Source organism: Mesoplodon bidens (genome assembly GCF_964165515.1).
Source record: "Mesoplodon bidens genome assembly, chromosome: 7".
Taxonomy (NCBI): domain Eukaryota; kingdom Metazoa; phylum Chordata; class Mammalia; order Artiodactyla; family Ziphiidae; genus Mesoplodon; species Mesoplodon bidens.
Window position 1 is genome coordinate 58,120,493 of NC_138164.1, and position 144,179 is coordinate 58,264,671.

General features: G+C 39.1%; 3 pseudogenes across 3 annotated transcripts in view; 2 read left to right on the forward strand and 1 right to left on the reverse strand.

Moving 5' to 3' along the window:
• Nucleotides 1-15,902: 15,902 nt before the first annotated feature.
• On the forward strand, nucleotides 15,903-73,146 carry LOC308620788 (annotated as a pseudogene). The gene is made up of 4 exons: nucleotides 15,903-15,906; nucleotides 19,098-20,066; nucleotides 69,274-69,329; nucleotides 72,201-73,146. The product of its transcript is annotated as an uncharacterized misc_RNA (transcript).
• A 37,625-nt stretch (nucleotides 73,147-110,771) lies between these two features.
• LOC308620467 (olfactory receptor 52M1-like) lies at nucleotides 110,772-111,702 on the forward strand (annotated as a pseudogene). The gene has a single exon. The product of its transcript is annotated as an olfactory receptor 52M1-like (transcript).
• Nucleotides 111,703-141,932: 30,230 nt separating this feature from the next.
• LOC308620789 (olfactory receptor 51H1-like) overlaps nucleotides 141,933-144,179 on the reverse strand; it is a 3,394-nt pseudogene continuing 1,147 nt past the window's right edge. Inside the window, exon 2 of the transcript in view lies at nucleotides 141,933-142,909. The product of the transcript in view is annotated as an olfactory receptor 51H1-like (transcript). The remainder of the gene's footprint in view (nucleotides 142,910-144,179) is intronic.

Below are 144,179 nucleotides of genomic sequence, written 5' to 3' on the forward strand. Positions count from 1 at the left end.
TTTGTTCTAGTCCTGTGAAAAATGCCATTGATAATTTGATAGGGATTGCACTGAATCTGTAGATTGCCTTGGGTAGTATAGTCATTTTGACAATATTAATTCTCCCATTCCAAGAACACAGTATGTCTTTCCATTTTTTGTGTCATCTTTGATTTCTTTCATCAGCATCATATAGTTTTCAGAGCATAGGTCTTTGGCCCCCTGAGGTAGTTTTATTCCTAGGTATTTTTTTTGATGTAATGGTAAGCAGGATTGTTTCTTTAATTTCTCTCTGATTTTTCATGGTATAGAAATGCAATAGTTTTCTGTGTATTCATTTTGTATAATGCAATTTTACTGAATTCATTGATGAGCTCTAGTAGTTTTCTGGTAACATCTTTAGGATTTTCTATGTATAGTATCACGTCATCTGCAAACAGTGACAGTTTTACTTCTTGTTTTCCAATTTGTATTCCTTTTGTATCTTTTCTTCTGATTGCCATGACTAGGACTTCCAAAACTATGTTGAATAAAAGTGGTAACAGTGGACATCCTTGTCTTGTTCCTGATTGTAGAGAAAATGCTTTCAGCTTTTCACAATTGAGTATAATGTTAGCTGCAGTTTTGTCATATACAGCCTTTATTATGGTGAGGTATATTCCCTCTATGCCCACTTTCTGGAGAATTTTTATCATAAATCAGTGTTGAATTTTATCAAAAGCTTTTTCTGCATCTATTGAGATGAAGATATGGTTTTTATTCTTCAGTTTGTTAATGTGGTGTGTCACAATGATTTTACATATGTTAAAGAATACTTGTATCCCTGGGCCAAATCTCACTTGATTGTGGTGTATGATCCTTTTAATGTATTGTTGGATTTGATTTGCTAGTATTGATATTTTGTTGAGGATAGTAGTGTTTATATTCAATCAGTGATAATGGGCTTGTAATTTTTTTTTTGTATTTTTGTCTGGTTCTGGTATCATGATGATGGTGGCCTCATAAAATCAGTTTAGGAGTGTTCGTTACTCTGTAAGAGTTTCAGAAGGATAGGTGATAACTTTCTTTAAATGTTTGATAAAATTCAGCTGTAAAGCCATCTGTTCTTGGACTTCTGTTTGTTGGGAGTTTTTAAATCACATTTTCAATTTCAGTGCTTGTGATTGGTCTGTTCATATTTTCTATTTCTTACTGGTTCAGTCTTGGGAGATTGCCCCTTTCAAAGTATTTATTCTTTTCTTGCAGTTTGTCCAGTTTATTGCCATATAGTTGCTTATACTAGTCTCTTATGATTCTGTGTATTTCTGCTGTGCCCTTTGTAACTTCTCCTTTTTCATTTTCTAATTTTATTTATTTCACTCCTCTCCCTCATTCCTGATGAAGCTAAGCCTAAGTTTTTGTCTCTGCTAAAAACAAAGTTTTTTAAGTTTTTAAAGTTTTTAAGCTAAAACCTAAATTTTAGCTATTTTGTTTCTTTTCAAAGAACCAGCTTTAATTTAATCTTTTTTTTTACATCTTTATTGGAGTATAATTGCTTTACAATGGTGTGTTAGTTTCTGCTTTATAACAAAGTGAATCAGTTATACATATACATATGTTCCCATATCTCTTCCCTCTTGCATCTCCCTCCCTCCCACCCTCCCTATCCCACCCCTCTAGGTGGTCACAGAGCACTGGGCTGATCTCCCTGTGCTATGCGGCTGCTTCCCACTAGCTATCTATTTTACGTTTGGTAGTGTATATATGTCCATGCCACTCTCTCACTTTGTCACAGCTTACCCTTTCCCCTCCCCATATTCTCAACTCCTTTCTCTAGTAGGTCTGTGTCTTTATTCCTGTCTTACCCCTAGGTTCTTCATGACATGTTTTTTTCTTAGATTCCATATATTTGTGTTACCATACGGTATTTGTCTTTCTCTTTCTGACTTACTTCAGTCTGTATGACAGACTCTAGGTCCATCCACCTCACTACAGATAACTCAATTTCGTTTATTTTTATGGCTGAGTAATATTCCATTTTATATATGTGCCACATCTTCTTTATCCATTCATCCGATGACAGACACTTAGGTTGTTTCCATCTCCTGGCTATTGTAAATAGAGCTTCAATGAACATTTTGGTACATGACTCTTTTTGAATTATGGTTTTCTCAGGGTATAGGCCCAATAGTGGGATTGCTAGGTCATATGGTAGTTCTATTTGTAGATTTTTAAGGAGCCTCAATACTGTTCTCCATAGTGGCTGTCCCAATTCACATTCCCACCAACAGTGCAAGATTGTTCCCTTTTCTCCACACCCTCTCCAGCATTTATTGTTTCTAGATTTTTTCATGATGGCCATTCTGATCAGTGTGAGATGCTATCTCATTGTAGTTTTGATTTACATTTCTCTAATGATTAATGATGTTGGGCATTCCTTCATGTATTTGTTGGCAGTCTGTATATCTTCTTTGGAGAAATGTCTATTTAGGTCTTCTGCCCATTTTTGGATTGGGTTGTTTGTTTTTTTTGTTATTGAGCTGTATGAGCTGCTTGTAAATTTTGGAGATTAATCCTTTGTCAGCTGCTTCATTTGCAAATATTTTCTACCATTCTGAGGATTGTCTTGTGGTCTTGTTTATGGTTTTGTTTGCTGTGCAAAAGCTTTTAAGTTTCATTAGTTCCCAGTTGTTTATTTTTATTTTTATTTCCATTTCTCTAGGGGGTGGGTCAAAAAGGATCTTGCTGTGATTTATGTCATAGAGTGTTCTGCCTATGTTTTCATCCAAGCATCTGATAGTTTCTGGCCTTACATTTAGGTCTTTAATCCATTTTGAGCTTATTTTTGTGTATGGTGTTAGGGAGTGTTCTAATCTCACACTTTTACATGTACCTGTCCAGTTTTCCCAACAGCACTTACTGAAGAGGTTGTCCTTTCTCCACTGTACATCATACCTGCCTTCTTACTGAAGAGGTTGTCCTTTCTCCACTGTACATTCCTGCCTTCTGTATCAAAGGTAAGATGACCATATGTGTGTGGGTTTACCTCTGGGCTTTCTGTCCCATTCCATTGATCTATATTTCTGTTTTTGTGCCAGTGCCATACTGTCTTGATTACTGTAGCTTTGTAGTATAGTCTGAAGTCAGGGAGCCTGATTTCTCCAGCTCTGTTTTTCTTTCTCAAGACTGCTTTGGCTATTCGGGGTCTTTTGTGTTTCCATACAAATTGTGAAATTTTTTGTTCTTGTTCTGTGCAAAATGCCATTGGTAGTTTGATAGGGATTGCATTGAATCTGTAGATGGCTTTAGGTTGTAGAGTCATTTTCACAATGTTGATTCTTCCAATCCAAGAACATGGTGTAGCTCTCCATCTATTTGTATCATCTTTCATTTCTTTCATCAGTGTCTTATAGTTTTCTTCATACAGTTCTTTTTTCTCCTTAGGTAGGTTTAGTCCTAGATATTTTATTCTTTTTGTTGCAGTGGTAAATGGGAGTGTTTTCTTGATTTCACTTTCAGATTTTCATCATTAGTGTATAGGAATGCCAGAGATTTCTCTGCATTAATTTTGTATCCTGCTCCTTTACCAAATTCACTAATTAGCTCTAGTAGTTTTTTGGTAGCATCTTTAGGATTCCCTATGTATAGTATCATGTCATCTGCAAACAGTGACAGCCTTACTTCTTCTTTTCCGATTTGGATTCCTTTTATTTCCTTTTCTTCTCTGATTGCTGTGGGTAAAACTTCCAAAACTATGTTAAATAAGAGTGGTGAGAGTGGGCAACCTTGTCTTTTTCCTGATCTTAGTGGAAATGCTTTCAGTTTTTCACCATTGAAGATGATGTTGCCTGTGAGCTTGTCATATATGGCCTTTATTATGTTGAGGAAAGTTCCCTCTATGCCTACTTTCTAGAGGGTTTTTTTTTATCATAAATAGGTGTTGAATTTTGTCAAGAGCTTTCTCTGCATCTGTTGAGATGACCATATGGTTTTCTCCTTCAATTAGTTAATATGGTGTATCACATTGATTGATTTGCGTATATTGAAGAATCCTTGCATTCTTGGAATAAACCCCACTTGATCATGGTTTATGATCATCTTAATGTGCTGTTGGATTGTGTTTGCTAGTATTTTGTTGAGGATTTTTGCGTCTATGTTCATCAGTGATATTGGCCTGTAGTTTTCTTTCTTTGTGACATCCTTTTCTGGTGTTGGCATCAGGGTGATGGTCCCTCATAGAATGAGTTTGGGAGTGTTCCTCCTTCTGCTATATTTTGTAAGAGTTTGAGAAGGATAGGTGTTAGCTCTTCTCTATATCTTTGATAGAATTTGCCTGTGAAGCCATCTGGGCCTGGGCTTTTGTTTGTTGGAAGATTTTAATCAGAGTTTCAATCTCAGTGCTGGTGATTGGTCCGTTCATATTTTCTATTTTTTCCTTATTCAGTCTTGGCAGGTTGTGCATTTCTAAGAATTTGTCCATTTCTTCGAGGTGTTGATTTCTAAGAATTTGTCCATTTCTTCCAGGTTGTCCTTTTTATTGTCATAGAGTTGCTTGCTGTAATCTCTCATGATCTTTTGTATTTCTGCAGTGTCAGTTGTTACTTCTCCTTTTTCATTTCTAATTCTATTTATTTGAGTCTCCTCCTTTTTTTTCTTGAGGAGTCTGGCTAATGATTTATCAATTTTGTTTATCTTCTCAAGGAACCAGATTTTAGTTTTATTGATCTTTGTTATTGTTTTCTTCATCTCTTTTTCATTTATTTCTGATCTGATCTTTATGATTTCTTTCCTTCTGCTAACTTTGGGGTTTTTTTGATCTTCTTTCTCTCATTGCTTTAGGTACAAGTTTTGGTTGTTTATTCGAGATGTTTCTTGTTTCTTAGGGTACGGTTGTATTGCTATAAACTTGCCTCTTAGAACTGCTTTTGCTGCATCCCATAGGTTTTGGGTCGTCGGGTTTCCATTGTCATTTGTTTCTAGGTATTTTTTAATTTCCTCTTTGATTTCTTCAGTGATCACTTCATTATTAAGTAGTGTATTGTTTAGCCTCCATTTGGTAATTTTTTCAGATCTTTTCCTGTAATGGATATCTAGTCTCATAATGTTGTGGTCGGAAAAGATACTTGATACACTTTCACTTTTCTTAAATTTGCCAAGGCTTGACTTGTGACCCGAGATATGATCTATCCTGGAGAATGTTCCATGAGCACTTGAGAAAAATGTGTAGTCTGTTGTTTTTGGATGGAATGTCCTATAAATATCAATTAAGTCCATTTGTTTAATGTATCATTTAAATCTGTGTTTCCTTATTTATTTTCACTTTGGATGATCTGTCCATTGGTGAAAGTGTGGGGTTAAAGTCCCCTAGTATCAATGTGTTACTGTCGATTTCCCCTTTTATGGCCATTAGTATTTGCCTTATATATTGAGGTGCTCCTATGTGGGGTTCATAAATATTTACAATTTTTATATCTTCTTCTTGGATCGATCCCTTGATCATTAGGTAGTGTCCTTCTTTGTCTCTTCTAATAGTCTTTATTTTAAAGTCTATTTTGTCTGATATGAGAATTGCTACTCCAGCTTTCTTTTGGTTTCCATTTGCATGGAATATATTTTTCCATTCCCTCACTTTCAGTCTGTATGTGTCTCTAGGACTGAAGTGGGTGTCTTGTAGACAGCATATATATGGGTCTTGTTTTTGTATCCATTTAGCCCGTCTTTGTCTTTTGGTGGGAGCATTTAATCCATTTACATTTAAGGTAATTATTGATATGTATGTTACTATTCCCATTTTCTTCATCATTTTGGATTTGTTATTGTAGGTCTTTTCCTTCTCTTGTGTTTCTTGCCTACAGAAAATCCTTTAGCATTTGTTGTAAAACTGGTTTGGTGGTGCTGAACTCTCTCAGCTTTTGCTTGTCTGTAAGGTTTTAATTTCTCCATCAAATCTGAATGAGATCCTTGCTTGGTAGAGTAATCTTGGTTGTATATTTTTCTCCTTCATCCCTTTAAATATGTCCTGCCAGTCCCTTCTTGCTTGCAGAGTTTCTGCTGAAAGATCAGCTGTTAACCTTATGGGGATTCCCTTGTGTGTTATTTGTTCTTTTTCCCTTGCTGCTTTTAATATGATTTCTTTGTATTTAATTTTTTTACAGTTTGATTAATATGTGTCTTGGCATGTCTCTCCTTGGATTTATCCTGTATGGGACTCTCTGTGCTTCCTGGACTTGATTAACTATTTCCTTTCCCATATTAGGGAAGTTTTCAGCTATAATCTCTTCAAATATTTTCTCAGTCCCTTTCTTTTTCTCTTCTTCTTCTAGAACCCCTATAATTCAAATGTTGGTATGTTAATGTTGTCCCAGAGGTCTCTGAGACTGTCCTCAGTTCTTTTCATTCTTTTTTCTTTATTCTGCTCTGCAGTAGTTATTTCCATTATTTTATTTTCCAGGTCACTTATCCGTTCTTCTGCCTCAGTTATTCTGCTATTGATCCCCTCTAAATTATCTTTAATTTCATTTATTGTGTTGTTCATCTTTGCTTGTTTCATCTTTAGTTCTTCTAGGTCCTTGTTAAATGTTTCTTGCATTTTACCTATTCTATCTCCAAGATTTAGGATCATCTTTACTATCATTATTCTGAATTCTTTTTCATGTAGACTGCCTATATCTTCTTCAATTTTTAGGTCTGGTGGGTTTTTATCTTGCTCCTTCATCTGCTGTGTGTTTTTCTGTCTTCTCATTTTGCTTATCTTACTTTGTTTGGGGTCTCCTTTTTGCAGGCTGCAGTTTCTTTTTTCCCGTTCTTTTTGGTGCCTGTTCCCAGTGGCTAACGTTGGTTCAGTGGGTTGTGTAGGCTTCCTGGTGGAGGGACTAGTGCCTGTGTTCTGGTGGATGGGGCTGGATCTTGTCTTTCTGGTGGGCATGTCCACATATGGTGGTGTGTTTTGTGGTGTCTGTGGACTTATTATGATTTTAGGCAGCCTCTCTGCTAATGGGTGGGATTGTGTTCCTGTCGTGCTAGTTGTTTGGCATAGGGTGTCCAGCACTGTAGCTTGCTGGTCGTTGAGTGAAGCTGGGTGTTGTTGTTGAGCTCGAGGTCTCTGGGAGATTTTCTTCATTTGACATTACATGGATCTGAGAGGTCTCTTGTGGACCAGTGTCCTGAAGTTGGCTCTCCCACCTCAGAGACACAGCACTGACTCCTGGCTGCAGCACTAAGAGCCTTTCATCCACATGGCTCAGAATAAAAGGGAGAAAAAGAAGAAAGAAAGAAGGAAGGAAAGAAGGAAAGAAAGAAGATAAAACAAAAGAAAATAAATTAAGGTAAAATAAAATAGTTATTAAATAAAAAATTATTAAGAAAAAAAATTTTTAAGGAAAAAAAAAAAACGGACAGATTGAACCCTAAGACAAATTGTGAAAACAAAGCTATACCAACAATCTCACACAGAAGCATACACGTACACACTCACAAAAAGAGGAAAAGGGGAAAGAATAATAAATCTTGCTCTCCAAGTCCACCTCCTCGATTTGGGATGATTTGTTGTCTATTCAGGTATTCCACAGATGCAGGGTATATCAAGTTGATGGTGGAGATTTAATCCGCTTCTCCTGAGGCTGCTGGGAGAGGTTTCCCTTTCTCTTCTTTGTTCGCACAGCTCCTGGGGTTCAGCTTTGGCTTTGGACCCGCCTCTGCATGTAGGTCGCTTGAGGGCGTCTGTTCTTCGCTCAGACAGGACAGGGTTAAAGTAGCAGCTGATTCGGGGGCTCTGGCTCACTGTGGCCGGGGGGAGGGAGGGGCACGGAGTGCGGTGCGAGCCTGCGGCGGCAGAGGCCAACGTAACATTGCACCAGCCTGAGGCGCACCGTGCGCTCTCCCGCGGTAGTTGTCCCTGGATCCCGGGACCCTGGCAGTGGCGGGCTACACAGGCTCCCCGGAAGGGAGGTTTGGAGAGTGACCTGTGCTCGCACACAGGTTTCTTGTTGGCAGCCGCAGAAGCCTTAGCGTCTCATGCCCGTCTCTAGGGTCCGCACTGTTTGCCGCGGCTTGCTCCCGTCTCTGGAGCTCCTTTAAGCAGCGCTCTTAATCCCCTCTCCTCGCACACCAGGAAACAAAGAGGGAAGAAAAAGTCTCTTGCCTCTTCGGCAGGTCCAGACTTTTTCCCCCGGACACCCTCCCTGCTATCTGTGGTGCACTAACCCCTTCAGGCTGTGTTCACGCCACCAACACCAGTCCTCTCCCTGCGCTCCAACCTAAGCCCAAGCCTCCGCTCCAAGCCCTGCCCACCCCGGAAGGTGAACAGACAGGCCTCTCGGGCTGGTGAGTGCTGGTCGGCACCAATCCTCTGTGCGGGAATCTCTCCGCTTTGCCCTCCACACCCCTGTTGCTGTGCTCACCTCCGTGGCTCCGAAGCTTCCCACCTCCGCCACCCACAGTCTCCGCCAACGAAGGGGCTGCTGGTGTGTGGAAACCTTTCCTCCTTCACAGCTCCCTCCCACTGGTTCAGGTCCCATCCCTATTCTTCTGTCTCTGTTTTTTCTTTTTTCTTTTGCCCTGCCCAGGTACGTGGGGAGTTTCTTGCCTTTGGGGAGGTGTGGGGTCTTCTGCCAGTGTTCATAGGTGTTCTGTAGGAGTTGTTCCACGTGTAGATGTATTTCTGATATATCTGTGGGGAAGAAGGTGATCTCCATGTCTTACTCTTCTGCCATCTTCCCCCTCTCTCTGTTTCTGTTTTATAAATAAGTTCATTTGTATCATTTTTCAGATTCCACATATAAGTGATATCACCTAATATTTCTGTTTCTCTGACTTCACTTAGCATTATAATCTCTACATCTATCCATGTTGCAAAATGGCATTATTTCATTCTTTTTATAGCTGAGTAATATTCCATTGTGTGTATATACCACATCTTTTTATCCATTCATCTGTCAATGGACATTTAGGTGATTTCCAAGTCTTGGCTATTGTAAAGAGTATTGAAGTGAACATTAGGGTGCATGTATCTTTTTTGCATTAGACTTTTCTCCAGATATATGCCCAGGAATGGAATTGCTAGATCTTATAGTAACTCTACATTTAGTTTTTTAAGGAAATTCATACTGTTCTCCATCATGGATGCACCAATTTATATTCCCACCAACAGGGTAGGAGGATTCCCTTTTTTCCACACCATCTCCAGCATTTGTTACTTGTAGACTTCTTAATGATGGCCATTCTGACTGGTGTGAAGTGATACCTCATTGTAGTTTTGATTTGGATTTCTCTAATAATTAGTGACATTGAGCATCTTTTCATGTGTTTCTTGGTCATTTGCCTGTCTTCTTTAGAGAAATATCTGTTTAGGTCTTCTGCCCGTTTTTTTGACTTTTTTTTTTTGGTATTGAGCTTCATGAGCTATTTGTAAATTTTGTTGATTAATCCTTGTTGGTCACATCATTTGCAAATATTTTCTTCCACTCTGTATGTTGTCTTTTTGTTTTGTGTATGGTTTCCTTTGCTGTGCAAGAGCTTTTGAGTTTAATTAGGTCTCATTTGTTTATTTTTCTTTTTATTTTCATTACTCTAGGAGGTGGGTCAGAGAATATCTTGCTGCAAAGTAGGTCAAAGAGTGTTCTTCCTATGTTTTCCTCTAACAGTTTTATAGTGTCTGGTCTTACATTTATGTCTTTAATCCATTTTGAGTTTATTTTTGTGTATGGTGTTAGGGAGTGTTCTAATTTCATTCCTTTACATGTGGCTGTACAGTTTTCCCTGCATTGCTTATTGAAAAGACTGTCTTTTCTCCATTGTATATTCTTGCCTGCTTTGTCATAGATTAGTTGATTATAGTTGTGTGCATTTATTTCTGGGCTTTCTATCCTGTTCCATTGATCTGTATTTCTGGTTTTGTGCTGATACCATACTGTTTTGATGACTGTAGTTTTTTAGTATAGTCTGAATTCAGGTATTCTGATTCCTCCAGATCTGTGTTTCTCAAGATTGCTTTGGTTATTTGGGGTCTTTTGTGTTTCCATACAAAACGTAAAATTTTTTGTTCTATTCCTGAGAAAAATGCCATTGATAATTTGATAGGGATGCACTGAATCTGTAGATTGCCTTGGGTAGTATAGTCATTTTGACAATATTAATCCTCCCATTCCAAGAACACTGTATATCTTTTCATCTGTTTGTGTCATCTTTGATTTCTTTCATCAGCATTATATAGTTTTCAGAGTATAGGTCTTTTGTCTCCTTAGGTAGGTTTATTCCTAGGTATTTTTTTTTTGATGCGATGGTAAACAGGATTGTTTCTTTAATTTCTCTCTGATCTTTCTTCGTATAGAAATGCAATAGTTTTCTCTGTATTCATTTTGTATAATGCAATTTTACTGAATTCACTGATGAGCTCTAGTAGTTTTCTGGTAGCATCTTTAGGATTTCTATGTATAGTTTCATGTCATCTGCAAACAGTGACAGTTTTACTTTTTCTTTTCCAATTTGTATTCCTTTCATTTCTTTTTCTCCTGATTGCCTAGGCTAGGACTTCAAAACTATGTTGAATAAAAGTGGTGACAGTGGACATCCTTGTCTTTTTCCTGATCTTAGAGGAAATGCTTTCAGCTTTTCACAATTGAGTATGAGGTGAGCTGTAAGTTTGTCATATACAGCCTTTATTATGGTGAGTTATGTTCCCTCTATGCCCACTTTCTGGAGAATTTTTATCATAAATGGGTGTTGAATTTTATCAAAAGATTTTTCTGCATCTATTGAGATGATGATATGGTTTTTATTCTTCAGTTTGTTAATGTGGTGTGTCACATTGATTTTACATATGTTGAAGAATGCTTGTATCCCTGGGACAAATCTCAATTGATTGTGGTGTATGATGCTTTTAATCTATTGTTGGATTTGATTTGCTAGTATTGATATTTTGTTGAGGATTGTAGTGTTTATATTCAATCAGTGATAATTGGCTTGAAATTTTTTTGTATTTTTGTCTGGTTTTGGTATCATGATGATGGTGGCCTCATAGAATCAATTTATGAGTGTTCATTCCTCTGCAATTTTTGGAAGAGTTTCAGAAGGATAGGTGATAACTTTCTTCTAAATGTTTGATAAAATTCAGCTGTAAAGCCATCTGGCCTTGGACTTTTGTTTGTTAAGAGTTTTTAAATCACAGTTTCAATTTCAGTACTTGTGATTGGTCTGTTCATATTTTCTATTTCTTCCTGGTTCAGTCTTGGGAGATTGTCCCTTTCAAAGAATTTGTTCTTTTCTTGCAGGTTGTCCATTTTATTGCCATATAGTTGCTTGTAGTAGTCTCTTATGATCCTGTGTATTTCTGCTGTGCCCTGAGTAACTTCTCCTTTTTCATTTTCTAATTTTATTGATTTGAGTCCTCTCCCTCTTTCTTGATGAATCTGGCTAAAGGTTTATCTATTTTGTTTATCTTTTCAAAGAACCAGCTTTTAGTTTAATCTTTTCTATTGTTTTCTTCATCTCTGTTTCCTTTATTTCTGCTCTGATCTTTATGATTTCTTTCCTTGTACTCACTTTGAGTTTTCTTTGTTCTTTCTCTAGTTGCTTTAGGTGGAAGGTTAGTTTGTTTGAGATTTTTTTTGTTACCTGTGGTAAGTTTGTATTGTTATAAACTTCCACTTAGAACTGCTTTTGCTGCATCCCATAGGTTTTGGATTGTTGTGCTTTCATTTTTGTTTCTCTCTAGGTGTTTTTTGATTTCCTCTTTGATTTCTTCAGTGACCCATTCAAGGTCTTTGTTAAACATTTCTTATATATTCTCAATCTCTGCCTCCATTCTTTTTCCAAGATCTTGGATCATCTTTACTATCATTACTCTGAATTCTTTTTTTGGTAGATTTCCTATCTCCAATTTACTTAGTTGTTTTTCTAGAGTTTTATCTTGTTCCTTCATCTGGAACATTTTCCTCTGCCATCTCAGGTTGTCTAACTGTCTGTGCTTGTGGTCTCCATTTTGTGGTCTGCAGGATTGTTGTTTTGCTTGCTTCTGCTGTCTGCCCCCTAGTAGATGAGGCTAGTCTAAGAGGCTTGTGCAGGCTTCCTTGTGGGAGGGACTGGCTCCTGCCCACTGGTGTGTGGAGCTGGGTCTTGCCCCTCTGATGCACAGGGCCATGTCAAGGGGTGTGTTTATTGGGAAGCTATGGGCTCCGAAAGACTTTAGGCTGACTGTCTGCTGATGAGTGTGGCTGTGTTCCTGCCCTGCTGGTGTTTAGCTTGAGGCATTCCAGCACTGGAGCCTACAGGCTTTTGGGTGGGACCAGGTCTTGGTGAGAAAATGGCAGCCTCCAGGAGGGCTCATGCCAATGAGTAATCCCCAGAATAACCACCACCTGTCTTTGTCCCCACAATGAGCTACAGCCGACCCCTCTACCTCCACAGGATACCATCCAATACTAGCAGGCAGGTCTGGCCCAGTCTCTTATGAGGCCACTGCTTTTTCCCCTGGGTCCTGATGCACATGAGACCTTGTGTTCACCCTCCAAGAGTGGAGTTTGTGGGCTTCCCTGGTGGCGCAGAGGGTGAGAGTCTGCCTGCCAATGCAGGGGACACGGGTTCGTGCCCCGGTCTGGGAAGATCCCACATGCCATGGAGCAGCTAGGCCCATGAGCCATGGCCGCTGAGCCTGTGTGTCTGGAGCCTGTGCTCTGCAATCGGAGAGGCCACAACAGTGAGAGACCCACATACAGCAAAAAAAAAAAAAAAAAAAAAAGAGTGGAGTTTGTTTCCCCCAGTCCTGTAGAATTCCTTCAATCAAACCCTGCTGGCTTTAAAAGCCAGATGCTCTGATGGCTGTTCCTCACATTGCCAGACCCCCAGGCTGGGATGCCTGACATGGGGCACAGAACTTTAACTCCTGTGGGAGAACCTCTGTGATATAATTTTTTTTCCAGTTTTTGGGTTACCTACCTGGTGGGTATGGGATTTGCTTTTATTGCAATTGCGCCCTCCTACCATCTCATTGTGGCTTCTTCTTTATCTTTGATTGTACGATATCGTTTTTGGTAGTTTCCAGCATTTTTTTTTTGTCGATGGTTGTTCAGCAGTTAGTTGTTATTTTGACATTTTCATAAGAGTGAGCCCATATCCTGCTCCTCTGCCATGTTGTCTCTACCCAAAGCCTCAAATAACTTAGATCATTGGCTCATTATGACAGATAAAATTCAGGAACAGTCAGATGGAAGACATGCAGAGAGGAAGGTATAGAAAAAGGGCTTGGAGCTTCCATGCCCTTTCCAGGCTGCCATTCTCCCAAAAGTCAAGTGTACTTGATGGTTGCTAAGAGAGTAGACTTAAATGTTCTCACCACAAAAAAAAGTATTATGATTGTATGAAGTAATGGATATGTTAACCTTATTGTGTTAATCATTTAATAATATTGATACATGTGTATCATATCATCACATTGTAGACCTTAATGTTGTGCCAATTATAGCTCAAGAAATCTGATGGGGGGAGAAAAGGAACTTTAAAATCAAACCTAACTCCTGTATCCTACTTCTCTATATCCTTCCAATTTTGCCTAAGATTTTAACAATTCCTTTAACTTGTGTCTATACCAGGGATAGAGCAATAATCTTCTAGAACAGAGGATCTTAACGTGTCATAAAGCAGATATTTCCCAGAGATGTTTGGAAGATAGTCTAGAGCTTTATGAAAGAAATAATCACAATCATTTTTTTTTAACATTTAGAACAAATAATCAATTTTGCACTTTCAAAATGGCATCGGAGTGGTAGAGAGGAGGAAGACAGAAAAGTAAGACAAGAGCCAACCACGCCAGTGAGGATGTTGAAATAAGAGTTCAGGACCTAGCTATAAGGATACAGAAGAGAGAGACCACTGTAGGAATAATTGGGAAATCTCAAGGAGGGTTCTCTATTCAAGATGGAATATCATGAATCACTAATGGTGATTGTAAAAGTAGCTCTTTTGTATGTACGTCAGAACTTCCTATAGGAAACATTTTCACAGATTTTATTAAATCACTCTCCCCACTTTAAGCATATTAAGTAAATGGTAGAAAAAATTGGGGAGAAATTGTTTAAAAAAATACGCTGGCCACAAATTTTTTAAACATTAACGTGTTCACCCAGAAATCAAAGAAATGAAACTATTGCATTTGTGTTCTCATCTATATAAAAATACAGTAAGTCCCCTACATACGAACCTTCAAGTTGCAAACTTTCAAAGATGCACACGTGTGTTCACATGTCCAATCACGTAAGTTAGTTCACATGTCTGGTGTACATTGTCACGTGCATGCATCATTTACAAGTGATTGTGCTTTTGTGTACTTCATTGTATAGTACTGTATAAAGTAGAATAGTACAGTATCTTTATTTCAAGCCCAGGATGTCTGGAAGAAAGCATAAAAGCAGTGGTGATGTAGCTGGTACTGCTGAAGAACCGAAGAGATTCATGACACAGGAAATGGCAAGGAAATTTTCTTTATTTGAGGAGGAACTGTTAGTTTTTGAGGCACAGGACCCAAACATAGAATGGTACATGAAGGTTGCAGCAGCCATTCAGAATGCAATCCAGTGCTACCATGTCATCTATGACGAGGAAAAAAGAGTCACTACACAGACATCACTGTATCTTTTCTTCAGGAGGGTAAACAGAATTGAATCCACCAAGGAACCAGAACCTGTGTCATCAACATTGGGCATGAGTGAAATTGCAGCCTGCCCTCCGTCTCCTATTGCTGATGATCCTTCAGCTCTACCATCTCCCACCTCCTCTCCCTCCTCCAGTAAGTAACACTTCTTGCCTCTTCACTTGATGCCAGCCCCTGTGTGCCAGCTGTTGTGCTGTACTACTGTACTTTTCAAGGTACTGTACTGTAAGATTAAAAATGTTTTCATTTTTTGTTTTTGTTTTTATGTATTATTTGTGTAAAAAGTATTATAAACCTATTACAGTACAGTACTATATAGCTGATTGTGTTAATTCAGTACCTAAGCTAATTTTGTTGGACTTATGAAGAAACTAGACTTAACAAACGTGCTCTTGGAATGGAACTTGTTTGTATGTACGGGACTTACTATATTTTTTAAATGACTATAGGGCAATTTAGCGAATGAACTCACTTGATGCTAGGTTAAACACAAATTGGACAACCACTTTTGGAAAACAATTTGACAGGATTTATGAGGTCTGCACAATGGTCAATAATTTTCCTTCTGGTATTTTATCCTAAGGATAAGCAGAAAAAGGGACATTGACAAATATGTCTGTGCCATTTAGTGGAAAAAACTGAAGCTAGCCTTCTATTCCAGAAAAAAGATAGGTTAAAATAACCACAGACGAGGACACAAATACTGTAACTTATTATAAATATTTAAGCAAACACAAATTGAAAAAAAGTAACAGAATGGAAAATTAAAATGTTAATAAATTTATATTTAAGCATTATTTTTGTATAGCCTAGACCCTGTATTAAGTTTTTTAAATAATATAAGCAAAGATTAACCAAAAAAAAGTGTCCATATTGGTTATATCAGTATCTGATGTTTATTTTTTCCCCCACCCTTCTCCTGTGAACTCTCTCCCAATGTTACTCTTAGAGTCCTTGAATACTTCAGGCCTTGGGGGAGAATAGTCAGAGACCTGGGGCTAGTGAACAGGCCCAGGAGGAGAGTAGGAATAAGTCTTATAATCTAGTCCTGGGAGGTAGAGTGGAATAAGGAGTGAAGATTACTCCCATGGGGGGTAACTCAAGATACAGAGGGAAGAATGCAGGTGTCTCTGTGCAACCCTTGGGAAGCAACTGTCTGTTTTCAGTACCTGGATAAAGAGGGGACACAGGAGAAAATATTGAAGAAGTCAGAGCCATGGCCTCCCTTTGACTATGAACTAAATTCATCAAAGCATCCAGACAAGAGGTGACTACTGTAAGGAGCTCTGTGGACGTTGTCCAAATGGGTAAGTACATTCCAGAGATGGAGACAAAGTTATTGGAATCAGACTCCAATTTTCAGAAACTGCATTTGTCTTTGGTCCATCCAGAGCTTATCTTCTTTACAGTTCTAGTCAAAAGTAGAGGAAATAAGTTGAGTACAAATTGGGCTGGGTTATGAATCAAGGAAGAGGCGAAACCCCAATGTAGAAAGCTTTGTTGCCTAGTACTCCCCATCAGAACATGAGAGAAAAGATTGAACTATTCCATCCTGATTGGACCTCTTGTCTTCTGCTCCACAGTCAGGCAAACTTCTCTCCCAACTGCATCTTTATACCATCAACAGGTCTCGTTAATTATTTTTATCCATGTTTAAAAGGCTATTCATACAGTTGGGAAAGAAGGATATGGAGTTACTAAGGTCATATGAAAATAACACTGTGTCTGTGTTCTCTGGAAGGGGACAAAGAACAGAGGGGAGGAGTAGGTAAGGAGGGAATACAGTGCCTGTTCCAGAGGCCAGGCATTCTAATATTTCACCTTCTGTGTGTGCAAACACACACATTTATAAACAGTTCATTTTAATACATGATGCAACTCTAAGGCAGCTCTTACTCCCTTCATTTCACAGACTGGCAAACAGGCAGTGTAATCTCTCTGCCTTTGTTTTCTAAGTCACAGAGCCAGAAACAGTAGAGTTCGTATTTGAACTAAGTTTGTCTTGCTTCTAATCCATGTTTATTTCACCACAACAAAACATCTCTCTCAGGAGCTTCAGACCCACTATCAGGATGCCTCTTCCAGGACTTGCAGGCATGTCTCCCATGTTCAGGTAAGGATGCCCTTATGTGGACTGATACAGAAAATGTTTCTCTAGAATGTTCTAGGTAAAGTGACACAGTTTAGGCATCACACCTAGTTCAAACCACCACTTAAGATGCCAATTATCAACTTGGTGGATTTTTATTCGTATGCTCATATTCTTTGTCCCAGCCTAAAACTCAGTTACAATTCACTGACTAAATTGGGTCTGGCACAAATCAAAGTTAGAAATCTGGTTTTAAGTCCATTGCATGAACATTGATTCTTTTATGATGAGATACTTTGACCTTCCCTGACTTTGAGTAATTAGACCACCATCCTAAACCATAAAGGGACCTATCACAGTATCTTCAGAGAACACCCTTTTATGAGATAAAATTGTGTATTGACCAGTGTTCCCAATAAATCCCTGTCTCATCTCTACAATTCCTGGACTTTTTTTTTTTTTTTTTTTTTTTTTTTGCGGTATGCGGGCCTCTCCCATTGCGGAGCACAGGCTCCAGACGCACAGGCCCAGCGGCCATGGCTCACGGGCCCAGCTGCTCCGTGGCACGTGGGATCCTTCTGGACCGGGGCATGAACCCGCGTCCCCTGCATCGGCAGGCAGACTCCCAACCACTGCGCCACCAGGGAAGCCCTACAATTCCTGGACTTTTGAGGAATCTTCAAAGGTGTCCCACTTGACAGTGAAACAAAGGAAACTATTCCAATTTGCAGGATGTAAATTTCTGCTCTACTCCCCACCCCATAGGGAACAGTAAGAATTTGGGGAAAAGAAGCTGATGCCATATGCCAAAAGCCTCACACTTATTTTATTTGTTCTTTATCCTTACCCTTTGCAGTTGATAGTCTCCCCATTTTTAATAAGAAAAAGACTGAGACTTCAAGAGTTTAGGCAATTTACCCAAACATAGGGTAAGATGGTCTGGATGGGAAATCTGGTTTTTTTAGATGGCAAAGCTGATATCCTAAGCTGCTACTGTGGTGCTATCTCCCATCCTTTCCTTTTCTTATCCAATAGATTCACAGAATCTTTACATTTGACCCCTGAGGAAGTAGTTTCACACATGGTATCACTTATTGGCATATTCAAGTACTCAATTCACAGAATTGCTAAAGTCAGAGTTAATATAAAAGAACATCGGTGAACGATTTTAAAGTTCACACAACTTTAATCTTTTTTTTTCAGTACCTAGTCAATACCTGACCCAGAAGTAAGTAAACTCAAAAAACCTAACATTGTGTGCTGGAGCCTGAATTACAAATCCATGAGGTTACATAAGGGCATTTCTTATGCTTATTTGCTATGAAAATGTAACTTCTATTTATATTTTAGACATGAATAATTTGAAATGTGCATGGAATTTAGTTGGTGGGAATTCAGTGAATATGTACGCATCCACTCTGGTATAGAGATATCAAAGAAGGCTTTGTAGAAGAGAGATGGTCTGGGATGGGACTTGATGCCTGGGTAAAAAAAACCAAGAAGGTGGTGAGACCTCTCAGCAAAAATGTAGCCATGTGAAGAAAGTCACCATGTTACCATGACATGAGTATGGGAAGTCTGACTTGTTGAATCTGAGACTCTAGTGGGAAACATGAGGAGGGCAAGCCCAAGACAGGACAAGACCCAAATTATACCCTGTGCCCTCAGCTTCTGAACCCTGAGGATGTGTAGCAGTAGGAGCCATTGCTGGATTCTTAGAGGCACCTGAAGGGCAAAAGAGCAAGAAGTGGACCAGGCTTTTACAAGTAATGGACAGTGGTTTAGCACTGATTTCCCTATCTCTTCAAAGAATAGAGACCAAGAAGTATGTGGCCAGTAAGAAGGGTCCTGTTGACTGTTTTCTGTCGGTACATTTTTTTAAATCACTGATCAGATAATGGGCAAATGTCCAGTGAGATTTGCTTATAAAAATATGCACCTCATCTTTTACCTATCTCAAATTATAGATGATGCCCAGATTCTCAGAAAGTTTAATAGACTCTGTCCTTAATGTAATGAAGCATATGCAGGCACTAGGCTAAACACATTACATGGACTTACATTTAATCATTGCACGTAGAACTTTGTGTTTTCCAGTGTAGAAGTCCCCCAACTTGATTATCCCCTTTGATCCAGTAATTTTGCTTTGGGAAATATTTCCTAAAGGAAATGGAAGAGAGCAATTTAGCAGTAGAAATGTTAAGCATACTTGTTTCTACATTTACCAGTGGGTGTTTTCATGCAGAGTCTCTTTTATAAAATACATGTCAGTTTTCAAGTAGGCATTCAGAATTCTTCTTTATTATAGGTTCTGCCAGGATGGAAATAAGATTCCAGTAGTCTATAGTTTCCAGAGGCAATATCTGTCATAGCAGTAAAAATCTAAAACTAAGAGCTCCTGTCCCCTAGCCACTCTAAGCCCTCAAACATGTTCATGTCTGCTTGCTAATAATGCCTGCTTGGTGCCTACTTCTTTCTGGTTTACTGGCATCCCAGGGCTGGAGTCCCTGCACATCTGGCTCTCCATCCCCTTTAGCTCCATGTACCTGGTGGCTGTGGTGGGGAATGTGATCATCCTGGCCGTGGTAAACTTGGAGCGCAGCCTGCACCAGCCCATGTACTTCTTCCTGTGCATGTTGGCTGTCATTGACTTGGTCCTGTTAACCTCTACCATGTCCAAACTGCTAACCATCTTCTGGTTTGGTGCCTGTCACATTGACCTAGATACTTGCTTGACCCAAATGTTCTTTATCCACTGCTTCATCACGGTGGAGTCAGGCATCTTCCTTGCCATGGCTTTTGATCACTATGTGGCCATCTGTGACCCACTATGCCACACCTCAATGCTCACCCATTCAGTAGTAGGATGTTTGGGCCTGGCTGCCCTCCTCCATGGAGTACTCTACATTGGACCCTGATGATTCGCCTGAGGCTTCCCCTTTACTGGACCCAAGTCATTGCCCACTCCTACTGTGAGTACATGGCCATGGTCACCTTGGCATGTAGTGACACAACAGTCAACAACTTATATGGAATGGGAATTGGCTTCCTGGTATTGATCCTGGATTCATTTGCCAGCACTGCCTCCTATGTGATGATTTTTAGGGCTGTCATGGGGTTGGCCACCCCTGAGGCTAGGCTTCAAACCCTAGGAACATGCAGTTCCCATATTTGTGCTATCTTTGTCTTCTGTATCCCCATTGCTGTTTCCTCTCTCACTCACTGCTTTGGCCATCATGTCCCTCCCCATATCCATATCCTTTTGGCCAACTTTTACCTCCTCATTCCACCCATCCTCGACCCAATTTTCTATGCTGTTCACACTAAACAAATTTGAGAGAGACTTCTCCACATTCTTAAGTCAGGGGCTCAACCCAAGTGACTGTTCTGAATCTATGAGACAGATATTTAGTGATGGCAGGAAAAGGTTCTGACCAGGGAAACCAATGAAATAAGACCCATGCAACCAAGTCTTACCTGAGTTATGGAGAAAAGGGTCTAAGAGGAATGCTTGAATATATTCTGTTTGACCATGGATTTCCTGAAAGTGGAAAGGGGAATATCTGAAATATTTGAAAGAGGAAATCAGGGCTTTAGTTTTTGTACAATATTCCTTTTACTATTTGACTTCATAAAATTAAGCACAATAGACACAAGCATACAGACCACAGAAGTAGGATCATTTATATCTTTGACTTTTTTGGTGAAGGATTTCTGGTTTCTCTTTGGAGAGAGTGTTTTGCACAATTTCTAGGAGGTAAAATTATAATTTAACACCTTCTTGAAAACGGTTTACAAATTCTGTTCATAAAGGTCTGGAAAAATTAAAATGTGTTGGCAAGCTTTTCCAATCCTTTTCACTTGCCCCATAAAAGGTCTTTTGTTGAGAATGGAGGCAATATGAATGTAGAAACCTTACTATAATGAGACTTGGAATGGGACTCTACTACTCACAGGAGTTAAAGTCCTCAAGCCAGGTCATTCTCCCATTTAAATAGATAAATGGAAATGCCCACATTTCCATTTATCTCCACATTTCTCAGGAGATGAGTATCCCACATCTCCTCCTAATAAAATTAACTACGAGTGGGGAGGAGGAGACAGAAGGACATTAGGAGATTCCATTTTGGAGACCCTGAAATGGCCTACATGAAGGACAGCAACCAAACTGAAGTAAAACAACAGAAGCAAGAAGGTAAGAGTGGGATTATTGATATGAAAGAGGTTGGGTAGAGAACTGGGTAAAGGTGATGAGAATAAATATATTCCCAGTGGTAGATGCAAACCTTTATATAATTTTAGATCTCTTTGGAGAATTCTTAGGGACAAATTATCAAAATAAATGTATGAAATTTTATTATTTATTGATCATAGAAGTTCCATAATAAGATGACTACTTCAGGCTAGAAACCTATAGAAATTTCGTGATAATGCATGAAAAAAACAGAATGAAGCAATCACTCAATTACAGTATGTCCATTTTAGTTGTAAAAAGTTTCAGACTTTAAATTGAAAATGTTCATTTAGCCTCCTCAATTTACAAACCATTACAAAAATTTAAAAGCTAAGATGACTTACCTTAGCTTAAAAGGAATCATCTTCACATTTGAATGTATAATCTAAAGAAGCCAATGATTAAACCAGAGCTAAAATTTAAACCTCATATATCATCAACAAAAAAATGAAGGACTTAGAACATCAGAAACTTTTTTCTAAAGTTTGGCTTAATGCCCCTAAGCCAGGTCTAAATTTCTATTTCCTCAGAATCCTATGCCTAAGCCTAAGGTTGAATGGGTAACATTTATTAATGTTTTCCCATTGTTTTGGGGTGAAGGGTACTTATTTCCCCATCTCCTTATCAAGGGTCCTGGAGTTCAGTACCAAACCTAAGTCATTTATTGGGGAAACATTGTGTTCTATGAACATAATTTAAATGCCAAATGTAATGTATCTGCTAGATTTTATTAGGAGTTGATGAAAAGATACCATAAAATTACCAGAGTTAGAAGCTTATTTTACAGTTATCTTCTGACCATAACTTGTGCTTTGGAGAAAATGAAGAAAAATGATGTTCATGTCTATCACTGGCACCAGTGCTGTGAGGGAAATGACAAGGAACCTTTGTCATGGGATAGCTCTTTGACATTAGCTGAAAGTCCATTTATACTATGTAAAGCACAGTGTGTGTATGGAGATCCATGGCTCTTAATCTGGACTTAATTGAATTCAAGAGGATTAGTACTAAGAACTTTCTAGCCGAATATCCTCCGAAATGCCACAGTAAGGGGTTCCTCTATAGATGACCTGTTACTTCTTCTGTAGACCACATTGATTGATTTCCATATATTGAAGAATGCTTGCATCCCTGGGATAAATCCCACTTGATCATGGTGTATGATCCTTTTAATGTGTTGTTGGATTCTGTTTGCTAGTATTTTGTTGAAGATTTTTACATTTATATTCATCAGTGATATTGGTCTGTAATTTTTTTTTGTAGTATCTTTGTCTGGTTTGGGTATCAGGGTGATGGTGGCCTCATAGAATGAGTTTGGTAGTGTTCCTTCCTCTGCAATTTTTTGGAAGAGTTTGAGAAGGATGCATGTTATCTCTTCTCTAAATGTTTGATAGAATTCACCTGTGAAGCCATCTGGTCCTGGGCTTTTGTTTGTTGGAAGACTTTTAATCACAGTTTCAATTTCATTACTTGTGATTGGTCTGTTCATATTTTCTGTTTCTTCCTGGTTCAGTCTTGGAAGGTTATACCTTTCTAAGAATTTGTCCATTTCTTCCAGGTTGTCCATTTTATTGGCATAGAGTTGCTTGTAGTAGTCTCTTAGGATGCTTTGTATTTCTGTGGTGTCTGTTGTAACTTCTCCTTTTTCATTTCTAATTTTATTGATTGGAGTCCTCTCCCTCTTTTTCTTGATGAGTCTGGCTGAAGGTTTGTCAATTTTGTTTATCTTCTCAAAGAACCAGCTTTTAGTTTTATTGATCTTTGCTATTGTTTTCTATTTCATTTATTTCTGCTCTGATCTTTATGATTTCTTTCCTTCTGCTTACTTTGGGTTTTGTTTGTTCTTTTTTCTCTAGTTCCTTTAAGTGTAAGGTTAGATTGTTGATTTGAGATTTTTATTGTTTCTTGAGGTAGGCTTGTATAGCTGTAAACTTCCCTCTTAGAATTGCTTTTGCTGCATCCCATAGGTTTTGGATCATTGTGTATTCATTGTCATTTGGCTCTAGGTATTTTGTTTGTTTGTTTTGTTTTGTTTTTCTTTTTGCGGTACGCGGGCCTCTCACTGTTGTGTCCTCTCCCATTGCGGAGCACAGGCTCCGGATGCACAGGCTCAGCGGCCATGGCTCACAGGCCTAGCCACTCTGCGACATGTGGGATCTTCCCGGACCAGGGCACGAACCCGTGTCCCCTGCATCGGCAGGCGGACTCTCAACCACTGTGCCACCAGGGAAGCCCGCTCTAGGTATTTTTTGATTTCCTCTTTGATTTCTTCAGTGATCTCTTGGTTATTTAGTAACATATTGTTTAGCCTCCATGTGTTTGTGTTTTTTACGTTTCTTTCCCTGTAATTCATTTCTAATCTCATAACGTTGTAATCAGGAAAGATGCCTGATATAATTCATTTCTAATCTCATAACGTTGTGATCAGGAAAGATGCCTGATATGATTTCAATTTTCTTAAATTTACTGAGGCTTGATTTGTGTCCCAAGATGTGATTTATCCTGGAGAATGTTCTTTGCGTACTTGAGAAGAAAGTGTAATCTGCTGTTTTAGGATGGAATGTCCTATAAATATCAATTAAATCTGTCTGGTCTATTGTGTCATTTAAAGCTTCTGTTTCCTTATTTATTTTCATTTTGGATGATCTGTCCATTGGTGTAAGTGAGAGGTTAAAGTCCCCCACTATTATTGTGTTACTGTCAATTTCCCCTTTTATAGCTATTAGCAGTTGCCTTATGTACTGAGGTGCTCCTATACTGGGTGCATATATATTTAAAATTGTTATATCTTCTTCTTGGATTGATCCCTTCATCATTATGTAGTGTTCTTCCTTGTCTCTTGTAACATTATTTTAAAGTCTATTTTATCTGATATGAGTATTGCTACTCCAGCTTTCTTTTGATTTCCATTTGCATGGAATATCTTTTTCCGTCCCCTCACTTTCAGTCTGTCTGTGTCCCTTGGTCTGAAGTGGGTCTCTTGTAGACAGCATATATATGGGTCTTGTTTGTGTATCCATTCAGTAAGCCTGTGTCTTTTGTTTGGAGCATTTATTCCATTCGTGTTTAAGATAATTATCAATATATATGTTCCTATGTCCATTTTCTCAATTGTTTTGGGTTTGTTTTTGTAGGTCCTTTCCTTCTCTTGTGTTTCCCACTTAGAGAAGTTCCTTTAGCATTTGTTGTAGAGCTGGTTTGGTGGTGCTGAATTCTCTTAGCTTTTGCTTGTCTGTAAAGCTTTTGATTTCTCCATCGAATCTGAATGAGATCCTTGCTAGGTAGAGTAATCTTTGTTGTAGGTTCTTCCCTTTCATCACTTTAAGTATATCATGCCACTCCCTGCTGGCTTGTAGAGTTTCTGCTGAGAAATCAGCTGTTAACCTTATGGGAATTCCTTTGTATGTTATTTGTCATTTTTTCCTTGTTGCTTTCAATAATTTGTCTTTGTCTTTAATTTTTGCCAGTTTGATTACTGTGTGTCTTGGCATGTTTCTCCTTGGGTTTATCCTGTATGGGACTCTCTGCACTTCCTGGACTTGGGTGGCTATTTCCTTTCCCATGTTAGGGAAGTTTTCGACTATAAGCTCTTCAAATATTTTCTCGGGTCCTTTCTCTCTTCTCCTTTTGGGACCCCTATAATGTGAACGTTGTTGTGTTTAATGTTGTCCCAGAGGTCTCTTAGGCTGTCTTCATTTCTTTTCATTCTTTTTTCTTTATTCTGTTCTCCAGCAGTGAATTCCACCATTCTGTCTTCCAGGTCACTTATCCATTCTTCTGCCTCAGTTATTCTGCTATTGATTCCTTCTTGTAGTTTTCATTTTAGTAATTTTATTTTTCATCTCTGTTTTTGTTTGTTCTTTAATTCTTCTAGGTCTTTGTTAAACATTTCTTGCATCTTCTCAATCTTTGCCTCCATTGTTTTTCCGAGGTCCTGGATCTTCTTCACTATCAATCAATCATTATTCTGAATTCTTTTTCTGGAAGGTTGCCTATCTCCACTTCATTTAGTTGTTTTTCTGGGGTCTTATCTTGTTCCTTCATCTGGTACGTAGCCCTCTGCCTTTTCATCTTGTCTATCTTTCTGTGAATGTGGTTTTTGTTCCACAGGCTGCAGGATTGTAATTCTTCTTGCTTCTGCTGTCTGCCCTCTGGTGGATGAGGCTATCTAAGAGGCTTGTGTAAGTTTCCTCCAGTCTCCTCCTCTTAAAAATGGAAGCAACAATAGTAGCTCCTCATGGGTTAATTATAAGGATATAATGAGATAATGAATCTAAAATGCCTTCATATAAATAAATAAATTTAAAAAAACAGGTGTAAATAATGGCTGTATATAACTAATCAATAATCAGCCATTTTGTCCAGATTTTCAGATGTGTTGGTATAAATCTACCATAGTATTCTTCTGTAATTAAAAAAAAACAATTCTCAAAAATAAAATAAAAAAAAATGCCTTCATAATCCCTGGCACATGAAACACAAGTTGTCTTTTAAAAACAGTATTTTATCATGCACTGAAAGGCCCATGGGAAGGATAATAAGTCAGGAAGAGTAACTAGAACAAGTTCCTGGAAAAGCCAAAGAATGTCTGCAATTGTGCCTCACTCGTAAGTGTACTAGCCTCAGCTCTAGAAAGCACTCTCTGTTCTTTTCTTCTCTACAGAAAATTAGTTATGTAAACAGACTCAGCTTTCGTCTGTTCTCTTTGGCTGCCTGGTACCCACTCATGTACATCTGAGCCTTTTTAACTATTGACACCCACCTAATTAGTCTTGTGATGGTAAAAGGCTAAATACCTCTAAATATTTCCTTGTATAACAAGTAAAAAATTTATACTCACAAACTCAGTTGTGCAAAATGTCATTTCCTTCTTTTGTTCCCCTGCATCATCCATCTGCAATGGGGCTTAGAGTAAAAATAAAATTGTTATACAAGACAGCATTTCCAACCAAATCCAATCAACTTTATAAATTGGAATTGATTAAGAAATCCTTCATTTATGCTGATACAGTTTTAAAAACTCCCCCAGCAGTTTTTACATCACCCTCTTCCTTGTGTTAGATTTAAAACTGCAGTAGGGGGTGGGTGAGTTCTTACAAGACTGCCACCATGGCAGTCATATGGGAGACAACTATTTCCTGCTTCCTTTTCTTGGCTGGCCTCGACCCCATATACATCTTTTGCTATAATTATGGTATTTTTTCACACTGTGGCCTGTGGTATATGACCTCCTCCAACTAGAGTCTCTGGTACAGTTGATCCACTGAGATTACAGTCACGCCCCCACAGGACCCTGGCAGAGACTGTCCACTCTGTCTTTCTCATGCTCATCCCTTTGTCCCAGCTTCAGCACCCTCTGCAAACTGGCCAAAGTGACCACTCTTATTCTCTCTCTCAGCCAACTTATTTGTTTCATCTGTGCCCCCAGAGTGCTTATGATCTGCTTTCACACCACTTGGAGTCTTGGGAGCCTCAGCTTAAGAAGGAGAAGGTATGGTCCCAACTAGTGTTCTTTCTCCCACCAGGCACAGATGGCCTTTGTGCCCAACCTAATCTGAAACCAGGAACAGAAATCTGTTCTGCCAGGTCAGATACCCTTATATGTTTTTTGTCATTTTTTTGGCTCAAAGCTTTTGAATTTAAAAGCCAAGAATTATATGTCCTGCTAAAGGGGCAACATGGGAGGTCCTGGCACTGGTATCCTTCTATGACTGGATTCTAGAAATGAGAATTCTAGAATTAAGTTTTAGAAATGACTCTGCAGAAGATCTAAAAAGAAAAGCCTAAGATCTGAAGGATCTATAGTTCTGGAAATATTGCCTGACCAGTGCAAATCTCCTTTTTAGTGAATAGTATGGTTGACTGTTTACTTCTGTCTTCAACAACAAGGAAAACTGACTCACTTGATTCAAATGGAACAAACACCAACAAAATATAAAATTGATTGTTATTCAGAATTGAGAGCTGGATTAGAATCTTGGCCAGGACTCCTCCTTTTCAAGGAATATTTTCTGGTTCAATCCTTATCTGTTAAAGTTGGCTGGGTATGAGAGTAATTGAGGTGAGACATAGTTAAAGGATACAACCATCACACTATGTTCTATAGGCAGATTAGTTGGACAGATATATGATATAGATAAGTAGACAAACCACTAGATGCTTACTCAGGAACTAATATTATTCTTAATTTGGTTTATCCAAGATTTCTCAGATGCATCCAGTGTTGTAAGGGTATTGTACTGTATCATCTTGGCCAAGCTGGAACTATGTTTCCTAGGATTCCTTTCCCTGTGTGGTTTCCAGTTGGGGCTGGGCAGAAGACACATTTCTGTGATACTGGAAGGCAGAAATGAAATGGCTATTGCTATCATCAAAAAGTCTACAAATAACAAATGTTGGCAAGGATCTGGAGAAAAAGGAACCCTTGTACAGTGTTAGTGGGAATGTAAGTTGATGCAGCCACTATGGAAAACAATATGGAGTTTGCTCAAAAAACTAAAAATAGAACTACCATATGATCCAGCAATTGAACTGCTTGACATATATCTGAAAAAAATAATAAAAACTCTAATTCAAAAAGATATATGCACCCCAATGTTTATAGCAACATTTACAACAACCAAGACATAGACACAACCCAAGTGCCTATCAAACCGGTGACTGCATTAAATAGATGTGAGATTATATATATATATATGAGTATTACTCAGCCATAAATAAAATACTGCCATTTGCAGCAATGTGTATGGACCTAGAGAATATTATGCTCAGTGAAATAAGTCAGGCTGAGAATGACAAATACTGTATAATATCACTTATATATGGAACCTAAAATTAATACAAATGAATATATATGCAAAACAAACAGACCCATAGATACAGAACACGAATTTGGGGTAACAAGGGGAAAGGGAAGGTGGAGGGACAGATTTGGGTATGAGATTAATAGATACAAACTACTATGTACAAAATAGATAAGCAAAAAGGATATACTGTATAGCATAGGGAATTATAGCCATTGTCTTGTAATAACCTATAATGGAGTATTATCTGCAAAAATATTGAATCACTATGCTGTACACCTGAAACATTATAAATCAACTATAATTTTTTAAAATCTGTTGCATTTCTATACACTAATAAACTTTTAAAAAGAAATGGGGGCAGGTGAATAACTGAGGCAGAAGAATGAATAAGTGAGCTGGAAGATAGAGTGGTGGAAATCACTGCCACAGAATAGAATAAGGAAAAAAGAATAAAAAGGAATGAGAACAGTCTCAGAGACCTCTGGGACAACATTAAATGCACCAACATTCACATTATAGGGATCCCAGAAGGAGAAAAGAGAGAGGGCCTGAGAAAATATTTGAAGAGATAATAGCTGAAAACTTCCCTAACATGGGAAACATTAACTCAAGTCCAAGAAGCACAGAGAGTTCTATACAGGGTAAACCCAAGGAGGAACACGCCAACACACATATTAATCAAACTGACAAAAAGACAAAGAAAATATTGAAAGCAAAAAGGGAAAAGCAAATAACACACAAAGGAATCCCCATAAGGTTATCATCTGATTTTTCAGCAGAAACTCTGCAGGCCAGAAGGGAGTGGCAAGATATATTTTAAATGATGAAAGGGAAAAACCTACAACCAAGAATACTCTACCCAGCATAGTTCTTGTTCAAACTTGATGGAGAAATCATAAGCTTTACAGACAAGCAGAGGATTCAGCAACACCATACCAGCTTTACAAAAATACTAAAGGAACTTCTCCAGGCAGAAAAGAAAAGGCCACAACTAGAAACAAGGAAATTAAGAGTAGAAAAGTTCACCAGTAAAGGCAAACATACAGGAAAGATAGGAAACAATCCACACACAAATATGATATCAAAACCAATTGTGAGGAGAGTACAAATGCATGATATTGGAAATGCATTTGAAATTAAAAGACCAGCAAGTTAAAACAATCTTGTTTATATATAGACTGCTATATCAGAGCCTCATGGTAACCACAAACTTAAACTCTACAATAGAAACACAAAAGAGAAAGCAAACCAAACACAACACTAAAGTTAGGTATCAAATCACAAGAGAAGAGAATAAAAGAGGAAGAGAAGAAAAAGACCTACAAAAACAATTAAAACCCAAAGACCTACCCAAAACAATTAAAATGGCAACATACATATTGATAATTACCTTAAATGTAAAAAGATTAAATTCTCCAACCAAAAGACATAGGCTGGCTGAATGGATACAAAACAAGACCCATATATATACTGTCTACAGGAGACCCACTTCAGATCTAGGGACACATACAGACTGAAAGTGAGGGAATGGAAAAGATATTCCATGCAAATGGAAATCAAAAGAAAGCTGGAGTAGCAATTCTCATATCAGACAAAATAAACTTTAAGATAAAGACTATTACAAGAGACAAAGAAGGACACTGCATAATGATTAAGGGATAAATCCAAGAAGAAGACATAACAACTATAAATATATATGCACCTAACATAGAAGTACCTCAATATATAAGGCAAATACTAACAGCCATAAAGGAGAAATCAACAGTAACATAATAATAGTGAGGACTTTAACACACCACTTTCATCAATGGACAGATCATCAAGACAGAAGAATCAATAAGGAAACACAGGCCTTAAATGACACATTATACCAGTTGGACTTAATTGATATTTATAGGGCATTCCATCTGAAAGCAGCAGAATACACATCTTCTCAAGTGTACATGGAACATTCTCCAGGATAGATCACATGTTGAGCCACAAAGCGAGCCTCAGTAAACTTAAGAAAATTGAAATCATATCAAGCATCTTTTCTGACAACAACACTATGAGATTAGAAATCAACTACAAGAAAAAAACTGCAAGAAAATGCAAATACTTGGAGGTTAAACAGTGTTGCTAAACAACCAACAGATCACTGAAGAAATCAAAGAGGAAATCAGAAAATACTTACAGAGAAAGGAAAACAAAAACACAACAATCCAAACCCTATGGGATGCAACAAAAGCAGTTCTAAGACAGAATTTTATAGCAATAAAATTTTACCTCGGGAAAAAAGACAAATCTCAAACAACCTAACCTTACACCTAAAGCAACTAGAGAAAGAAGAACAAAGAAGACCCAAAGTGAGTAGAAGGAAAGAAATCATAAAGTTCAGAACAGAAATAGCGATGAAGAAAAAAATAGAAAAGGTCAATGACACTAAAACCAGGTTCTTTGAAAAGATAAACAGCATTGATAAATCTTTAGCCAGACTCATGAAGAAAAAAAGGGAGAGGGTTAAAATCAATAAGATTAAAAACAAAAAAGAAGTCACAACAGACAGCACAGAAATCCAAAGGATCATAAGAGACTACTATATGCAACTGTATGCCAATAAAATGGACAACCTGGAAGAAATGGACAAATTCTTAGAAATGTACAACCTTCCAAGACTGAACCAGGAATTAAATATAAAATATGAACAGACCGGGCACAAGTACTGAAATTGAAACTGATTTAAAAACTCCCAGCAAACGAAAGTCCAAGACCAGATGGCTTCACAGGCGAATTCTATCAAACATTTAGAGAAGAGCTAACACCTATCCTTCTAAAGGTATTTCAAACAATAGCAGAGGAAGGAACACTCCCAAACTCATTCTACAAAGCCATCATCACCCTGATACCAAAACCAGACAAAGCTACCACAAAGAAAGAAAATTACAGGCCAGTATCACTAATGAACATAGATGCTAAAATCCTCAACAAAATACAAGCAAACAGAATCCAACAATACATTAAGGGGATCATACACATGATCAAGTGGGATTTATCCCAGGGATGTAAGCATTCTTCAAATCCACAAATCAATCAGTGTGATATACCACATTAACAAACTGAAGAATAAAAACCATATGACCATCTCATGAGATGCAGAAAAAGCATTTGACAAAATTGAACACCCATTTATAATAATAATAATAACTCTCCAGAAACTGGGCATAGATGGAACCTACCTCAACATAATAAAGGCCATATATAACAAACCTACAGCTAACATCATACTCAATGGTAAAAAACTGAAAGAATTTCCTCTAAGATCAGGAGCAAGAGAAGGATGTCCACTCACACCACTTTTATTCAACATAGTTTTGGAAGTCCCAGCCATGGCAATCAAAGAAGAAAAAGAAATTAAAAGAATACAAATTGGAAAAGAAGAAGTGAAACTGTCACTATTTGCAGATGGCATGATACTATACATAGAAAAATCCTAAAGATGCTACCAGAAAACTAGAGCTCATCAATGAATTTGGTAAAGTTGCAGTATAAAAAATTAATACATAGAACTCACGTGCATTTCTATATACTAACAATGAAACACCAGAAAGATAAAGTAAGGAAACAATCTGATTTAGCATTGCATCAAAAAGAATAAAATATCTAGGATTAAACCTACCTAAGGAGGAAAAAGAACTGTATGTACTCTGAAAACTATAAGATGCTGATGAAAGAAATAGAAGATGACACAAACAGAGGGAAAGTTATACCATGTTCTTGTACTGGAAGAATAAATATTGTCAAAATGACCATACTACCCAAGGTAATCTACAGATTAAATGCAATCCCTAACAAATTACCAATAGCATTTTTTTTTCACAGAACTAGAATAATTTTAAATTTTGTATGGAAACACAGAAGATCCTGAATAGCCAAAACTATCTTGAGAAAGAAGAATGGAGCTTCAGGAATCAGGCTCCCTGACCAGACTATACTAAAAAACTATAGTCATTAAAACACTATGGTTCCTGCACAAAAACAGAAATATAGATCAGTGGAAAAGGATAGAAAGCCCAGAAATAAACCCATGCACCTATGGTCAATCTATGACAAAGGAAGCAAATATCATATGATATCACTTATAGGTGGAATCGGAAAAAATTATACAAATGAACTTATTTACAAAACAAAAACAGACTCAGACTTAGAAAACAAACTTATGGTTACCAAAAGGAAAAGTTGGGGGGGAGGGATAAATTAAGAGTTTAGGATTAACATATACACACTACTATATATAAAATACATAATCAATGAGGACCCACTGTATAGCACAGGGAACTCTACTCAATATTCTGTAATAATCTATATGGGAAAAATAATTTTAAAAAGAATGAATATATGTATAAGTACAACTGAATCACTTTTCTGTACACCTGAAACTAACACAATGTTTTAAATTAACTATAATATAAAATAAAAATTAAATTAAAAAAATAAAAACATATGCCAATCAAATCAGTGTGGTACATCACATCAACAAAAGATAAAAACCACCTGATCATCTCAATTGATGCATAAAAAGCATTTGATAAAATTCAACATCCATTCATGATAAGAACATTTACCAAAGTAGACATAGAGGGAACATATCTCAGTATAATAAAAGCTATTTATGACAAACCCACAGCCAACATGATGGTGAAATGCTGAAAGCCTTCCCACTAAAATCTGAAATAAGATATGCATGCTCACTCTCACCACTTCTTTTCAACATAGTATTGGTCCAAGCCACAGAAATCAGTAAAGAAAAAGGAATAAAAGATATCCAAATTGAAAGGGAATAGGTAACATTGTCATTATATGCAAATGACATGGTACCATATATGGTCAGCAAGGTAGCAAGATACAAGATTAACATACAGAAATCTGTTGCATTTCTTTATGCTAACAATGAAATATCAGAAAAAAAGTGGAAAAAAAACGTTTTAAAATTGCATCAAAAAAATAAAAATAGAATACATAGAAATAAACCTGACCAAGGAGGTGATTTATATGCTGAGAACCATAAAACACTGAAGAATTAAAAAGAAATGGAAAGATATCCCATGCTCTTGGATTAGAAGAATTAACATTGTTAAAATGGGCATACTACCCAAAGCAATCCACAGATTCAGTGTGATCCCTATCAAATTACCCATGACACTTATCATTATTTATTCTAGTTTTGTGAAAAGATTTATATGGAACCACAAAAGACCCAGAATTGCCAAAGCAGTCCTGAGGAAAAACAACAAAGCTGAGGCATAGCACTCCCAGGCTTCAGACAATACTACAAAGCAACAGTAATCAAAACAGTGTAATATTAGCACAAAAACAGGCATATGGATCAAACAGAATAGAGAGCCCAGAAATAAACCCACACACCTACAGTCGATTAATCTTCAACAAAGGAAGCAAGAATATACAGTGGAGAACAGACAGTCTCTTCAGCAAATAGTGCTGGGAAACCTGGACAGCCGCATACAGATCAATGAACTTAGCATACTAATTCACACCATACACAAAAATAAACTCAAAATGGCTTAAAGACTTAAATATAAGACATGACATCATAAAACTCCTAGAAGAGAACATAGGCAAAACATTCTCTGACATAAATTGTATGGTAAGTCCCCTACATACAAACCTTCAAGTGCCAAACTTTCAAAGAAGTGAACATGCATTCACATGTCCAATCACATTAGTTCGTTCACTTGTCTGGCATACATTGTCATGTGCATGCATCCTGTACAAGTGGTTGTGTTTTTGTGTACTTTACAGTACTGTATAGAGTACAGTAGTACAGTATCTTTATTTAAAGCATAGGATGTATGGAAGCAAGCATAAAAGCAGTGGTAATGCAGCTGGTACTACTGTACTTTATGTATTATTTATGTGGAAAGTATTATAAACCTATTACAGTACAGTACTATATAGCCAGTTGTGTTAGTTGTGTACCTAGGCTAACTTTGTTGGACTTACAAACAAACTGGACTTATGAATGTGCTCTCAGGATGGAACTTGTTCATATGTAGGGGACTTACTGTACCAGTGTTTTCTTAGGTCAGTCTCCCAAGGCAATAGAAATAAAGCAAAAATAAACAAATGGGGCCTAATCAAATTTATAAGCTTTTCCACAGCAAAGGAAACTGTAAACAAAACAAAAAGACAATGTACTGCCTGGGAGAAAATATTTGCAAATGATGCAACTGATAAGGGATTAATTTCCACAATATACAAACAGCTCACACAACTCAACAACATAAAAACAATCCAATCAAAAAATGGGCAGAAGACGCAAATAGACACTTCTCCAAAGACATACACATGGCCAGTAGGCATATGAAAAGATGCTCAACTACACTAATTATTAGAGAAATGCAAATCAAAACTACAATGAGGTATCAACTCACACCAGTCAGAATGGCTATCATCAAAGAGTTTACAAATAATAAATGCTGGAGAGGGTGTGGAGAAAAGGGAACCCTCCTATACTGTTGACTGGAATGTAAATTGGTGCAGCCACTATGGAGAACAGTATGAATGTTCCTTTAAAAACTAAATATAGAATTACCACATAATCCAGCAATCCCACTCCTGGGTGTATATCTGGAGAAAAACATAATTCGAAAAGATACATGCACCCCACTGTTCACTGCAGCACTATTTACAATAGCCAAGACATGGAAGCAACATGGGTGTCCACTGGCAGATGAATAAATAAAGAAGATGTGGTATATATATAAACAATGCAGTATTACTTAGCCACAAAAGAGAATGAAATAATGCCATTTGCAGCAATATGGATAAACCTAGAGATTATCATGATAAGTGAAAGACAAAGACAAATATTATATGATATCACTCATACATGGAATCTTAAAAAAAATGATACAGATGAACTTATTTACAAAACAGAAACAGACTCACAGACATAGAAAACAAACTTATGGGTACCAAAGGGGCAAGAGGCAGGGAAGTGATAAATTAGGAGTTTAGGAGTAGCAGATACAAACTACTATATATAAAATAAACAATGACCTACTGTATAGCACAGGGAACTATATTCAATATCTTGTAATAAACTATAATGGGGAAAGAATCTGAAAAATATATAATAACTATACTTCAATTTAAAAAAGAGAGAAATTAAGAAAACAATCCCATTGACAATTGCATTAAAAAGAATAAAACACTTATGAATAAATTTAACCAAGGAGATGAAAGACCTGTACTTTGAAAACTATAGGACATTGATGAAGAAATTGGGATGTCTTTCCACTTATTTGTGTCAATTTTGTGTTCATGGATTGGAAGGTTTAATATCATTAAAATGTCCATACTACAAAAAGAGACCTTTCAGATTCAATAAACCCCTATAAAAATCTCAGACTTATTGTACAGCATAAGAAAATGATTTCTATAATTTGCATGGAACTATAGAAAACCATGAATAGTTGAACTGATCCTGAGAAAGAAGAACAAAGGATGAGACACACTTCCTGACTTCAAAGCTATAATAAGCAAAATGGTATGGTATTGGCATAAATACAGATACCAAGGCAAATTGAACAAAATAGAGAACACAGAAATAAATCCACCTATATATGGCCAATAAGGAAAGGATAGTGTCTTCAACAAATGGTGTAGGGAAAACTGTATATCCATATGTAAAAGAAGAAAATTGTGTTTTTATCTTATACTATGTATAAAAATTAACTCAAAATGGATTAAAAACTAAAACATAAGACCTGAAACTGTAAAACTCCTAGAAGATAACATAGGGGAAACTTCATGACACCAAAAGTACAGGAAACAAAAGCAAAAATACAAATGGAACTATATCAAACCAAAAAGCTTCTGCACAGCAAAGGTAACAATCCACGGAGTGAAGAGACAACATATGGAATGTGAGAAAAATACATGCAAGACATGTGTTTGATAGGGGGTTAATCACCAAAAGATAAGGAATTGATACAGCTCAATAATATAAAAACTAATAATCCCATTTTAAAATGGGCTCAGCTCTTGAATAGACATTTCCACAAAGAAGACATTCAAATGGCCAAAATGTATTTGAAAAAAATGCTCATTGTCACTAATTATCAGAGAAATGCAAATCAAAACCAAAATGAGATATCACTTCACACCAGTCAGATTGACAAGTCCATCGACAGATGAATGGATAAAAAAATATGGTGTATATATTCAATGTAATACTATTCAGCCTTATAAGAAATTCTGCAATATGCAAAACATGGATGGACCTTGAGTATATTATATTACATGAAATAAACCAGACTCAGAAAGACAAATACTGCAGGGTTCCACTAATATGAAGTATCTAAAATATTAAATCCATAAAATCAAGGACTGGAATAGTGGTTACCAGGAATTGGGGGAGCGGGAAATAGGGAATTATTAATCAACAGGCATAAAATTTCAGTTAGGGTAAACTGCTATACAAAATTGTACCTATAGTCAACAATAATTTATTGTACACTTGACATGAGCTCTATCCTCTTAACAAATTTTAAGTGTTCTTACCACAATAATGTAAAACAAAATAATGGAAAGAACATCTTTCAAATAAAAGCATTATGGGAAATTATGCCCGACAAAGTCCATGTCAGACCCTGGTATAAACCAGTTTCCTTCTCAGGCCTTTAAAAAGTATCAGACGTTGAGGTCAGTGGTAGGTAGGATGTTACCCTTTATTATTGATCGATTATTGGTAATTATTGATAATATGCAATTATATTAATAATGGCTTCTCAATTATATACTTAGATCCTTCCTTCTCCCTCTAATTAGGAAAACTTGGGAATATTATCTCCATTTTAGATATAAGAAATAGAGCACAATTGAGGAAGTGCCATTCCAAAGTTACAAGTTGGAAATGAATGCCTAGCTCAGACCAATACGTAACTTGTATGAAAGCAAAACCTACCAGATACGTTGACTTGGTTAAGCTTGGTGCTGCCCTTCCCAATCACAGACAGGAGTTGGTTGTAGTTTATATATTCCAATGTGGCTCTCTGTTCCAGGAGACTCTGCAAGGAGAGTGTAGAGGTAATGTTAAACACATCAAAGACCAAGGTATAAGCAGGCTTTACCTGAGGTGCTGACAGTCTCTGGAGATTTAAGCATGACCCCTTGGAGACATGACTTAACACCATAAACGGGAAGAGGACATGGGCTGCAGGAAACCCTAGGGGTGGGAGCCCTGGGTCAGTGGAGTCTCCTTGTGCCAACCCATAGAGAAGAGGCCAGAGACTTCCATGAGCCCCTAAGGACCCTATTCAAGTGCAGCAGTTTCTGTTTCCGTATCCTTTTGGGAGAAAATCAGAGGTTTGTGAGGATAAAGCCAGCTGTTCCCTTCCTAACTAACTCCCTCCTTCCCATACTTTTCTCACTGGAAGAGGAAGGCTGAACTGAATTTGCATGGAGGTAATGGACAGGGCCAAGAATGCTACTTCAGACTAAGGGCTGTGGGCGGAGCTAGAACTAAGGGAAACAGGAAGGAGATGACATAGGTGTGGTAAGTGGGAAAGGATGGGGGCATGCTCAGTTACCTCCCACACCCAGTGCTGGTCTTAGGCATCAGCTTCCTGCCCAATCCCTATTCCTTTATTGCCTCTAATTTGGCTCTTCAACTGAGTGGACATAAGTCTTGACAGGTTAACCTAAATGCTTTGTCTACAAACTCCAGACACTCCCTCTGCTACAGAGGATGGCTGCCTCCTTTCTATGCCAAACACTGTGGTTCACCTCCAGGAAGTTTTAGCTGATTACATTAGCTTGGATCCTGTCACTTCTCGCCTCCTATCATTCCTCCTCAATACTCCACCAGAATCCCTGTCCCAATTAAGAAGCTTCTGCATAAGTTAGGAGAGAGGAAATGAGGCCTGCACTAGGAAGATGCAGAGAGAGAGGTAAGAGTTATATTTCTTATAGGTTTTTCTTCCACAAGTCACATACTTGAAGGACGTTAGGTAAGAGACTATCTTCCTGTCTCTTAAAATTCATCATTCTGGTATCCTCTTAAGACATAGGTTAGACTACAAAATAGATGCAATTATTAACTGATTATTTTCTGCATAGGGTGGCACATTTAAGCACTTTGGGGGAAAACAATGAAATAGAAGACAAACTCTGTAATCTGTTTTGGACATTCTGGCTCTTGAAACAGAGTATAGGCTGGACAAAACATTAACCACAAGTAGATTCCTGGGACCTGGATATTAGAAGAAGAAGCCTGTCTCCATTTTCTCTCCTATTCTGAGGTTCTGATTCTGGGAGGGGTGTATTTTTGATAAGCTTCAACAGAAATGATGTTCATGCACTGTTGGACACCCTGTGTTTGGGGGAAGAAATTGGATAGAACAGAACTTTTTCTTTGGTGAAAAAGGATGGATAGGTCACAGGGTGGTCAGTTATGTTCAGAAGGTCAAGATCAAGTCGGTGGGATATAGAGACTCAGAGATAATGTGAAACATGTTTGGATTTGTGAAAAATGCATATTTATAGAGGGTAAAGTTGCAGCAGGTATGCGGGATCATTAACAGTCATTTATAGAGGGTCTGTTATGTGGTATTCACTCTTCTTTGCACTGAGGAAAAACAAAAAAATTTCCTGTTGTCACTGAGATTGTTTATATAGCCAAGTTCTTGTTCCTGGAAAACATGAACAAATATTAGTAAGTCCTGGGGAAAATACTTTCAAATGAGAAGTTTATTCTGATGCAGGCAACCAAGGGTGTTGTTGGTGGTGGGGTCTTGGAACTTTCACCCTGGATGTATTTTAAATTAGAAGATAACCAAACAGATTCAGTCTGGATCAGATGAGAAGATTCATCAGGAAAAAGTGAGAAGACATTTTCCAGTAGTATGGTTGTTCATATTTCATCTGGTGAAATGTCTAACACCTACTGTGTATGGCAAGGGTTGGGAATATTGCAGTGAATAAAGCACAGTCCTTTCACTTCAGATCACTTCACTTCACAATATGGTGAGTTTTTGTGGAAATATAGATATTGGAGAACAAAAACAGAGAACACCTCTGTATACTTGTTAAGGGTATTTTGTTCCACTACTGGGTAAGTGAGAGGTGGTGTCTTGATTGAAATGGAGTAGGCAATATTGAGATTTACTGTGGAGATTGACCCAACTGGACCTTCTCATAGAATGAATATGGTGTAGGAAGTAAAGGGTAGAACCAAGGTTGACTTGATTCTAGGTTGAGAAACTGGTTGGAGGGGATATTATGTACTGAGATATGAAATGCACATGGAGGGCAGAAGTCAAGTTTTCTGCCTCAAGCATGGTAGGCTGCGATATCTGCAAGACTGCTATGTGGGGATATTAAGTAGACAGTTGGATATACTACCTTGAAGCTTAGAGGGAAGGTAAAATATGCAAATCTATATGTGAAATTTTAGGATCTTAGAGCTAAATCCATAGTAAACAAGTAGAACACCTAGAAAGAGGACAATGTTCAAGGACGTTTCAGAGGCAGTGTTTGCCTTCTATATTTGTTTTCCCTTGCCACTGGATAATTCTCTTCAGTTTAAAAACACGCCATTTTCACACACACCTATGCATGCATGCATGCACAACCAACAACTTTATTCTACTTTCCTCTGACGCCAGTGTCCCTTTTACCGCTGGTCTTTGCAGCATACCTCCTCAAAACAGTGAGTCATGTTAACTCATGACTTCAATTCTTCTGATTTTTCTTACCTAACTCAGTCAAATCAGGTTTTGCCACCTTCTATTCTAGCAAATTTTTCTTACCAAGGTATCCAATTTATCTCATTTTTAACATAAGGCTGATTCTCTGTTTGGGAATTATTTGACTTGTCAGTAGCATTTAGCATGGTAATAATTCCCTTCTCCTTAATATACTACATCCAACAGCCTATCAAGATAGCACATAATCTTAAATTTTCTGATGGGTTGTCCATTCTCAGTCTCTTTTGTTGACTCTTCCTCCATTCACCCCAAGTCCTCCTTTACTCCAGCTCTTAATATTGGGATTCAGTTCTTGGTTCTCTTCCCTTTATGAACACTCACTGTCTTGGTGATCTCAGTTTCACAACTATTAATATTATCTAAATGATAATGATCTAAAGTTTATATCAGCAGCCAAAATCTCCTTCAAACTTCAAACTCGTATATCCAAATGTATTGACATGTTCACTTGGATTACTGATTGACATCTCAAACTCAACAGGCCAAATACTGAAACCTTGATCTTCCCTTCCACACCTTCATCTGTGTTCATAACAATTCCTTCCTTTTAGTTGTTTAAGCCAAAAATCTTGGTGTCACCTTTGACTCCCTTTTCTCACACCTATATCTAATCTGTCAAAAAAAAAATACAATGGCACTTTAACAAAATATATCCCACATCTGAATAGTTCTCATCACATATGCTGTCACTTTGGTTCTGAGACTTTCCTGGATTACTGCAATAGTGCCTGACTCTTCTCTCTGCATCTACCCTTATTCCTATGTGCTGATCTCATTATAAGCCAGAGCAAACTTTCAAAAAATATGTCAGACATGTCACTTCTGTTGAAAACAATCTCTTTGAATGTGAGAGCAATGGGGAACATTTGCAAAGTTCTACAAAGGCCTACAAGGCCCTACGTGATCTGGCCCCACTTTTACAACCTCTATAAATTGCTCATTTATTCACTTCATTCTAGTTACATTGGCTCCTAGCTGATCTTTGAATACCAGGCATATTTATGTCTTAGGGCATTTGCTCTGCCTAGTTCCTATTCTTTAAGTGACTTTCCCGTAGGAATAACTCCTTATATTCTACATCTTTTTTGCCTGTCTTACCATCTCTCATACACATATTTGTTTTAGCCATTGCTGTGGCAACCACTGAGTGCAGATATAGCCTAGTAGCACCTTACTCGGCTACATCCTGCCCCTGGGTTTCTCTGCTCCATTGAATGAAACACCTGAGAGAGACTGCTCAGCTATTTTGAAGCATATGTGAACCTGGAAGTATGAAGAAATTAACACTCTTTGGGTCAACCCTTGAACTGGGTTCCTGGTAGAAGCCAGTGGATAAATAGTCCCTTCTTTCATATCCTGAGTGAACAATTCTGACGGGACATCTACATGGTTCTTCATATGGAATTGGACACAGTTAATAGTTGATCACAGCATTACCCATCTTGGCACTGTATCTTTGGATCAGATTTCCCTGCTTTTATGTTTCACTCTTCATCTTGTTCTTCTTCCCTGGTATAATTTGACCATATAAACCATCTGCATGGAATCTAGAGTCTGCCTTTTAAAGAGATCTAGCTAATTTATTTCCTCATTCAATCTTTGCTCAAATTAATTTCCTAATGAGGTTTACTTTGATCTCTTTATTAAACATTTCACACCTCACCCCCCCAAATCCATATTCTCATCACCTTCTCTTTAAATGTGTATATATATATATATATATATATATATATATATATATATATATATATATATATATATATTGAGTACCTTTAAATGTAATATATAATTTAATCACTATCTCCTTTTATTATCCTTCTCCATATTTTAGAAATTTCTTTTACTCAGAGATCAATCTGTATTGTTCACTGATATATCCTTAACCTGTTCAGTAAAAGTATTTAAAATCTCTAGTAAATTTACTAAATATATTTACTGAATGTTGTATGAATGTAAAGTTGAACACAGTGAGGAGGGACCTTCAAGATAGTGGAAGAGTAAGACGTGGAGATCACCTTCCTCCCCACAAATACATCAGAAATACATCTGCATGTGGAACAACTCCTACAGAACACCTACTGAACGCTGGCAGAAGACCTCAGACCTCCCAAAAGGCAAGAAATTCCCCACGTACCTGGGTAGGGAAAAAGAAAAAAAGGAAAAACAGAGACAAAAGAATAGGGATGGGACCTGCCCCTCTGGGAGGGAGCTGTGAAGGAGGAAAAGTTTCCAACACTAGGAAGCCACTTCACTGGGGGAGAAGGGGGGTGGGTGGGGGAAAGCTTCAGAGCCATGGAGGAGAGCTCAGCAACAGGGGTGCAGAGGGCAAAGTGGAGAGATTCCCGCACAGAGGATCAGTGCCAACCAGCACTCACCAGCCCGAGAGGCTTGTCTGCTCACCCGCCGGGACGGGCGGGGGCTGAGAGCTGAGGCTCGGGCTTTGGAGGTCGGCTCCCAGGGAGAGGACTGGGGTTGGCTGCATGGACACAGCCTGAAGGGGGCTAGTGCACCACAGCTAGCCAGGAGGGAGTCCAGGAAAAAGTCTGGACCTGCCTAAGAGTCAAGAGACCATTGTTTCAGAGTGCATGAGGAGAGGGGATTCAGAGCGCCACCTAAATGAGCTCCAGAGATGGGCGTGAGCCGCAGCTATCAGTGCAGACACCAGAGACAGGCATGAAACACTAAGGCTGCTGCGGCAGCCACCAAGAAGCCTGTGTGCAAGCACAGGTCACTATCCAGACGTCCCCTCCTGGAAGTCTGTGCAGCCCCCCACTGCCAGAGTCCCGTGATCCACGGACAGCTTCCCTGGGAGAACAAACGGTGCACCTCAGGCTGTTGCAACATCACGCCGGCCTCTGGCACCACAGGATCGCCCCGCATTCTGTAGCCCTCCCTCTCCACGGCTACAGTGAGGCAGAGCCCCCTATCAGCTGCTCCTTTAACCCTGTCCTGTCTCGATGGGGAACAGAAGCCCTCAGGTGACCTACAAGCAGAGGTAGGACCAAATCCAAAGCTGAACCTCAGGAGTTGTGTGAACAAAGAAGAGAAAGAGAAATCTCTCCCAGCAGCCTCGGGAGCAATGAAATAAATCTCCACAGTCACCTTGATGTACCCTGCACCTCTGGAATACATGAATAGACAACAAATCATTCCAAAATTAAGGCGGGGTACATTGGGAGCAACTATAGACATGGGGTTTGCTTTCTGCATCTAATTTATTTCTGGTTTTATGTTTATTTTAGTTTAGTATTTAGAGCTTATTATCTTAGGTAGATTTGTTTACTGATTTGGTTGCTTGCTTCCTTTTTTTAATATATAGGTATATATATATATTTTTTTGCTTTTTCTCTTTTTGTGAGTGTGTATGTGGATGATTCTTTGTGTGATTTTGTCTGTATAGCTTTGCCTTTACCATTTGTCCCAGGGTTCTGTATGTCCTTTTGGGGGGGGGGATAGTTCTTAGGACTTATTCTCATTGGTCGAGTTGTTTTTTGGATTGGTTGTTCTTTTTTCTATTTTTAATTTTTTTTATTTTAAATAATATTTTTTAAATTATTTTTTTCTTTCTATCTTTCTTTTATTTTTTCTTCCTTTTCTTCTGAGCCAAGTGGCTGACAGGGTATTGGTCTTCTGGCTGGGTGTCAGGCCTGAGCCTCTGAGGTGGGAGAGCCGAATCAGAACATTGGTACACGAGAGACTCCCTGGCCCAATGTAACATCAAACAGCAAAAGCTCTCCTGGAGATTGCGATCTCAATGCTAAGACCCAGCTCCACTCAACGACCAGCAAGCTTCAGTACTGGACACCCTATGCCAAACAACTAGCAAGACAGGAACACAACACCACCCATTAACAGAGAGGCTGCCTAAAAACATAATAATGTCACAGGCACCCCAAAACACACCACTGGATGTGGTCCTGTCCACCAGAAAGACAAGATCCAGCCTCATCCACCAGGACACAGACACCAGTCCCCTCCACCAGGAAGCCTACACAACCCACTGAACCAACCTTACCCACTGGGGAAAAATGCCCAAAACCACAGGAACTAAGAACTTGCAGCCAGCGAAAAGCAGACCCCAAACACAGTAAGTTAAGAAAAATCAGTAGACAGAGAAATATGCAGCAGATGAAGAAGCAAGGTAAAAACCTACCAGACCAAACAAATGAAGAGGAAGTAGGCAGCCTACCTGAAAAAGAATTCAGAGTAATGATAGTAAAGATGATCCAAAATCTTGGAAACAGAGTGGAGAAAATACAAGAAACATTTAACAAAGACCTAGAAGAACTAAAAAGCAAACAATGATGAACAACACAGTAAATGAAATTAAAACTTCTCTAGAAAGAATCAATAGCAGAATAATTGAGGCAGAAAAATGGATAAGTGACCTGGAACATAAAATAGTGGAAATAACTACTGCAGAGCAGAATAAAGAAAAAAGAATGAAAAGAATTGAGGACAGTCTCAGAGACCTCTGGGACTGAGGTCTCCCAATAAACACACCAACATTCAAATTATAGGGGTACCACAAGAAGAAGAGAAAAAAAGGGACTGAGAAAATATTTGAAGAGATTATAGTTGAAAGCTTCACTAATATGGGAAAGGAAAGAGTCAAACAAGTCCAGGAAACACAGAGAGTCCCATACAGGATAACTCCAAGGAGAAACACGCCAAGACACATATTAATCAAACTGTCAAAAATTAAATACAAAGGAAAAATATTAAAAGCAGAAAGGGAAAAGCAACAAATAACATACATGGGAATCCCCATAATGTCAACAGGTAATCTGTCAGCAGAAACTCTGCAAGCCAGAAGGGTGTGGCAACACATATTTAAAGTGATGAAAGGGAAAAACCTACAACGAAGATTACCCTACTCAGCAAGGATCTCATTCAGATTTGACAGAGAATTTAAAACCTTTACAAACAAGCAAAAGCTAAGAGACTTCAGCAACACCAAACCAGGTTTACAATGAATGTTAAGGAACTCCTCTAAGCAGGAAACACAAAAGAAGGAAAAGACCTACAATCACAAATGCAAAACAATTAAGAAAATAGTAATAATAACATACATATCAATAACTAACTTAAATGTAAATGGATTAAATGCCCCAACTAAAACACATAGACTGCCTGAATGGATACAAAAACAAGAACCATACATATGCTGTCTAAAAGAGACCCATTTCAGACCTAGTGACACATACAGACTGAAAGTGAGGGGATGGAAAAAGATATTCCATGCAAATGGAAATCAAAAGAAACCTGGCATAGCAATTCTCATATCAGAAAAAATAGACTTTAAAATAAACACTATTACAAGAGACAAAGAAGGACACTACATAATGATGAAGGGATCAATCCAAGAAGAAGATATAACATTTGTAAATATTTATGCACCCAACATAGGAGCACCTCGATACATAAGGCAAATGCTAACAGCCATAAAAGGGGAAATCGACAGTAACACAGTCATAGTAAGGGACTTTAAAAGCCCACTTTCACCAATGGACAGATCATCCAAAATTAAAATAAATAAGGAAACACAAGCTTTAAATGATACATTAAACAAGATGGACTTAATTGATACTTATAGGACAATCCATCTAAAAACAACAGAATACACTTTCTTCTCAAGTGCTCATGGAACATTCTCCAGGACAGATCATATCTTGGGTCACAAATCAAGCCTTGGCAAATTTTCAAAAATTGAAATTGTATCAAGTATCATTTCCGATCACAATGCTATGAGACTAGGTATCAATTACAGGAAATAATCTGTAAAAAATACAAACACATGGAGGCTAAACAATACACTACTAAATAACCAAGAGATCACTGAAGAAATCAAAGGGGAAAAAAAAAATACCTAGAGGGCTTCCCTGGTGGTGCAGTGATTGGGGGTCCACCGGTTCGTGCCCCACTCCAGGAGGATCCCACATGCCACGGAGCGGCTGGGCCCATGGGCCGTGGCTGCTGGAGCCTGTGCTCTGTAGCAGGGTGGGGCAGCCGTGGCACTGAGGGGCCCACATACCACAAAAATATATATATACCTAGAGACAAAAGACAATGAAAACACAATGATCCAAAACCTATGGCATGCAGCAAAAGCAGTTCTAAGAGGGAAATTTATAGCAATATAATCCTACGTCAAGAAACAAGAAACATCTCAAATAAACAACCTAACCTTACACCTAAAGCAATGAGAGAAAGAAGAACAAAAAAAAAAACCCCAAAGATAGCAGAAGGAAAGAAATCATAAAGATCAGATCAGAAATAAATGAAAAAGAAATGAAGGAAATGATCAACAAAAGAGCAACAAAACTAAAAGCTGGCTCTTTGAGAGGATAAACAAAATTGATAAGCCATTAGCCAGACTCATCAAGAAGAAAATGGAGAAGACTCAAATCAATAGAATTAAAAATGAAAAAAGGAGAAGTAACAAATGACAATGCAGAAATACAAAGGATCATGAGAGATTACTACAAGCAAATATATGCCAATAAAATTGACATCCTGGAAGAAATGGATAAGTTCTTAGAAAAGAACAACCTTATGAGACTGAACCAGGAAGAAATAGAAAATATAAACAGACCAATCACAGGCACTGAAATTGAAATTGTGATTAAAAATCTTCCATCAAACAAAAGCCCTGGGTGAGAGGTCTTCACAGGCGAATTCTATCAAAAATTTAGAGAAGAGTTAACACCTATCCTTCTCAAACTATTCCAAAATATAGCAGAGGGAGGAACATTCCCAAATTCATTCTACAAGGCCACCATCAGCCTGATACCAAAACCACAAAAAGATGTCACAAAGAAAGAAAAGTACAGGCCAATATCACTGATGAACATAGATCCACAAATCCTCAACAAAATACTAGCGAACAGAATCCAACAGCACATTAAAAGGATCATACACCATGATCAAGTAGGGCTGATCCCAGGAATGCAAGGATTCTTCAGTATAGACAAATAAATCAATGTGATACACCATATTAACAAAATGAAGTATAAAATACATATGATCCTCTCAATAGATGCAGAAGAAGCTTTCTACAAAATTCAACACCCATTTATGATTTAAAAAAAACTCCCCAGAAAGTAGGCATAGAGGGAATGTATCTCAGCATAATAAAGGCTATATATGACAAACCCACAGCCAGCATCATTCTCAATGGTGAAGAACTGAAACCATTTCCACTAAGATCAGGAAGAAGAAAAGGTTGCCCACTCTCACCATTAATATTTAACATAGTTTTGGAAGTTTTAGCCACAGCAATCAGAGAAGAAAAAGAAATAAAAGGAATCCAAATTGGACAAGAAGAAGTAAAGCTGACACTGTTTGCAGATGACATGATACTATATACAAAGAATCCTAAAGACGCTACCAGAAAACTGCTAGAGCTAATCAATGAATTTGGTAAAGGAACAGGATAAAAAATTAATACACAGAAATCTCTTGCATTCCTATACACTAATGATGAAAAATCTGAAAAAGAAATTAGGGAAACACTCCCATTTACCATTGCAACAAAAAGAATAAATACCTAGAAATAAAGCTACCTAAGGAGACAAAAGACCTCTATGCAGAAAACGAGAAGACACTGATGAAAGGAATTAAAGATGATACCAACAGATGGAGAGATATACCATGTTCTTGGATTGGAAGAATCAACATTGTGAAAATGACTCTACTACCCAAAGCAATCTACAGATTCATTGCAATCCCTACCAAACTACCAATCGCATTTTTCACAGAACTAGAACAAAAAAATTCACAATTTATATGGAAACACAAAAGACCCTGAACACCCAAAGCAATCTTGAGAACGAAAAATGGAGCTGGAGGAATCAGGCTCCCTGACTTCAGACTATACTACAAAACTACAGTAATCAAGATGGTATGATACTGGCACAAAAACAGAAATATAGATCAATGCAACAGGATAGAAAGCCCAAAGATAAACCCACACACATATGGTCACCTTATCTTTGATAAAGGAGACAGGAACATACAGTGTAGATAGGAGAGACTCTTCAAGAAGTGGTGCTGGGAAAACTGGACAGGGACATGTAAAAGTATGAGATTAGAACACTCCCTAACACCATACACAAAAATAAGCTCAAAATGGATTAAAGACCTAAATGTAAGGCCAGAAACTATCAAACTCTTAGAGGAAAACATAGGCAGAACACTCTATGACATCAATCACAGCAAGATCCTTTTTGACCCAACACCTAGAGAAATGGAAATTAAAAAAATGGGACCTAATGAAACTGCAAAGCTTTTGCACAGCAAAGGAAACCATAAACAAGACCAAAAGACAGCCCTCAGAATGGGAGAAAATATTTGCAAATGAAGCAACTGACAGAGGATTAATCTCCAAAATTTACAAGCAGCTCATGCAGCTCAATAACAAAAAAACAAACAACCCAATCCAAAAATGGGCAGAAGACCCAAACACATGAAGGAATGCTCAACATCATTAATCATTAGAGAAATGCAAATCAAAACTACAATGAGATATCATCTCACACCAGTCAGAATGGCCATCATCAAAAAATCTAGAAACAATAAATGCTGGAGAGGGTGTTGAGAAAAGGGAACACTCTTGCACTGCTGGTGGGAATGTGAATTGGTACAGCCACTATGGAGAACACTATGGAGGTTCCTTAAAAATCTACAAATAGAACTACCATATGACCCAGCAATCCCACTACTGGGCATATACCCTGAGAAAACCATAATTCAAATAGAGTCATATACCAAAATGTTCATTGCAGCTCTATTTACAATAGCCCGGAGATGGAAAAAACATAAGTGTCCATCATTGGATGAATGGATAAAGAAGATGTGGCACATATATACACTGGAATATTACTCAGCCATAAAAAGAAACGAAATTGAGTTATTTGTAGTGAGGTGGATGGACCTAGAGACTGTCATACAGAGTGAATTAAGTCAGAGAAAGATAAATACCATATGCTAACACATATATATATAGAATCTAAGGGGAAAAAATGTCATGAAGAACCTATGGGTAAGACGGGAATAAAGACACAGACCTACTAGAGAATGGACTTGAGGATATGGGGAGGGGGAAGGGTAAGCTGTGACAAAGTGGGAGAGTGGCATGGACATATATACACTACCAAACGTAAGGTAGATAGCTAGTGGGAAGCAGCCGCATAGCACAGGGAGATCAGCTCGGTGCTTTGTGACCACATAGAGGGGTGGGAGGGGGAGGGTGGGTAGGAAGGAGATCCAAGAAGGAAGAGATATGGGAACATATGTATATGTATAATTGATTCACTTTGTTATAAAGCAGAAACTAACACACCATTGTAAAGCAATTATACCATAATAAAGATGTTAAAAAAAAAAAAAGAAAGAAAAATGGAGCTGGAGAAATCAGGCTCCCTGACTTCAGACTATACTACAAAGCAACAGTAATCAAGACAGTATGGTACTGCCACAAAAACAGATCAATGGAACAGGATAGGAAGCCCAGAGATAAACCTGTGCACATATGATCACCTTATCTTTGATAAAGGAGGCGAGAATATACAATGGAGAAAAGACAGCCTCTTCAATAAGCGGTGCTGGGAAAACTGGACAGCTACATGTAAAAGACTAAAATTAGAACACTTCCTAACACTATACACAAAAATAAACTCAAAATGCATTAAACACCTAAATGTAAGGCCAAACACTATAAAACTCTTAGAGGAAAACATAGGCAGAACACTCCATGACATAAATCACAGCAAAATCCTTTTTGACCCACCTTATAGAGAAATGGAAATAAAAATGAAAGTATACAAATGAGACCTAATTAAATTTAAAAGCTTTTACACAGCAAAGGAAACTGTAAACAAGACAAAAAGACAACCCTCAGAATGGGAGAAAATATTTGCATATGAAGCAACTGACAAAGGATTTATCTCCAAAATATACAAGCAGCTCATGTAGCTCAGTATTAAAAAACAATCCAATCCAAAAATGGGCAGAAGAGCTAAATAGACATTTCTCCAAAGAAGATATACAGACTGCCAACAAACACGTGTAAGGATGCTCAACATCACTAATCATTAGAGAAATGCAAATCAAAACTACAATGAGATATCATCTCACACCAGTCAGAATGGCCATCATCAAAAATTCTACAGGGGGCTTCCCCGGCGGCCCAGTAGTTGAGAGTCTGCCTGCTGATGCAGGTGACATGGGTTCGTGCCCCGGTCTGGGAGGATCCCACGTGCCACAGAGCAGCTGGGCCCGTGAGCCATGGCCACTGAGCCTGCGCGTCCGGAGCCTGTGCTCCGCGACAGGAGAGGCCACAACAGTGAGAGGCTCGCGTACCGCAAAAAAAAAAAAAAAAATCTACAAACAATAAACGCTGGAGAGGGTGTAGAGAAAAGGGAACCCTCTTGCACTCTTGGTGGGAATGAAAATTGATACAGCCACTATGGAGAACAGTATGGAGGTTCCTTAAAAAACTAAAAATAGAACTACCATATGACCTAGCAATCCCACTACTGGACATATACCCAGAGAAAACCATAATTTAAAAAGAGTCATGTACCACAATGTTCATTGCAGCACTATTTACAATAGCCAGGACATGGAAGCAACCTAAGTGTCCACTGACAGATGAATGGATAAAGAAGATATGGCACATATATACAATGGAATATTACTCAGCCATAAAAAAACGAGATTGAGTTCTTTGTAGCGAGGTGGATGGACCTAGAGTCTGTCATACAGAGTGAAGTAAGTCAGAAAGAGAAAAACAAATACTGTATGCTTATATATATATATATATATATATATATATATATATATATATATATATATATATATATGTGTGTGTGTGTGTATATATATATATATATATACACACACACATACATATATGAAATCTTAAAAAAATAGTTCTGATGAACTTAGGGGCAGGACAGGAATAAAGACACAGATGTAGAGAATGGACTTAAAGACATGGGGAGCAGAAAGGGTAAGCTGGGACAAAGTGAGAGAGCGGCAAATGTAAAATAGATAGCTAGTGGGAAGCAGCCGCATGGCACAGGTACATCAGCTTGGTGCTTTGTGTCCACCCAGAGGGGTGGGATACGGAGGGTGTGAGGGAGACACAAGAGGGATGAGAAATGGGGTTAAATGTATATGCATAGCTGATTCACTTTGTTATATAGCAGAAACTAACACACAGTTGTAAAGCAATTATACTCCAATAAAGATGTTTTTTAAAAAATTGAACAGAGTTTAAGTTTAATACCTGAAAAAATTGCACATTTAGAGGAAGGTCAGAAGTAGGAAACTAAAAAGAGAAGTCAGGGAGGTGAGGAGTGGATATATTATGGGAGCTAAGAAAGTATTTTAAGAGGACAGTGGTCAATTCAAATAAAATCTGCTATAAAGTAGAGATAAATGAAGGCAGGTAAGTGCCCATGGTACCATCATATGGAGGTCATTTCTAGCCCCAGTGAGAGCAATTTCAGTGCAATTTGCAATGATTCAATTCCAAATGAGATTTGAAAGAGTTGACTGAATACAGAAGTACTTCTTGATATTTTGATGTGAAGAGGAGCAGAAAGTTGGAGGAGGATATAAGATCATGGAAGGAAGGATTATGTAGGTATTAATCAACAAAGACTTTTTTTAAAAACATCAGAATTCTATTAAGATATAGTAACATAAATGAAAATTAAGGCTGTGTAAACAGTAAAGAATTATACAAAGATTTGATACATAATTGAACTTACTCTCCCTACAACTCTCAGATAAAGGTAGGACAGTGTAATTCCCTATTTACAGAGATCGATTTGTATTATACAAGGTCATGCATCTAGAATAAGTGGTGGTCATGACTTGAGCCAAGAACTCAGATTCTAAAATTTTCCCATACCACATGGAAATAAGTTAGTTTATTTCCAATCTGGATATGCTGATGTATGTTGCCTCTGGGTGTTTAGGTGGAAACAGTAAGGCATAATTTTTAGGACACTGGATTTGGAAAGTGCTAAAACACAAAATTGGCTGCCTGATACTACTAGCTATGGTATTTTAGAGATATTACTTAATTTTCCAAACTCAATTTTTTCCTATAAAAAAAAGAGACTAATAACTTACTTAGTGCTTATTTTGTTCATGGACCTTGGTGTTTGAATACATTATTTCATTTAATACTCAGAAGAGCTTCAGTAAGTTGATCCTGTAAAAGTAGAAAAGAGTACCTGGATAAAAACGGGGCAACTTCAGTGTTCAGTAATTTAACAGAAGAAAGGAGAAAAATGAGGGCGGGGGGGGAGATTAAAGATTTTTAAGAATAAGCATATTTTGCGTGGAATTAAGAGGTCAGTCTTGCTAAATATGAGAGTTCTTCTTGATGAAAATGAAGGTGCTGGAAGATGGGTGGAGATAGAGCTCCATGAATAGAGAGGTTACCATGAATTTAGATGAAGGAGAGACAAAAGATGAGGCTCCTGATTTTCTCAGTAAGGGGCAGGCAGGGCTGTATTTAGAGGTTTCTGGGTGTTAAGAACACCTGGAACATACATACCAGAACAGTTCCCTCCAATGAACTGTCTGCAAGGATGGAAATTTTCTGTATCTGAAAAGTACAATTTGGTAGCCACTAGTCACATGTGGCTATTGAAAGCTTAAAGTGTTTTGTGTGACTGGCGTATTGAATTTTTAATTTAATTTTAATTAACAGAAACAGACACGTGACCAGTGGCAACCATATCCAATCGCACAGTTCTAGAGAAAATAAACATTGTATGATTAATTGGGGCACTAGAAATTGCAGTTTGATTTATATAGGCACCCAAGCCAGAGATTAAGACAGAATATTTACTTATGTGGTTGGGAATTTTGTTTGGCAGGTAGTATGGTAAAAATATGTCTTCTAAAGCAGTTAATTTAAATACATTTCACTTCTTTTATCAGTACAATCCTGTCATCATTAAGAACACAAAACACTACCTTCTCTGCATTCTTTTATGAAAGCTGTTGTGTGGTATCAGTTCTATTGATATTTAAAATACTACCTACTCAATAAAACACAAAGTTCTGTGTGGGCAGGAAGCCTGAATTATGTTTCTTCACATCTTTCAAGACTAGCTGATTTTATTTAAAGACTAGGACCAGGATCAAGAATTAATCCTCCAAGGTGGGATGTCATAGCTTGATCTCTCTAATCCTATATGCCCTGAATACTCTACCAAGGTGAAGGAGCCTAAGAAAATCAACAAGAAGAACTTCCAGGAGCCAATATTACTTCAACCCATCCAAGCTCCTTCCTGTTGGTAGGAATTCCAGGTTTGGAGCACTCGCATATCTGGATCTCCATTCCCTTCTGCTTTGCCTATACTCTGGTCCTGCTGGGAAACTGCACACTTTTTTTTATTATCCTGGTTAATGTAGCCCTTCATGAAGCCATGTACCTCTTCTTGGCCATGCTGGCAACAATTGATCTGGTCCTTTCTTCTTCAGCACTGCCTAAAATGCTTGCCATATTCTGGTTCAGGGACTGAGAGATCAACTTCTATGCCTGCCTGGTCCAGATGTTCTTTCTCCACTCCTTCACTGTCATAGAGTCAGCAGTGCTGCTGGCCATGGCCTTTGACCACTATGTGGCCATCTGCAAGCCACTGGACTACACCTTACTAGACCACTTATCACCAAGATTGGCATGGCTACTGTGACTCAGGCTGTGACACTAATGACTCCACTTCCCTTTCTGCTCAGACGCTTCCACCACTGCTGAAGTCCAGTGATTACCCACTGCTACTGTAAGCACATGGCTGTGGTAAGGCTGGCCTGTGGGGACACTCACTTCAACAATATCTATGGCATTGCTGTGGCCATGTTCATAGTGGTATTGGACCTGCTCTTTATTATCCTGTCTTATATCTTCATCCTTTGGGCAGTTCTATAGCTTGCCTTTCAGGAGGCCCGTTACAAAGTTTTTGGGACATACATGTCCCAAATAGGTGCCATTTTAGCCTTTTACACACATGTGGTCATCTCCTCAGTGATACACAGTGTGGCTTGCCGGGCTGTCCCACCTGTGCACATATTCCTTGCCAATTTCTATCTGCTCTTCACACCCATGGTCAATCCCATCATCTATGGGGTCAAGACCAAGCAGATTTGTGTAAGAGCCTTAGGATTATTCCTGAGAAAAGATGTGTAAATGGACAGTGAGGGACAGGTGGAGAAAGAGTGGGACATGTTGAATGCTGGAGTGGGGATGGTGATATAATAAGAAGTAGAGGGCTGCCAGAGTCTCCTTGTTTAGGCCCTTACTGGTAAAATGAAAAAACCAAATAATGTCCCAAAATGCTCAAGGGTCTCCAGTCTGATTAGGATTCAAGGGTCTGAGTCCTTGGACTCAAACTGCTGACTTTGCTCTTTCTTCACAGAGTCCTCATTAATGATATGGGCTTCATAAAGGCTTAACCAACTCTCCTCTTGGTGACATCACCTAAAAACAAAGATGCTTCCAAGTTCGGTTACTTAAGAGAAGACCGAGAATCTTAGTTTCTACCCTGAGTCCATGAGAATTTGGTTATCTACTCAGTCCTCTCTCAGGTCTTAACATTCCATCTGATATGAGAATCCTTCCTTAGTCACTCTGACAGGTGGTGTCCAGCCTCTGACTAAATGCTTAGAATTTTGGAGAGCTTGTGACATTCCAGGGATAAAGGTTCTCAGTGCTAAGTGAGGTGCTGATGTAACAAATGCCTAAAATATTTAAGTGGATTTGGAACTGGGAAATGAGTAGAGGTTAGAAAATTTGAGGTACATGTTAGAAAAAGCCTATATTGCCTCAAAGATATTGTTGGTAGAAATATGGACATTAAAGGCAATTCTGGTTTTTATATGTCCAAACCTTGACAAATCTAAAAGGTAATAATAGCTGGACAATTTTCTTCCATGCAAGGTAAGCAAAAAATCTACAGTATGAAATTGATTCTTCTCCACAACTGAATTAAGGAGCAGTAAACACAGAGGTATAAATGGATGCACTTAACACACATTCTCAACTGGTAAGATTTTACCTTCTTTAAAGATAAACAAAGAATATGAAGATTTTTCTCCCTATGATTACCGCTAACAATGCTGTGAACTCAGAAGTCTTTTCTTGTAACACTCTGCATTATTTTTCTATTACTGCTATAACAAGTTAGCACAAACTTAGGGAGTGGCTTAAAACAGCACTAATTAATTTTCTTACAGTTCTTCAGTTAGGTTAGAAATCCAACATGAGTTTCACTGAGGTAAAAATCAAGGCATGGGTAGGGTTGCTTTCCTTCTGGAGGCTCTGGTGGAGAATTCATTTCCTTGCTTTTGGCAGTTTCTAGAGACCACCTGCTTTCCTTGGCTTGTAGTCCTCTTCTTCCATGTTCAACTTCAGCAATGTCTCATTTCTCTGACTCAACCAGGAAAGGTTCTCTGCTTTTCAGGATTTAGATTGGCCCACCAGGATAATCTAGGATACTCTCTCAAATTCTGTGCTCTACTACAAGCAACTATATGCCAATAAAATGGACAACCTGGAAGAAATGGACACATTCTTAGAAAGGTACAATCTTCCAAGACTGAACCAGGAAACAATAAAAAATATGAACAGACCAATCACAAGTAATGAAATTGAAACTTTGATTAAAAAACTTCCAAACAAAAGTCCAGAACCAGATGGCTTCACAGGAGAATTCTATCACACATTTAGAGAAGAGCTAACACCAATCCTTGTCAAACTCTTCCAAAAAATTGCAAAGGGAGGAGCACACCCAAGCTCATTCTATGAGGCCACCATCACCCTGATACCAAAACCAAAGATATCACAAAAAAAAGAAAATTACAGACCAATATCACTAATGAACATAGAGGCAATAATCCTCAACAAAATACTAGCAAACAGAATCCAAAAATAGATTAAAAAGATCACACTCTGTGATCAAGTGGGATTTATTCAAGGGATGCAAGGATTCTTCAATATACACAAATCAATCAATGTGATACACCATATTAACAAACTGAATAAAACCCATATGATAATCTCAATAGACACAGAAAAACTTTTAACAAAATTAAACACCCATATATGATAAAAACTCTCCAGAAAGTGGGAATAGAAGGAAACTACCTCAACATAATAAAGGCCATATACAACAAACCCACAGCAAACTTCATTCGCAATGGTGAGAAAATGAAAGACCAGGAACAAGACAAGGGTGTCCACTCTCGCCACTATTATTCAACATAGTTTTGGAAGTCTTAGTCATGGCAATCAGAGAAGAAAAATACATAAAAGGAATCCAAATTGGAAAAGAAGGAAAACTGTCACTGTTTGCAGATGGCATGATACTATACATAGAAAATCCTAAAGATGCCACCAGAAAGCTACTAGAGCTAATCAATGAATTTGGTAAAGTTGCAGGATACAAAATTAATTCACAGAAATCTCTTACATTCCTATAAACTAACAACACAAAATCAGAAAGAGAAATTAAGGAAATAATCACATTTACCCTTGCAACAAAAAGAATAAAATACCTAGGAATAAACTTAACTAAGGAGGCAAAAGAAAACTATAAGATACTGATGAAAGAAATCAAAAATGACACAAACATATGGAGAAGGATACCATGTTCTTGGATTGGAAGGATCAATATTATGAAAATGACTATACTACTCAAAGCAATCTACAGATTCAATGCAATCCCTATCAAATTACCAATGACATTTTTCACAGAATTAGAACAAAAAATTTTACAATTTGTATGGAAACACAAAAGACCCCAAATAGCCAAAGCAACCTTGAGAATGAAAAACAGAGCTGGAGGAATCAGGCTCCCTGACTTCAGACTATACTACAAAGCTACAGTAATCAAGACAGTATGGTACTGGCACAAAAACAGAAATATAGGTCAATGGAACAGGATAGAAAGCCCAGACATAAACCCATGCACTTGTGGTCAATTAATCTATGATAAAGGAGGCAAGACTATACACTGGAGAAAAGACAGTCTCTTCAATAAGTGTTGCTGGGAAAACTGGACAACTACATGTAAAGGAATGAAATTAGAACATTCTCTAATACCATACACAAAAATAAACTCAAAATGGATTAAAGATCTAAATGTAAGACCAGATACTGTAAAACTCTTAGACAAAAACATAAGCAGAACATTGTTTGACATAAATTTCAGCAATATCTTTTTTGATCCACCTCCCAGAGTAATGAAAATAAAACCAAACAGAAACAAATAGACCTAACTAAACTTAAAAGCTTTTGCACAGTAAAGGAAACCATAAACAAAGCAAAAAGACAACACATAGAATGGGAGAAAATATGATGAAGCGACTGACAAGGGATTAATCTCCAAAATATATAAACAGCTCATGCAGCTCAATATCAAAAAAACAAACAGCCCAATCAAAAATTGAGCAGAAGACCTAAACAGACATTTCACTAAAGAAGACATACAGATGGCCAAGAGGCACATTAAAAAAGCTCAACATCACTAATTATTAGAGAAATGCAAATCAAAGCTACAATGAGGTATCACCTCACACTGGTCAGAATGGCCATCACCAAAAACTCTACAAACAATAAATTCTGGAGAGGGTGTTGAGAAAATGGAGCCCTCCTACACTGTTGGTGGGAATGTAAATTGATACAGCCACTATGGAGAACAGTATGGAGGTTCCTTACAAAACTAAAAATAGAACTACCATATGACCTAGCAATCCCACTCCTGGGCGTATACCCAGAGAAAACCATAATTCTAAAAGATGCGTGCACCTCAATATTCATTGCAGCACTATTTACAATAGCCAGAACATGGAAGCAACCTAAATGTCCCTTAACAGGAAAGGAAAAAGATGATGTGGTACATATATACAATGGGAGTTTTTTTATTATCCTTGCTAAGGTCTCTAGTTATAACCTTGTTAGGTCTATAGTCTTTTCTTTTTTAATTTTTATTGGCGTATAATTGCTTTACAATGTTGTGTTAGTTTCTGCTGTACAATGAAATGAATCAGCTACATGTATACCTATATCCCCTCCCTCTTGGGCCTCCCTCCCACCTCCCACATCTCACCCATCTAGGTCATCACAGAGCACCAAGCTGAGCTTCCTGTGCTTTATAACACGTTCCTGCCAGCTATCTATTTAATGCATGGAGGGTGGGATGAATTGGGAGATTAAGATTGACATATAGTCCCTTTTAAAAATTTATCTTCTGCAATTTGTGTGTTATTGTTATAACAACTTGAAAATAAATCATGACACTTAAAACAAATAAAGGCAATTCTAGTTAGGGCTCAGAAAAAGAACTGTAGAGAAAATTTCTATCTTCTTAGAAGATAGAACAGATATCGTACATCATCATGAACAGAACTTTGGTAGAATATGAACAATAAAGGTGATTCTGGTACTGTCTCAGACAGAAAGGTGGGATGTGTTATTGGAAACTGGAGGAAAGGTGATTCTAATTACAGTATGGCCATGTTTTTTGCCCTTTATGTTTTTAAATTTTGTGCAATACAGAACTTGTAAGTGATGAACTTGGATATTTAGTTGATATTTCTAAACAAAGTCTTGAAGATATGTCCTGGTTTTACCTTGCTTCTTACAGTAAAATGAGAGAGGAAAGAGATAAATTGAAGAAGGATTTGTTAAGCAAAAAGGAGCCAGAACTTGAATATCTGGAAAACTCTCAGCCTATTTATATGCAAAAAATTAAAATATATTGAGGAGAAAACATGTAGGGCATGCTTGGGAAACCATTTTCTAAAAAGGATTAGGTTTGTGACTTGTTGACCCAAATAGCCATTTCAGCAGAAACCAGGGATAGAAGTAGATTTATGTGCAAAGACTTGTGGAGCCTAATAACATGCTACTAAAAAACCAATACCTCAATGAAGAAATCAAGGAGGAAATCAGTAAATACCTTGAGACCAATGAAAATAAAAACACCCTTTTATTACTCAGCCATAAAAAGAAACGAAACTGAGCTATTTGTAATGAGGTGGATAGACCTAGAGTCTGTCATACAGAGTGAAGTTAGTCAGAAAGAGAAAGACAAATACCGTATGCTAACACATATATACGGAATTTAAAAAAAAAATGTCATGAAGAACCTAGGGGCAAAACGGGAATGAAGACGCAGACCTACTTGAGAATGGACTTGAGGATATGGGGAGGGGGAAGGGTGGGCTGTGACAAGGCGAAAGAGAGGCATGGACGTGTATACACTACCAAACGTAAGGTAGATAGATAGTGGGAAGCAGCCGCAGAGCACAGGGAGATCAGCTCGGTGCTTTGTGACCGCCTGGAGGGGTGGGATGGGGAGGGTGGGAGGGAGGGAGATGCATGAGGGAAGGGATGTGGGAACAGATGTATATGTATGACTGATTCACTTTGTTATAAAGCAGAAACTAATTAAAAAATAAATAAATAAACTTTAAAAAAAAAAAACACCCTTTTCCCATGGGATGCAGCAAAAGCAGTTCTAAGATGGAATTTTCTAATAATACAGGACTACCAAAGAAACATCTTAAACAACCTAACAAACTATCTAAAAGATTTATAGGAAGAAGAACAAAGATGAGTGCCAGAAGGAAGGAAATAAGATCAGAGAAGAAATAAGTGAAATAGAAACCAAAAATCAATAGAAAATATCAATGAAACCAAGAGCTGTTTTTTTGAAAAGATGAAATTGATAAGCCTTTAGCCTGCCTCATTAAGAAAAAAGATAGAGTACCCAAATAAACAAAATAAGAAATGAAAGAGGAGAAATTACAATCAATATCACAGAAATACAATCATAAGAATACTATGAACAGTTATATTCCCCCCAAATGGACAACTTAGAAGAAATGGATGCATTGCTACAAACATACAATCTTTTAAGACTGAATTAGGAAATAAATATATAATGTGAACAGACCAATTACTGGTATTGAAATTGGATCAGTAGTCAAAAACCTCCCAAAAAAACAAAAGACCAGGACCAGACATCTTTACAGGGGAATTCTGCCAAACATATAAAAAAGAGTTTTTAATACCTATCCTTCTCAAACTATTCAAAAAAATTGAAGAGGAGGGATCACTTCCAAATCCATTATATCAGGCCACCATTACCCTGATACCAAACCACACAAAGACACTACCAAAATAGAAGAAGGAGGAGGAGGAGAAAGGGGAGGGGGGGAGGAGGGAGAGGAGAAGGAGGGGGAGGGGGAGGAGAAGGAGGGGGAGGAGGGAGAGGAGGGGAGAAAGAAAATTACAGGGCACTACCTCTGATGACTACAGATGCAAATATGCTTAAGAAAATATTAGCAAGCCAAATTCAACAATATACAAAAAGGATCATACACCATGATCAAGTGGAATTTATTCCAGGGATGCGAGGATGGTTCAATATCCACAAAAAATCAATGTAATACACATTAACAAAACACATATAAATCACATGATCATCTCAATAGATGCAGGAAAAACATTTGACAAAATTCAACACTGATTCATGATAAAAACTCTCAATAAAGTGGGTATAGAGAGACCATATTTCAACATAATAAAGACCATTTATGCAAACGCACAGCTAAAATCATACTCAGTGGTGAAAAACTGATAAGTTTTCATCTAAAATCAGGAAGACAAGGATGGCCACTCTCACCATTTCTATTTAACATAGTATTGGAAGTCCTAGCTTCAGACAAGAAGTAAAAGGCATCCAAATTGGAAGGAAGTAAAACTGTCACTATTTGCAGATAACATGATAGTATATATAAAAAACACTGGGGCTTCCCTGGTGGCGCAGTGGTTGAGAGTCCGCCTGCCAATGCAGGGGATATGGGTTCATGCCCCGGTCCGGGAAGATCCCATGTGCCGTGGAGTGGCTAGGCCCATGAGCCATGGCTGCTGAGCCTGTGCATCCTGAGCCTGTGCATCCAGAGCCTGTGCTCCGCAATGGGAGAGGCCACAACAGTGAGAGGCCCACGTACCACAAAAAACGAAACAAAACAAAACAAAACAAAACAAAAAAACCCTGAAGTCTCTACCAAAAAATAATTAGAATAAATGAATTCAGTAAAGTTGCAGGATACGAGATAATATACAGAAATCTGTTGCTTTTCTATACACTAGTAATAAACTATCAGAAATAGAAATCAAGAAAACAATCTCATTTACAATTGCATCAAGAAATACAAAATATCTAGGAATAAACTTAACCAAGGAGGTGAAAGACCTATACTCTAAAAATTATAAGACATTGATGAAGAAAAGTGAAGATGATACATGTAAAGGGAAAGATATCTTATTTTCATGGATTGGAAGAATTAATATTGTTAAAATGTCCATACAACTCAAAGCAATCTACAGATTTAGTAATCCCTCTCAAAATACCCATATTTTTCATAGAACTTGAATAATCCTAAAATTTTTATGAAACAAGACCCCAAATTGCCAAAGCAAACTTGAGAAAAATGAACAAAGTGCAAGTATTACCCTCCCTGTCTTCAGACTATACTACAAAGCTACAATAATCAGAACACTATGGTACTGGTACAAAAACAGACACATAGATCAATGCAACAGAATAGAGAGCAACAAAGAAACCCACGCACATATGGTCAATTAATTTATGACAAGGGTGGCAAAAATATACAATAGGGAAGATACAGTCTTTTTAATAAACAATGCTGAGAAAACTAGAGAGCTACATGTAGATGAATGAAATTAGAACATTCTTCACACCATATACAAAAATAAACTCAAAAGGGATTAAGGACTTAAATGTAAGACTGTAAATCCCAAAACTCCTAGAAGAAAACATAGGCAGTACACTTTTTGACATAAGCCTTAGCAATATATTCTTTTCAATCTGTATCCTTAGGTAAGTAAAACCAAAGTAAAAATAAACAAATAGGATCTAATTAAATGTAAAGGCTTTTGCACAGTGAGGGAAACCATCAACAAAACAAAAAGACAACCTACTGAATGGGAGAAGATATTTGCAAGTGATATGACAAATAAGGGGTTAATGTCCAATATATATAAAGAGCTCATACAACTCAGTATCAAAAAAAGCAACAATCCAATTTAAAAATGGGCAGAAGACCTGAATAGACTTTTTTTTTCAAAGAAGACATACAGATGGCCAAGAAGCACATGAAAATATGATCAACATCACTAATTATCAGGGAAATGCAAATCAAAACCACAATGAGATATCACCTCACAACTGTTAGAATGACTGTCATCAAAAAGACAACAAATAAGTGTTGGTGAGGATGTGGAGAAAAGGGAACCCTTGTCACTATTGGTGGGAATGTAAATTGGGAAAGCCATTATGGAAAACAGTATGGAGATTACTCAAAAAATTAAAAGTAGAACTACAATATGATCCAGCAATTCCAATTCTGGGTATATATCTGAAGAAAATGTAAACACTAATTCAAAAAAACATGTATTCTAATGTTCATAGCAGCATTATTTACAACAGCCAAGATATGGAAACAAGCTAAGTATCCAACTACAGGTTAATGGATAAAGAAGATGTGATGGTATTTAATAGTATACATATTATATATATAATATACATATTATATATATATAAATCAGCCCTAATAAGAATAAGAATGCCATAAATAAGAATGAAATTTTGCCATTTGCAACAACACAGATGGACCTGGAGGATATTATACTTAGTGAAGGAAATCAGTAGATATAAATACTATATGTTTTCATTCATATTTGGGATGTAAAAAAATCTATAAAAATATTCATTCACTACATTGTACACCTGAAACTAATATAATGTTGTAAATCAACTATACTTCAAAAAAACCCAGAAAATTGCTGATGAGGATGTGGGGAAATTGGAACCCCTTATACACTGTTGATGGGAATATAAAATGGTATAACAGTATGGCAGTTTCTCAAAAAATTAAAAATAGAATCACCATATGATCCAGCAATTCAAAATCTGTATATATACCCAAAAGAACTGAAAGCGGGATTTCAAAGGGATGTTTGTACACCCATTCCTTTAGTAATGTTATTCATAATATGTATAAGGTGGAAGCAACCCAAGCGTCTAAGTATGGATAAAAGGATAAATAAAATGTGATGTATACAAATAATAGAATATTATTTAACCTTAAAAGGAATGGATATTCTGACACATGCTGCCACATGGATGGACCTCGAGGACAGTATGCTAAAAGAAATAAGCTGGTCACAAAAGACATATACTATGTGACTCCACTTATATGAGGTACCTAAATCGTCAAATTCATAGAGATAGAAAATAGAATGGTGGTATCCCAAGACAGAGGGGAAGGAGGAATAAGCTTTTACTGTTTAGTGTGTACAGAGTTTCAATTTTTCAAGATGAAAAGAGTTCTGGAGATGGATGGTGATGATTGTACAACAGTATGAATGTATGTAATACTACTTAACTATACACTTCAAAATGGTTAAGATGCTAAATTTTTGGTGATGTGTGTTTTGCCACAATTAAAAAAAAACCATAAAGGAGTTCTAATATATGTCCTTATAAGAAGAGGAAATTTGGACATGGACACAGGCAGAGAGAAGACCCTGTGAAGGTACAGGGAGAAAAATGCCAGGTACAAGCTAAGGAGAAAAGCCTCAGAAGAAACCAACCCTGCCAGCACCTTAACTTGGACTTCTGGCCTCCAAGATTGTGAAAAAATAAATTTCTCTTATTTAAGCCACCCAGTATATTGTGCTTTATAACGAGAGCTCAGCAAACTAGTACACCATCATACAACATCTTTCACAGATGTATTTTTGCACTTTTATCCAATGATCACTTTGTTTCTTCAGAGACTACTGTTTATGAATTATGTACATCTATCTCTACATATTTCTATCTTTATTTTTTATCTTTGACAGAGAATCTCCAAGCCTGTGTCAAATGGGATATGAAAGGTTGGAAGTTGTCAAAGAGGGAAGGGTATAGAAAGAACCCAGAGACCTATTTATGCTGATTCTATCTTTACTCTCATAATTCCCTCTGACACACACACACACGTAAATCCCCAAGAAAATAAGATTCTACCTTTAGTTCCTATGTGGTCAAAACTTCTTTCTTGTTTTTTGTTTGATTGTTTTTTAGCATAGTGGAGACAGTTGGAAAGCTTAAAAATGACAGTAAATACTAACAACACATAGAGAGTAACATGCCTAAAAGAAACAATTTTCAGAACAGAGGTCTGCTTATCCCCTCAAGGACTTATGCAAGGAATGTCACCAGCCTGTAGGTCATATCCATTCCCAATGAAGAAGGAATGGTTTTGTTTCCAGTACAAGTTCAATATCACAAGGCTCCCATAGTCAGGTGATACCTCTAACACCAGAGCAACCGTGATTAGTCACAAACAGTAAAAGGAAATTACCTTCTGTATTTGCTCATCTGAGTTTGGCATACAAACAAAGCATGAACAAGAAATATGAGCAGCCTATAGGTACATAAAATTTTACTGTCACGCAGGAATATGAGATTATGAAAAAGAAGCCTGATGCATTATTTTGGGCCTAGTGACAATATTTCTAATCACCTAATAACTAGACTTCCCAACATCCCAAATGAGGGTGCAGAGCTGCATATCACCTATGAAGTAGCAGGAACAGTGCTTGAGGGTAGGACTTAGTTCTGCTCAGCGATCACACAACTCCTTCCTTCCTGTTACTTGAGTTAAAATTCTTGATGTTATCTTTAAATCTCTTTTCTCTTAAATCCTACATCTAATCTTTGAAGAAATCCCATTGGCACATTTAGAAATAATACAAAATCTGATGACTTCTCACCTCATGCATTGTTACCACTTTGGTTATGAAACATCATCTTCTCTGGATTACTGTAGGACCTCTCCCTGCTTCTACCCTCACCCCCTTCCTCTGTTCTTATCATAGAAATCAGAAGTAAGCTTTTAAAAACATATGTCAATTCATGCCAATTCTCTGCTCAAAACTCTGGCTTTTACCCTGAGAAAAATTAAGAACTTTGCTAATACTTTACCTGGTCTAAGTTTCTGTGTGATCACAAAACTCGGCTAGCTAAAGACAAACAAACAAACAAACAAAAGGAACAAACAAGCTAAAAAAAAAGTGCCAGAGTGGGTGTGAAAGACACATTAAAATTAATTAAATTCATGGGACCAAAAATAAAAAAGAGAAAGAATAAAATTGAATAATAGCTTTAAATGGGTAAAAGAAGAGAATGGCTTATCTAGAATTCCATTCCCAGTGAAAATATATTTTGAGATTGAAGATGATTGAAAGAGTTTTATAAACAATTATTGATGGAGAGCATCACTACTAGGTCTGCACTAAAAGCAAAACTAAAAGTTCTTCAGGCAGAAGAAAAGTGAACCAGATAGAAACATAGAATTGCAGAGAGAAGGAAGAATACCAGAAAAGTTAAATAAGTGGAAAAATGTAAATTAATATTGATGCACAAAAGTCAGGAAAACACACCCGGAATTGAGCAGAAATGTTCCAATATTCTATCTGTTATCTCCAACACAGTTATCTAGCCTATGGTCACTCCCCACTCCATGTCTTTTTCATCCTTTCCCCATGACATCAGGCTTTAGCCCCCCAGAATGGAGTCAGGGAGCAAAATAAGGTATTTTGTCCCCTCAAGCCCTGCCTGCTTTATCTGGCTCTTGTCTGGACATTCTGAGTGTAAGCTATAGTCACTCAATTAAGTCTGTATCACCTCAGCCTCCCTGGCCATGGTCTAGATCCCCATTTCCTATGAGCGTGCTATTTCTAACTTAACAGTGTGTCCTCTGTTCCATGATTAGCTTCCTCTCAACGCAAGGCTGTTTTTTCTCCATCTTGCTTGCTTTGGTCCCGATGCCAACTTTTGGACTATTTATGCTTGGTTAATTTAGTCTCCAACTTTAAAGGTATTATGCAGGAATTCCACTTTATCTTAACATCTCAGGGTATCGGGCCTATCTTTGGAGCTGGAGGTTGTGGGCTATGGGGGATTGGGGTCACTGAATCAACTACCCATGGAGGCTAACAATAAGGGAAGATAAATTTAGGTCCAGGTATCTCTGTAGGAAGGGAGTGGGTGTGATTGAGGTACATAGCTCTGAAATTACTTTTTTTCAAGTATCATGGGGAATTAGGGCAGGTAAATTTCATGGGGGACCCTGATAAAAACTGGCTTCTGACTCTGGACTTTGCAAAATAGCAGATATTAAAGTCAGTTGTAGGTAGAAAGATCAACCTTTATTATTTATAGATGGTTGGTAATTATTTATTGATAATCATAATAATAGTAGCTTCTCAAATATATACTTATATCCTCCCTTCATCCTGTAAATTAGGAAAAATTGAAAATATTATCTCCATTTTAGATATAAGAGACAGAGTAAAACCAGAGAAAGTGCCATTCCAAAGTTATAAGCTGGAAATCAGTGCCAATATGTATCATGTATGCAAAACAAATACCTAAGAGATGATCTTGGCCTTGGCCTGGTTCAGCTAGAACTCCTGCCCTTACAGGTCCTATCAGATAGGACTTGGTTGCAGTTTACATGTTCTAATGGGGCTCTCTTTCTTAGAAGACACTGTATGTGTAGGGTAGGAATAAGGAGAGGCACATGAAAGACCAAGGTACAAGCGGGCTGTATCTGAAGTGCTCACAGCCTCTGGAGAGCAAGAAATGACCTTTGGGAGGCATGAATTGGCACCACTAAATATGGACAGGACATGGGCTGCAGAAAACCCTAGGGGTGGAGCCCTGGGATAGGGAAGCCCTAGTGTCAACCCTCAGAGGAGAGATTAGAAAAACGTATCTGAGCAATCCAATTTCTTTACCAGGATTCCATTTTTCTTTGTGTGAGAAAGGGTGGACAAGTCACAGAGTAGTCAGTTATGTTCTGAAAATGTACAGAGTAAGCCAGGGAAATGTAGAGACTCAGAGGTAAAGTTAAATATGTTTGGTTTTGTAGAAAATGCATATTTACTGAAGGTAAAGTTGCAACAGGTATATGGGATCATTAACAGTCATTTATAGAGTGCTTGATATGTACCTGGCACTGTTTGGGGCACTGAAGATAAACCAGTGAAAAACAAAAGAAGTTCCTGCTGTCATAATTTTGTCTCCTACAAAGCTAAGTCCTTGTTCCAGAGAATATTAGTAAGACATGCAAAAATATTTTCCAATGAGAAGAGGATGTTATGCTGATACATGCAACCAAGGCTAGTGGGGTGTTCCTTAGAACTTCTATCATGGATGAGTGTTAAATTAGATGAGCAGCAACTATTCTAGGATTGGATCAGATAGGGAGGTCTTCTAACAAAGTGAGGAGACATTTTCCATTAGTCTGGTTGTTCATGCTTCATTTGGTGAAATATTCAACACAGTGTGTATGCCAGAGGTTTGGGGTCATAGAAGTGAATTAAGGTACAGTCCCTTTGTTCCATCCTTCACTTCAGAATATGGCAGGTAACTGTGGAAGGATAGAAATTGGAGAACAAAAGCAGAAATGTTTTAAAATTTTTAGGAGTCTTTTTTTTTCTCTATTTTATTTTAACATCTTTATTGGAGTATAATTGCTTTACAATGGTGTGTTAGTTTCTGCTGTATAACGGTGAATCAGCTATACATATACATATATCCCCTCCCTCTTGCGTCTCCCTCCCACCCTCCCTACCCCACCCCTCTAGGTGGTCACAAAGCACCCAGCTGATCTCCTTGTGCTATGCGGCTGCTTCCCACTAGCTATCTACTTTAAGTAATTGACAGATGATGGTGGTTTGAATGGAGTAGAGGTAATTAAATCAGAGTAGGCAATTTTGTGACTTACTGTGGAGGTGGACCCAATTGGACCTGCTGATGTGGTGCAGAAAGTAAAGGGTGGAACAAAGGTTGACTTGATTTTAGGTGGAGCAGCTGATTGAAGAGGATATTATATGTTGATGTATGAAATTCACATAGAGGGAAGAAATCAGTATTTCTGCCTTAAGCATTATAGGTTGAGATATCTGCAAGACTGCTACATGAGGATATTAAATAGACAGTTGGATATACTAGTCTGTGGCTTAGAGGGAAGGTAAGACATGGAAATTTATTTGTGAAGTTTTAGCATCTGAGAACAAAATCCATGATAAACAAGTACAACACCTAGAAAGAGAGCAATGTACAAAGACTTTTCAAAAGCAATATTCTCCTTCTTCTCCTACGTTTTAAGTTTTCCTTTGCTACTGGATAATTCTCCTCAGCTTAAAAACATGCCATTTTCTCTTCCTTCTTAAAAACAAATGAACACCCCCACACTTCCACACACACACACACATCCATGCACGCACACACACACCCCCACAACCTTGCCTTTACTCCACTTTCCTTTGCAGCCAGTGCCCCTTTCACTGATGGTCTTTGCAACAAACATCCTCAAAAGAGCGAGCCATGTGAACCAAATTCAACTCCTCCTATTTTTCTTATCTAACTCAGTCAAACCAGGCTTTTCCTCCCTCTATTCAAAATTTTTCTTACCAAGGTATCCAGTTTACCTCAATTCTAAACACAAGGCCAATTCTCTGTACTGGAATTATTTGACTCATCAGTAGCATTTAGTATGGTAATAGTTCCCTCTTCCTTAATTCACTACATTCAACAGCCTATCAAGACAGCACATCATCTTTGAAAGTCTCTGATAGGTTGCCCATTCTCAGTCTCTTTTGCTGACTCTTCCTCCATTCGCCTCAATTTCTACTTTACTCCAGTTCTTAATATTGGGATTCAGTTCTTGGTTCACTGCTATTTATGAACACTAAGTGCCTTGGTGATCTCAGCTTCATAGCTATTAATATTATCTATTTCCAGTGATCATAAGTTTATATCAGCAGCCAAGATCTGTCTTGAACTCCAGACTTGTATATCTAAATATATCAACAGGTTCACTTGGATTTCTGATTGACTTCCTAAATAAAACATATCCAAAATTAAAATGTTGATCTTCCCCTTCATAGCCTCCCCCATCTCAATTGAGAGCAACTTCTTTTTTCAGTTGCTCAAGCCAAATATCTTGGTGTCATCTTTGACTCCCTTTTCTCTCATGACCTGTATTTAATCTGTCAAAAAATCCCATGGCTCTTTTCTCAAATATATCCCAAATCTGAATCGCTTCTTACCACATATGCTGCCACCTTGTTCTTAGCCAGCATTCTCCTTCCCTGATTAAAGCCAGCCTCTAGAGTCTTTTTTTCTTCTGTTTTTGCCCTTACCCTTTCATGCTATTCTCATTACAGAAGCTGCAAAAAACTTTAAAAATATATTTTTCAAGTCTATCACTTTTCTTCTCAAAAACAAAAGTGTCAGTGAGAGAAATAAGCAGCATTTGCAAAGTTCTATGAAGACCTATAGGGCCCTGTGTGATCTGGATCTACATATATGACCTCTAGAAATCTCCCACTCATTCACATCATCTAACTACATGGACCTCTACCTGATCTTTGAGCCCTCAGTGTATTCTGTCTTAGGGCATTTGTTCTGTCTGTTCCCTTTGCTTAGAGTTCTTCACACAAGGGTAATTCCCTATGTTCTCCATTTTTTATGCCTGTCTCACGTCCTCTCATCCACCTTTTTGCTCTAGCCATTGCTGTGGCAACTACTTGAGTGCAGTTATAACCTGACTGCACCTTACTCAGCTGCTTCCTGCCCCTGTGTTTCTCTGCTCCATAGCATGGTGTACCTGAAGGAGACTGCTCAGCTGTTCTGGAGCCTATGTGAACCTGGAAGTGTGAAGAAATTAACCCTTGACCTGGTGGGGGGGGGCGGAAACCAGTGGATAAATATACCCCTCTTTTGTGTCTTGAGTAGATAATTCTGAGGTGCCTTCTACATGGTTCTTCATGGAGGATTGGACACAGTTGATAGCATTATCCAGCTCAGTACTGCATTTTTGGATATGCTTCTCTGCTTTCCCTTTTTACCATTTCATCCCACTCTTGCTTCCTATTATTTTCTCCACATAAACCACCTGCATGGAACCCCAAGTTCTTTTAAAGAAGCCAGAAACCAAGCTAAATTTTTTTCTCACCTCAATCTTTGCGTAAGTTCCCTTCCTAATCTCTTTATTTAAAATTGCTACCTTACCACTCCTCCAAATTCAGGATTTACTATCCTCATCACCCTGTTTTTTTTCACTATAATAATACCTTCAATCATACTATGCAATTCAATTATTATGTTCTTTTATTAGAACAAACATTTTACTAAAGGTATTAGTCTGCTTTGTTCTTGGATTTATCCCTAAACTATTCAGTAAAAATATTTTTCCAGAAATTTACTGAATATATTTACTGAATGTTCTGTGAATAAAAAATTGACCACAGCTCAATACCGAGCACTTCAGGAATTCAATATTTAGAGGTAAGGCAGAAAAAGGAGGGTGAAATGAGAATCTAAGAAGGTAGGAAATGGTAATATCATCATACCAAAGAGAAAAGAGGGTTTTAAAAAGGAGAGAGTTGGGGCTTCCCTGGTGGCGCAGTGGTTGAGAGTCCGCCTGCCGATACAGGGGACGTGGGTTCGTGCCCCAGTCTGGGAGGATCCCGCATGCCGCGGAGCGGCTGGGCCCGTGAGCCATGGCCACTGGGCCTGCGCATCCAGAGCCTGTGCTCCGCAAGGGAGAGGCCACAGCAGTGAGAGGCCCGCGTATCACAAAAAAATAAAAAAAGAAAAAGAAAAAAATTAAAAAAATTAAAAGGAGAGAGTTGTAATTCAGATAAAAGTTGCTGAGAGGCTGAGTTGCATGAAAGAAGGTAAGTTACAATGGCACCATCATCATGGAGGTCATTGGTGGTGAATGAGAGCAGTTTCAGGGAAGTAATGGGAATGAAATGTTTTATTACCAAATGCTATTTGAATCAGTTGAGACTGAATATAAGAATTTCTAGATGTTTTCTGTGAAAAGCAGCAGAGATTTGAGGTAATAGAAGGAGGAGAACAAAAACAAGGGAGGGAGAATATTAATCAATGTAATTTTTTTAAAGAAAAGTGTAGTTCTATGGAGGAGGAGAGATGTAAATGGCAAATAAGGCTCTGCAAACACTAAAGAATTATACAAAAAGATCTTATACATAATCCCACTTACACTCCCTACAGCCTTCACTAAGTGAGATAGAGCATTGCAATTCCCCATTTACAGAGAAAGAAACAGGCTCGGAGATAAGTGATATGTGCAAGGTCATGCAGCTTGTATAAGTGGCAGTCATGATTTGATACAAGACCTTCAGATTCTAAATTTTTTCTCTACCGCATGGAAAGAAATTAGGTTGTTTTCAATTTGGATATGCTGAACTTGTATTGCATATAAAGCATTTTAATGGAAGCAATAAAGCCTTGTTATTTAGGACACAAACTGGAGAAAGCTAGAACTCAGCTGCCTAACACTACTATGATATTTTAGAGATTTTAAGTTTCCAAAAATTTTCTAACATTGACAAGAGAGCAAGTTCTTTCAGTACTTACTTTGTTCAGTGTTATGGTAAATGTTTTAAATTCATTATCTTGTTAATGCTCATAAAAAAACACATTACCTGGACCTAGAAGAGAGAAGAGTAGCTGTATAAAAACTGGGCCACTCCAATGTTTAAGGATTCAAAAGAAAAGAGAAAAATAAGAGAAGAGGGAAAGATTAAATAGTGTTAGGAACAAAGGGCTTTTAAAAAAATGGAAGCCAGATATCAGTCTTACTGAAGATGAGAAGTCTCCTGTGATGAAAATGAAGGAGCTGGAAGATGGGTGGAGGGAGAGCCACATGAATATGGAAGTTAATTTTAATTTAGATGACGGAGAACCAAAAGAGGTGGTTCATTTTTCAGCAAGCTGGAGACAGGGTTGTATTTACAGAGATTTATGGTTGTGGAAGGGACCTGGGTGATATATTCTAGGACAGTTCTCTCCAGTAGAACTTTCTGCAGTGATGAAAATATTCTGTATCTGAATGGTCCAATATTGTAGCCACTAGTTACATGTGTTACTGAGCACTTAAAAAGTGTTTTGTGTGACTGAAGTATTGAATTTTAATTTAATTTCAACAAATTTAAATAGCCATGTGTGGCTAGTGGCAACCACATCAGATGTAGTAGTGTTAGAGAAAATATACAGATTGTGTGATTAATAGGGGCATTGGAAATTGCATGCCCCTATTAATTGACTTATCAAGGCACCCAAGCCTGAGATTTCTGAACAGAACATTGGCTTTTGTGTTTGAATTTAGCTTGGTTATCATATAGAAAGGTACCAATGTATATTCTAAGGAAACTGAATTGGTTTAAATGTATTTTTACTTCTTTTTATCAGGGTATTTCTGACATCACCATGAACACAGAAAACACTACCTTTTCTCCATTCCTTTATAAAATTGTGTTGTGATATCCATTTTAATGATGATTAATGTTCTATCTACTAAATGAGACTCAAAGTTCCTTAAGGGTAGAAAATATGGGTTATGCTTCTCCATGTCTATGTCTATGTCTTCTCTAGTCTATCAGGACTACTAACTAATTTTGTTTAAGATCCAGCAATGAGAATAAGGGCTAATCCTCCCAAGAAGTTATACATGGGAGAAGGGACCCTTAAAAACTGACAAGGAGAATTTTCAGGAGCCTTGCTAGCCGGTAATATTACCTCAACCCATCCAGCTGCCTTCCTGTTGGTAGGAATTCCAGGTTTGGAGCAACTGCATGTCTGGATCTCCATTCCCTTCTGCTTCGTCTATACTCTGGCCCTGCCTGGCAACCTGCACCCTCCTCTCCATCATTCGAGCTGATACAGCCCTCCACGAGCCCATGTGCCTCTTTTTGGCCGTGTTGGCAGCCACTGATCTGGTCCTCTCTTCTACAGCACTTCCCAAAATGCTGGCTATTTTTTGGTTCAGAGATCAGGAGATCAACTTCTATGCCAGTCTAGTCCAGATGTTCTTTCTCCACTCTCTCTATCATGGAGTCAGCAGTACTGCTGGCCATGGCCTTTGACCACTATGTGGCCATCTGCAAGCCACTGCACTATATCACCATCCTTACTGGGCCACTTATCACCAAGACTGGCTTGGCTGCTGTGACTCAGGCTGTGACACTAATGACTCCACTCCCCTTTCTGCTTAGATGCTTCCATTACTGCCGAGGTCCAGTGATTGTCCACTGTTACTATGAGTACGTGGGTGTGGTAAGGCTGGCCTGTGGGGACATTCACTTCAACAATATCCATGGCATTGCTGTGGCCATGTTCATAGTGGTGTTGGACCTGCTCTTTTTTGTCCTGTCTTATATCTTCATCCTTTGGGCAGTTCTACAGCTTGCCTCTCAGGAGGCCCACTACAAGGCCTTTGGGACATGTGTGTCCCACATAGGTGCTATCTTGTCCACCTACACACCTGTGGTCATCTGCTCAGTGATACACCGTGTGGCTCACCGGGCTGCCCCTCATGTCCACATATTCCTTGCTATTTTTTATCTTCTTTTCTCACCCATGGTCAATCCCATCTATGGTGTCAAGACCAAGCAGATTCGTGATCATGTGCTCAGTCTATTCCAGAGAAAGAATGTATAGATGCATACTTTTTTCCTTAACCACTAGTCCAGGACCTATCAGTCCAGTGGATACTGAATTGAGATGGAGAGGGAAAATCTCAGTAAGACAATTTCAGAGATTGGCAATTCTCCAGTATGACAAGGTCCCACTCCTCACAGATCTACCAGTCAGATCAAAACGGGTATGTCGCTCTAGTCTGATAGCAGAGGTTTGACCTTCCTATTTTTATAGGTTCATCACATGATAAAGGAAAACATAAAGAATCTCTCAAAGCATTATTGTCATCTAGGTGAAAGACAGTAGAAATACTGCCTGAGACTGGCACAAGAAACTGAGGTCTTGGTGAACTCTTCATCCAGACTGAGGAATTGAACCACAAATTTTATGACCAAAATGCCAACACCACAACTAGTACTGAAATTGCCACAAAATCCTTTCTGATAAGTGGCCTCCAGCCTCTGCCACTCTTTTTTAGCCTACTACCACTCAATGTTATTAGCTCTACAGTTGGACAGCTCCACTTCTAATGAGACTTATTCCTTCCATGAAGTCAGTTCCTTTCTGCCTTCTGACTCATACTAATGACCAATTCTTTTATTGAACACTTAGCAGAAGAGTCTCCTGACATCCATTTATATAAACTTATATCATCATGTAACTAACTTTTCACATGTATATGTCTTCTGTCTCCAAAAAAAACTTAGTAATATTTATTGAATGAATGAATAGAAGAGCTGAACACCATCCTTGAGCTATGGAATGTAGAAACACTAATTAATACCCTTCCAACTTGAAGTTGAGACTGCTGAAGCTAAAGAAGAAAATAGTTACAATACATAATTGTGGTAGGCTGAATTACTGTTAGGATATTAATTCTCTTGTCCCTCTACCATGGGAGGGGGTTTTCCTCACTCGAGGAATGTTAAATATTGACTTTCTTTGACCACTGGAATTTGAGTGGTCTTGAAATGTGCCACAATAATCAGAAATGTTAAAATGTGTTGTGTAGCTTGGCTCAGTAGCGCTCAATTTTCTCCTCTGCTTACGAGAATGATCATGTCCCCAGAGTTCTTCCTTCAACCTAGACCAGTGACAGAAAAGATACATGGAGCAGATGTGAATCTGACTCACAGCCTGGAATATAGCCACAGATGACCCACAGTGTTCATATAACATGAACAAGGATGATTTTGTTGGGTTTTTCTTTTTTTGTAGTAAACCACTGAGATTTGGAATTTGTTTCGTCGAATAAGCCAGGGAAAGCTCATCGTTGGAGTTGTGAGCTCTTTCTTGCACTCCAACTAATGAGAGTTCAAGACCAAGTATTTAAAGAAAAGAAAATGCACTATTTCTTCTTCTAGTATATCTTAAAAATGATACTAGATTTCACTTATCTTTCTGCTTTTGTCATCTTATGCAAACTCTAATAATTGAACACTCCTTTAGTCAGTTCTTTGTAAAAGGATCTCTCATGATAGGAGGGGGAAGATGGTGGAAGAGTAAGACGTGGAGATCACCTTCCTCCCCACCGATACATCAGAAATACATCTACATGTGGAACAACTCCTACAGAACACCTACTGAACGCTGGCAGAAGACCTCAGACCTCCCAGAAGGCAAGAAACTCCCTATGTACCTGGGTAGGGCAAAAGAAAAACGAATAAACAGAGACAAAAGAATAGGGACAGGACCTGCACCAGTGGGAGGGAGCTGTGAAGGAGGAAAGGTTTCAACACACTAGAAAGGCACAGCGGGCGGAGACTGCGGGTGGCGCGGAGACTGCGGGTGGCGGAGCGGGGAAGCTTAAGAGCCACGGAGGAGAGCACAGCCACAGGGGGGCAGAGGGCAAAGCAGAGAGATTCCCGCACAGAGGATCGGTGCAGACCGGCACTCACCAGCCCGAGAGGCTTGTCTGCTCACCCACCGGGGTGGGCGGGGCTGGGAGCTGAGGCTCAGGCTTCAGTCAGAGCGCAGGGAGAGGACTGGGTTGGTGGTGTAAACACAGCCTGCAGGAGGTTAGTGCACCACGACTAGCTGGGAGGGAATCCAGGGAAAAGTCTGGACCTGCCAAAGAGGCAAGAGACTTTTTCTTGCCTCTTTGTTTCCTGGTGCGCAAGGAGAGGGGATTAAGAGCGCTGCTTAAAGGAGCTCCAGACACTGGCGTGAGCCCAGAGACGGGCATGAGACGCTTAGGCCACTGCTGCTGCCACCAAGAAGCCTGTGTGCGAGCACAGGTCACTATCCACACCTCCCTTCCAGGGAGCCTGTGCAGCCCGCCACCGCCAGGGTCCCAGGATTCAGGGACAACTTCCCCGGGAGAACGCACGGCGCACCTCAGGCTGGTGCAACGTCACGCCGGCCTCTGACGCTGCAGGCTAGCCCCGCATCAGTACCCCTCCCTCACCCCAACCTGAGTGAGCCAGAGCCCCCGAATCAGCTGCTACTTTAACCCCGTCCTGTCTGAGCGAAGAACAGACGCACTCAGGCGACCTACACGCAGAGGTGGGGCCAAATCCAAAACTGAGCCCCGGGAGCTCTGCGAACAAAGAAGAGAAAGGGAAACCTCTCCCAGCAGCCTCAGGAGAAGCGGATTAAATCTCCACCATCAACTTGATATACCCTGCATCTGTGGAATACCTGAATAGACAACGAATCATCCCAAATTGAGGAGGTGGACTTTAAGAGAATGATTTATTATTTTTTCCCCTTTTCCTCTTTTTGCGAGTGTGTATGTGTATGCTTCTGTGTGAGATTTTGTCTGTATAGCTTTGCTGTCACCATTTGTCCTAGGGTTCTATCCGTCCATTTTGTTGTTTTGTTTTGTTTTTTTACTTTAAAAATTTTTTTCTTAATAATTAATTTTTATTTTAATAACTTTATTTTATCTTACTTTATTTTCTTTCTTTCTTTCTTTCTTTCTTTCTTTCTTTCTTTCTTTCTTCTTTTTCTCCCTTTTATTCTGAGCCATGTGGATGAAAGGCTCTTGGTGCTGCAGCCAGGAGTCAGTGCTGTGCCTCTGAAGGGGAAGAGCCAACTTCAGGACACTGGTCCACAAGAGACCTCCCAGCTCCACATAATATCAAACGGTATAATCTCCCAGAGATCTCCATCTCAACACCAGCACCCAGCTTCACTCAACGACCAGCAAGCTACAGTGCTGGACAACCAACGCCAAACAATGAGCAAGACAGGAACACAACCCCACCCATTAGCACAGATGCTGCCTAAAATCATAATAAGTCCACAGACAGCCCAAAACACACCAACACACGTGGAACTGCCCACCAGAAAGACAATATCCAGCCTCATCCACCAGAACACAGGCAGCAGTCCCCTCCACCAGGAAGCATACACAACCCACTGAACCAAACTTAGCCACTGGGAACACACACCAAAAAACAAAGGAAACTACGAACGTGCAGCCTGCAAAAAGGAGACCCCAAACACAGTAAGATAAGCAAAATGAGAAGACAGAAAAACACACAGCAGATGAAGGAGCAAGATGAAAACCCACCAGACCTAACAAATGAAGAGGTAATAGGCAGTCTACCTGAAAAAGAATTCAGAATAATGATAGTAAAGATGATCCAAAATCCTGGAAATAGAGAAAATGCAAGAAACATTTAACAAGGACCTTGAAGAACTAAAGATGAAACAAACAATGATGAACAATGCAATAAATGAAATTTATAATACTCTAAAAGGCATCAATAGCCAAATAACTGAGGCAGAAGAACGGATAAGTGACCTGGAAGATAAAATAGTGGAAATAACTACTGCAGAGCAGAATAAAGAAAAAAGAATGAAAAGAACTGAGGACACTCAGAGACCTCTGGGACAACATTAAATGCATCAACATTCTAATTATGGGTGTTCCAGAAGAAGAAGAGAAAAAGAAAGGGACTGAGAAAATAATTGAAGAGATTATAGTTGAAAACTTCCTTAATATGGGAAAGGAAATAGTTAATCAAGTCCAGGAAGCACAGAGAGTCCTATACAGGATAAATCCAAGGAGAAACACGCCAAGACACATATTACTCAAACTGTCAAAATTAAATACAAAGAAAACATATTAAAAGCAGCAAGGGAAAAACAACAAATAATACACAAAGAAATCCCCATAAGGTTAACAGCTGATCATTCAGCAAAACTCTGCAAGCCAGAAGGGGCTGGCAGGACATATTTAAAGTCATGAAGGAGAAAAACCTACAGCCAAGATTACTCTACCCAGCAAGGATCTCATTCAGATTTGATGGAGAAATTAAAATCTTTACAGACAAGCAAAAGCTGAGAGAGTTCATCACCACCAAACCAGCTTTACAGCAAAGGCTAAAGGATCTTCTCTAGGCAAGAAACACAAGAGAAGGAAAAGACCTACAATAACAAACCCAAAACAACTAAGAAAATGGGAATAGGAACATACATATTGATAATTACCTTACATGTAAATGGATTAAATGCTCCCACCAAAAGACACGGACTGGCTAAACAGATACAAAGACCCATATATATGCTGTCTACAAGAGACCCATTTCACACCTAGGGACACATACAGACTGAAAGTGAGGGGATGGAAAAAGGTATTCCATGCAAATGGAACCCAAAAGATAGCTGGAGTAGCAATTCTCATATCAGACAAAATAGATTTTAAAATAAAGACTATTCATAGAGACAAAGAAGGACACTACGTAATGATCAAGGGATCGATCCAAGAAGAAGATATAACAATTGTAAATATTTATGCACCCAACATAGGAGCACCTCAATACATAAGTCAAATACTAACAGCCATAAAATGGGAAATCGACAGTAACACATACATAGCAGGGGACATTAACACCCCACTTTCACCAATGGATAGATCATCCAAAATGAAAATAAATAAGGAAACACAAGCTTTAAATGATACATTAAACAGGATGGACTTAATTGATATTTATAGGACATTCCATCCAAAAACAACAGGATACACATTTTTCTCAAATGCTCATGGAACATTGTCCAGGATAGATCATATCTTGGGTCACAAATCAAGCCTTGGTAAATTTAAGAAAATTGAAATTGTATCAAGTATCTTTTCCGACAACAATGCTATGAGACTAGATATCCATTACAGGAAAAGATCTGTAAAAAATACAAATGCATGGAGGCTAAACAATACACTACTTAATAACGAAGTGATCACTGAAGAAATCAAAGAGGAAATTAAAAAATACCAAGAAACAAATGACAATGGAGACACGACGACCCAAAACCTATGGGATGCAGCAAAAGCAGTTCTAAGAGGGAAGTTTATAACAATACAATCCTACCTTAACAGGAAACATCTCAAATAACGTAACCTTGCACCTAAAGCAATTAGAGAAAGAAGAACAAAAAACCCCCAAAGTTAGCAGAAGGAAAGAAATCATAAAGATCAGATCAGAAATAAATGAAAAAGAAATGAAGGAAACGATGGCAAAGATCAATAAAACTAAAAGCTGGTTCTTTGAGAAGATAAACAAAATTGATAAACCATTAGCCAGACTCATGAAAAAAAGGGGGGGGCTTCCCTGGTGGGGCAGTGGTTGAGAGTCCACCTGCCGATGCAGGGGATGCGGATTCGTGCCCCCGTCCGGGAGGATCCCACATACCGTGGAGTGGCTGGGCCCGTGAGCCATGGCCTCTGAGCCTGCACGTCTGGAGCCTGTGCTCTGCAGCGGGACAAGCCACAGCAGTGAGAGGCCCGTGTACCCCCGCCCCCGCAAAAAAGGGAGAAGACTCAAATCAATAGAATTAGAAATGAAAACGGAGAAGTACCAACTGACACTGCAGAAATACAAAAGATCATGAGAGATTACTACAACAAACTCTATGCCAATAAAATGGACAACCTGGAAGAAATGGACAAATACTTAGAAATGTAGAACCTGCCAAGACTGAATCAGGAAGAAATAGAAAATATGAACAGACCAATCACAAGCACTGAAATTGAAACTGTGATTTAAAATCTTCCAACAAACAAAAGCCCAGGACCAGATGGCTTCACAGGCGAATTCTATCAAACATTTAGAGAAGAGCTAACACCTATCTTTCTCAAACTCTTCCAAAATATAGCAGAGGGAGGAACACTCCCAAACTCATTCTACGAGGCCACCATCACCTTGATACCAAAACCAGACAAGGACGTCACAAAGAAAGAAAACTACAGGCCAATATCACTGATGAACATAGATGTAAAAATCCTCAACAAAATACTAGCAAACAGAATCCAACAGCACATTCAAAGGATCATACACCATGATCAAGTGGGGTTTATTCCAGGAATGCAAGGATTCTTCAATATATGCAAATAAATCAATGTGATACACCGTCTTAACAAATTGAAGGAGAAAAACCAATAGATGCAGAGAAAGCTTTCGACAAAATTCAACACCCATTTATGATAAGAAAAACCCTTCAGAAAGTAGGCATACAGGGACCTTTCCTCAACATAATAAAGGCAATATAAGACAAACCCACAACCAACATCATCCTCAAAGGTCAAAAACTGAAAGCATTTCCACTAAGATCAGGAACAAAACAAGGTTGCCCACTCGCACTGCTGTTATTCAACATAGTTTTGGAAGTTTTAGCCACAGCAATCAGAGAAGAAAAGGAAATAAAAGGAATCCAAATTGGAAAAGAAGAAGTAAAGCTGTCACTGTTTGCAGATGACATGATACTATATATAGAGAATCCTACAGATTCAATGCAATCCCTATCAATCTACCACTGGCAATTTTCACAGAACTAAAACAAAAAATTTCACCATTTGTATGGAAACACAAAAGACCCCGAATAGCCAAAGCAATCTTGAGAAAGAAAAATGGAGCTGGAGGAATCAGCCTCCCTGACTTCAGACTATACTACAAAGCTACAGTAATCAAGACAGTATGGTACTGGCACAAAAACAGAAATATAGATCAATGGAACAGTATAGAAAGCCGAGAGATAGACTCCCGCACATATGGTCACCTTATCTTTGATAAAGGAGGCAGGAATGTACAGTGGAGAAAGGACAGCCTCTTCAATAAGTGGTGCTGGGAAAACTGGACAGGTACATGTAAAAGTATGAGATTAGATCACTCCTTAACAGCATACACAAAAATAAGCTCAAAATGGATTAAAGACCTAAATGTAAAGCCAGAAACTATCAAACTCTTAGAGGAAAACATAGGCAGAACACTCTATGACATCAATCACAGCAAGATCCTTTTGGACCCACCTCCTAGAGAAATGGAAATAAAAACAAAGATAAACAAATGGGACCTAATGAAACTTCAAAGCTTTTGCACAGCAAAGGAAACCATAAACAAGACCAAAGACAACCCTCAGAATGGGGGAAAATATTTGCAAATGAAACAACTGACAAAGGATTAATCTCCAAAATTTACAAGCAGCTCATGCAGCTCAATAACAAAAAAACAAACAACCCAATCCAAAAATGGGCAGAAGACCTTAATAGACATTTCTCCACAGAAGATATACAGACTGCCAACACATGAAAGGATGCTCAACATCATTAATCATTAGAGAAATGCAAATCAAAACTACAATGAGATATCATCTCACACCAGTCAGAATGGCCATCATCAAAAAAATCTAGAAACAATAAATGCTGGAAAGGGTGTGGAGAAAAGGGAACACTCTTGCACTGCTGGTGGGAATGTGAATTGGTACAGCCACTATGGAGAACAGTGTGGAGGTTTCTTAAAAAACTAAAAATAGAACTACAATACGACCCAGCAATCCCACTACTAGGCATATACTCTGAGAAAACCATAATTCAAAAAGAGTCATCTAACAAAATGTTCATTGCACCTCTATTTATAATAGCCAGGAAATGGAAACAACCTAAGTGTCCATCATCTGATGAATGGATAAAGAAGATGTGGCACATATATACAATGGAATATTACTCAGCCATAAAAAGAAACGAAACTGAGTTATTTGTAGTGAGGTGGATGGACCGAGAGTCTGTCATACAGAGTGAAGTAAGTCAGAAAGAGAAAGACAAATACCATATGCTAACACATATATATGGAATCTAAGAAAAAAAATGTCATGAAGAACCTAGGGGTAAGACAGGAATAAAGACCCAGACCTACTAGAGAATGGACTTGAGGATATGGCAGGGGAAAGGGTAAGCTGTGACAAAGTGAGAGTGTCATGGACATATATACACTATCAAATGTAAAATAGATAGCTAGTGAGAAGCAGCCGCATAGCACAGGGAGATCATCAGCTCGGTGCTTTGTGACCACATAGAGGGGTGGGATAGGGAGGGTGGGAGGGAGGGAGACGCAAGAGGGAAGAGATATGGGAACATATCTATATGTATAACTGATTCACTTTGTTATAAAGCAGAAACTAACACACCATTTTTAAGCAATTATACTGCAATAAAGATGTAAAGGGAAAAAAAGGAATGTCTCATACACACTTTTCATGAAGTCCTGCTTATACAACCATGTTCTGTTTTTCATTTTGTGACCCTTTTCTTTCTTCAGTAATAATTAAAAGAAGTTTCTTCAATTCTAAGAAAAGAACAAAGAAACCTGAGAGTCTCTGTAAAAGCATCTCCAGGCCTTCCATGCCCATGTTGTGTCATGGCTTTCCTCTTAGGCACACATGAAGGTTGGTGGTTTCAATAGGTCTCTGGCCAGTTCCCAGTGTCTCAGTCATCCAGACGTTGAGGTGGGGTAATTGGACAGCAAGGAAAGAAGCAGTATGAAACAAAGGCCTCTGACTCTGTCCCCTAAGACTTCCCAAACTCTAGTTTGGTTTTTCTCAGTAGAGATGAAGCATTCTATGTGACAAATTGTTCAAAAATATTCATTCTCCCAGAGTATACTTCCCCACATATTGACCATGAGGATAGCCATCTGCATCACTTTGATCAATGGGGTGTAAGCAGATGTGGTACAAGCAGAGGTTTGAAATTTGCTTATGCAATCGGGCTTGTTGTCTTCTGACTCTGCTGCACCATGAGAATGTGCCCTGGTTAGCACACTGGTCCAAGGAGGATGAGGGAAAAGTGGAGCAGAGCTGCCTGATCAACTTGCAGCTTGAAGCAGAGCCTCACAGCCAAATCCAGCTTGGATCATCAGATCCTCCGCTGACCTTCAGATGCATAAGCAAATCCAGTTGAGATCAGCAGTCATCTCAGCCAATCTCCAGATGTATGAGAGATACATTTTTATGTATGTACAACATACATTTTATGTTCTATGCCACTGAGATTTTTGTGGGTATTTGTTCCACAGTACATTCTGGAAAATAACTGTTTCTGTCATTATTATTTAGTAAATTGAATATAATTGATTAAGTATTCCCAGGACATAAGATCTGATTTGTCCCTATGTTTGGAATGACCTTGCCTTTTAGGTGACACTCATACCCTCCCACGGAGAGTGAATTTTGCCCCACATAGAAGTCTAATAGTATATGAACTCCATTACCATGTAATAAACAACAGTATGCACTGTTAGCTTTACTCACAAATAGTTATTTCCTATCTTATACCAACACTGTGTGCTTAGATGGAGCACAGCCCTCATGAGAACAGTACATGCAAGCTATTTTTAGACTAGAAGGTTTACCATTACACAAATACAACAGGATACAGAAAATGCATTTGAACGAATTCAAACTTAATTACAACACCTCCAATCATTCATGCACCCTAGCTCTGGATTTCCTGGACCCTGAGTAATTGTCAGTAAGTTGCCCAGACAATGCCTCTACACAAATCACTGAGTGACCCAGACATCCATGTTAGCTACTACAGCCCCAGCCCATTGATAGCTTGGAAATGACAGACTTAGAATACCGACTAACAAAACAAGGAAGTCAAGCTTCAGTCTACATTTTAGCAAACACATTAGAAGTAACCAAAGTACTTGAATATCATTTCATATGTTTTGCTTGGAATGCTTCTGCATCACTATTGTGCTTGTTACCTCCCTCTATTGTATTTTTCGTCTCAGATATTGTAATTTTCATAGATAAATGTGATTTTTTTAAATCTCAGATATTGTAGTTTTCATCTCTCAAAAATTGATTTGGTTATTTTTTACATCTTCTGAGGCCTGTATCTAACATGCTCAATATTTTCTCTAGCATCTTGAATATACAAAATATCTTTAACTGTTTAATATCTTTATATGCTAACTTTTATCATAGGTACCTATTTTATTGGTTTTGATTGATTGATTTTTATTTTGTATATTTTCCTGGTAATTTCTTTATTGAATGCCAGATGTGTTGAATTTTGGGGTACTGGATACTCCTGTATTCTTTCTTTTTTTTAAACATCTTTATTGAGGTATAATAGCTTTAAATTGTTGTGTTAGTTGCTGCTGTATAACAAAGTGAATCAGCTATACATATACATATATTCCCATATCCCCTCCCTCTTGCGTCTCCCTCCCACTCTCCCTATCCCACCCCTCTAGGTGGTCACAAAGCACCGAGCTGATCTCCCTGTGTTATGTGGCTGCTTCCCACTAGCTATCTATCTATTTTACATTTGGTAGTGTATATATGTCCATGCCACTCTCTCACTTCATCTCAGCTTGCCCTTCCCCCTACCTGTGTCCTCAAGTCCATTCTCTACGTCTGCATCTTTATTCCTGTATTCTTATATATATTCTTGAGCTTTGTTCTGGGACATGGTTAAGTTGTTGAAAACAGTTTGATTCCGTTCAGGTTTTGCTTTTAGGTTTTATTAGTCAGGACTAGAGAAGCTTTTAGTTCAGGCTTAATTTGTTACCACTACTGAATAAAAACATTTTTGAAAAATCTATGATGACTTGTAAGTTATGAGGCTTTCCACTCTGGCTTGTGGGAACAGAAACTATTCCCAGCCTTGTATGAGTATTGGAGATTTTTTCCTCTGATTTTGAGTGGCCTTTCCCTAGTTTCAGGTAATTTTCCTCCCATGTAAGCACTGAACAGTACTCAGATGAAGACTGAAGGTCTCCAATGCATTCTCTCTCTCTCTGTAGCTCTCTCCTCTCTGGTACTCTGCCCTATGAACCCTAGCTCCCATGGATGTATATGTTGGATGTATTTTGGGGGGTACCACATGCATAAAATTGGAAGTCAGATTTTTTAAAGTGTATGTAATCACTTAATCAGATAGTATAGAAAGAATCAAAGGCCATGGCCAGATCCTGGTTTTCTATGAATAGAACAAAAATCAAGAATGACATCAAAGCAGGAGTAGTCATCAGAACCTAAGAAAATGTGGAATTGGGTAAAGAGTTGAAGAAATCATGAAGTGATAGACTGTTCATATACTGTAGAAGCAGAAATCTGAATTTAAACTACTGAAGATGTCAAAGTGGTGCATATATTCTCATAGATTCCAAAGTCCCCAATTGTCTAAAAAGGTTGGTCAACAAAACAGGGGCACAAAATGGTCTACTCAGGTAAAGGAAGAATCTTAAACTTTCCTTTTGTTCCTATTTTCTTAAGCCTTTTAATATTTATATTATTGTATGTTTTATAATATAAAACACTAATATAATGCTGTGTGATAAAGTACATATTATTGTTTGTTTACATAATACAGTAATCAATATGTGTATATATACATATATATGTATACATATACACACACACACACACACACCTTCAATAGTTTAAATGCACATTTCTGCTTCTACAGTTTATGGATAGTCTATCACTTCATGATTTCTTCAATCCTTTACCAACTCCACATTTCCTCATGTTCCAATGACTACTTCTACTTTGATGTCATTCTTGATTTTTGTTGTATTCCATGAAGGTAGAAATGCCAGAATATGGCTATGGTCTTTGATACATACATATATACACATAAACACGTGAATGATCAAATCTACAGTATACTGACTTGAATTTTTTAAGTCTACTTCAGCTATTCTTACCTCCTTCTTGGGAAAGCATGTTCTGATTTCTGTTCTAATCCAAGGGTTAAGTCCCCCCGCCTTTACCCAGAGATGGCATTTGGTGTATTTTTTAAGTGGTTGTGATACCAAGTAGAACTGAATCCTAAGTATTTCTATAGTCATTCTTAGAAGGGGAGTTTCATGCACAATTGTGTTTGAGAAGCTCAGTGAGTAAAACTAGGACTGGACTGAAGAGTGACACTTGCTGCTACCCTCAGTACAGCATTGCCTCAGTAAACCACATGACTAGAGCCTAGGAGTCTGAGAGAAGGTCTCCCTTAGGTGTGATCTCAGGTTGGGAGATATCTAGTTTCATTTTTGGTAGGTGAGTTCCTGTAATGCTGAGGCCTCCCTCTGAGAATGATTGGTTGGTCCTGGCTTTGTTTCCCTCCTTACTTCTGAAGCTTTTGTGACACTGAGGCTGTAACGTCACTTCTTTTTCAAGACAAATGCTACGATTTTAAAAAGAAAAAGATGATATAAATTTTCTGACTGTTAAGAGTTTGTTCTTAATTTAAACAGGTAATGGTAGGTATCACTTATTTTTTATAACATTGAATATATTTAAAATTTTAATGTAGCAGTTTTATTTTTAAATGAACATATTAATTATAACCAGGAATTATATATTTGGAATTATTTAATGGGATGATAAAGATTCTAGATGTAAACTTGATTTTGAAAAATTGCATTTGCATTTGTCTTCATGCATTTAAGGAGTTCACTTGCAAAAAGTTGGAGAATTAAGGCACATATGCAGACACTGGTGTTTGATCTGAAATTTCCAGAATGGGCAGGATTTGGATGGACCTATCTTCAATATAGAAATGCAGATCAAACAACTTTGCTTCCACTGTAGGACTTTAGAGTGGTTTTACCTATCTTAATCCCTCATGAGGTTAAGCATTAATCGAGGAACTAATATTATGTGCATGGTGCAGTGTCAACTTATAGATAACATAAGTACCAATTTGATCCTTAATAATAATTTGATTTGATCAATTTAATTATTAATAATAATTTGATCCTTAATATGATCCTTAATAATGATCGCCAAGTCCATTGTCAGCACTTGGCTTGGGCTATTGGTGGAACCAATAACCGCCTATGACTCTAAGTTTTTTCTGAAGCCTCAAGACAGTAACATCTTAATTACATCACTTTGTAAAATCCCTGAGTCATACACAATTTGATCATCTCATCAATCTGAACTTGGAGAAATTTTTTCATTCATCCATCCATATATCCAAGCATTTATTGAGCCTTTAATGTTACAGGTGGTATTCTTGTACTCATGAATTACAGGATCAGAGCTATAGGGCAATGTGACAGGAGACCAAGTGTGAGAGACCAGCATCAAAGAGACTTGAATGCTATAGTTAGAACCTTTCATCCATGGTCTCTCTCAGCACCCATTCCTAAAAGCCTACTCTGCCCTAATTCTCTGCCCTATTCCAGCTTGGTAAGTGCTTGGTTTTCTGATGGCTGCTTCAAAGTTTTGCCTAAGAGCTAGATGTGAGTCTAATTGCAACCTATTTGATGACTGACATTTTGCTTCTTCCCTTCTTCTGACTCTGGCTACAGTCTATACTATTCTATAGTTCCAAGTTTCTGCCATTACCAGCAATATCACCCACAAGAAAGATATAAGAATGAAAGACAAGAATGGAAGGAAAACTTCTAGATCCTGTATCATGATCAGAAACAGCAGTTTCCATAATCATTCAATGAGGGATAAAAATCCTCAGAATCTGAGTCTGCTGAAAGATCCTTAATGGAATATTGTTACTATATCTGGTCCTCATAGGCATGTAAAAGGGCCCACCCCTCTCTTCCCTTGGTGAGACCCACTATTTCTTTTAAATTTAGGACTTAAAAAGGAGCTTAGGGGTGATCTGCTAAAATCTCATTTTACAGATGCCATTGATGTCCCAAAATTAGTAGGTAAATCTCTCATTCAAGGTCATATATAGTTGAGTACTAATAGAATTACTGTTTTTTTTAAGTATAGTCATAAAATGTCATAGCTTGATTTTTATAGATAAGTATTTATTTTTACAGAAAAAGTTTTAATTCAGAAACCTAGACATTCAGGGAGGCTTGGGAAGATTCATACTGGGGAAGCCTGCCAGTCAAGATCTCTCTCTTATGTAAGACTATATTGTTAACTCAGAAAGAGCCTTGAAAGATAAGGAGGCACTCAACAGAGGGTGTGTCAAGCTAAGAAAGAGCTATCTGAAGCAAGAATTTCCTGGTTTGGGCCTATAAGCCTTAAAACAAACTAACGCTTATAAATTTTGGTCATTTAATCCTTCTCAGAAGTTCTTCCTAGAGATAATACAGAAACAGAAGTATTATTTTCCTCATTGATTCATGGTTCAAAATAGAATTATACAGAGCCGAACTTTCTTGAAACAGATGAGAGTAAGTGAGCCTGATCCACTACGAGGTACCTGTCCTAAACTCTAGGAGCCAGCAGGACCTCTGGTTAAACAAAACAAGTCTGTTGAACAATTCTCTCTCTTCATTATTGGTTCACCTCAATGAAGGTTGTCCCAACAGAGGGAGTAGTGGCACAGTGATAGCATGACAGTGAAAACAGACCTTTGTAGACACGATGGTAGGACCAGGTTTCAAGTCCAGGTCAATATATACACAATGCAATACTACTCAGCCATAAAAAGAGAATGAAATAATGCCATTTGCAGCAAGATGGCTGCAACTAGAGATTATCATACTGAGGTAAGTCAGAAAGAGAAAGACAAATACCATATGATATCACTTATATGTGGAATCTAAAATATGACACAAATGAACCTATCTATGAAACAGAAACAGAATCATGGACATAGAGAACAGGCTGGTGGTTGCCAAGGGGGAGGGGTTTGGGGAGGAATGGAGTGGGAGGCTGGGGTTAGCAGATGTAAGCTGTTATGTATGGAATGGATAAACAAGGTCCTACTGTATGGCACAGAGAACTAGATTCAGTATCCTATGATAAACCATAATGGGAAGGAATATTTTTTAAAACTGTATATATTTGTATAACTGAATCACTTTGCTGTATAGCAGAAATTAACACACCATTGTAAATCAACGATACTTTAATTTTAAAAACCAGGTTCGGGGGAAGGGTTGGGGGAAGGGATAGTTAGGGAGTTTGGGATTGACATGTACACACTGCTATATTTAAAATGGGTAACCAAGAAGGACCTACTATATTGCACAGAAAACTCTGCTCAATATTATGTAACAACCTAAATGGGAAAAGAATTTGAAAAAGAATAGATACATGTGTATTTATAACTAAATCACTCTGCTGTACACCTGAAACTATCATAACATTGTTAATCAACTATATACTCCAATATAAATTAAAAGTTAAAAAAAAGAAAAAAACAAAAAACCCAGGTCAATGAACCTTTATGAAATTAAATAACCCCAAAGTTAGTTGCCTCACTTGCAAAATGAGAATAATAGTATCTATCTCACAGAATTTGAGAATTTCATGAGTTAATTTATATCATGTAGTCAGGTTAGTATCTGGAAAAAAAAAAGATGTTCAATAAATGACAGTGTCATGAGACTAAAGCCTATATTTTCTCAATGGTATGCCACTGCCTCCCTCTAGTTATAGCCTTGTAATCTCAAGTACAGGAAATACCTTAATGCCATAGACCCTTCTCCCCAGAGCCTTGTGTTGCAATAACTCATGTCCCAAATCTACTTGACTTTTAACTTTTAGCTGGTAACTTTTTATTCTAGTTTCAGAGTAAAACATGTCTCTTTAGTGAGCTGTTGTAGTCCTATGGATAGATGAAATTCTTATTGCCAAAAGGATTGGGAAAAAGAATGAATTTTTAAAGAGGTAAAAATGAGATCCTTTCTTTACTGAAAAGGTACAGAGCAATACTGACTATAGATTTTCCTTCCTGCTTTGACTAGATGAAGATAAATAGGGAGAGAAACCTGAAAAATCAGTTATGGTTTGATCAGTGAGGCAGAATCAACTATGAATGATGTGGAATAAGGGATTTATTATAGGGATTACACTTTAAGCAACTGAGAGAGCTGGTGAATTGTATAGAAGACTCTTGTCTTTGTGTGTGAAAGTGACCTGCAGTGGCCCTGTATTTCAGCAGGGCCTACATTCAGGAAAAAAAAACCTAAATATGGACCAAAAGAGTGGAGAATAGCAGCTTCCCAGGATGAACTGGAACCTACAAAGGAAGCCTAGAATCCACATCTTTCCCTTACTGCCTCCAACCTCTAGAATGCAAGTAGCTGGCAGAAGGAGCTGTGCTTCACCGTGAAGCTGAACACACACCTGGTCCAGGACCTGGAGAAATGGAAGGAGGAGATGTGGCAGGAGATGAAGGAATCGTGGGCTCGGCTGCTACCTCATGCCAACAAGGTGAGTTCACAGATCAGGGGCAAAATGTGTGAGCTGAAGCAGCCGCTGGAACTCTATGCCAACTTTTAGAAAACAATGGCTGCTGTTTCACTTCTGCCTTCCAATCTGACAAGAATGTGTCTTTTGGCCAGCCATAACCAGAAACCACACTGGGAAAGGAATTCTGGGAAACAGTTCCAGCTCAGCCAAGACGATGCGGTACAATACCCTTACCACATTACATGTATCTGAGAAATCTTGGACAAACCAAACTGAGAATAACATTAACTCCTGGGTGAATGTCTACTTATCTATATCATATCTGTCTAATCTGCCTATACCACATATTGAGGTGTTTGTATCTTTTGAATGATTATATCTCACCTCGATTAATTTCATACCCACCCAACTTTCTTTAACAAATCAGGATTAATCTAGAAACTATTCCTTGAAAAGGAGGAGTCCTTGCCAAGAGTTTCATCCAGCTCACAATTGTATCTTTAATTTGATATTTAGCTGATGTTTGTTTACTTCTTCAACAAGGAAAACTGACTCACGTGATCCAAATGGAACAATCGAACATATTATTCCCTGAAGGAAATTTGTGCTCATAGGCAATATTGCCAGATACACAGATCCCTCATATCTTATGTTTTGAGTTTGAGAAATGACTCTGCAGAATATCTAAAAACAATTTTAGAATTCTCAATTCTAGAATCCAGTCATAGAAGGATATCACAGCAGCCAGAGCCTCCTATAGTGCCCCTTTAGCAGGACACAAAATTCTTGGCTTTTAAATTCAAAAGGTTTTTTTGTTCTTTTGTTTGTTTGTTTTTGTTTTTTTGTTTTTTGCGGTACGCGGGCCTCTCACTGTTGTGGCCTCTCCCATTGCAGAGCACAGGCTCCGGATGCACAGACTCAGTGGCCATGGCTCACGGGTCCAGCTGCTCCGCAACATGTGGGATTCTTCCTGGACCGGGGCACGAACCCGTGTCCCCTGCATTGGCAGGCAGACTCTCAACCACTGTGCCACCAGGGAAGCCCAATTCAAAAGTTTTGATCCAGAAAGATGACAAAAGATGTATAAGGGCATCTGATATGGCAGAATAGGTTTATCTTCCTGGTTTCAGATTAGGTTAGGCACAAAGATCCTCTGTGCCTGGCAGAAGGAAGAACATTAGTTGGGACCATGCCTCCCACTCTTAAACTGAGGCTCCCAAGGCTCCAAGTGGTGCGGAAGTGGATCCTAAGCATTCCTGGGTCATAAGTAAAATAAATAAGTTGGCTGAGAGAGAGTAAGAGTGATCAGTCAGGTCAGTTTGCAGAGGGTTCAGCAGCTGGGACAAAGGGATGAGTATCAGAAAGATAGAGCAGACAGTCTCTGCCAGGGTCCTATGGGGCTGTGACTGCAATCTCAGTGGATCAACAGTATTAGAGATTCTAGTAGAAGGAGGTCATGTACCAGAGGCCACAGTGTGAAGAAATACCATAATTACAGCATAAGATGTATCTGGGGTTGAGGCCAGCCAAGAAACAAGGAAGCAGGAGACAGTCCTCTCCCATATGAGTACCAAGGTGGCAATCATGTGAGAACCCACCCATCCCCTACTGCAGTTTTAAATCTAGCACAAGGAAGATGGTGATATAAAAACTCCTGTGGTGGTGGTGGGAGGCAGGGAGTTAATCCTGTATCAGACTAAATTATAAATTGGAATTGACTAAGAAATCCAAAGTTGATTGGATTTGGTTGGAAGTGTTATCTTCTACAACTCAATTTGATTTTATTATTATTCTAACCCCCATTGTGCATAAATAATGCAGAAAGAGAAAGAATGGAGTAAATGACATTTTGCACAACTGAGTCTATGATTATAATTTTTTAACTTGTTATACAAGGAAATATTTAGAGGTATTTAGACTTTTACCATCACAAGACTATAATTAGGTGGGGGTCACTAGTTAAAAAGCCTCAGATGTACATGGGTGGGTACTGGGCACCCAGGAGAACAGAGGAAAGCTGGCTCTGTTGATATGATTTTCTACAGAGAAGCAGAGGAGAGAGAGCGTTTTCTAGAGCTGAGACTGGTACATTTACAAGGGAGGCACGATTGCAGACATTCTTTGGCTTTTCCAAGGAGCTTGCTGCAGCTATTCTTTATGCCTGATCCTCCCATAGGCCTTTCAGTGCATGATAAATTATGGTTATTAAAAGGCAAATTGGTTTTTTATGTGCCAGTGAGTATGCAGGAATTTTAGATTCATTATCTCATTATATCCTTATAACTAACCCATGAGGAGTTACTATCATTACTTCCATTTTCAAAAAGAGAATACTGAAGGTTAGATTGTGCAACACATGCACAGTCTGAAAGTTACTGGTTCAGATCCATCTCCGCCCTTTACTGTAATCTCCAAACTATTGAGACAATTAAAAGATCAGTGGTTACAGGGGGTAGCATAGGGAAAGATGAGTAGGTAGCACAAAGTGATGTTAGGGCAGTGAAAATATCCTGTATGATACCAACAGTGGATGCATGTCATTATATATTTGTCCAAACCCACACAACACCAAGCGAACCCTGATGTAAACCATGGACTTTGGGTGTAGTTTGCATCTATGTGGTTCACTTGTAACAAATGTACTGCTCTCTTGGGAGATAATGGTGATGAAGGCAACTATGCATGTGTGGGGATGGGGAATATATAGGAAGTTTGTACCCTCTGCTCATTTTTGCTACGAACCTAAAACTGCTCTAAAATATAAAGTATGTATTACATTCAAGGGCCTTCTACTTCAATAAAACTTCTATGAGTCCACAAAGCAATCTACAGATTTAATCTGATCCGTATCAAATTACCCATGACCTTTTACCCATGACAAAACTACAACTAGTAATCTTAAAATATATATATGGAACTATAAAAGACCCAGAATTGCCAAAGCAATCCTGAGGAAAAAGAACAAAGCAGGAGGCATAACCCTCCCAGACTTCAGACAATATTACAAGCTAGAGTAATCAAAACAGTATGGCAATGGCACAAAAACAGACATATGGATCAATGGAACAGTATAGAGAGCCCAGAAATAAACCCACACACCAATGGTCAATTAATCTTCAAAAAAGGAGGCAAGAATATACAATAGAGAAAAGACAGTCTCTTCAATAAGTGGTGCTGGGAAAGCTGCACAGCCACATGTAAATCAATCAAGTTAGAACACTCCATCATGTCACCCAAATATAAACTCAAAATGGCTTAAAGACTTAAATATAAGACACGACACCATAAAACTCCTAGAAGAGAACATACGCAAAACATTCTGACACAAATCATAGCAATATTTTCTTAAGTTAGTCTCCCAAGGCAATAAAAATAAAAGCAAAAATAAACAAATGGGACCTAATCAAACTTATAAGCTTTTGCAAGCAAAGGAAACCATAAACAAAATGAAAAGATAACCTACAGAATGGGAGAAAATATTTGCAAATGATGCAATTGATGAGGGCTCAATTTCCAAAATATACAAACAGACCATACAACTCAACAACAAAAAAATACCAACCCAGTCAAAAAATGGACATCCTCCAAAGAAGACACAGCCATGGCTAATAAGCACATGAAAATATGCTCATCATCACTAATCATTAGAGAAATGCAAATCAAAACTACAATGAGGTACCACCTCAAACCAGTCAGAATGGTCATCATTAAAAAGTCTACAAATAGCAAACACTGGAGAGGGTGTGGAAAGTAGGGAACCCTCCTACACTATTGGTGGGACTATAAATTTGTGCAGCCGCTATGGAAAATTGTATGGAGGTTCCTCAAAAAATCTAAAAATAGAGTTGCCATATGATCTAGCACTCCCACTCCTGGACACCTATATGGACAGTACTCTATTCAAAAAGAAACATGTTCATAGCAGCACTATTCACAAGAACCAAGACATGGAAACAATCTAAACGTTTATTGATATATATATATATATATGATGGAATACTACTCAGCCATAAAAAAGACTGAAATAATGTCATTTGCAGCAACATGGATGAACCTAGAGATTATCATACTGAGGTAAGTCACAAAGAGAAAGATAAATACCATATGATATCACTTATATGTGGTATTTAAAATATGGCACAAGTGAACTTATCTACAAAACAGAAACAGACTCACAGATATAGAGAACAGACTTGAGGTTGCCAAGAGGGAGGGTAAGTTGAGGAGGGATTGAGTGGGAGTTTGGGATTAGGTGATGCACAATATTATACATAGATGGATAAACAAGGAGGTCCTACTGTATAGCACAGGGAACTATACTCAATATCCTGTAGTAAAACATAATGGAAAAGAACGTGAAAAATAATATATATATATATGTATATATATACACATATATATGTAACTGGATCACTTTGCTGTACAGCAGAAATTAACACAACATTGTAAATCAACTACACTTGAATAAAATGAATTAAAAAAAACTTCTATGGGTCCAGTGGTGTGAAGCATGTTGAGATATCCCTTCTAAGGTGAAGGATAAGTTGGTGCATCTGGCCTCTTATAAAACCAAAAAAAAAAAAAAAAACCACAATGCCTAGTGGCCTTCTTAGGGGGGTTTAAGAGGCAACATATTCCTCATTTGGGTGTGTTACTCCAGCCCACTTACTGAGTGACCCTCAAAGCTTCTAGTTTTGACTGGGGCCCGGCAATAGAATCGGCAGCAGTCTCAGGCTGCTGAACAAGCCCCCTTGTCACCTGGGCCATAGGATCCAATGATGCTTGAAGTATCAGTGGCAGATAGGCATGCTGATTGGAGCCTTTGGCAGGCACCTATAGATGAATTGCAGTAGAGGGACTTAGGATTTAGGAGTAAAGCCCTGAAACCTTTTGTGGATTACTACTCTCCACTTAAGAAATAGCTCTTGGACAGGGAGATCAGCTCGGTGCTTTGTGACCGCCTGGAGGGGTGGGATAGGGAGGGTGGGAGGGAGACGCAAAAGGGAGGGGATATGGGAACATATGTATATGTATAACTGATTAAATTTGTTATAAAGCAAAAAAAAATAAAAAATAAAAAAGAAATAGCTCTTGGCCTACTACTGGGCCTTAGTAGAGGCTGAATGCTTGAGCATGGGCCATCAAATGACCATGTGATTGGAGCTTCCCTTCCTAAACTGGGTTTTATCTGACCCACCAAGCCATTAAGTGGAGCTTGAACAGCAGGACTCCATCAAATAGAAGTGGTACACATGTGATCAGACCCAAGCAGGTCCTGGAGGCACAAGTTACATGAAGTGGCCCCAATGCCCACTGTCTGCACTCCTGCTACACTTTCTCCATACTTACAGCTATGACCTCATGAGGAGTCCCCTAGGATCAGTTTACAGAGGAACCTAAGACTTGGACCTAGTTTATAGCAGGTTCTGTACAATATAAAGGTACCACCCAAAAATGGATGCTGCATACTATAATCCCTTTCTGGGCCATCCTTGAAGGAAAGTGCTGAAGAAAAATCCCTCTGTGGGCAGAACTTTGATCAGCACAGCTGGTTGTTTTCTTTTGCTTGGAAGGAGAAAGGGCCAGAGGCACAATTACATACTGACTCATGGGCTGTGGCCAATGATTTGGCTGGATGATCAGGGACTTGGAAGGAACATGATGAGAAAATTGGTAACAAGAAAATTTAGGGAAAATGAGAGACTTCTCAGGAAGGGCAAAAAAATGAAGATGTGCCCCATGTGAATGCTCATCAAAGGATGACCTCAGCAGAGGAGGATTTAAAAGTCAGGTGGATAGGATGACCTGTCCTATAGATATTAATCAGTCTCTTTTCCTAGCCACCTCTGTCATTGCCCAATGGAGTCATGAACAAAGTGGCCATGGTGCCAGAGATGGAGGTTATGTATGACCTCAGTAATATGGACTCACCAAGGCCAACCTGGCTATGGTCACTGCTGACTGCCCAGTCTGGCATTAGCAGAGATGAACACCAAGTCTCCAATATGGCACCATTCCCCAAGGTGATGAGCCAGCTACCGTGTGACAAGTTGATTACACTAGACTGCTTCCATCATGGAAGGGGTAGTGTTTTGTTCTTATTGGAATAGACATTCTGGATATGGTTTTCCCTTCCCTGCATGCAATGCTTCTTCCAAACTTATCTGTGGACATATAGAATGCCTTATCCACCATCATGGTATTCCATGGTTTCTGACAGGAACTCAGTTCACAGCAAATGAAGTACAGTAATGGGTCCCTGCTCATGGAATTCACTAGTGTTACCATGTTTCCCACCACCCTGAAGTAGCTGCATTTATACGACAATGGAATGGCCTTCTGAAGACTCAGTTACAATACCAGCTAGTTAGCAATACCTTGCAAGCCTGCAGAAGGTTCTCCAGAAGGCTGCATCTTCTCTGAATCAGCATCCAATATATGGTATTATTTCTCCCATAGCCAGGATTCACAGGTCTAGGAATGAAGGAATAAAATGGGAGTGATACCACTATTTCCCCTAGTGAGCTACTAGCAAAATTTTTGCTGTTTCCACAACCTTAGGCCTTGTTGACCTAGAAGTCTTAGTTTCAAAGCTTCTACCAGGAGACACAATGATTTCATTGAACTGAAAGTTAAGATTGCCACCCAGTCACTTTGAGCTCATGTCTGAATCAAAAGGTAAAGTAGGGAATTACTCTGTGGGCTGGTAAGATTGATCTTTACTACCAAGGGGAAATTGGTCTACTACATCACAATGGAAGTAAGGAAGAAGTTATCTGGATATACAGGAGATTCCTTAGGTATTACCATGCCCTGTGATTAAGGTCAATGGAAAACTCCAACAACCCAATTCAGGCAGGACTACTAATCGACCATATTCTTCAGGAATAAAGATTTGGGTCACTCTACTAAGTAAAAAACAATGACAAGTTGAGGTGCTTGCTGAAGGTAAAGATAATACAGAACGAATAGTGGAAGAAGGTAGTTAGAAATACCAGCTATAACCACACCATGATGCTAGTCAATTTAGAAGGAAAAAACTAAGGAACTACTGAAACAGAAGATATAGTGTCAAAGAACTGTTACTTTGTGGATCAGAATGAGCTTACTAAAGAATCTTTACTAAAATGCATTGTGAGGGCTTCCCTGGTGGCACAGTGGTTGGGGGTCTGCCTGACGATACAGGGGACACGGGTTCGTGCCCCGGTCTGGGGGGATCCCACGTGCCTCGGAGCGTCTGGGCCTGTGAGCCATGGCTGCTGGGCCTGCGCGTCCAGAGCCTGTGCTCTGCAACGGGAGAGGCCGCAACAGTAAGAGGCCCGTGTACCGCAATAAATAAATAAATAAATAAATAAATAAATAAATAAAATGCATTGTTAGAACAACCAGTTAGGGGGCTGTGTCTTTGGATTTGAATGCTACAGAATGGAAGCATATGTTTGTGTTGATACAGCACCTGCAATTCACTATTGAACAATGAGACAGCTGTTTGTGATCCAGACACATGGGAGGTTATTTCTGAGGGAACAGCCAGCTTGGTGGACTGGATAAAGCCACTACTATAAAGAGTGTTTATCCTGAGGAGGGGAACTTCCCAACTCCGCCTATAAATGCCAAAATGGAACACCCAGATGAAGTAGCTGATATGATATGCATGCAAACCATGTGGGATTGGCTTTATGATGACCAGGATATTCACCTCCTGAATATGTCCATTAGCCAGGTATGGTAAATGCTGTAATGAAGGGGCCCTTCTTGCATATGTATCTCATGTAACTTTACTGCTACAAAATTAAACAATGGTTTTCTCTCTCAGCTTCCTTGTATGGACCTGACCAATACCAAGAACGTTAGAGTAATTAAGAAAATGGGGAGAGACAAAGGGGAGTGTCAAGGAACTCTAGCAGAGTGAAAGTTTAGGTGACTGAGAAACAGAATAAATAAAGTGGACAATGATGGAGTAAAACAAAGGTGTTAATGCAGCACTACCAGAGATTGGATAGACCTAAAGGGCCCCAAGCATATCTCTTCTATATACCCCAGTTTGGAAGAATTTAAAGAGCTGGAAGGCAAAGATTATAATGAAAACTCTGACAAGAAAATGCAAGGGGCAATGATTTGCCAGATTAATCAAGACATAGATTTATAGATTTGAAACTGAGCAGGACCCCCTGGGACTTCCAGATACAAGTTCTTCAATGCTCCCTGCTTATTTGGAAAAAAAAAAAAAAAAAAAAAAAAAACCTTCCTAGGCCTCTGAATTCCAAAGAGCAGCCTTGAGCAGTTAGTAATTAGAGAAGTGAGAAAATGCAGAAAAATGAAAAACAGTCAAGCAAGAAAAGTAATAATTTGAACAACCAGTCAACCATAAGTGGTCACAGGACTTCAACCATAAAACAGTCACAGGACTCCTAGCTTCTCCCCAAGGGATATAGCTAACAATCTGGTGCATATACTTCAGTCACTTTGCAGAAACCAGGACCCCACCAGATGGAAAATGCTGACCACAGCCATGGAGACCCCATCAATTTGGAGCAAGAAGAGTGATGTTCAAGACCCATAAATACCTCTTTGTTGCTTAAGACCCAACTAATCAGAAGAACCCATGAGTTGACCATGCACTTAAGACACTTACCCTTAATTTTGTTCTTTAAAAACCCTTGCCTGAGAGTCACTGGAGAGATTGGGGCTTTAAGCATTAGCTTCTTATTCTTGCTTTGTGCTCCACAAATAAACACTGTAGTTTCCTTTATCACAACCCAGTGTCAGTAGATTGGCTTTGCTGTGTGTCAGGTCAGTGAAACTGAGATCGCTTTGGTAACAATTTTGGTGACCACAAAGGCACTACCATCCTGAGTGAGCATCTTGCCCATGACACATTGGCCCCTGGCTATTGGTGGTTCTCAAGTTCTGTCCAGAAGATGCCTGAGCACCTTTGTCTCATGGACAACCCCAAGTGCTTGCTGCCACCAGACATCATTGGCTCATGATGCTTTTGATTTTGTGGTGAAGGAAATAAAGCACTTGCTGGTTGAGATGCCTCTGGTAAGTAGTAGAGCTCACAGGCACTGGCACCAGGGTATTTTTCTCTTAGTCACTTAGCTCTGTCTGTGATGGGGCATTGATTTTGCTGGGATTATTCCCTATTGCACTAAGCAATCTGTAACCCTGAGAGACCTTGTATTTGCTTGCTTGCTTGATATTTGACAGCACCAGCCGTGAACAACTAAAAATGGGTACTCAGAGCTCTGTTCCATCTTGTAGCCCACTAGGGTGTATTTTGAAGAATTGGGAATTTTAGTTATGCACCAATGAAAAGAAATAAGATGGTGTTCTCTTGTAACACTACTTGGCCTCAGTGCTCCTTAGGATCTGGAGCCCCTAATCGCTCTCTAAATTGTAACACCATCTTTCAACTAGAACTATTTTGTGAAATGGGAGGAAAATGGAGTGAAGTTTCTTATATACAGGCTTTTATTATGTTGCATCAAAGGGGGACTATTCAGAGAAAATGTAACATGAACAGAATTATGATACAAAAAAATTCCTTCCAATAAGGAGATATTAAAAGTTTTACCCAATTCTCAGGAATTGAGAGATGAACAAATTCAACAAATAAATGCTCCTACAGCACTGCCACTGTTGCATGGAGGGCAGAATGGGGAAGCAGGGGCTAGGGACCTTGATCCCATGGTGCTGACACACTCCTACCAACTCTGGTGGGAGCTGAAGGAGGAGAAAACAAGCTGGAGGAAAGAGGGACAGTCTCTCCCTCCTCTACCCGACAGGGCACCCAGCTCGGCCACTCTTGTTCAGGCAGGGCAATTCTCACCGAGGCAGATTCCCATTGGAGGAATAAATACCCAAGATCAGGCAGCAGGATCTGTGTGGATACACTTTCCTACCCCCCTTTATTTTCACTCTCCCTTTTCACATCAGACTTGTTTAATTGGAAAAATACGCCAACTTTTTGGAATGACCCTACTAGGATAGGAAATTTATTCTCCATCTCTGCCACCCACAACTCAAGTAGGGCTATGTTCAAAGTGTACTAACTACCCTGTTGACTGAGGAAGAGAGAGATGGTGCTAGAAAAGGCTAATGAAGAGGCAGATACACTGCATGTTGCTGCCTGGCAATCCTATCTGAGTACGAGCAGCAAATGCAATTCCCACCATTGATCCAGGGTGGGACATGAATGACCTAGAAGATAAGGCTTGAATAGAGCACTGTGGAGAGTGCATCCTGGTAGGGCTCTGAAAGCAAGTGCTGAAGCAGAAGTTTCAATAAGGTGTAAGGGGTGTGCCCATGGCCACCAGAAAATCCCTCAGATTTGATGCATATTGCAATATACAGGTGTGGATAAAGATAACCTGAAGAATTTCAAGTTAGTTAATCAGACCCTTTGTGGCGCAGAGAACCCCAGATATCCAGCAAGAGTTGAAGAGAGAAGTTGTTTTTGATCTCTGAATAGCTCATTTGGTGGAATTGTTTTTGAAAAGACAATCCACAGAATGGGAGAAAATATTTGCAAACAATGCAACTGACAAGGGATTAGTCTCCAAAATCTACAAACAGCTCAAGAAAACAAACAACCCAATCAAAAAATGGGCAGAAGACCTAAATAGACATTTCTCCAAAGAAGACATACAGATGGCCAACAGGCACATGAAAAGATGCTCAACATCACTACTTATTAGAGAAATGCAAATCAAAACTACATTGAGATATCACCTCACACCATTCAGAATGGCCATAATCAAAAAATCTACAAAAAAAATCTACAAACAATAAGTGCCAGAGGGGGTGTGGAGAAAAGGGAACCCTCTTGCACGGTTGGTGGGAACGTAACTTGGTATAGCCACTATGGAGAACAGCAAGAAGGTTCCTTAAGAAACTAAAAATAGAGTTACCATATGATCCAGCAATCCCACTCCTGGGCATATATTCATAGAAGAACATGGTTCAAAAGGACACATGCACCCCAATGTTCATTGCAGCACTGTTTACAATAGCCAAGACATGGAAGCAACCTAAATGTCCATTGACAAAAGAATGCATAAAGAAAGTGTGGAGGCCCGGAGGAAGATGGCGGAAGAGTAAGACGCGGAGATCACCTTCCTCCCCACAGATACATCAGAAATTCATCTACACGTGGAACAACTCCTACAGAACACCTACTGAACGCTGACAGAAGACCTCAGACCCCCCAAAAGGCAAGAAACTCCCCACATACCTGGGTAGGGCAAAAGAATAAACAGAGACAATAGGATAGGGACGGGACCTGCACCAGTGGGAGGGAGCCGTGAAGGAGGGAAGGTTTCTACACACTACAAGCCCCTTCACGGGCGGAGACTGCAGGTGGCGGAGGCGGAAAGCTTCGGAGTAGCGGAGGAGAGCACAGCAACAGGGGTGCGGAGGGCAAAGCGGAGAGATTCTGGCACAGAGGATCGGTGCCCTCAGGCACACACCAGCCCGAGAGGCTTGTCTGCTCGGCTGCCGGGGCGGGTGGGGCTGGGAGCTGAGGCTCGGGTATCGGCTTTCAGTCGGAGCGCAGGGAGAGGACTGGGGCTGGCGGCAGGAAGAGAGCCTGAAGGGGTTAGTGCACCACGGCTAGCCCGGAGGGAGTCCGGGGAAAGGGTCTGGAGCTGCTGAAGAGGCAAGAGACTTTTTTCCCTTTTGTTTGCTGTTGCGCGAGGAGAGGGCATTAAGAGGGCTGCTTGGGGAAGCGCTGGAGACAGGCGCGAGCCACGGGTAAGGCGCGGACCTCAGAGACGGGCGTGGGCGGCCGCCGCCGCCGCCGCCGCCACCGCAGCCGCCCGCCGCCCGCCGCCACCGCCACCGCCGCCGCGGGGCCTGTGTGCAAGCGCGGGTCACTGTCCGCCCCGCCTTCCGGGGGGCCTGTGCACCCCGCCACTGCCGGGGTCCCGAGACCCGGGGACGGCTTTCCCGGGAAAGCGCACGGAGCGCCACGGGCTGCTGCAACGTCACGCCGGCCTCTGCCGCCGCAGGCCCGCCCCACACTGCGCGCCCCTCCCTCCCCTCTGCCTGAGTGAGCCAGAGCCCCCGAATCAGCGGCTCCTTTAAACCCGTCCTGTCTGAGCGAAGAACGGACGCCCTCTGGCGACCTACGCGCAGAGGCGGGGCCAGGTCCAAGGCTGAGACCCGGGAGCAGTGAGAGCAGAGACAGGGAAATCTCTCTGTGCAGCCTCGGAGGCAGCGGATTAAAGCTCCACGGTCCATTTGATGTGCCCTGCGTCTGTGGAGTGCATGAATGGACAGCGAATCAGCCCAAATTGAGGAAGTGGACTTTGAGGACAAGATTTAAGACTTTCCCCCCTTTTCCTCTTTTTACAACGAATTATTCCAAATTAAGGAGGTGGACTTAGCAAGATTTCAGACTTCTCGCCCTTTTCCTCTTTTTACAACGAATTATCCCAAATTGAGGAGGTGGACTTGGAGAGCAAGATTTTTGATTTTTCCCCCTGCTCTCTTTTTGTGAATGTGTAGATGTAATCTTCTGTGTAAGATTCTCTCTGTATAGCTTTGCTTCCACCATATGTCCCAGGGTTCTATCAGTCCGTTTTTTTCAATAATTACTTTCTAATTTTAATAACGCTACTATATTTCATACTTTATTCTATTTTACTTTACCTGCTCTTTCTTTTTTCCTACCTTCCCTTCCTCCCTCCCTCCCTCCGCTCCTCCTTTCCTTCTTTCTTTTTCTTTCCTCCCTCCCTCCCTCCCACCCTTCTTCTTTCAACTTTCTTTTTCTTTCCTTCCTCCCTCCCTCCCTCCTGTCTTTCTTTCTTTCCTTCCTCCCTCCCTCCCTCCCTTCTTCCATTCACTCTTCCTTTTGCTTTCATTCCTCCCTCCCTCCCTCCTTTCTTTCCTTCTTTCTTTCCATCCTTCCTCCCTCCCTCCCTCCTCTCTTTCTTCCTTCCATCCTTCCTTTCTTTCCCTCTCTCTTTCTTTCTTCTACTAATTCTTTCTTTCTACTTTTTCTCCCTGTTATTCTGAGCCGGGTGGATGAAAGGCTCTTGGTGCTGCACCCAGGAGTCAGTGCTGTGCCTCTGAAGTGGGAGAGCCAACTTCAGGACACGGGTCCACAAGAGACCTCCCAGCTCCACATAATATCAAGCAGCGAAAATCTCCCAGAGATCTCCATCCCAACAACAGCACCCAGCTTCAGTCAACGACCAGCAAGCTACAGTGCTGATCACCCTATGCCAAGCAACTAGCAAGGCAGGAACACAACCCACCCATTAGCAGAGAGGCTACCTAAAAACATAATAAGGCCATAGGCACCCCAAAACACACCACCAGACGTGGACCTGTCCACCAGAAAGACAAGATCGAGCCTCAACCACCAGAACGCAGGCATTAGTCCCCCCCACCAGGAAGCCTACACAACCTACTGAAACAACCTTAGCCACTGGGGTCAGACACCAAAAACAACGGGAACTACGAATCTGCAACCTGCAAAAAGGAGACCCCAAACACAGTAACATAAGCAAAATGAGAAGGCAGAAAAACACACAGCAGGTGAAGGAGCAAGATAAAAACCTACCAGACCTAACAAATGAAGAGGTAATAGGCAGTCTACCTGAAAAAGAATTCAGAATAATGATAGTAAAGCTGATCCAAGATTCTATTTCCAAGATCCATAATCTTGGAAATAGAATAGACAAAATGCAAGAAACAGTTAACAAGGACCTAGAAGAACTAAAGATGAATCAAGCATCGATTAAAAACACAATAAATGAAATGAAAAATACTCTAGATGGGATCAATAGCAGAATAACTGAGGCAGAAGAACGGATAAGTGAGGTGGAAGATAAAATAGTGGAAATAACTGCTGCAGAGCAAAATAAAGAAAAAAGAATGAAAAGAACAGAGAACAGTCTCAGAGACCTCTGGGACAACATTAAACGCACCAACATTCGAATTATAGGGGTTCCAGAAGAAGAAGAGAAAAAGAAAGGGACTGAGAAAATATTTGAAGAGATTATAGTTGAAAACTTCCCCAATATGGGAAAGGAAATAGTTAATCAAGTCCAGAAGGCACAGAGAGTCCCATACAGAATAAATCCAAGGAGAAATACACCAAGACACATATTAATCAAACTGTCAAAAATTAAACACAAAGAAATCTTATAAAAGCAGCAAGGGAAAAACAACAAATAACACACAAGGGAATCCCCATCAGGTTAACAGCCGATCTCTCAGCAGAAACTCTACAAGCCAGAAGGGAGTGTTAGGACATAATTAAAGTGATGAAGGAGAGAAACCTGCAACCAAGATTACTCTACCCAGCAAGGATCTCATTCAGATTTGATGGAGAAATTAAAACATTTACAGACAAGCAAAAGCTGAGAGAGTTCAGCACCACCAAACCAGCTTTACAACAAATGCTAAAGGAACTTCTCTAGGCAAGAAACACAACAGAAGGAATATACCTACAATAACGAACCCAAAGCAATTAAGGAAATGGGAATAGGAACATACATATCAATAATTACCTTAAATGTAAATAGACTAAATGCTCCCACCAAAAGACACAGAGTGGCTGAATGGATACAAAAACAAGACCCATATATATGCTGTCTACAGGAGACCCACTTCAGACCTAGAGACACATACAGATTGAAAGTAAGGGGATGGAAAAAGATATTCCATACAAATGGAAATCAAAAGAAAGCTGGAGTAGCAATTCTTATATCAGACAAAATAGACTTTAAAATAAAGACTATTAGAAGAGACAAAGAAGGACACTACATAATGATCAAGGGATCAATCCAAGAAGAAGATATAACAATTGTAAATATTTATGCACCCAACATAGGAGCACCTCAATACATAAGGCAAATACTAACAGCCATAAAAGGGGAAATCGACAGTAACACAATCATAGTAGGGGACTTTAACACCTCACTTTCACCAATGGACAAATCATCCAAAATGAAAATAAATAAGGAAACACAAGTTTTAAATGATACATTAAACAAGATGGACTTAGTTGATATTTATAGGACATCCAAAAACAACAGAATACACATTTTTCTCAAGTGCTCATGGAACATTCTCCAGGATACATCATATCTTGGGTCACAAATCAAGCCTTGGTAAATTTAAGAAAATTGAAATTGTATCAATTATCTTTTCTGACCACAATGCTATGAGACTAGACATCAATTACAGGAAAAGATCTGTAAAAAATACAAACACATGGAGGCTAAACAATACACTACTCAATAACGAAGTGATCACTGAAGAAATCAAAGAGGAAATTTAAAAATACCTAGAAACAAATGACAATGGAGACACGACAACCCAAAACCTATGGGACGCAGCAAAAGCAGTTCTAAGGGGGAAGTTTATAGCAATACAATCCCACCTTAAGAAACAGGAAACATTTCGAGTAAGCAACCTGACCCTGCACCTAAAGCAATTAGAGAAAGAAGAACAAAAAAACCCCAAAGTTAGCAGAAGGAAAGCAATCATAAAGATCAGATCAGAAATAAATGAAAAAGAAATGAAGGAAACGATAGCAAAGATCAACCAAACTAAAAGCTGGTTCTTTGAGAAGATAAACAAAATTGACAAACCATTAGCCAGACTCATCAAGAAAAGAAGGGAGAAGACTCAAATCAATAGAATTAGAAATGAAAAAGGAGAAGTAACAACTGACACTGCAGAAATACAAAAGATCATGAGAGATTACTATAAGCAACTCTATGCCAATAAAATGGACAACCTGGAAGAAATGGACAAATTCTTAGAAATGCACAACCTGCCAAGACTGACTCAGGAAGAAATAGAAAATATGAATAGACCAATCACAAGCACTGTAATTGAAACTGTGATTAAAAATCTTCCATCAAACAAAAGCCCAGGACCAGATGGCTTCACAGGCGAATTCTATCAAACATTTAGAGAAGAGCTAACACCCATCCTTCTCAAACTCTTCCAAACAATATCAGAGGAAGGAACACTCCCAAACTCATTCTACGAGGCCACCATCACCTTGATACCAAAACCAGACAAGGATGTCACAAAGAAAGAAAACTACAGGCCAATATCACTGATGAACATAGATGCAAAAATCCTCAACAAAATACTAGCAAACAGAATCCAACAGCACATTAAAAGGATCATACACCATGATCAAGTGGGGTTTATTCCAGGAATGCAAGGATTCTTCAATATACGCAAATCAATCAATGTGATACACCATATTAACAAGTTGAAGGAGAAAAACCATATGATCATCTCAATAGATGCAGAGAAAGCTTTCGACAAAATTCAACACCCATTTATGATAAAAACGCTGCAGAAAGTAGGCATAGAGGGAACTTTCCTCAACATAATAAAGGCCATATATGACAAACCCACAGCCAACATTGTCCTCAATGGTGAAAAACTGAAACCTTTTCCACTAAGATCATGAACAAGACAAGGCTGCCCACTCTCACCACTCTTATTCAACCTAGTTTTGGAAGTTTTAGCCACAGCAATCAGAGAAGAAAAGGAAATAAAAGGAATCCAAATTGGAAAAGAAGAAGTAAAGCTGTCACTGTTTGCAGATGACATGATACTATACATAGAGAATCCTAAAGATGCTACTGAAAAACTACTAGAGCTAATCAATGGATTTGGTAAAGTAGCAGGATACAAAATTAATGTACAGAAATCTCTGGCATTCCTGTACACTAATGATGAAAAATCTGAAAATGAAATCAAGAAAACACTCCCATTTACCACTGCAACAAAAAGAATAAAATATCTAGGAATAAACCTACCTAAGGAGACAAAAGACCCGTATGAAGAAAATTATAAGACTCTGATGAAAGAAATTAAAGATGATACAAATAGATGGAGAGATATACCATGCTCCTGGATTGGAAGAATCAATATTGTGAAAATGACTCTACTACCCAAAGCAATCTACAGATTCAATGCAATCCCTATCAAACTACCACTGGCATTTTTCACAGAACTAGAACAAAAAATCTCAAAATTTGTTTGGAAAAACAAAAGACCCCGAATAGCCAAAGCAATCTTGAGAACGAAAAACGGAGCGGGAGGAATCAGGCTTTCTGACTTCAGACTATACTACAAAGCTACAGTAATTAAGACAGTGTGGTACTGGCACAAAAACAGAAAGATAGATCAGTGGATCAGGATAGAAAGCCCAGAGATATACCCACGCACATATGGTCACCTTATCTTTGATAAAGGAGGCAGGAATGTACAGTGGAGAAAGGACAGCCTCTTCAATAAGTGGTGCTGGGAAAACTGGACAGGGACATGTAAAAGTATGAGATTAGATCACTCCCTAACACCATACACAAAAATAAGCTCAAAATGGATTAAAGACTTAAATGTAAGGCCAGAAACTCTCAAACTCTTAGAGGAAAACATAGGCAGAACACTCTATGACATCAATCACAGCAAGATCCTTTTTGACCCACCTCCTAGAGAAATGGAAATAAAGACAAAAATAAACTCATGGGACCTAATGAAACTTAAAAGCTTTTGCGCAGCAAAGGAAACCATAAACAAGACCAAAAGACAACCCTCAGAATGGGAGAAAATATTTGCAAATGAAGCAACTGACAAAGGATTAATCTCCAAAATTTATAAGCAACTCATGCAGCTCAATAGAGAAAAAACAAACAACCCAATCCAAAAATGGGCAGAAGATCTAAATAGACATTTCTCCAAAGAAGATATACAGACTGCCAACAAACACATGAAAGAATGCTCAACATCATTAATCATTAGAGAAATGCAAATCAAAACTACAATGAGATATCATCTCACACCAGTCAGAATGGCCATCATCAAAAAATCTAGAAACAATAAATGCTGGAGAGGGTGTGGAGAAAAGGGAACACTCCTGCACTTCTGGTGGGAATGTGAATTGGTACAGCCACTATGGAGAACAATGTGGAGGTTCCTTAAAAAACTACAAATAGAACTACCATATGACCCAGCAATCCCACTACTAGGCATATACACTGAGAAAACCGTTATTCAAAAAGAGTTATGTACCAAAATGTTCATAGTAGCCCTATTTACAATAGCTTGGAGATGGAAACAACCTAAGTGTCCATCATCGGATGAATGGATAAAGAAGATGTGGCACATATATACAATGGAATATTACTCAGCCATAAAAAGAAACGAAATTGAGCTATTTGTAATGAGGTGGATAGACCTAGAGTCTGTCATACAGAGTGAAGTAAGTCAGAAAGAGAAAGACAAATAACATATACTAACACATATATATGGAATTTAAGAAAAAAAACAAATGTCATGAAGAACCTAGGGGTAAAACAGGAATAAAGACACAGACCTACTTGAGAATGGACTTGAGGATATGGGGAGGGGGAAGGGTAAACTGTGACAAAGCGAGAGAGAGGCATGGACATATATACACTACCAAACGTAAGGTAGATAGATAGTAGGAAGCAGCCGCATAGCATAGGGAGATCAGCTCGGTGCTTTGTGACCTCCTGGAGGGGTGGGATAGGGAGGGTGGGAGGAAGGGAGATACAAGAGGGAAGGGATATGGGAACAGATGTATATGTATAACTGATTCACTTTGTTATAAAGCAGAAACTAATTTTTTAAAAAAATCTAAAAAAATAAAATAAAATAAAATAAATAATAAATAAAGTAAGAGTTGCTAGGATTGCTGGTGCCACCTTGGGTACCAGCTGTTCTTCCATATATAGATAAGATAGGTATAAATTTCTCTATTTGTTTTGATATATTTTTAAACAGTAAAACTGAATAAATATATGTAATAGAATTAATAGATGAGAAATAAAACTTTTGAATTTTGAAAAAAGAAATAATAACTTCAGAAGGGAAGATAGACATTCAAAGAGCTTCCCCACTAACATAGGAGGAAGTTAACCGCAGTAAGGGGGACAAGCATCAGAACAGAAGACAAATTCACTTGGCAAGTCTCACTGATTTTTCCATTTAAGGACTCTCTCTTTTCTGGAGGGAAACTAGATTTCTTCACATGATTACACTTTGCTTGGTATAACATCAAGTTATGAGAGCCAGTAAACTAGGAGGTAGGAGTGAAGTAGACAAGTCCCCTTTTATTGTAAATCTAAAAATCGTGGTAAAGGTCATTTAGCATTTGTCCACAATGAGATTAGAGCTCTTTTGCCTTTGGAACTATTTCTTTGAAGTTGTCCACTTTCCAATGTGTCCTAGTGAGGAAGCAGGCAGGTTTTCAAGAGATAATACTGGTGAAGATTGTATACTATTGGGATCTGGTCTGATATATCCAAAGAAGAAGTGGCATGGTCAAGGGGGCAACTGAAGAGACCATCTACAGAGGCCTGGGAAGGGTTAAGGAAACTGACAAGGGATGGTGGAGGCCCAGGACCAACCCCAGGGAGCAGCATCAGCTAACTCAGGCCTACCAAGTAAGGCAAGACGCAGTTGCCAGAACACAAGTGCGGGGAGGGGGTCAATTTTCAGGAGCTGTGGTCTTTCGTAGAAAATCACAATACTGCCAAAGGCACCTGGCAGGAAGGGACTGGGGAATAAGTTCTTGATGTCTAGTCTCACCCTCTTATCTCCTGCCTCTCGTTGGCTGAGCCCACCTAGAAATCAGAGGGGAAAAAAAACAGTAGCCCATAAATATCAGCTTCTGGGGACATAGAACAGGGATCTGGAGGTACAGATGGAGAATAATCAGCACAAAGGGTAAGAAACCAAGACAGGTTCCCCCCAGCCTAGAGCCTTGCCTCACCCCCACCTCCTCACCTCAATCACAGGCTGGTTCCTGTGCACTCTTTCCTTCCCAGCCCCATTAACTCAGCCTTTTCACCTTCCCTTTTTCCTGCTTCTGCCTACACTTTCTCTATTCTCATTCATAGTCATCTATGAGAACCTTGAGATGGAGTGAAAACCCAGCTCAAGCAAGGAATTCTGTGGGATAAAGTCACTACAACCAGCTTACACAAGTTCTCATCCTCCCACCACCATGGCTACCTGGAGAGAGACATTCCAATGTTCCTCGAAGTTTACTGAATGTATCTTTGGTTTTACACACTAGTCTCAACTGTCTGAAGAGCTAAAGCTTAGGGTTACTGTGCCTCAGACACTGCATTCTTATTCAATCCTCATGACTTCTCTAGGACACACTATTTAATTTTGTTGTAGAATAAGGTCTATTGTATTTAACTAATGGGATAAAGTAATTTGCTTCAAGTTTCTACTGCCAAGATCTGAAATCAGATCTGGAAAATTCCAAAACCCAGACTATTGACTGCTCTGCTATATTCAACCCAACAGGCTCAAGATGTAGAAGACAAAGCTTCTTAAATGCTTCTTCCCTTGGCATTCCTCTGGTATATGCAGGAACACATTCTGTTATGATCCTTTAGACCCTAAAATAAATACAAAACTATTTCCATGTCTTCTTTCTAAATATTCATCTCCCCTTTAGCCAATTGCTCTGGACTCTGAGTAAAGGCATTTCTTCGGTCCAATATTCATCTAGGTTTCTTGCTATTCTGTACTGAATATTATCTTTTTCCTTCCCAGGGAGAACCCTCTCTGCTTCTGGAATCTTATCCTCATTCAGTCTCCAAGAAGGCAGAAAGCCCTTGCAGGGATTTACCTTTGGGCAGACACACAAACTGAGCTCCAATCATAGCTCTCACCTGTCAGAAATTATTTTGTTCCACCCTCTGGAAAGTCTTCTTCACCTGCCCACATCCACCTTGATTTTGGCCTGCAGATTAAGCATTTCAGCTCATCCAATAGCTAATGCTGGCCCCAAGATTAAGCTTTGACTTACCATAGAGTCTAGATAGTCCCAGGGGTCTGTCACTGTATCTTTCATCATCAATGCATCTCTTATCAAGGAGCCCTCACTCTGAATCCTACTAATACAATCCTGAGAAATACCTCAGAGATAACCTACAGCGTTAAATTACTAAATAGTTACCTGTCCGCCTTAGGTCATTTTCACTGATGCAAGAACATTACTCCTTGAAAGACATATTGCATAAAGATACTCATACATTTCACTCAAATAGGTATTTTGGCTTGTGCTTGGTAAACTTGTGGGCATAACACAGTAATAGCATACTGTGACATTATTCTATAACTTCGAAGGAATTTTATAGAATCTTATCTAGTCAATGATCCTATTCGTTATTATGGGACCTAAGAATATTCTTGTATTTTATCTCTGGAAAAAAAGTTCTACTGAATTTTGGGGCACAAGTAAGAAGGGTCGTTTATAACTAGCCATGCTCACTTTTCATAATGTCTGCTCGCACCCAGCTCCTTCCAGCTCACTGGCATTCCAGGACTGGAGTCCCTGAACATCTGGCTCTCCATCCCCTCTGGCTACATGTATCTGGTGGCCATGGTGGGGAATGTCACTATTCTGGCTGTGGTAAGGGTGGTGCGTAGCCTGGAGCAGCCCATGTACTTCTTCCTGTGCATGTTGGCTATCATTGACCTGGTTCTGTCCACATCCACTATGCCCAAACTGCTAGGGATCTTCTGGTTTGGTGCTGGTGACATTGGCTTGAATGCCTGCTTGGCTCAAATGTTGCCACAGTGAAGTCAGGCATCTTCCTTGCCATGGCTTTTTACCGCTATGTAGCCATCTGCGACCCACTCCATCATACCACAGTGCTCACTCATACTATGGTGGGACGTTTGGCCACTGCCCTCTTCTGGGGTGTACTCCTACATTGGACCCCTGCCTCTGATGATCCGCCTGTGCCCACCCTTTACAAAGCCCGTGTCATCTTCCACTCCTGTGAGCACATGGCTGTAGTCACCTTGGCATGTGGTGACAGCAGGGTCAACAATACCTATGGGTTGAGCATTGGCTTTCTGGTCTTGATCCTGGACTCAGTGGCCATTGCTGCCTCCTATGTGATGATTTTCAGGGCTGTGATGAGGCTGGCTACTCCTGAGGCCAGGCTTAAAACCCTGGGGATGTGTGGTTCTCACATCTGTGCTCTCCTGATCTTTTATGTTCCCACTGCTGTTTCTTCCCTCATTCACCGATTTGGTCACCAGGTGCCTCCTCCAATCCACACCTTGCTGGCCACCTTCTACCGCCTCATTCCTCCAATCCTCAATCCCACTGTCTATGCTTTTCCCACCAAGCAGATCCGAGAACGACTTCTCCAAATCCTGAAGATAGAAACTAAGATCAGATGACTGATACCTCCTTCTTTCAAATAAGCTCATGGAGAAAGTACTTAAATATTGTGGGCAGCTTCCCATTTGGGAACTTCAAGCAGTCTGAGATGTTAGGCCCTTTGTTCTCTGGGTTTTGTAATTCCAAAGTAATGCTAGAAAAGGATGTACAGACTTGTGGTTGCCAAGGGGGAGAGGGTGGGAGAGGGACAGAGTGGGAGTTTGGGATTAGCAGATGCAAACTCTTATATATAAAGTAGATAAACAACAAGGTCCTACTGTATAGCACAGGGAACTATATTCAATATCCTGTGATAAATCATAATGGAAAATGATATGAAAAAGAATGTATATATATGTAGAGCTGAATCACTTTTCTGTACAGCAGAAATTAACACACATTGCAAATCAAGTATACTTCAATAAAATAAATTTTTTAAAAAGATTGCATAGCTCTAAATTCTAAGGGTAGATTTTTTTAGTTACTAAATCATATTTAAGCTACAGAGAAGGCAAAACAATGACATCAGTAACACAAGTAGCAGTTAGTGTTTTTTCAGCACTTATATCATTCTTACAAATGCCCAGATATTTTATGAGGTACATTGTATTGTTCACATTTTATACACAATAGATCAGAATACTCTTGCTTTATGAACTATATAAAGAGTTTGAACTGCTTAGATCAAATGTCGTTTGGAGCTTATAATATTTTCTGGTGTTATATAATATTACTTACTGTCATCTGTGTGTACTTTAATACGTAAATCCTAAAAAACTGGGTCATTTCATCAAAGTGGCCTTGGCTGCAATAAAAGCATTTTCTTTTTTTCTCTGAATTTTTATTTATTTTTTATACAGCAGTTTCTTATTAGTTATCTATTTTATACATATTAGTGTATATATGCCAATCCCAATCTCCCAATTCATCCCACAACCACTCCCTCCAACCCTGCTTTTCCCCCTTGGTGTCCATACAGTTGTTCTCTACACCTGAGTCTCCATTTTCTGCCTTGAAAACTGGTTCATCTGTACCATTTTTCTAGATTCCACATATATGCGTTAATATACAGAATTTGTTTTTCTCTTTCTGACCTACTTCACTCTGTATGACAGTCTCTAGGTCCACCCACATCTCTACAAATGACACAATTTCATTCCTTTTTATGGCTGAGTAATATTTCATTGTATATATGTACCACATCTTCTTTATCCATTCGTATCTTGATGGGTATTTAGGTTACTTCCATGACGTGGCTATTGTAAATAGTGCTGCAATGAACATTGGGGTGCATGTGTCTTTTTGAACTATGGTTTTCTTGGGTATATGCCCAGTAGTGGGATTGCTGGATCTTATGGTAATTCTATTTTTAGTTTTTTAAGGAACCTCCATACTGTTCTCCATAGTGGCTGTATCAGTTTACATTCCCACCAACAGTGCAAGAGGGTTCCTTTTTTTCCACACCCTCTCCAACATTTGTTTGTAGATTTTCTGATGATGCCCATTCTAACCAGTGTGAGGTTATACCTCATTGTAGTTTTGATTTGCATTTCTCTAATAATAAGTGATGTTGAGTATCTTTTCATGTGTTTGTTGGCCATCTGTATGTCTTCTTTGGAGAAATGTCTATTTAGGTCTTCTGCCCGTTTTGGAATTGGGTTGTTTGTTTTTTTAATATTGAGCTGCATGAGCTGTTTATATATTTTGGAGATTAATCCTTTGTCCGTTGATTCGTTTGAAAATATTTTCTCCCATTCTGAGGGTTGTCTTCTCATCTTGTTTATACTTTCCTTTGCTGTGCAAAAGCTTTTAAGTTTCATTAGGTCCCATTTGTTTATTTTTTTTTTTATTTCCATTACTCTAGGAGGTGGGTCAAAAAGATCTTGCTATGATTTATGTCAAAGAGTGTTCTTCCTATGTTTTCCTCTACGAGTTTTATAGTGTCCAGTCTTACATTTAGGTCTTTAATCCATTTTGAATTTATTTTTTGTATGGTGTTAGGGAGTGTTCTAATTTCAACAAAAGCATTTTCTAATTTAAGACTTTAACAATTGAGGTGCTGCTAAAACTGCTTGCATTTATAAAACATGAAGTGTTCTAGAAAGACACCTGTAGATCTAATAGGTATGAGGAATACCACTCATGAAAGAATGGCCTGGAAAAGAAAAATCAGCTCAACGCAGGGCAGTGAGTCAAGAAGACCATGTGAGCATTGCCTTCATTTTTTCCCTGTGGCTCCCAAAAAGTAGCCTGAAGCATGTGAGGGCTCCATGGAAAGGAAAACCTTGCCTTTCCCACAGAAATTCTCATTAACCCTGATCCATCTGTAGGATCCCTGATCATAATGTGCTGTTTTTTAGACGGATCACAAAATAAAGGGAAGAGTGCTAGCATTTCTAAGAACATTGACTTTACCCTCCAGATTAAATAGTAGCTCAACACACAGAAAATGGATAATATATAGCACTTAGCTGCTATTAATTGAAAAATCACTAATGTAATTCTTACAACCATACTGTAAGGGCAGGAATTACTATCCTTACTTTGTAGGTGAGGAAACTGATGTTCCCAGAAGTGATATAAACTGAGTAACCTTGGGGAGTTTTGAGAGGCAAAAAAAATCAGGAAGTAAGACATTTGTTTCTAATGTTAAAGTTTTTAACCTTTCTGATTCTCCTTTACCTCAGCTGAGGAGGAGCTGCAGACCATATTGCAAGGTAGGATGACTGTGCATTTAACATTCTCAACATGACAGATGTTAGCTTTTACCATTATTCCCAGAACCGGGCGTGCAAAGATCACCAAATCAGTCTCCTCTCAACATTCCCTTCTCAGAGGGATGACAAAGGGTAGAGCTGGATTCTATCCAAGTTCAATGACAAACTCCACAACTCCATAAACTAAACACACAGGAAGATGTTGAATATACTAAGCTTCAGGTATACAAACTATCACTGGGCATGATATAAAGGGAAATAGTCAAGTGCAAAGGAAAGATCACTTCGTAACAATCAGAAAACCTGACTTACAGTTTTGCTTTGACTATTCCAATTAATTGGAATAATTTCAATTTTTTAATTTGAATAATTAATTGAAGTTAATTTTTGCTATCTACTGGGATATCTAGAATGAGATCATTTAGGTTCCAAGTATATTCATGTCTCCTCTAACATCTCTAAAATCCATCCCACCACTCCATCATGGTATTTATTGTTCCTGAACCTTATGTCTGAGTTTGGAGGAGTCAAATGGTCTTCCTATAAATGGAGAAGCAATCATAAGTCCTCTAGTTTACTCATCCTGACCATAGTTGGGGACCAGCAGAAAAGGTTTAGAGTTAGTGCCAAGTATATAGTGCCACTGGTCCTCAGAGACAATTCTGTGGAGCACGAGAGAGAAAGGGCAAGACCCAGGACTCAGAACTACCTCTAAAACTTGTTTTAACATATCATCAAACCGCCAAGTTAACCTCAGGAGAAAAATTAGAAACATTCTCCTTCAGTGCAGAACACAGATTTTCTGAGGGAGAATATACTTAAGGGAGTTAGACAAACTTGGACCCAATTATGACATTCTTCCTTTGGAATTCAGCCTAGCACATGAATTAGTTTCCCTTTATTCTCCAAAGAGTATACAGTCTGTCACATTGGCTATGGAATACCATAGTCCCTCAGTTCTCATGTCTTATGTATTTTATCACAAATATTGTGAAATCAATGCAGCTAAGAGTCATTAAGTTGGCTACCTAACCAGAAAAAGACTCACGAGTTTACGTATCATACAAGAAGCCACGGAGGTTGTTGTGGAAACTTTGAAACATGCCTCCCAGATCACCTACATCAGAGAATGTGGTTGACTGAGGCTCAGCTGATGCCATCTAAAATCCATCACTACATTCTGCTGAGGCCACACTTCTCACAAGCTGCCCCCAGCTGATGACTGGCTTTGAACATTCTGCTGAGGCCACACTTCTCACAAGCTGCCCCCAGCTGATGACTGGCTTTGATAGGGACAAATAAGGCCCATTCCTGTGAGACAGAACACTTCTGACAGGCAACTATGACTCCTGCACTCATTGGTCTTGCTGAAGCTATTAGAAATACATTAAAATCTAAGGTATTCCTTCCTTCTCCTTCCCTCAATCCCTACAGAGGAGAGATGGACACTGTGATCCAATGGCTCACTCAGCATCCTTTGGCTCCCTCTGCATTCTCTCTCATGGCATAACCTCCACTACATCTTACATGAGTAATCCCATCTTGCGGTCTGCTACTTTGAGGATCAGGAGTGGTCAGAGCAAGCAGAAGGTAAGATGGAGATATGGGACTGGCTCATTAGCTGCCTGATAGATGTAAAGATGTCATCCTAGTTAGTAGGCAGGGCAGAGTACTCTCTTGTGCAAGATAGTGGTTCAAGTGCTAAAGATTCCACTGATGATGAACTAAGAAAACATCCCAGAAAAAGGAAACACTGTTGCAGATGTGATGATTCAAGCATCTGGAAACATAGGTGGCAGGGGTGGGGAACCTGTAAAAAAGTGGAGGTTTTTTTTTTTTCTAAGTTGTACTGATGCCCCGCAGAAGACTAGTGCCACTGAGGGTTATTAAAAAGCAGTCAGGGGGGCTTCCCTGGTGGCGCAGTGGTTGAGGGTCCGCCTGCCAATGCAGGGGACGCGGGTTCGTGCCCCGGTCTGGGAGGGTCCTGCGTGCCGCAGAGCGGCTGGGCCCATGAGCCATGGCCACTGGGCCTGCACGTCCGGAGCCTGTGCTTCGCGACGGGAGAGGCCACAGCAGTGAGAGGCCCGCGTACAGCACAAAACAACAACAACAACAAAAAAAGCACTCAGGGGGGTTGGCTGCGTGAACACAGCCTGAAGGGGTCTCGTACGCCACAGCTAGATGGGAGGGAGTCCAGGAAAAGTTCTGGAGCTACCAAATAGGCAAGAGTCTTTTTCTTGCCTCTTTGTTTCCTGATGCATGAGGAGAGGGGATTGAGAGCGCTGCTTAAAGGAGCTCCAGAGATGGGCACGAGCCACGGCTACAGCATGGACTCCAGAGACGGGCATGGGATGCTAAGGCTGCTGCTGCCACCACCAAGAAGCATGTGTGCAAGCACAGCTCACTCTCCACACCTTCGCTCCTGGGAGCCTGTGCAGCCCGCCACTGCCAGGGTCCCGTGATCCAGGGACAACTTCCCTGGGAAAACATACGGCGCGCCTCAGGCTGGTGCAACGTCACGCTGGCCTCTGCCACCGCAGGCTCGCCCCCATCCGTACCCCTCCCTCCTCCCGGCCTGAGTGAGCCAGAGCCCCCGAATCAGCTGCTACTTTAACCCCGTCCTGTCTGGGCAAAGAACAGACGGCCTCAGAGGACCTACATGCAGAGGTGGACCCAAATCCAAAGCTGAACCCCAGGAGCTGTGCGAACAAAGAAGAGAAAGGGAAATCTCTCCCAACGGCCTTAGGAGCAGCGGATTAAATCTCCACAATCAACTTGATGTACCCTGCATCTGTGAAATACCTGAAGAGACAATGAATCATCCCAAATTGAGGAGGTGGAGCTAAGATATATATTTTTTTCCCTTTCTCTCTTTTCGTGAATGTGTATGTGTATGCTTCTGTGTGTGATTTGTCTGTATAGCTTTGTTTTTACCATGTGTCCTAGGGTTCTGTCTGTCCATTTTTTTTAATTTAATTTTTATTTTTTACTTTTTAAAATTTTTTTCTTAATAATTATTTTTTATTTTAATAACTATTTTACTTTCTCTTGTTTTATTTTATCTTCTTTCTTTCTATTTTTTCTCCCTTTTATTCTGAGCCCTGTGGATGAAAGGCTCTTGGTGCTCCAGCCAGGCATCAGGCCTGTGCCTCTGAGATGGGAGAGCCAAGTTCAGGACACTGGTCCACAAGAGACCTCCCAGCTCCATGTAATATCAAACGGTGAAAATCTCCCAGAGATCTCCATCTCAACACCAGCACCCAGCTTCACTCAACGACCAGCAAGCTACAGTGCTGGACACACTATGCCAAACTAGCAAGACAGGAACACAGCCCAATCCATTAGCAGAGAGGCTGCCTAAACCATAATAAGTCCACAGACACCTCAAAACACACCACCAGATGTGGACCTGCCCACCAGAAAGACAAGATCCAGCCTCATCCACAAAAACATAGGCACCAGTCCCCTCCACCAGGAAGCCTACACAACCCACTGAACCAAACATAGCCACTGGGGACAGACATTGAAAACATCAGGAACTATGAACCTGAAGCCTGCGAAAAGGAGATCCCAAACACAGTAAGTTAAACAAAATGAGAAAACAGAAGAACACACAGCAGATGAAGGAGCAAGGCAAAAACCCACCAGACCAAACAAATGAAGAGGAAATAGGCAGTCTACCTGAAAAAGAATTCAGAATAATGATAGTAAAGGTGATCCAAAATACAGGAAATAGAATGGAGAAAATAAAAGAAATGTTTAACAAGGACCTAGAAGAACTAAAGAGCAAGCAAACAAAGATGAACAACACAATAAATGAAATTAAAAATTCTCTATAAGGGATCAATAGCAGAATAACTGAGGCAGAAGAACAGATAAGTGACCTGGAAGATAAAATAGTGGAAATAACTACTGCACAGCAGAATAAAGAAAAAAGAATGAAAAGACCTGAGGACAGTCTCAGAGACGTCTGGGACAACATTAAAACTACCAACATTCGAATTATAGGGATTCCAGAAGAAGAAGAGAAAAAGAAAGGGACTGAGAAAATATTTGAAGAGATTATAGTTGAAATTTTCCTAATATGGGAAAGGAAATAGTTAATCAACTCCAGGAAGCACAGAGAGTCCCATACAGGATAAATCCAAGGAGAAACATGCCAAGACACATATTAATCAAACTATCAAAACTTAAATACAAAGAACAAATATTAAAAGCATCAAGGGAATAACAACAAACAACACACAAGGGAATCCCCATAAGGTTTACAGCTGATCTCTGAGCATGAACACTGCAAGCGAGAAGGAAGTGGCAGGACATATTTTAAGTGATGAAGCAGAAAAACCTACAACAAAGATTACTCTACCCAGCAAGGATCTCATTCAGATTTGATAGAGAAATTAAAACCTTTACAGATAAGCAAAAGCTAAGAGAATTCAACACCACCAAACCAGCTTTAAAACAAATGCTAAAGAAACTTCTCTAGGCAGGAAACACAAGAGAAGGAAAAGACCTACAATAACAAACGGAAAATAATCAAGAAAATGGTAATAGGAACATACATATTGATAATTACCTTAAATGTAAATAGATTAAATGCTCCAACTAAAAGACATAGACTGGCTAAATGGATACAAAAACGAGACCCAGTATATATGCTGTCTACAAGAGACCCACTTCAGACATAGGGACACATACAGACTGAAAGTGAGGGTAACGAAAAAGATATTCCATGCAAATGGAAATCAAAAGAAAGCTAGGGTAACAATTCTCATATCAGACAAAATAGACTTTAAAATAAAGACTGTTATAAGAGACAAAGTGGGACACTACATAATGATCAATGGATCGATCCAAGAAGGAGATATCACAACTGTAAGTATTTATGTACCCAACATAGGAGCATCCCAATACATAAGTCAAATACTAACAGCCATAAAAGGGGAAATCGACAGTAACACAATCATAGTAAGGGACTTTAACACCCCACTTTCACCAATGGACAGATCATCCAAAGTGAAAGTAAATAAGGAAACACAAGCTTTAAATGATACATTAAACAAGATGGACTTAATTGATATTTATAGGACACTCCAGACTTAATTGATATTTATAGGACATTCCATCCAAAAACAACAGAATACACTTTCTTCTCAAGTGCTCATGGAACATTCTCCAGGATGGATCATATCCTGGGTCACAAATCAAGCCTTGGTAAATTTAAGAAAATTGAAATCGTATCAAGTATCTTTTCCAACCACAATGCTATGAGACTAGATATCAATTACAGGAAAAAATATGTTAAAAATACAAACACACAGAGGCTAAACAATACACTACTTAATAACCAAGAGATCACTGAAGAAATCAAAGAGGAAATCAAAAAACACCTAGAAACAAATGACAATGAGCATACGATGACCCAAAACCTATGGGATGCAGCAAAAGCAGTTCTAAGAGGGAAGTTTATAGCAATACAATCCTGCCTCAAGAAACAAGAAACATCTCAAATAAGCAACCTAACCTTACACCTAAAGCATTTAGAGAAAGAAGAACAACAACAAAAAAAAAACCAAGTTAGCAGAAGGAAGGATATCATAAAGATCAGATCAGAAATAAATGAAAAAGAAATGAAGGAAACGATAGCAAAGATCAATAAAATTACAAGCTGCTTCTTTGAGAAGATAAACAAAATTGATAAACCATTAGCCAGACTCATCAAGAAAAAAAGGGAGGAGACTCAAGTCAATAGAATTAGAAATGAAAAAGAAGAAGTACCAACTGACACTGCAGAAATACAAAAGATCATGAGCGATTACTACAAGCAATGCTATGCCAATAAAATGGACAACCTGGAAGAAAAAGATAAATTCTTAGAAATGCACAACCTTACGAGAATGAACCAGAAAGAAATAGAAAATATGAACAGGCCAATCACAAGCACTGATATTGAAACTGTGATTTAAAATCTTGCAACAAACAAAAGCCCAGGACTAGAGAGCTTCACAGGCGAATTCTATCAAACATTTAGAGAAGAGCTAACACCTATCCTTCTCAAACTCTTCCAAAATATAGCAGAGGGAGGAACACTCCCAAACTCATTCTATGAGCCACAATCACCCTGATACCTAAAGCAGACAAAGATGTCACAAAGAAAGAAAACTACAGGCCAATATCACTGATGAACATAGATGCAAAAATCCTCAAAAAATACTAGCAAACAGAATCCAACAGCACATTAAAAGGATCATACACCATGATCAAGTGGGGTTTATCTCTGGAATGCAAGGATTCTTCAATATATGCAACTCAATCAATGTGATACACCATAATAACAAATTGAAGGAGAAAAACCATATGGTCGTGGCAATCGATGCAGAGAAAGCTTTCAACAAAATTCAACACCCATATATGATAAAAAAAAAAAACCTCCAGAAAGTAGGCATAGAGTGAACTTTCCTCAACATAATAAAGGTCATATGTGACAAACCCACAACGTCCTCAATGGTGAAAAACTGAAACCATTTCCACTAAGATCAGGAACAAGACAAGATTGCCCACTCTCACCACTATTATTCAACATAGTTTTGGAAGTGTTAGCCATAGCAATCAGACAAGAAAAAGAAATAAAAGGAAAATCAGGAAAGAAGAGGTAAAGGTGTCACTGTTTGCAGATGACATGATATTATACATAGAGAATCCTTAAGATGCCACCAGAAACCTACTAGAGCTAATCAGTGAATTTGGTAAAGTTGAAGGATACAAAAGTAATGCACAGAGTCTCTTTCATTCCTATACACTAAGGATGAAAAATCTGAAAGCGAAATTAAGAAAACATTCCCATATACCATTGCAACAAAAAGAATAAAATATCTAGGAATAAAACTACCTAAGGAGACAAAAGTCCTGTATGCAGAAAATTATAAGACACTGATGAAAGAAATTAAAGATGATACAAATAGAGAGATGTACCATGTTCTTGGATTCAAAGAATCAACATTGTGAAAATGACTCTACTATCCAAAGCAATCTACAGATTCAATACAATCCCTATCAAACTACCACTGACATCTTTCACAGACCTAGAATCAAAACTTTCACAATTTGTATGGAAACACAAAAGACCCCGAATAGCCAAACAATCTTGAGAAAGAAAAATGGAGCTGGAGGAATCAGGGTCCCTGACTTCAGACTATACTACAAAGCTACAGTCATCAATACAGTATGGTACTGCCACAAAAACAGAAATATAGATCAATGGAACAGGATAGAAAGCCCAGAGAGAAACCCACTCACATATGGTCATCTTATCTTTGATAAAGGAGGCAAGAATGTACAGTGGAGAAACGATAGCCTCTTCAATAAGTGGTGCTGTGAAAACTTGACTGGTATATGTAAAAGTATGAAATTAGAACCCTCTCTAACACCATACACAGAAATAAACTCAAAATAGATTAAAGACCTAAGTATACGGCTAGACACTATCAAACTCTTAGAGGAAAACATAGGCAGAACACTCTATGACATAAATCACAGCAAGATCCTTTTTGACCCACCTCCTAGAGAAATGGAAATAAAAACAGAAATAAACAAATGGGACCTTATGAAACGTAAAAGCTTTTGCACAGCAAAGGAAACCATAAAAAAAATGAAAAGACAACCCTCAGAATGGGAGAAAATATTTGCAAATGAAGCAACTGACAAAAGATTAATCTCCACAATTTACAAGCAGCTCATGCAGCTCAGTATCAAAAAAACAAACAACCCAATCCAAAAATGGGCAGAAGACCTAAATAGACATTTCTCCAAAGAAGATATACAGTTTGCCAACAAACACATGAAACAATGCTCAAGATCATTAATCATTAGAGAAATGCAAATCAAAACTACAATGAGATATCATCTCACACTGGTCAGAATGGCCATTAACAAAAAATCTACAAACAAATGCTGGAGAGGGTGTGGAGAAAAGGGAACACTCTTGCACTGTTGGTGGGAATGTAAATTGATATAGCCACTATGGAGAACAGTATGGAGGTTCCTTAAAAAACTAAAAATAGAACTACCGTATGACCCAGCAATCCCACTAGTGAGCATATACCCTGAGAAAACCATAATTCAAAAAGAGTCACATACCAAAATGTTCACTGCAGCTCTATTTACAATAGGCCAGAGATGGAAACAACCTAAGTGTCCATCATCTGATGAATGGATAAAGAAGATGTGGCACATATATACAATGGAATATTACTCAACCATAAAAAGAAATGAAATTGAGTTATTTGTAGTGAGGTGGATCGACCTAGAGTCTGTCATACAGAGTGAAGTAAGTCAGAAAGAGAAAAACAAATACCGTATGCTAACACATATATATGGAATGAAAAAAATTGGTCATGAAGAACCTAGGGGTAAGACGGGAATAAAGACACAGACCTACTAAAGAATGGACTTCAGTATATGGGGAGGGGAAAGGGTAAGCTGGGACAAAGTGAGAGAGTGGCATGGACATATATACACTACCAAACGTAAGGTAGATAGCTAGTGGGAAGCAGCTGCATAGCACAGGGAGATCAGCTTGGTGCTTTGTGACCACCTAGAGGGGTGGGATAGGGAGGGTGGGAGGGAGGGAGATGCAAGAAGGAAGAGATATGGGAACACATGTGCATGTATAACTGATTCACTTTGTTATAAAGCAGAAACTAACACACCATTGTAAAGCAATTATACTCCAATAAAGATGTTAAAAGAAAAAAGAACCTGCTGTACAAAAAAATAAAATTTTTAAAAATTAAAATTTAAAAAAAAAGAACAAGGCAAGAATGGAGGGTTAGAAAGCTGAGGATGTTCACTCCAGTAAAGTCAGTCTCTTGCTCATTTCCCAGACCTATGCCAATGTTCAGGTCCTGGACTCATTACCTAAAGAGGCACCTGATTCCTAAGTGAAAGAATTACCAAAAAAATGTATATTATATATCCTGAAGATTTCCTGATATCTTCCTTAAAGGTACTGGCTACATAGGCAATTTTATACTAAAGAAGAGGGGAATACAAAGACATTGAAGGTTAACAAACAGAGTTTGAGTTGACATTGTTACTCAGAAATCAAAAGCATGGTTATGGTACCCTGGGTTAGAGCTGGGGCTCTACTCTAGGTAGCAGAGTCCAGTTAGTAAATGGAGTCCTGGAGAAAGCCAGTGCTAGTCACTTTATGTATAATTAGAATGGCTATTCTTGGTAGTTGACATAACTACATGTGTTCCTGGCCTGTGAGGTAAGAGCCAAAGAGTGGGGAAGGCAAAATAACCTCTAACACTTCTCTCAACCAAGAGAGTAAAAAATGCTTCCCAGGTGCATGGTATAGAATTTGGCAAGTGTGTTGTTTTCCACTCTAGTTATAAAAGATCAGAAGCTGTTTCCATTAACAGGGGATGGGCAATAGTTTTCATACATGGGTTGCCTCAGGGGCATGTTAACTCTTTTTTTTCATGTGCCATAAAATAGTTCTAAGACATGACTGGTCATCCCATGGACCACCACTTTGATCCACCAATGGCATCATGTTGATTGGGCAAAATGAGCTAGAGGTGTTTAGTACAATAGAGGCCTTAGTAAGACACATATGCTCCAGAGGGTAGGAGACAAATCCTAAGAATATTCAGGAACCTAGAACTTAAGTGAATGTTAGGGGTCCAATGGTAAAGAAACATTATCAAGGTAAAAGATTGTCATCTTTCATCTCCTACCAGAAAGAAAGCACAATGCATACCATATTGGATTCTGAAGAGAATGTATTCCTCACTTAGGAATCTTGCTTTAGTCCATATACAAAAAGATATGGAAGTATAGCTTTGAGTGGGCCCAAAGCAAGAACAGACTGTTTCAGGTCCAGACTACAGTACAAGCATCACTGTTTGTGATGCACTAGCAACAGTAGCAGCAAAGGAGACTATGTGTGGGCCCAGCCATATAGATGCCCAATGACCAAGGTTGACTGCTGCCTTTGAATGCCTGTCAGCAAGAGACATCAATGCTGAAACCCAGATACAATAGGATTATTCTTCAAGGAGGCCACTTGGTGGCAAGTCAACCACTCTGGGTCTCTTGCATCCTAGGAAGTATGGTGGTTTGCACTGTCAATGATACATACTTGTTCTTGGTGTAGATTTGCCTTTCTTGCTCACAGAGCCTTGCCCAGCACTCCTCTTTAAGGGCTTCCTGAATGCCAGATTTATAGACAGGACATCCCACATGACATAGTACTCAAAGAAAAGACATTATTCAGAGAAGGATAGGGCTCATGCCCATGGGACCCACTGGTAGTATTACATTTCCTCACCAACCAGAAGCAGTTGGCCTCACAGAATGCCAGAGCCATCTTCTAAAACACAGCTAAAAAGCAGTTCAGAAGGCAGCAGTTCACAGAAGTGGAGTGTTGTCCTTTAGGATGCAGTCTATGAACTAAACCAGATCTCTATATGGTGCTATCTCCCCAACAGGAAGAATACAGGAGGCCAGAAACAAAGGGGTAGAGGGAGGAACATTCCATCTCTCATTCCCAATGATCCACTAGGGGATTTCCGCTTCCTTTCCCTGCAAATGTTGGTCTTGCAGAATTGGAAGTCCTGGCCCTCAAAGGGGAACAGCAAGGGTCCAGTTGAGCTACAAGTTAACATCAGGCTCCTCCAGACCCCTATTCCCAGGAACAAACAGGTGAGAAGAGGAGTTACCATACTGACAGGAGTAGTAGACCCTGAACTGAGGAGACAGGGCTGCTCTTATACAATAAATGCAGGGAAGACTTTGTAAATAGTGGAGAACTCAGATGATCCACTGGGGTGATTAATGGTATTCCCTTGCTTCATTGTAACCATGGGTGTACAAACGCAACCATCTTGAAGAGTATGATTATTAAGGTTTCAACCCCCTCAGAAATGAAGGTTTGGGTCACTCCACACGTAAGCCACCTAGATTTATGGGGTTGAGAGCTGAGGGTGAAGGGAATTCCAAATAGAAGGAGAGGATGAGTAACAGTTGTGGCTCTGCGAGGAATTTCAGAAACTGGGGCTGTAGAGCTCATCCTTCCCTCCTTTCAATTTTGCCCTTAGCAAGACAGGCCCATGGGAACTATGGAGGAACTGCTCCTAAAATCCAAAGGAGACCTCTGCAATGCAAGAATGCACTGTGGTGGCCATAAAAAATATTCTTTTCAGATTTGACTGCAGGGAGCATATATGACTGATAGCCTCAATCATTGTGCTATGGATTTTATGGCATTGCCTAAGCCCTAGTTATGAGCTGTTTCCAACCAATGGGTGAGTACAGCACTAATATGACAGGTCTATTGCAGTGCAATACTAATTTTTTCATGAGTTCCATTGACTCAAGACTTACCTGCAGCTTTGCCAAAGTGGTCTTAGAGATACACTAAAGTCTAAGACCTTCCTTCTCTTCTTTCCTCCCTCCCTCTTAGATCAGATTTGCATTGTGATTTCATGGCTCTTCCAGCCTCAGGATTCCTCTTTGTCTTACTTCATGAGCATTTCCTTCATGAGCATTTCCCCTCTGTATACCTCTGACACATCTAATTTAATGTTGGCACCTGCTCCTCACAGGGCCCATTCTAATGCAACTATGGTAACTCCCACTGAAAAATCTTCAACTTGTGTTCACAAGGCAGTCCTGTGGGGAAAGCTAATACCTCTATGACTATAAACCTGATGGAGAAAATGTTCACATATTAAGGTATGGGGAAGTCTTTTTGGCTTACACATGGTTCAGCTTGAATACTGTGAGGACTAAGACAGCCTTATTCATGCATGGCCTATTAAACACACAGCACATGCTTTTTAACCATAAAGGTAAAAAACGTCCATTTCAAAGATAAGGATAAATAACTCCCTTCATGGTGTTCATGTTAACACTCCTTCAAAGATAAGGTTCCCTTCCCAGACACAAGGGTCATGCTGTCTCACTGTATAGATACTCAGTTTGTCTCTTTTGAAACTTCGAAGGAATATCCCCCTGTCATGTTGATACCTTATCAGAACAAGGAACATAAGACTATGCAGAAACATGCATCAACTGAGCAGTTTCTCGAAGCTGAGAGGCTGTCTCCTGGACTACAGTCCTCAGTTTGGCTCAAGAAAGTCTTTCCTATTATAGGTTGTTTACTGGTTATTTCTTTCAACAAGCCCCTTTTCAAAGACTGCTCTCAGACCTTTGAGAATGGAAGCCATGTAACTGTCACAACCCTCAATACATAGCTTAGCGATGCTCTCTTTTCCTAACCCTAGAACAGAATACATGAAGGTCGTTCTAGTGTAGATAAATCTGAAGGACCTCCTGTCAGAAGTGCCATCAAGCAATTGAGTTCAAGGTATAGGCTGAAGGCAGAGCTGGCTTGAAGTTAACAGGCTTTCTCACAATTCATGACACCTGGTTGGAAGGGAGACACAACTACAAGAATAGCCTGAGACTGCTGTATCCTAGCAGATTGAGGGAACTGGGCTGCAATGTCAGTTTTGTCCTGTAGCAGCTTATTTTTAAGTGTTTGATTATGACTATTGACTTACCACTTAAGTTTTCATTCTAAGTTGTCCCTCCCTCTCCATCCCAATTGTTGTACTCAGAACAGATGGGAAAAGAGCATAAAGGATATATTACCAACTGCTTGGCCCTTGTGAGGACAAAACTTCTAAATAGTTCTGGTTTTTTAAAGGAAGCAGACTAAAATACTCCTGGAGGTACCTCAGCATCTCAGACACTGGGTTGAATTTTTAGTTGTGTTGACTACCAATCTGAGTTGTTTGGACTTTCTTCCTATGTGGAGGTCCCTTTCTCCATCTGTTCCCTGAGGTTGCCCTATCCTCATCTATACTGAGCCCACTCTTAGAAAATGTCTCTTACTGATTTAATAGCTATTACCTAAAGGGACTTTCTCAGCCCAAAACTATAGCTTTGGTATTAGAACATTCATAGCACATAGAATGGTTTTTGCCCATTTTGGTTCACAACTAACCTCAGAAAATAGTGTCCCCAACCTTCTAAAGCTCTCAGGATTGACACATTACCCAAGGATATTTCTACTCCCAAATCTGCTTCTCCCTAGTGGACATAGGTTTTTTAATTTAGTTTCGTGGGAAGGGGGAAGATTTACTATTTGTATTTGGTGCCTTAGGCTCTTCATCCAAGGACCTCACACACCCTTTCATTGATGCTAGGGATTTTGCAGCACATGCTCATTGTCTTACAGTAGCCAATGCCTCCAGGGCAGGTGAACTCACAGAACAGAACAAATATGTCTGAAAAACAACTGTTTAATAAAAAAAAGACCTCACTGAATTAGAGTCCATCAGAAGGAGAATTATTAGAATAGACGGCTCACTAGAAGCAATGGTCATGTGTTTGGATTATGTGCGTAAGACACAATAGGCTTTAATTTGACATAAACTTGGCTTAGCTTTGTAGAAGTATAGGGGACGGGAAATAGAGCAGTCCTCCATCTTCAATCCCATTGTGAGGTCCTACAACTATGCAGCCTCTTGGACTCCTCATCCCTGAAGGGATGTGAATGTTTGCGTATAAGAAAGAATGAATGGGGCTTCCCTGGTGGCGCAGTGGTTGTGAGTCCGCCTGCCGATGCAGGGGACACGGGTTCGTGCCCCGGTCCGGGAAGATCCCACATGCCGCGGAGTGGTTAGGCCTGTGAGCCATGGCCGCTGAGCCTGCGCATCCGGAGCCTGTGCTCCGCAACGGGAGAGGCCACAACGGTGGGAGGCCCGCATACCGCAAAAAAAAAAAAAGAAAGAATGAATGGATGAGGCTAAAATGAGTTATGTTGCACCTTACACAGAGATCACTGCATTGATATCCCACTGGAGTCTTGCCTTCTCAATTATATATGTCTAAGAACTATGCCACAGACCCCTAGGTACAGGTACAGTTTCATAGACCAGAAGATCACAGTAAACAGGACAATCATCTCTTTGTACACAGCATTCCACCTTTATCTTAACTCAGTAAGAACTTATTGAAAGGAAGCCCTGTTCAATTAGTGTAGCTGGAAAAAATCACTATCCACATGGAAGATCATTAGATCCCAACCTCACTCCATATACAAAAATGAACTCCGGTTGAATTCAGAATTTAAACATGAAAGTAACTTTAATTCTTGGTATAGCAATATGGGTGAATATGTTAGGTCTTAGGGTAGGTGAGGATTTAGACAGATGTTTCTTCCAAGAAAGCTAAAAGATTTGACTAAATTTTCAAAAGTGTCTTAAATCAAGACATTCCAAATGGAAAGATTCACATTTAGATCTTTATAAATTTTTTGTTTTAATTATCAGAAGTCCTAACACTAAGAGAAAAATTGGACGAGAAAACAATTTCAAATAAAGTCTTTAAACACTCAAGAAGGTGGGGGACCTTCAAGATGACAGAGAAGTAAGAAATGGAGATTACCTTCTTCCCCACAAATACATCAAAAATACATCTACATGTGGAACAACTCCAGAGAACACCTACTGAACACTGACAGAAGACTTCAGACTTCCCAAAAGGCAAGAAACTCCCCCCACGTACCTGGGTAGGGCAAAAGGAAAAACAGAGACCAAAGAATAGGGACGGGACCTGCACCACTGGGAGGGAGCTGTGAAAGAGAAAAAGTTTCCACACACTAGGAAGTCCCTTCACTGGCAGAGACAGTGGGTGGGCGGGGGGCGGGGGAGCTTCGGAGCCACGGAGGAGAGCGCAGCAACAGGGGTGCAGAGGGCAAAGTGGAGAAGTCCCCACACAGAGGATCAGTGCCGACCAGCATTCACCAGCCTAAGAGGCTTGGCTGCTCACCCGCCAGGGCGGGTAAGGGCTGTGAGCTGAGGCTTGGGCTTCGGAGGTCAGATCCCAGGGAGAGGACTGGGGTTGGCTGCGTGAACACAGCCTGAAAGGAGCTAGTGCACCACAGCTAGCCAGGAGGGAGTCCATGAAAAATTCTGGACCTGCCTAAGAGGCAAGAGACCATTGTTTCGGGGTGCATGAGGAGAGGGGACTCCTCCCCTGTCTGCCCACAGAAGGCAGAGGACCACCTAAACAAGCTCCAGAGACAGGCGTAAGCCATGGCTATCAGCTCAGACACCAGAGACGGGCATGAAACGCTAACGCTGCTGCTGCAGCCACCAAGAAACCTGTGTGCAAGCACAGGTCACTATCCACACTCCCCCCCTGGGAGCCTGTGCAGCATGCCACTGCCAGGATCCCGTGATCCAGGGACAACTTCCCCGGGAGAATACACGGCATGCCTCAGGATGCTGCAATGTCACGCTGGACTCTGCCACTGCAGGCTCACCCTGCATCCCAATTATAACTACCGTACCCCTCCCTCCCCCTGGCATGAGTGAGGCAGAGCCCCCTAACCAGCCTCTGCTTTAACCCCATCCTGTCTAGGCGGTAACAGAAGCCTGATGACAACCTATATGCAGAGGTGAGGACAAAACCAAAGCTGAACCCCAGGAGCTGTGTGAACAAAGAAGAGAAAGGGAAATTTCTCCAAGCAGCCTCAGGAACAGCAGATTAAATCCCCACAATCAACTTGGGGTACGCTGCATCTGTGGAATACCTGAATAGACAAAAAATCAGCCCAAAATTTAGATGGTGGACTTTGGGAGCAACTGTAGACTTCGGGTTTGCTGTATGTGACTGACTTGTTCTGATTTTCATTTTTATCTTAGTATAGTTATTAGCACTTGTTATCATTGGTGGATTTGTTTATTGGTCTCCTTGCTCTCTTCCCTTTTTTATTACTTTTTTTAATTTAATAATTTCTCATTTTTATTTTAATTATTTTATTTTCTTCTATTTCTTTTTTAAATTATTTTCATTCATTTTTCTCCCTTTTCTTCTGAGCTGTGTGGCTGACAGGGTCTTGGTACTCCAGCCTGGTGTCAGACCTGAGCCTCTGAGGTGGGAGAGCCAAGTTCAGGACACTGGACCACCAGAGACATCCAGGCCCCAAGTAATATCAATCAGTGAGACCTCTCCCAGAGATCTCCATCTCAGCACTAAGACTCAGCTCCACCCAATGGCCAGCGAGCTCCATTGCTGAACGCCCCATGCCAAACAACTAGCAAGATGAGAACACAACCCCACCCATTAGCAGAGAAGCTGCCTAAAATCATAATAAGTTCACAGATACCCCAAAAAACACCATCAGATGCAACCCTGCCCACCAGAAAGACAAGATCCAGCCCCACCCACCAGAACACAGGCACCAGTCCCCTCCACCAGGAAGCCTACACAAGACTGAACCAACCTCATCCACTGGGGGCAGACACGAAAAACAATGGGAACAACAAACCAGCAGCCTGCAAAAAGGAGACCCCCAAAACAGTAGGTTAAACAAAATGAGAAGACAGAGAAATATGCAGCAGATGAAGGAGCAAGGTAAATGCCCAAGAGACCAAACAAATGAAGAGGAAATAGGCGGTCTACCTGAAAAAGAATTCAGAGTAATAGTAAAGATAATCCAACTCTTGTAAACAGAATTGAGAAAATACAAGAAACATTTAACAAGGACCTAGAAGAATAAAAGATCAAACAAACAATGATGAACAACACAAAAAATGAAATTAAAAATTCACTAGAAGGAATCAATAGCAGAATAACTGAAGCAGAAGAATGGATACGTGACCAGGAAGATAAAATACTGGAAATAACTACCACAGAGCAGAATAAAATAAAAAGAATGAAAAGAATTGAGGAGAGTCTCAGAGACCTCTGGGACATTAAACACACCAATATTCAAATTATAGAGTTCCTAAAAGAAGAAGAGAAAAAGAAAGGGTCTGAGAAAATATTTGAAGACATTATAGTTGAAAACATCCCTAATATGGGAAAGGGAATAGTTAATCAAGTCCAGGGAGCACAGAGAGTCCCATACAAGATAAATCCAAGGAGAAACATGCCAAGACACATGTTCATCAAGCTACCAAAAATTAATTACAAAGAAAAAATATTAAAAGAAGCAAGGGAAAAGCAAAAAATAGCATACAAGGGAATCCCCATAAGGTTAACAGCTGATCTGTCAGCAGAAACTCTGCAAGCCAGAAGGGAGTGGCAGGACATATTTAAAGTGATAAAAGGGAAAAAGCTACAATGAAGATTTCTCTAATCAACAAGGATATCACTCAGATTCAACAGAGAAAATAAAATATTTACAGACAAGAAAAGTTAAGAGAATTCAGCAACACCAAACCAGCTTTATAACAAATGCTAAAGGAAATTCTCTAGGCAAGAAACACAAGAAAAGGAAAACATCTACAATAACAAACCCAAAACAATTAAGAAAATGGTAATAGGAGCATACATATCAATAATTACCTTAAATGTAAATGGATTAAATGCTCCAACCAAAAGACATAGACTGGCTGAATGAATACAATTACAAGACCCAATTATATGCTGTCTACAAGAGACCCACTTCGGACCTAGGGATGCATACAGACTGAAAGTAAGGGGATGGAAAAAGATATTCCATGAAAATGGAAATCAAAAGAAAGTTGGAGTATCAATTCTCATATCACACAAAATAGACTTTAAAACAAAGACTATTACAAGAAACAAAGTGGGACACTACATAATGATCAAGGGATCAATCCAAGGAGAAGATATAACAATTGTAAATATTTAAGCACCCAACATAGGAGAACCTCAATACATAAGGCTAATATAACAGCCATAAAAGAGGAAATCAACAGTAACACAGTCATAGTAGAGGACTTTAACACCCCACTTTCACCAATGGACAGTTTATCCAAAATGAAAATAAATAAGGAAACACAAGCTTTAAATGACACAACAGACCAGACAGATTTAATTGATATTTAAATGACATTCCATCCAAAAACAACAGAATACACTTTCTTCTCAAGTGCTCGTGGATCATTCTCCAGGATAGATCATATCTTGAGTCACAAATCAAGCCTTGGTAAATTTAAGAAAGTTGAAATCGTACCAAGCAGATTTTCTGACCACAATGCTATGAGACTAGATATCAATGACAGGAAAAAAAAACTGTAAAAAATACAAACACATGGAGGCTAAACAATATGTGACTAAATAACCAAGAGATCACTGAAGAAATCGAAGAGGAAATCAAAAAATACCTAGAAACAAACGGCAATGAAAACACGATGACCCAAAATCTATGGGATGTAGCAAAAGCAGTTCTAAGAGGGAAGTTTATAGCAATACAATCCTACCTCAAGAAACAAGAAACATTTCAAATAAACAACCTAACCTTACACCTAAAGCAGTAGAGAAAGAAGAACAAAAAAAACCCAAAGTTAGCAAAAGGAAAGAAATCATAAAGATCAGATCAGAAATAAATGAAAAAGAAATGAAGGAAACAATAGCAAAGATCAATAAAACTAGAAGGTGGTTCTTTGAGAAGATAAACAAAATTGGTAAACCATTAGCCAGACTCATCAAGAAAAAAACGGAGAAGACTCAAATCAATAGAATTACAAATGAAACAGGAGAAGTAACAACTGATACCGCAGAAATACAAAGGATCATGAGAGATTATTAAAAGCAACTCTATGCCAATAAAATTTACAACCTGGAAGAAATGGACAAATTCTTAGAAAAGCACAACCTTCCAAGACTGAACCAGGAAGAAATAAAAATATAATCAGACCAATCACAAGCACTGAAATTGAAACTGTGATTAAAAATCTTCCAACAAACAAAAGCCCACAACCAGAGAGCTTCACAGGCGAATTCTATCAAACATTTAGAGAAGAGCTAACACCTATCCTTCTCAAACTCTTCCAAAATATAGCAGAGGGAGGCACACTCCCAAACTCATTCTACAAGGCCACCATCACCCTGATACCAAAACCAGACAAAGATGTCACAAAAAAAGAAAACTACAGACCAATATCACTGATGAACATAGATGCAAAAATCTTCAATAAAATACGAGCAAACAGAGTCCAACAGCACATTAAAAGGATCATACACCACGATCAAGTGGGGATAATCCCAGGAATGCAAGGATACTTCAATATATATGCAAATCAATGTGATACACTATATTAACAAAGTGAAGGAGAAAAACCATATGATCAACTCTATGGATGCAGAAAAGGCTGTAGACAAAATTCAACAGCCATTTATGATAAAAACCCTCCAGAAAGTAGGCATAGAGCGAACTTACCTCAACATAATAATGGCCATATATGACAAACCCACAGCCAGTATCGTCCTCAATGGTGAAAAACTGAAACCACTTCCACTAAGATCAGGAACAAGACAAGGATGCCCACTCTCACCACTCTTATTCAACATAGTTTTGGAAGTTTTAGCCACAGCAATCATAGAAAAAAAAGAAATAAAAGGAATCCAAATTGAAAAGGAGAAGTAAAGCTGTCACTGTTTGCAGATGACATGATACTATACATAGAGAATCCTAAAGATGCCACCAGAAAACTTCTAGAGTTAATCAATGAATTTGATAAAGTAGCAGGATACAAAATTAATGCACAGAAATCTCTGGCATTCCTATACACTAATGATGAAAAATCTGAAAGACAAATTAAGGAAACATTCCCATTTACCATTGCAACAAAAAGAATAAAATACCTAGGAATAAACCTACCTAAGGAGACAAAATAGTTGTATGCAGAAAATTATAAGACACTGATGAAAGAAATTAAAGACGATACAAACAGATGGAGAGATACACCATGTTCTTGGATTGGAAAAATCAACATTGTGAAAATGACTCTACTACTCAAAGCAATCTACAGATTCAATGCAATCCCTATCAAACTACCACTGGCATTTTCCACAGAACTAGAACAAAAAATTTCACAATTTGTATGGAAACACAAAAGACCCTGAATAGCCACAGCAATCTTGAGAAAGAAAAATGGAGCTGTAGGAATTAGGCTCCCAGACTTCAGACTATACTAAAAAGTTACAGTAATCAAAACAGTTTGGTACTGGCACAAAAACAGAAATATACATCAGTGGAACAGGATAGAAAGCCCAGATATAAACGCATGCACATATGGTCACCTTATCTTTGATAAAGGAGGCAAGGGTATACAATGGAGAAAAGATAGCCTCTTCAATAAGTGGTCCTGGGAAAACTGGACAGCTACATGTAAAAGAATGAAATTAGAACACTCTCTAACACCATACACAAAAATAAACTCAAAATGGATTAAAGGCCTAAATGTAAGGCCAGACACTATAAAACTCTTAGAGAAAAACATAAGCAGAACACTCTATGACATAAATCACAGCACTTTCTTTTTTAACCCACCTCCTAGAGAAAGGGAAATAAAAACAAAAATAAACAAATAGGACCTAATGAAACGTAAAAGCTTTTGCATAACAAAGGAAACCATAAACAAGACAAAAAGTCAACCCTCAGAATGGGAGAAAATATTTGCAAATGAAGCAACTGACAAAGGATTAATATCCAAAATATACAAGCAGCTCATGCAGCTCAATATCAAAAAAGCAAACAACCTAATCCAAAAATGGGCAGAAGACCTAAACAGACATTTCTCCAAAGAAGATATACTGATTGGCAACAAACACATGAAAGGATGCTCAACGTCACTAATCATTAGAGAAATGCAAATCAAAACCACAGCGAGATATCACCTCACACCGGTCAGAATGGCCATCAAAAAATCTACAAAAAATAAATGCTGGAGAGGGTGTGGAGAAAAGGAAACCCTCTTGCACTGTTGGTGGGAATGTAAATTGATACAGCCACTATGAAGAACAGTATGGAGGTTCCTTACAAAACTAAAAATGGAACTACCATACGACCTAGCAATCCCACTTGTGGGCACATACCCTGAGCAAACCATAATTCAAAAAGAGTCATGTACCACAATGTCCATTGCAGCATTATTTACAATAGCAAGGACATGGAATCAACATAAGTGTCCATCGACAGGTGACTGGATAAAGAAGATGTAGCACATATATACAATGGAATATACTCAGCCATAGAAAGAAACTGAGTTGTTTGTAGTGAGGTAGATGGACCTAGAGACTGTCATACAGAGTGAAGTAAGTCAGAAAGAGAAAAACAAATACCGTATGCTACCACATATATATGGAATCTAAAAATAATAATAATAATAATGGTTCTTAAGAACCTAGGGGCAGGACAGGAATAAAGACACAGACATAGACAATGGACTTGAGGACACAAGGAGGGGGAAGGGTAAGCTGGGACAAAGTGAGAGAGTGTCATGGACATATATACACTACCAAATGTAAAATAGATAGCTAGTGGGAAGCAGCTGCATAGCACAGGGAGATCAGCTCAGTGCTTTGTGTCCACCTAAAGGGGTGCGATAAGGAGGATGGGAGGGAGATACAAGAGGGAGGAGATATGGGGATATATGTATACATAAAGCTGATTCACTTTGTTATACAGCAGAAACTAACACACTATTGTAAAGCAATTATACTCCAGTAAAGATGTTTTTTAAAAAAATCTTCAATAAAGGAGGCAAGAATATAAAATGGGAAAAAGGCATTCTCTTCAGTAAGTGGTGCTGGGAAAGTTGGACAGCTGCATGTAAATCAGTGAATTTAGAACACATCCTCACATTGTACACAAAAATAAACTCAAACTGGCTTAAAGATTTAAACATAAGGTATACCACCATAAACTCCTAGGAGAGAACATAGGCAAAATATTCTCTGACATAAATCATACCAATGTTTTCTTAGGTCAGTCCCCCAAGGCAAGAGAAATAAAAGCAAAAATAAACAAATGGGACCTAATCAAACTTACAAGATTTGCACAGCAAAGGAAACCATAAACAAAATGAAAAGACAACCTATGGAATGGGAGAAAATATTTTCAAACAATGCCTCTGACAAGGGCTTAATCTCCAAAATATACAAACAGCTCTTATAACTCAACAACAACAAAACAAACAACCCAAACAACAAAATGGGCAGAAGACCTAAGTAGACATTTCTCCAAAGAAGACATACAGATGGTCAATAGGTACATGAAAAGATGCTCATCATCGTTAATTATTAGAGAAATGCAAATCAAAACTACATTGAGGTACCACCTCACACCAGTCAGAATGACCATAATCAAAAAGTCTACAAGTAACAAATGCTGGAGAAGGTTTGGATAAAAGGGAACCCTCTTACACTGTTGGCAGGAATGTAAATTGGTGCAGCCACTATGGAAAACAGTATAGAGATTCCTCAAAAAACTAAAAATAGTGTTGCCAATGACCCAGCAATCCCATTCCTGAGCATATACCCAGAGAAAAGTATAATTCGAAAGGACACATTTACCCCTATGTTCATAGTAGCACTATTTACAATAGCCAAGATATGGAAACAATCTAAATGTCCATCAACAGATGAATGGATAAAGATGATGTGGTATATATACAATGGAATATTACTCAGCCATCAAAAAGAATGAAGTAATGCCATTTGCAGCAACATGGATGGACCTAGAGCTTATCATACTAAGTGAAGTAAGTCAGAAAGAGAAAGACAACATATGATATCACTTATATGTGGAATCTAAAATACAATACAAATCAACATATCTATGAAACAAAAAAAGATTCACAGATATAGAGAACAGACTTGTGGTTGCCAAGGGAGGTGGGGGGGAGGGGAGGGAAGGAATGGGAGCTTGGGATTATCAGAGGCAAACTGTTGTATACAGGATGGATAAACAACAAGGTCATACTGTATAGCACAGGGAACTATAGTCAATATTCTCTGACAAACCATAATGGAAAAGAATATGAAAAAGAATATATATATATACACACATATATATATGTATGTATATACATACATATATATGTGTGTGTATAACTGAGTCACTTTACTGTAAAGAAGAAATTAATGCAACACTGTAAATCAACTATACTTCAATAAAATTTTTTTAAATGAAAATAAATAAAAACAAAGATTTTAGACCAAAAAAATAGAAAAAATTAATCAAACCAAGAGCTCGTTTCTTGAAAGGATAAAGATCAACAAACCTCTGGCCAGGCTCACCCAGAAGAAAAGACAAAGGACCCAAATAAACAAAATAAGAAATGAAAGAGGAGAAATAACAACCACTACCACAGAACTACAAAAGATTATAAGAGAACACCATGAACAATTAATTATATGCCAACAAACTGGACAACCTAGAAGAAATGGACAAGTTTCTAGAAACATGTAGCCCACCAAAACTGAATCAAGAAGAAATAGATAATTTGAACAGACCAATTGCTAGAGGTAAAATTGAATCTGTAATTTTAGAAGGAAAAAAAAAAACTCCCTGCAAACAAAAGTCTAAGACTGGATGGTTTCACTGGGGAATTCTACCTAATATACAAAGAAGAACTTAAACCGATCCTGCTCAAACTCTTCCAAAAGGTTGAAGAGGAGAGAACACTCCCAAAGTCATTCTATGAAGCCACCATGACCAAAACCAAAGAAAGACACTACCAAAAAACAAAAGGCCAATATCTCTGATGAATATATATGCAAAAATTCTCAATAAAATATTAACAAACTGAGTCCAACAACACATAAAAAGGATCATACACCACAACCAAGTTGGATTCATCCCAGGGTGACAAGGATGGTTCAACATATGCAAATCAATCAATGTGATACATACCACACAAACAAAAGAAAAGACAAAAAACACATGATCATCTCAATTAGATACAGAAAAAGCATTTCATAAACTTTAACATCCATTCATGATAAAAACTCTCACCAAAGTGGGTACAGAAGGAATATACTGCAGCATAGTAAAAGCTACTTATAATAAATCCACCACCAACATAATACTCAATGGTGAAATACCAAAAGCCTTCCTTCTAAAATCTGGAACAAGACAAGTATGCCCACTCTCACCACTGTTATTCAACATAGTACTGGAAGACCTAGCCACATCAATCAGAAAAGGAAAAGAAGTAAAAGGAATCCAAACTGGAAGGGAAGAGGTGAAATTGTCATTATATGCAGATGACATGATACTATATATAGAAAACCCTAAAGACTCCACACAAAAACCACTAGAACTGACAAACGAATTCAGCAAAGTAGCAGGATGCAAGATGAACAAACAGAAATCTGTCACATTTCTTTACACTAGCAATGAAATATCAGAAAGGGAAAGTAAAAAAATTCCCTTTTACAATCACATCAAAAAATATATATGTAGGAATAAACCTGACCAAGGAGGTTAAAGATTTGTGTGCTAGGAACTAAAAAACATTGAAAAAAGAAATTGAAGGTGATTTTTAAAATGGAAAGATATCCCATGCTCTTGGATTGGAAGAATTAATATTGTTAGAATGGCCATACTACCCAAAGCAATCTATAGATTTAATGTGATCCCCATCAAATTACCCATGACATTTTTCACCAAACTAGAGCAAATAATCCTAAAATTTATGTGAAACCATAAAAGACCCAGACTTACCAAAGCAATCCTGAGGGAAAAGAACAAAGCTAGAGGCATAACCCTCTCAGACTTCAGACAATACCACAAAGCAACAGTAATCAAAACAGTGTGGTACTGACACAAAAACAGACATATGGATCAATGGAACAGAACAGAAAGCCAACAGACCTACGGTCAATTAATCTTCAACAAAGGAGCAAGAATATACAGTGGAGAAAGGACAGTCTCTTCTGCAAGTGGTGTTGGGAAAGCTGGACAGCTACATGCAAATCAATGAAGTTCAGAACACTAACTCACACCATACACAAAAAAAAACTCAAAATGGCTTAAAGACTTAAATATAAGACATGACACCATAAAACTCCAGAAGAGAATATAGGCAAAACTTTCTCTGAAATAAATTGTAGCAATGTTTTCTTCAGTCTCCCAAGGCAATAGAAATAAAAGTAAAAATAAACAAATGAAACCTAATCAAACTTATGAGCTTTTGCACAGCAAAGGAAACCATAAAGAAAACAGAAAGACAGTCTGTGGAATGGGAGAAGGTATATACAAACAATGAGAAGAAAAATGGCTTAATTTCTGAAATAAACAAATAGCTCATACAGCTCAATATCAAAAATAACCAAACAACCCCATCAGAAAAATGGGCAGAAGACATAAACAGACATCTCTCCAAAGAATATGGATGGCCAATAAGAGGCACATGAAAAAATGCTCAACATAGCTAATTATTAGAGAAATGAAATCGAAACTACAATGAGGTGTCACCTCACACCAGTCAGAATGGCCATCACCAAAAAGTCTACAAATGTTAAATGCTGGAGAGGATGTAGAGAAAAAGGAACCCTCCTACACTGTTGGTGGGAATATAAACTGGTGTAGCCACTATGGGGAATAGTACAAACATTCCTTAAAAATCTAAAAAGTTGCCATATGATCCAGCAATCCCACTCCTGGGCATATACCCAGACAAAAGTATAATTCAAAAAGGTATATGTACCCCTATGCTCATAGTAGCACTATTTATAATAGCCAAGATACGGAATCAACCTAAATGTCCATTGACAGATGAATGAAGATGTAATATACAGATACACACACACACACACACACACACACACAATGGAATATTATTCAGCCATTAAAAGGAATGAAATAATGTCATTTGCAGCAACATGAATGGACCTAGAAATTATCATACTAAGTGAAGTAATTCAGACAAAGATAAATATCATATGATATCACTTATATGTGTAATCTAAAAATATGATAAAAAGGAACTTATTTACAAAACAGAAACAGACTCACAGGCATAGCAAACAAGCTTATGGTTACCAAAGGGGAATGGGAGGAGGGATAAATTAGGAGTTTGGGAGTAGCAGATACAAACTACTATATATAAAATAGATTTTTTTTAAAGTCCTACTATATAGAACATGGAACTATATTCAATATCTTGTGATAAACTTTAATGGAAAAGAATATGAAATAGAATATATATGTGTGTGTGTGTATAAATGAATCACTTTGCTGTACACCAGAAACAAACACATTGTAAATCAACTATATTTCAATTTAATAAATAAATAAAGGCAAATGGCTAAAGTGTACATTGCTGCAAACCTACCCAGCCTCCTGTGATATAAGTGTTCAGTCAGAATGATAAGGCTCACATCTCAAAAATATCAAGTAGATGACACCAATAAAATTAAGGGCTCTGTGAAACTATCCCCCCAATCTATGCCATAAACATATCCATCAACTCCAAAAGTTTCCTCTTGCCTTTTTTATTTATTATTATTTTTATATTTGATAGGAACACAAGATCTACCCTCTTAGAAAATTTTTAAGATACAATACAGCATTGTTAATGACAGGGACTATGCTGTACAGTAGACCTCTTATCGCCAAACCCATCAAGTTGTATACACTAAATATGCACAGCTTTTAATATGCCAATCTTACTTCAATAAACTGGCTTTTTAAAAAAAATGAATCAATAAAAAGAACTCCCCTCAGGAAGGAAGAAAAAAAATAATATAGACCTGAAAGATAGGAGCTGTTAATGCTGAAGGAATTCCTTTCATTGTCTCATGCATGGGAATGGCTCACCCATCATGCAGTTACTAAGTAGTGACATCAGAATGTGGAAATTAATATTTAAATCTTTACTAATCATACCTGATAGGGTTGGCAGTTTTAGAGACAGCCATTTTGTAAATCCTAGGTGAAATTCTTTCTTAAAAAAAACGATGGAATCTAGCAACAAATGTGGACTTTTTCCTCTTGTGGGCTCTAATGCAGGCTCAGAAAGTGGACCTAACCATAATTTCAAATATCAATACTTAATCACAAGAAAATCTAAATGGACAGTGAGCAGCTTCCCTGGGCTTGGCAACACCAAACTTTCTGTCTAGCTCAAAGCAGAGACACACATGAAGAGAACCAAAAGAAAACTGCCACTCCCTAAGGTGTAAATAGGTGCTAAATGAACTCAGCAGGTACAGTATTATCCTATGTGTTTCCCACCAACCACTCCCCTTTTCTATTTCTTGGTATATGAGCTGGTTAATATTAAATGTGGGAAAAGAGGGCTAGTATTAAGGTGAATATAGCTTACTTACACATAATATTCTTATTATACATAATAGAATAGAAATATAGTTCTTCCTTAGGTTTGAAATGAAATGGGTTGGGGGTAAAATCCAGTGGGGAAAAGGATAGAAGTGCCTGCACGAATAGATATGCACACACATCCTCTCAGTGAGTCCCCTAGGCAAGGAGATGTTACAGTATATATGAGTATGAAATAGTTCAACTCTGATCAGAGCAACAAGAGGATTACCAAGATGATACTTCTACATGCTTCCAATGATCTCAGTCCCCCAAAACTGTAATTATAGAAGCTGATGCTGCCCCACAAAAGGCTCAGTGGTAAGATCTGAAACATTCAGAAACTTCAAAAGTTAACTCCACCACTAATCCTCCCCCAAGATCCAGGTTGACCCACAGGGGTTGTGTGCCACTGTGTCCTTCTGCTGCTCTACGAGACATCAACCCTTTTCTGCTGGAAGTGCTTTAGGAGGCCCTGACAGATCTGCTTAGACTTGATGCAGTAGACAATGGGGTTCATGAAGGGCAGAACCAAGAAGTGCAGGTTGGCCATAAGCACTGCCAGAGCAGGGTAGCTGTGCTTCTCTACTCGGTGCAACACAGACAGCCCCAGTTTGGGCAAGTAAAAGATGAGAACAATGCAGAGGTGTGAGACACACGTGTTGAGTGCCTTTAGTTGTTTCCCAGGTGATGCAATGCTCAGCACGGTCCATAGGATCAGGGCATAGAAGAGTATGATGAGGGAAGAGTCAAAGCCCAAAGAGAGGAGGACGGAGACCAGGCCAACCAGGCTGTTGACCTGAGTCTCTGAGCAGGCCAAACCCACAAGGTCACATGCAGGCAGTAACAGTGAGAGTACACTGATCTGGGGAAAGAGCAGACACCGCAGGAGGATGGGTCCTGGGAGATTGAGCAGGACGGCCTTCTCCAGGATGGCAGGCCCCACTTCGGCCATTGCTGAGTGGGTCAGAACTGAGGCATAGTTCAGAGGGTCTCGGATGGCAACAAAGCGATCAAAGGCCATGGCCAACAGCACACCAATTTCCACATAGGTGAAGGCGTGGATGAAGAACATCTGTGCCGCACAAAGATTGAAGGGCAGCTCACCAGCACCCAGCCAGAGAGCTGCACCATGGTGGGGAAGGTGGAGGCCCAGAGGCCCAGGTCAGAGGCTGCCAGCATGGACAGGAAGAGGTACATGGGTTCGTGTAAGGCTGGATCTGTGCAGATCAGGAAGAGGATGAGACTGTTACCCAGGATGGAAACCACACAGATGAGGTTGATGGGGATGGAAACCCAATGATGAGAAGCTCCCAGACCTGGCAAGCCAGTGAGGAGGAAGGTAGAATGACCAGAAGTGCTGGTGTTGCAGGAAAATATAGTGATTCCAGGAGGGAGTTGTCCACCCTATATGTAAGAAGCATTCATTCATCTGATCACCACTTATAAAGTCCCTACCAAGAACTAAGGACTGGAAAGGAAGAGCTGCCCTGTCACCCTTTCTCAGGCCATGAGAGAAAACTCATTCCTCTGAGGAGCTCCATTCCCTCCATTTTCTGTGTAATTTAATCTTCTCCTTGAATAAAGTGATGTTGAATAAATTTTATGAGCTAATCTCTGCTTATTGCTTTAGCCTCTCAGTATCTATTCTCTCTTTGGCCTAAATAAACAACCTCCTTTCTCACTTAAGCTATACCCCAAAGCCTATCTCCAGACTGTATTCTCAAAATAAATAATGAAGAAGGGAGAATAATTTTCTGTTGAAATTTAGTATGATGTTAGGAACAAGCAGTTTAGACTCCATTTCTATTTATTCTTAGCGACAGGTTTTCCATAGTGTGACCTACCTGTTAACAAAAGAGACACATTCAAACAAATGATGTATTTTCAAAACCACCCTCTGAGGAGGCTGGTTGTTTTTTCCTCTGGTGCTGTTAAAGAACCAACATTTTCTGTGTATCTTTTCTGGAAAAGCCTTTGGAGCGCAAAGGTTCTTTCCAACGTGCTCAACAGTGACAAATTTCTCTCCCGTGAAGGTGGGTTGGCCTAGAGGAAGTATTCAACAGTTCTTTGAAGCTAAATCTGGTAAACAAGATGGGAACTGAGATGAATTCACTTTTGTTAAACTCCTTCTTACCCAATCCCACCTCCACCTCACTGGCTGCTTAAACTTGTACATTTTCTTCTGACCTTGACTTTGAGACAGTCCTATGGCCATGGGCTTAATTAGAAGGCACTTTTCTCTTAAATATCTTTTTGTTCATCCCTCTTATCATAAAAGCTGTTATGACAGCACCAAGTGCTTTGAAATTCTCCAGAGTTGGGGGCTGGAGGGTGAAGCTGACAGGTCTTGAGGGGCATCACCTACAGAGCCAGGCAGAGAATCATGAGTTTCCAGAACCCCAGGGTTAATAACATTTAGAAAGGAGCCCAGAGTGTAGTGTGTAAGCTCATATATTCCCATTACTTCACATAACATTTTTGGGCTGCAAAGCCTCCCCAGCTTCTTTCCTCTGCAATGGGAACATTTGTCTCCATTTGTCTATTAAGTATCTTCACATTGGTGTGCATTGGTGTACATTGTAAATTGAACGTCCAGCAGAACCACAAATTATAATTCCCCTTTCTCCCGAGTTCACCCTCTAAGACCTGTTGGACCTTCCTCCCTTTCCTATTA